This window comes from Loxodonta africana, chromosome 11, assembly GCF_030014295.1.
Source record: "Loxodonta africana isolate mLoxAfr1 chromosome 11, mLoxAfr1.hap2, whole genome shotgun sequence".
Lineage (NCBI taxonomy): Eukaryota > Metazoa > Chordata > Mammalia > Proboscidea > Elephantidae > Loxodonta > Loxodonta africana.
The window spans coordinates 5,521,375-5,629,978 of record NC_087352.1 but is presented as its reverse complement, the minus strand read 5'-3'; the positions used below and the strand labels follow the sequence as shown (position 1 = coordinate 5,629,978).

The window sequence follows — 108,604 nt, the reverse complement described above, 5'->3', positions numbered from 1 at the left end:
TTCGCCTTTGGAGCTCTAGTGTCCTGTCCCCAAGTGGCTAGAGCTTTTATCAGGTATATCAGTCTAGGAGTCCATTCAGTTTTCTTGTATGAATTCGGCTCAGGTTTCCAGGTAGCTGATCATCAAGTGTGTGGTACAGGCTCTGTCCTACAGTCTTAGAGGGGCAGGGGTGATTGGCATATATACTCGTATCTGATTGCAGCAGGGGGTCATGCTCTGAACAAGGCAGGGGTCTGAGAACCGACCCCCAAGTGTCTCTGAGGAAAACGCGTCTGTTCCCTAAGGCGTGCGGCTGGGTGGGCTCTGCAGTTGGACCACGGGCACCCAAAGTGTTTGTTTTAAGGACTGGGAGGTACCAGTTATCTCTGGACCCGTCTCGGGTGGCTGGGCGACCCATGTGGAGCCACCAGTCCTTAGGTCCCTGTTGTGGGTAGGTGAGGACCTTGTTTAATAGGCAAAGCAATGTCAAATGTCAAATACCCACTTCTCCACCGCACAGCTGAAATGGTTGGAGTTTGGCAACAGGGACCTGTCCTCCTTAAATAGGCCCACACAGGTCCATGCAGAAGGGAAAGGTGCTCAAGGTCCACGGACTGTTTATGCCTGAACAGGAGCTGCTACTGTCCTGAGCTCCCCCAGTTAATGGAGCTATCAAATTATCCTTTCCTCCCAGTTGCAAATTTTTTCCTTCCCCAAGGCCGTGAGGATGGCTCCAGGTGCTCGCCAGGGTCTATCTCAGGCCTAGGGATTCAGCCACTGAAGCCGGCTTGGGGGTGGGGGGAGCTTGGTAAAATATCTGCAAGTACTTAGCTTTTGCTGAGAGCACCCTTCTGCTCAGGTTCCGGAGGTGTGAGTGGGCTGTGTGGCTGCTGCTTCTCCCTGAGGAGAACGCTAGGACCAGCCCACTGCCAACGCCCTGGGAATGGTGCCTGAGGGCTCCCCATGATTCAGGTCCGGTAACTCCTCTCTGCTTCTGAAAGGTCTCTTCCTCCTCCTGCCTCTCAGTTCATTGTCTAAGCTTGCCTTTGAAGTTCAGGGCTCCCAGCTTGTCACAAATATACTCCTTTTACTTCTTTTTTCGGGTCTTTGTTGTAAAGAGGGCTCGACGGAAGCATCTGTCTATTCTGCCATCTTGGCTCTGACTCCTCACCATGTTTTTGAAAAATGTTTGGCTTTATTAATTCAAATGGATATTCTGCACCACCTCCGTAAGGGACAATTGTAAACCCATTTTACATGAAAACAACAGCATAGCGGATTACTAAGGTTGCACAGCTAGGAAGGGAAGGATTAGTTTTGGCTTCAGGGCCACACCCTTCACTATGCTGCCCTGCCTTGCAGGGCTTTTGTAAGGGTTAAATGCACCCATCCAATGGGCTTAGAGAACACAGATTAAGGAGAAACAGGTTAAGCAAATTACAAGGATGTGATCAGCAAAATCCAGAGTGGGAATCTCTACTAGACATCCAGCCTGATTTCTCTAATGAACTGCCAGGGAGATGATGGAAAAAATGAGACATTGAGGGGTGTTCTAGATTAACGGACTCAAGGGACATATCAGCCAGGCACAATGTGTGGGCCTTATTTGGATCCCGAGTCAAAATTATCCACATTTATGTATAAAACTATAGAAAATTTGAACACTGACTGAATATTTGTGGGAACACAGTCCTGTGGTTATATTTTTACCTTTTAGAAAAATCAAAACCAAACCCATTGCTTTCGAGTTAATTCTGGCTCATAGCCACCCTATAGGACAGAGTAGAACTGCACCGTAGGGTTTCCAAGGAGTGGCTGGTGGATCCCAACTGGCAACTTTTGGTTAGCAGCTGAGCTTTTAACTACTGTGCCACCAGAGCTCTTTATCTTTTAGAGATATACTTAAATCTCCACTGATACTGAAATAATTCTAGCAGGGGAGAAAGTGGGTGGGGGCTTGGGTGAAACATAATTTGGCCACTAATTGATAATAGGTGAAGCTGGTAGAAGGGAACATGGGGTTCTGTATGCTAGCCTTCTTTTAATGTATGTGTAAGTTTTCCACTACAAAACATTTTTTAAATTACTCTTTCATTCAATAGTTATTTAGCGTATATCCTATGCTTTGTAGCTGCTGCTTGCCGCTCACTGGATTCCACTAATAGCAACCCTACACGACAGAGTAGAACGGCTCTCTACGGTTTCCAAGGCTGTAATTTTTACGGAAGCAGACTGTCACATCTCCCTCCTATGGAGTGGCTGGTGGCTCAAACCGCTGACCCTCTGGTTAGCAGCCATGCGCTTAACAACTATGCCATGAGGTCTTCTATACCCATGCTAGACCTTGGATATTCGTCAAAGAACAAAACCTAAAGCCCTCTAGTGAGGGAGACAATTAACCATTAAGCACATGTCATTATCAGGTATGTAAATGAGATAACACATGAAGCATTAAAGATATTTAGAAATGAGAACACAATAAATACTACCAGTGGGAACTACGGCCCCCACTATTGATGAGGCAACAAAAGGTACAAGTACAGAAGAACTAGTTGGTGCCCGGCCACAATCGATGTCTGCCCTGTCAGGGAGCACAACAGACAATTCCTGAGGGAGCAGGAGACCAGTGGGATACAGACCCCAAATTCTCATGAAAAGACCATACCTGATGGTATGACTGCAACTAGAGGAATCCCAGAGACAATGCTCCCCAGAACTTCTGATGGCACAGAACAGGAACCATCCCCAAAGACAAATCATCAGGCATGAAAAGGACTGGTCAGTGGCGGGGAGAGAGATGCTGATGAAGAGTGAGCTAATTAAATCAGGTGGACACTGGAGAGTGTGTAGGCAACTCTTGACTGGAAGGGGGATGGGAAGATAGAGAGAGAGGGAAGATGGCAAAATTGGCACGAAACGAGAGACTGAAAGGGCTGACTCAATGGGGGAGAGCAAGTGGGAGAAGGGAGTAAGATGTATGTAAACCTACATGTGACAGACTGATTGGAATGGTAAATGTTCACTTGAAGCTTAATAAAAAAAAAAAAAAAAAAAGGTACAACTGACCTCACTTGCCGGAACCCAATGTATTGTTATTTTCATAACTAATTATTGCTTCACAACTAATTACTCCAAAATTGAGTGGTTTAAAACAACCAACATTTATTATCAGTTTCTGTGGGTCAGGAGTGCGGGTGTGGCTTAGGGGATGCCTCAGGTTCAGGGCCTCCCACAAGGCTGCAACAATTTGTTGACTGGGGCTGGAGTTTCATCTGAAGGCTGGACTGGGGGAGGATCCACTTACAAGCTCCCTCCTGTGGCTACTGGCAGCGTTCAGTTCCTCGTGGGCTGTTGAAGGAGCACCTGTCCCTCCCCGCCTTGGCCCCTCTGCAGATAGCTCACGACATGGCAGCTGGCTTCCGGCAGGGCAAGCAAGATGCACGCCAATATTTGAAACCTAACCTTGGAAATGACATCCCGTAATTTATGCTGGATTCATTTGAAGCAAGTCACTAGGTCCAGCCCATGCTCAGAGAGAGGATCTCAGAAGAGTTGGAATACCAGAGGGTGGGGATTATTGGGGGCCATCTTAGACACTGCTTACCACATCCAAACTTCCATGGATTGGCCATGCTGACCTCCCCAGTGAACCCTGTATCCCTGTTCCCCTGTACTGCAGCCACACAGCCAGGGCCACTCAGTAGCATAATTCTGTTTAACACATAACTGGCACCCCCTGGAGTTATGTGACATGCAGTGCTTTCAGAGGCTTCCCTTCTGTCAGGTCCTCCAACTCTGAACTCACGCCTACCCCAGGGCCTTTGCACTTCTCCCAGACCCTCACATGGCAGGCCGCTTCGGGTCATTCAGGGCTCAGCTCAAACATCACCTTCGCAGCGTGGATCTTTGCTGGCCTCCCTGTGAAATGCTGTCCCCTCAACTTTGATTTTCCATGCTGTTGAGGACGAACCTGAATCTCAGCACGCTCCAGAATGAGAAACCTGCAGAGAATCTGAACTCACACCTCGCCCTCAAAGCTGTGCTTTGAGGTCCACAAGGAAAGGATCCTTCTTTCCAAAGTGTCTACCTCTCTCCCAGGCTTTCTCACCTCTGGGCTGGCCAGACCAAAATTTTTTAGGGGGATATTTGCTGAGTTTGAGTGCTTGCTAAGTACCTGGTAGTGTCTGTGTACGTGGAGGAGGGTAAACATCATCACAGTATTGATAAGCAGAGGTAACTGAAGCTCAGAGTAGGGACACTGACTGCCTGTGGGGTCACAATTCCAGAGTAGAAACCAGCACCATCTAACCCCAGAGCCCTCGTATTTAACCACTAGGCCCATGGCTGCCAGTGTGGTAGGGCAAGATGCTTCCACTTAGTGTCTGCAATAACCTGCATCATTTGGGGAAGGCAATCCCTTTCTCCTTTCAATTTCAAAGGCTAGAGGAAGAGTCTCCATTTGGTACTACGTGTCTTCATCGCTTCTAACACTTGTCAGTGTTTCCCTTTAACCAAAACGGAGCAGGCTTCAAGCTTAGAGCCTTGGCAGGCAATGTCCACAGAGAATTTAACATGACAGTTTTATTTACTTTTGGTGGTTATTTTCTGCCTCTGGCAAATGATCCCATTTTTCAATTTACATGGTTTTAGAAAGATATCCGAAGTGATGTTTTTACAAGCAAATTTAAACATTGTTCCAGGACAGACGTGTGACAGAGATTGCCAAGAAGGGTTCCCCCTCATTCTATCTCCTTATTTCAAAACTGCAACTGGGCGCAAGGCTGCCCATCCAGAAACTACCTTTCCTGGACTCCCTCACAGCTAGGGTTGCTGTTAGCTGCTATAGAGTCGATCTTGACTCACAGGGGTCCCATTTGACAGAGGAAAACTGCCCCACAGCGTTTTCTAGGCTGTAACCTTTATGGAAGCAGATTCCCAGGTCTTTCTTCCACGGACATGCTGGGTGGGTTCAAACAGCCAACCTTTCCGTCAGCAGCTGAGGGCTTAACCATTACACCAACAGGGCACTGGAGGGGAATTTGCTATAGTCACTTTCCTGATGCTCCTGGCTGGTAGCTAGCCAGCAAGGTCAGATAAGCTGGGTCTGAGATGGCCACACGTTTTGTACACACGTCTGGTCGCAGCTTCAACTTTCCCTGTGTGATCGAGTGAGTCTGGGCTGTCCTGGCAGCACCAGTGGCATCTTACCGGACTCTAGATTGTAGTGGAATTAGGGCCTATAAACTTGAACTAAAAGTCTCAAACCCAGGCAGCCAATCCTGTCCTTCCGACGATATCACTGGCATCCAATTCCCTGTGTTAAATCCCTTTCCACCTGAAGTTCCTAGGGTGGTTTGTATGGGACTGCTGTTAGGGCACAAGGTACTTTTGTGCATAGTAAAAAACAGATGAAGAAAAACTTCTTCCTCAAGACACTATCATCTGTTAGAAAATCTCATAACTAAACATATATGTCTTCGAAGTGAATGGTATGGTGTTTCCTTAAAGGTAGCATCCTTGTGCAGTTCACGACTTGCCCAACTGTACATGACAGACCTGAGTTTCCATTTCCTGGTCTGACGCAGATTGAGCCAAAATACAAAACTGCGAAAGTAGTAAAGGTGACTTAAGAATGGACGGTTATCAGTACGCTAATCTGTGCTTTTCCAGGTTTGCAAACCTAACACGTTAGGTGATCCCAAAACTCAGAAAGCTGATATGCAGGGAGGAGAACGGAATAAAACAAACACAACAAATGGTTGCGAAAAACCAAACCTCAAAAAAACACTTTAATTCCAGCCTAACAGCGCCAGGTGCAATGTCTGGGGACAGACTCTGGGTACAATGCTGTGTGGCGACCACTCACTCACACACGGCTCGGAGAAGGCCCCCAAGGGGGACTTACCTTCAAGGGGCTGAGCCAAGGGGGGGAAGGGCGAGCCAAAGACAGGGACAGGGGCGGACACGGGGGGAAGGTGCTACTTCTTGGCGAAGGAGATCTTCATGGCGTTGCTCTGGGTGATCTTGAAGCCCTGCAGGGCATCGCGAGCTGCCCCCGCCTGCACCTCATTGTCAAACTCCACGAAGGCGATGTCGTGCCGCCCGGGGACCAACCGGACCTCCTTGAAGCCAGGGAACCTGAAAGAAGGGAAGAACAAACATCAGGATCCAGCCTTGCCATTGTGCTCCTAACATTTCAACACGTTATATAAGACCTGATACAAACCAACCAGTCTCACCCAGGAACAATTTTGCCCTCCAATGAACATCTGGTGATGTCTTGAGAGGTTTTTGGTTGTCCTACCTGAAGGGAACTGTCCTACTGCATCTAGGCTAGGGATTTTGCTAAACATCCTACAAAGTACATGACAGCCCCACAACAAGAATTATCCAGCCCGTAATACATTTAGTGCTGAAGTGAAAAACCCTAACATAAACAAGTAAATGTACACAATGTAAACATATCATTTAACCAACACACTCAACATAAACACCCGTGCAACCACAACCCAGATCAAGAGAACACTACCCCCTCCAGAAACACACACTACCCTCCCTTTTACGCTATGCTGTTACTTAAATTTCCCTCTTCTCATTCCTTACGTCCTTCTCCATCAGTCAACCCCGATCAGTACTCCGACAGCCATCAGTACTCTGACAGCGTGTACTGTTTCCCTGTCATGGTATATACACGGCATTTTCTATTTTATTCAGTATTTTGGAATTTCCTGTCAGCCAAGAACTATCCACAATGCTTTCTCTTCCTCCACTCTCCCAGGCTGTCTCCAACTCACCCACACCGTGATAAACGCCCCATTCACAGTATAGGAGATGCAAACAGAAGCAGAATCACCAGAACACAAGCTGCCTCCAACTTCACTGAAGAGCGACCAGTTACTCTACACAATGACGCACGGGTCTATATCCTGGCCACAGGGCACAAGGGTCCATATCCCTCATGTCCCACACCCCCAGATTTTTGTTTTTGTTTTTCTGTGGGGCAGTTATTCTTGGTCTCCCTCGCCCCCTTTTTGTGCTTTAAATGAAAGTTTACAGATCAAGTTAGTTTCTTATACAAAAAATTATGTGGTTATGTGACCCTAGTTGCTCTCCTTATAATATGGCAGAACACTCCCCCTTTCCACCCCGGGTGGTTCCCATGCCCATCCAACCAGCTCCTATCCCTTTCTACCTTCTCCTCTCGCCTCCTGACAGGAGCTGCCCACTTAGTCTCATTTATCTACTTGAGCTAAAAGGCACACTCTTCACCAGTATCATTTTATGTCGTATAGGCCAGTCTAATCTTTGTCAGAAAAATTGGCTTTGGGAATGGTTTTAATTTGGGGCTAACAGTCCAGGGGCCATGTCTTCCGAGGTCCCTCCAGTCTCAGTCAGAACATTAAGTCTGGTCTTTTTACTACAATTTGAGTTCTGTGCCCACGTTTCTCCTGCTCCATCAGGGACTCTCTGTTGTTTTCCCTGTCAGGGCAGTCATTGGTGTTAGCCAGGCACCATCTAGTTCTTCTGGTCTCAGGCTGATGAAGTCTCTGGTTTATGTGGCCCTTTCTGTCTCCTGGGCTCATATTTTCCTTGTGTCTTTGGCTCACACCCCAGTTTTTGAGAGTGCTGATTTTGCCAGTGTTCAATGTTAAATCACTGTTGTTTTACATGTTCCTGTACTTCTCAATTTTAGACTGGAAAAACAAGGCTGAGCCTGGACTCGCCTCACCCTCACCTATCCCGAAGGCTGAGGAAGGCCCTGCAGGCCTGGCTACTGCTGACCACTCTAGCCTCACCAGCCACCACAGGCCTCCAGAGGCTTTGGGCCCAGCCACAGCTACCTCCCACCTTCAGTCACCACCCCTCCTACAAAGCCCGAGCCTGCTCAAGGCTGAGTCCTGAGGCCTATTCTCACCTCCTAGCCATTGTCCTGGCCCTGGCCCACCCACAGGCTCCACTTACTGGTTAAAAAGCATGGACAACATGAGTTCGTTGGTCTCCTCTGGCAGGTTAGTGAGGAACAAGATGTGATTCGGTGGGTTTTCTGAAAGCTGCAGGGGAGAGAGAAAGGCCATGAGCACAGGAGTCTAGTGGGGCATCCTCGTACCCCCTCTTCCTCTCATCCCTTGCCCTGCCTGAATTTTCTCTAGCACTTACCACATCCTGATACACTATGTTGTTACCCGTCTGTCCCCTGCCCTTAGCCTCCGCTAGACTGTAAGCAACAGGAGGGCAGAGATGTTTCAGCTCTGGTCACTGGAATGCCTCCAGAGCAGAGAGTAGAGAGCAGGGCAGGTGCATAAGCCTCGCCCTGACCTTCCAAATCTCCTCCAGCTTACACGCCCATCCCTCTCCTGCCCCAGGGCCCTACCCCACTGCTACATCATGCAGAGAGCTCTGCCACTATATCAAGGCCTCAGAGAGGCCTATAAGACTACCCACTCTAAAACTGGGACTCCTACGTTCGTTTCTATTCCTGTACAATTTCTCTGTGATTCTTCGTAGCATTTTTTATCTGTTAACACACTCTTCACACACGCTAGAATGAAGAGCTCAAGAGAACAGGGACTGGGTCAGCCCTGTTCCCCCTTTCTATCCTCAGAGCCTGGCAGAGTGGACACCTGACACACATGGTTACCAGGACTCTCCAGAGACCCCAGAGAACTAGACACTTACAGGCTGGGCAGGCGGCATCTGTCCCGGCATAAGCTGCTGTGGGGGCATGGCCCCTGGCGGGATCTGGCCGGGTGCGAGGCCCGGCGGCGGGATCATGCCGGGTGGAGGCATGTAGGGAGGCTGGCCCGGCATGTGGTGCATGATGCGGGGTGCCTGTGTCATTGGCGGCATGCCCTGTGGAAAGAGGGGACAGGACTTGAGACTGGCTGGCAGTGGGAGAAGGCGTGCAGACAGTGTCAGCAGGAGACAAGGTCATCAGAGGAAACCCAGGGTGACAGACACGTGGAGAGTGACCCAGGCTCAGGAAGAGGCGAAACAAGCAGATACTGGACACCCGGAGACAGATGGACAAGGCAAGAAACCCATAGTGAAACAAAAAAAAAAATTTACAGAAAATTAGTTGATAAGACTGAGCTTTGCTTATCTACGAATAGGGAGAAAAAAGCAGAAAAAACAATCAAAATGCTAACAATCTTTAACTTTTGTTGAGCGGAGTGGAAGTATTTGCTACAATGAGTAAGGGATACTTTCGTTTCTAGCAAAAAAACTTTGTCGTTGTTAGGTGCTGTTGAGTCGGTTCCGACTCATAGCAACCCTGCATATAACAGAACAAAACACTGCCTAGTCCTGCACCATTCTCGTAATCCTTGCTATATTTCAGCTGGTTTTTGCAGCCACTGTGTTAATTCATTTCATTGAGGGTCTTCCTCTTTTTTCACTGACCCCTTTCCTTACCAAGCACTATGTCCCTCTCCAGGGCATTGCCAATAACATGTCCAAAGTACATGAGATGTAGTTTTGCCATCCTTGTTTCCAAGGAGCACTCTGGCTATACTTCTTCTTCTGGCAGTCCGTGGTATATTCAACACCATAATTCAAAGGCATCAGTTCTTCAGTCTTCCTTATGCATTGTCCAGCTTTTGCCTGCATAGGAGGCAACTGAAAACACCATGACTTGGGTCTGGTGCACCTTAGTCCTCAAGGTGAAATCTTTGCTTTTCAACACTTTAAAAAGGTCTTGTGCAATAATTTGCCCAGTGCAGAAAAATTTTGAGGGGACGGGGGGGGAGGGGGAGACCAAGACCTAGAGAGAAAAAAAGGCAGTGGAATCAAAGATGGAAAAGGCTGATCAGGAAAGATGGTGGGAAGAAATGGGAGGGGTGGTGGTGGGGAGGGGATGGGGGGGAGGCAGCCTAACAGCGCACAGCCCACAGCCCTGCACACAGCAGAGATGGTGGGGCTGCCAGGGTTGGACTCACAACCTACAGTCAGATGTGGAAGTACGTCAATCGGACAGAAAGCTGGGCCCAGGAGAGGGAAGAGTGACGACAGTGGGGAAGCCAGAATAGCAGCTCAGAGCGTGTCGGACCCACACGCTGGCTGCGGTGGAGGTGGACAAACAAAGCATGACCCGGTCAGAAAGCCCAACACGGAGACTCAGGTCGACCAAAGGGTCCAGCTTACCCATCTTTTCTTTTATAGTTCGTGCTTTTTGTATCCTGTTTAGAAAACAGGATGTTTCCAGTTTCAATGCCATCACCAAGGTCATGAAGGCATTTTCCTGTTTTCTAGAATCTTGTTTTAGCGGTCACGTTCAAGTCTGTGATCGATCTCAAATTACCTTTTATATCTAGTACAAGGCTGGGCTTGTTTTTCCCCTTACAGGCAGCCGATTGGTTCATCATCATCTTCTGTGAAGAAAAGTCCCTTCCACACTCAATTGCAGCAGGTCCTTTATCACAAGTTAAGTAGCCACACATGCGTGGATCTGTTTCCAGACTGGTCTGTCCCACTGGTCTATCTTCCCACCCTTATCCCCAGCCCACACTATCTAGATTGTTTTAGCTTTAGGAGACTTGCCACTTCGTAGCACAGGTCCTCCAGCTTTGTTTTTCTCACCTGCCTTGGCCGTGCCTTTGCACAAGTATTTTAGAAACAGCCCATCGACCTTCACAAAAATACTTGCTGGGATTTGGATGGGAATTGCATCGCATCTATAGCTCAACTTGGAGAACTGACATCTTAACAATATTGGGACTTCCCATCCAGGTGTTCAGGTTGTCTCAAATTTCTCTCAGCAATGTCCTGTGGTTTCAGGGTAGAGGGTCTGCACACCTTCTGATGGACTTCAAGTTGCTACTGTGAACAGTGTTTTGTTTTTCTAATTCTACTTGTTGTTGCTAACATACAGATGTGCAATTGATTTTTTCATATTGGCCTTATATCCAACAACCTTGTTAAATTTACTTACTAATTCTAATAGCTGGTGAATACATTCCTCTGGATTTTCTACATGTACGTTAACATAAAAAGCACAGACAATAAAACCAGGATCGAGAGAGAGAATAAGAAACCAAGAAACAGAACCACAGGGAAAGACCATGAGGTATTTCAGAGAGGAGATACCATCATCCAGTCACTCAACCACCTGAGACAGACATACGACCTCTTTAAGGAAATGAAAGGGAGGAGTTTGAATCCCCAAGAGGAGAGCTTCCCCTACCCTGACCTGGCCAGGCCACGTGGCTGAGGAAGGCCCAAGGGCAAGAGGGACAGTCTGTGGGCGCTGGCTTACCGGAACAGGCCCCTGGACGGCCCCCACCACAGAGGCAGCTGCCCCGCCCTGCACAGCCTTCTTGGCAGCTGGGGTCTCCTGGCTCTTGGGCTTCCTCTTCTCCCGCTTGCGGTCCCGCTCCACGAAGGTGCCCTTCATCTTGGCAATGATATCAGAGTCTGTCTTGGCATACTGGATTCGCTACAGAGTAGAAGGAGAAAGGTCAAGAGCATAGGTGTCAGAGCCAAATTACCTGTGTTCAAAATCGGACCCAACCATAGGCTTGCTGAGTAATCCTATAAAAATTGCTTGGCCTCAATTTCTTCATTCATAAAATTGGAGTTATATTATCCTCACCAAAAGGATTGCTATGAAGACAAAAGTTAAAACACATAGTAAGTGCTCAGTGAATGGGCTGTTGCCATTTTTAAAGAAAGATGGGACAGCTCTGAACATCAGGCCAAGGGCAGAAGCCTACGGAGCCAGGAGATTTTCCAGTCACACAAGTCTCCCAGCTGTGTATGGAGAACGCACTTGCCCGCTCTACGCTCTACGCTCGGGGAGCAGTGGTGAATACAACAGACCCAAGTCCCTGCCCTCAGGGAGCTCATTCAGTCAGGGAGATAAAAGGAAGATTAAAAGTGAACTGAGAATGTGAAGGGGAATGTGAAGCATTGAGAAGAATTGAAGTTTTCGGACAAGGTAGCCAGGAAAGGCCTCACTGAAGTCACACCTGTGCAGGCGCCATTCAGGGAAGGAGCCATATGGACAAGTGGGGGAAAGAATGTCCTAGAAAAGGGAACAGCCTAGCCAAGAGCTAAGGTGTGCCCGGGGTGTTTCAACAACAGCAAGGAGGACAATGCGGAGAGCAGAGGGGGAGAAAATGAGGCCAGACATGCCACAGGGGCTGGAAGCAGGAGGACCATGGTGAGGGCCGTCTCTTCCAGAAAGGCAGGAGACACGAGTGCTCTGAGCAGAGCAGTGGCGTCTTGGCTGTAGGGTGGGGAGTAGATGTACAAGCAGGGGGACAGCAAGCAGGCCACTGCCAGTCCTGGGGAGGGAGCTAGTGGCTGGGACCAGCTCAGCAGCAGTGGAAGGGTGAGAAGCAGTAGACGGGTGAAGGTAGAGTTGACAGGACTTCCTGACAACTCAAACGGGCTTGAGAGCTTGATATGGCCCAAGCAGTAATTTAGGGGCAAAAGCGGGGAGAACAATCCAAAAATACTCATGATTTTTACACCTAAAATGCGAATTTCTAGCTGCCTGTGAAAGGCAACTGGAAGATGTGGCAACTTAGGCTCCCATTCCCAGGGGCAGCTGCCCTCAGGCCCACTGCTTCCACATAATTGTCTCCCATACTGAGGTCACCTCCCCAAGGGAGCTGGGTCAGGGAGGCCTGGTCAACCCAGTAAAACTCGAAAACTGACCAGAGAACAAGAGAGAAGCCCCAACGAAAAGAACCAAAGGTGCCTGCAAGTGATGTGCCAGGAATTTTAGTTCCAGGCAGAGACTTTAGGCCATTCCTTACCTCCACAGACCAGTCCCCTCGCTGTCCACTGGGCCTCTTGAGTGTCGGCAGCCCATCCCTTCCTGCTTGGGTCCTGCCCCGCCCCCTCTTACCTGGGAGCCTGACCCGGCCTCACTCTGGCAACTGGACCCTAGTCTCCCTCCTCTAACCCACTTCCACCCACAGCCATGGGCACCTCCCGCAACCCTTCTGTGGCTCCCCAGCACCCTCGAAATAGAAGTTCACTATCAGAACAAAACCCAGTTCTCTTGCCTGATATTTCATATGCTCTCTAGGCCACACCTTCCCTACCACCTCCTGCCCTGTGCTCCAGCCAAAGGAACTAGACTCAACTCCCCAGTCATATATGCGCTTGGTGATCTGAGTCTCAGTCCACACCGACCCACTGCTGAAAGACTCTCCCTCTCCTCCGCCAGCTAACTCTTCTCTTCATTCAAGTCTCACCTCATCCAGAAAGCCCTCCCTGAGCCCCTAAACAGCAGGAACAAAAAATCGCTCTCCTGAGGAAGCTGGGCTACAGATGACAGGAGGAGTCATCGACCGCCCCCCCCCGCCACCCATCCAGTCTCCCATGGTATTTCTCACACGCACACACGTCCACCACACCCACAATGCTCACCATGGGCTTGTCGTAGAAGGGGAAGCCCTGCATGGAGCGCAAGGCGTTGGTAGCACTGCTGACCTCCTTGAAGATGACAAAAGCCTGGCCTCTCATCTTCAAGCTCCGCGACACGAGGATATCTAGGATCTGGCCAAACTGGGAGAAGATGGCGTACAGGGACTTCTTCAGCTCTGTAGCAGGAGAGGAAAGCCCCACTGGTGACCAGAGACCTGGGTACCATTCCCTGGAGCTTGAGCTCCCTTTTTGAGCTCATCAGCCAACTGATGGAGTACCCAGAATGCCCTGAGTCAGTAAACCCCCACGACCCAACCACAGCAACCACCATGAACCACTCAAGGGCCCAGTGCACTGCTCCATAAGATGGGGAGAGTGATGGCACCCACCCCACAGGGTCGCTGAATGACGACCATGACTTCCCTCTCCCTGCGAGGTATTTTCGTAAGTACGCTATGCTCACTTTTTTTTACAGTACCATCTAAAAAAAAGGGGCGGGGGCGAGCACAGTGGTTCTTACAAAAATACCTCGTTGGGGGGAAGGGAATGGTTAGCAATCAAACTTAGAAGATATGCGTTATTTGCGTAAAATATTGTAATTCCACCTCAGCTTTGCACCGGCTGTTCCCTCTGCCTGATGTTTGCACGTCTGCTTCCTTCTAGTCATCCAGGTCTCAGCAGAAGAGAAGCTAACTCAGAGAGGTCTCCTCTAAACACGCTGTCCAAATGGCCTCCCTCTCATCCATCACTCTGTCCTGTTCCCCCCTCTCTCTGTGCTTTCCCTTCGTGGCATTTTCTACCTCCAACGACATGTTTACTTATTCTGTCTCTCCCTCTGAAAAATGACAAACCCATCCAATTTGTTTACCACAGTAGCCAGATGCCTGGTGCCACCTGCAACACACAAACTTCTCCACATTTACATGAATAAAGACGCCATTAAGTGCTTTACAGAAATAACTTCACTCAATTCTCACAACCCCATGAGGAAGCGACTAAGGCCACCCCCACAACATTCCCATTTTACTAACATGGAAACAGGCTTTGACAGGAATCAATGGCCCAGGAAGAGTGTCTTAAGGGTGCTGAGAAGGACAAGGCAGAGACGGGACCAGGACTCAAGTCTATCCAAACCCAGCACTACCACCTCAACCAAACTGCCTACGTTGACAGCAAGCAGAGTTTAAGCTCAACAAAGGAAGGAGTGGTCTTACCACCCAGGCCTGAAAAAAGTACGAATATCTTATGTAAAGAAGGGAACTGTGCAAAAGATATTTGGTGAACTGGACCAATAAGCAGCATCATGATAAATAGAGAAGAGATTGAAGTTGTCAAGGGTTTCATTTTACTTGGATCCACAATCAACAGCCATGGAAGCAGCAGTCAGGAAATCAAAAGACGCACTGCACTGCATAAATCTGCTGCAAAGGACCTCTTCAAAGTATTGAAGAGCAAAGATGTCACCCTGAAGACTAAGGTGCGCCTGACCCAAGCCATGGTATTTTCAATCACATCATATGCACGGGAAAGCTAGACAATGCAAAGGAAGACGGAAGAAGAGTTGACGCCTTCAAATTGTGGTGTTAGCAAAGAATATTGAATATATCGTGGACTGCCAAAAGAATGAACAAATCTGTCTTGGAAAAAGTGTGGCCAGAATACTCCTTAGACGCAAGGACGGCGAGACCGCGTCTTACATAGTTTGGACATGTTGTCAGGAGGGATCAGTCCCTGGAGAAGGACATCATGCTTGATAGAGTATGGGGTTGGCGGAAAAGAAGAAGACCCTCAACGAGGTGGATTGACACAGTGGCTGCGACAACGAGCTCAAGCATAACAACAACTGTACGGATGGCGCAGGACCGGGCAGTGTTTCGTTCTGTTGTGCATAGGGTCGCTATGAGTCGGAACCGACTCGACGGCACCTAACAACAGATACTAGAGGATGGGTGAAGGAAATGTGTGTGTACCTGTTTGGGGTGGGGGAATGGGAGCAAGGGTGTTTTGAAGCAATTAGCCAGAAATTCTTTGTGACGTTTCTAGTTTTCATCTCTTACCTTTTGTCCTCATGCGCCTAGTTTGAGGCCCAGGCATTCCACTGGACTCAGGACCACTGCCTAGCCTCTAGCCTCCCCTCCTGCCCACTCCAGTTCACCCTTCCCAGCTGTGAGGATTTTTCACAACCGACAACTGACTGTGTCCCTTGCGTAGCTCTACAATGCCTTCAGGATAAGCTCACCAATTCATTCAGCCCAGAAGGCCCCGAGAGCCAGGAGTGCCTTGCTCATGGGAAGCTTCAGCCACACAAAACTACTTATAGTTCCCAGAACATCCCAGGCTCTTTTGTCCCTAGGTAGTTATATAGCTGGTCAAAGTCATGAATACCTTTCTCCCTCACCAAATGCTGCTTCCTCAAGCTTTGGAGGGCTTCTACCAAACCCTGGTGGCTAGTGGTCAAAAACAACAGCTGCTAACCAAAAGGTCAGCAGTTTGAATCCACCAGGTGCTCCCTGAAAGCCATACAGGGCAGTTCTGCTCTGTCCTATAGGGTCACTATGAGTCGGAATTTACTTGATGTCCAGATTTGGGGTTTTTTTTTTTTTTTTGAAACTGAATGAATCTCTGTCCTTCTACATACCCAACCCCCTCCCCTTACTCATCCTGGCTGTATTCTTCCACCTGGGCCTCTCCCCACCATAGCCCTGATCCTCTGACTTGTCACAATCAGATGACGGGTCTGTCTCCTCCACTGGACTGTGGCTCCATCAGGGCAGGGCCAGGGCTGACTTGCTCCCCATGGTGCCCTCAGCACCTCACCACCTAGCATGGCCAGGCGTGATAGTTTAAAAGCATGTGCAGAATCTACATTCCTTGTTTTGTTTTTTTCCAACAGCAACTTTATCAGTAACCTCAAATTTAATTCCAGCAGCTCCTTTGTGATAACAACCAACACCTACCTGATTCTTCCTACCAAGTACCATAAAAAGCACTGCATGGAGATTTAGCTAATTTAATCCTCACAACATCCATGCAAACATGGTATTATGATCTTGCCCAGTTTTCAGAGCCCTGGTGGCACAGTGTTAACAGCTCCGCTGCTCACCAAAAAGGTTGGCAGTTCAAATCCACCAGCGGCTCCTTGGAAACTCCATTGGGTAGTTCTACTCTGTCCTATAGGATCACTATGAGTCTAAAGTGGCTTGATGGCAATGGGTGTTTGGGTTAGTCCAGTTTTCAGATAAAGAAAAAAGTGGGATTCAGTAAAGGGGACAACTTGCTTGAGAAAATAGAAGAGTCTATACAATGTCAAGTATGTTCTTAAACAGAACTCCAAACTGGTGGCCTCAGCTACTTTCCCTGCTGTGTGACCTTGGGCAAGTCAAGTCACACTTGAGTGTCAATTTTCTATCTGAGACACAGGATTAACAAAAGCTTCTTCCAGCAGGATTGTTAAATGGAAATTTATGTAAAAGTGGATAGCTCACCACGTGGTACAGAATGTTCAGTTACTGTTGCGTATTTTCATTGTGGACTGGTCACTGAAAACATGACAGTGACCTAGAGAGCTCCAGTCCCTGCCCTCACAGAACTCACAGGTTGGTGGGGAGACATGACAGCCCAGAGTGATCAGGACTTGATGCCCAGGGCCTGTAAGTCAGAGGGAGACACCTGGGGGAGGAATGGTCCTGTGAACTGAGCCGTGAAAGACAAGCAATAGTGGCCAAGTTAGCGGGTAGGGCGTGGATCAACTAAGGGAGTGTTAAAAGTCAGAGGACGCAGCATGTGCGAGGACCGAAGGGTTAGCTCTAACAGGCAGGCTGGAGTAGACAAAGATAGAGAAGCGATGGGAGGGGCCAACTCGTGCGGTACAGCCCGGCGCTTGGGCCACTGGAGAACTCACCATCCTTCTTGATCTTCTCGTTGAGATTGTTGATATAAATTGTGTGGTTGGGGCGGGTCTCGGGAACTGCCATGGAGCTAGATGCCGAGGTAGGGCTAAGAAAAGGAAAAAGGGAACTTCACGCCTGGGTTTTTCTAAATCCTTTGCCCCAACTCTAGTTTAACGGACTGCTCACGGATCTTCCTTCCCGGAAAAAGTCAGTTTGGGCAACGCGGCGGGGGCAGAACCCGCTTCCAATCCCCGCGTGCTAAGGGAAACCTCGAGAGGTTTACTACGAGTCCCAGAATGCTCTACGCGACCCAGTAGGCGGGGCGTCCTACATGGCGATTCCTATTGACTCACACGCCCAAAGGGCGGCCCAGGAGAAAACACCCGGATGTAAAACCAGTTAAGGAAGGGGAGACAAATTTGGGGTATCCTGGGCTCATGCAGCGGGAAAGTTTCTCCAGACAAGATGCGGGAGAGTCCGAGCTCCATCTGCGCCACCCGCCCGTCGCCGATGACCGCCTGTGACCGAGATTACTCACCGACCGGACAGCAGCTCCCACAAGTAGCGTCTCCTGAGTTCCTGAGGTTGGACCACAAAGCTTCCTCCCTTGACCCAGCCTTTGCCTTCCCGCAAGCCAATCTCCGCGTGGAAACTTGGCAGTTTGACCAATCAGAGTAAATTTCACCTCCCTCACCAATAGCTTGCCAATCAAAACGACACTTGGGTTCCCGCCTAGGGAGAAAACCCCGCCCCAGCTTGTGTGCTTCCTATGCCGCCAGATGCCTCGGGGCGTACGGACCAATCAGTGAAGGCTACGCCCCCTCACGCGCTCCTTGCCAATCGAGACGCGGCTCGCTCTGCAGCTTCTTCCGGCGAGGATCCTTTGATAGCTCCACCTCTCAGCCCGCACTGCCATTTTCTACCACGTGATTGCCGAAGGGGCGGGCATAAGTTGCGAGTTCTACCACGTGACGTGAGAAAACCTGTGTGCGGCAGCCGCCATTTTGCGAGGAGACGGGGCGGGTGTTTTCCAACTCCGTTCATTTTCCCCGGGCATCGCCGCTCTTTCCGGCCTCCCGGAAAGGCTCAGAGCCTTTCCCAACTCGCAGACTTTGTTTCTCAGTTATTCCAGGACCCTGTCTACAACTAGGCAGTTTTCTCTACCCAGTGTCCTTTTTGACCTCTGGCTCAAAGATCAGCTCAGAGGTTCGAACTTCGGCTTGGGGGTGGGGGTGGGGAACAGAGTCTAATTACCCCAGTCCTTAGCTCGAGACTCCTAAACCCCACGTTTTAGGCGCTACACCCCAAGATTGAGGCCCGTTATCCCAAAATTTAACTCATGAGTTTCCAAGTCTTGACCTGGACAAGTTAACTCCTAATCTCCTCCCCTCTCGTCCCGCAAACCAACCCGCCCCAGCCCCATACTAGCGGATGTGAGATTAAAAGACCCCACCCTGTTAACTCTCAGATCCTCGACTTGAGCCTGCACAAGCCCTGCGTCCACCTTGTTCGTTTCCCATTGTTCTGCTCTCATGTTCTAGGACTCAGCTGTAAAACCTTCGTAATCCCCATCTCTGCAGCCAACCTTAAACAGCATTTTGAAGGATCCTTCCCTTTCGCATTTCCACCGAGCTGCTCTCAAGTACTCCGAAATGACTTCTCCATGCTCATCTCTAGAGCCCCCAGTCCTTCCTCCCAGCGCCCCTACACCCCAGGCCTCCATTCCACCTCTCGTGCCTCCAAATTCCCCGGATGTAACTTTTCTACCCATTTCCTCGAGTCTCCAGACCCCTTTTCCCCCACCACCCCCACTGCCGCCTCCACCTCCTGCTTTGGGGCTTGCTCCCCCTCACGTCTTCGGCATGGAAAAGAGCCAGCTGCTGAAGGAGGCCTTGGAGAAGGCCGGCCCAGTCCCCACCGGCAGAGAGGATGTGAAGAGACTTCTGAAGCTGCACAAGGACCGGTAGGGTCTCCTCTTCACCCACCCAGTCATCTTACCAACTACCTGTCCCAGATCATTTTATCCTCTTCTTGGGGTTTCCTGTTTGTCCTCAAGGTCAAACAGCCTGGTCGGACCAGTCCCCTACTGAGCCCTCCGGTGGTGGTATGGCTCCATCAATGAAGAAAGGTCCTGCCATCACAAGTGCCTAGTCCAGTGGAGGAGGCAGACTACACACACCAAACAGTGACAGCCCAGAGTGGTCAGGGCTGTGATGGGGGAGCCCAAATGGGGCACCTGACCCAGCCTGGGGACAGAGGGGGCTTCCTGGAGAAGGGGAACCTTGAGTGCTATTGAGCAAGTCTTGCAAGGGGTGCATGATGAAGAGCAAACGGCTCATGCAGAGGCCCAGAGTTAAAGGGGGGCATGCTGTTTTAAAGAAATTGCAAGCATTTCCTCACCGAGACAGGGAGGTGGCAAAGGGGGACAGGAGCCAGATCACACATGAGGTAGCAGGGTGGGCCATGGTAAGGGGGCTGGACTTTGCCCTGAGGGCTCTGGGGAGCCATAGGAAGAACTACTTACGCTGGATGAGGCTACCTGTGACACGTAGATGGTAGGTGGTGAGACTAGAGTCAGAGCCCAGGGAGGAAGCTGGAGGACCAGACTGGAGAGGAGGGGACCAGACCAGGGTTGAGGTGGTGGGCAGGGGGAGGAGGTGAAGAGGACCCAGTTGAATGATTGCCTGGCTGACAGGAATCAGGGGAACTGACTTGTCCAGACTCAGAAGAACTTTCAAGCTCTTCTTAGTTTATAATTTGTCTTAAATGCCCCAACCATGATGAGGTTAATTAAACACAAATAAAATGAGCTCGTTATTGTGTCAGGCACCTTTCTCTAATGGTTTTTAGGTATTGAACTATCTAATTCTCTTAGCAACCTAATGAGGTAGAAGCTATTATTGTGTTGTTTTCCAGATGAGAAAACAGGCTCATAGAGGTGAAATCACGGAGCTGTAGAATTAAGAGAAAGGGCCCAAATTGAACCTGGGCAGGGTGGCTTTGGAAACCCTGGTAGTATAGCAGTTAAGAGCTAAGGCTGCTAACCAAAGGGTCGGCAGTTCGAATCCACCAAGCACTCCTTGGAAACCACATGGGGTAGTTCTGTTCTGTCCTGTAGGGTTGCTATGAGCCGGAATTGACTCGACAGCAACGGATTTTTGGTTTTTAGGTTGGCTTCGCACTTTAAACCACTGTGTTGTAACATCATCTCTTTTTTGGTCAGGAGCCCTGGGTTCCCCTTCAGCCTCTCTCTCTTACTGACTCTGAGATGGAAATGAAGACTCTGGGGCTCTGCCCTCTCCTGAGCCCTGGAGGGAAAGGAGGAGGTTGGGATCACCAGAACTTTTCCCCCGGCCTCCCCAAGGGGAGGAAAGGGGGGCTGGTCAGACACGTAAGGACTTATTATTTTAGGCCATCAGCCTAAATTTTTCGGGATTTAGGTGACCATTTAATTTCACCCACGTTAAAGGATTTTCACCTTATTTAACAGTTTAAACGTTTGACTGCGAACCAAAAGGTTGCCAGTTCAAATCTACCAACCGTTCCTTGGAAACCCTATGGAGACAGTTCTGCGCTGTTCTATAGGGTCGTTATGAGTCAGCATTGACTCAGTGGCAACAGGTTTGGGTTTTTTTTAAAACAGGGTTTAGCTGTAGCGGCACGTCTTTGAGGAATTTTCTCTAATCTGTGTCCCTGGCTTCTAGTTGCATGGCTTTTGCACATCTGCTCTTTGCCTCCTCAGTAACTGAGAAGGAGCAGAGAGCACGCAGGGGGAAGGATGATTCCCGCTGGCCAGAGAGGGGAACAGGCTCAGACAGGGCAAGGGCCTCCTGGGGGCGAAGGAAGTCAGTGATGCGGCCAGGAGCCAGCCTGGGGCCTTAGAGTGGCCTGGCCTGTGTTCCCTTCCTGTGTCCGGGTATCTTTGTATGCTCTGCCCCACCTGGACCTTGAGGGGCCCTCGGGGCTGATCCTGCCTGACCCGAGTGCGGCTCTGATTCAGTTTCAGAAGTGACCTGCAGTGGATCCTCTTCTGTGCTGATCTGCCGTCCCTCATCCAAGAAGGCCCTCAGTAAGTTCTCTGACCCAGGACCCCACCCCCTTGTCCACCCTGTACTCTGAGCCTCTGCCCGTGCTGGGCTTACCCAGAGGGAGGCTGGGACAAGGCCCCAGCGACCTGGGGAGGGAAGGGGGGACCTGCCAGGACACGGTCTCGGGTGTGTCCATAGCGAATAGAGATTTGGAATGAATGAGTGAGCAAATGAAGAAACTGACGGGTGAAAAGACGAACCTGGTCCATCCTCTCTAACCCCGTACTGGCACCTTGTATTCCAGGAAACCCATGTGACGTTTCTCCCTGCCCACCCCTTCATCTCTCCAGCCCTAGGCTCAGGCCTTGGCCATTCTCTGTCCCATGGTGGGGAGTCAGGTCTCCCCATCTGGCCTGGGAGAGGGGAGGAGAACTCCCCCAAGGCAGCAAACCTGATCCCCACACTCCAGCTTCTAGGCAGAGGGGGCCCAGTAACAAAGTGACTTAGGGATTGAGGGGCTGGGCCCCTGCCTGTCTCTCCCCAGGTGCGGGCTAGTGGCCTTGTGGATGGCAGGCACTCTCCTGGCGCCCCCCAACGGTGTCCCCTTGGAGAGACTGATGCAGGTGGCACTGGAGAGAGGCTACACCGCCCAGGGGGAGATGTTCTCTGGTGAGCTGGGAGCAGGAGGGTCTGCAGCTGGGTCTTCACTCGGAGAGGCCAGGGGTAGCACTACCAGGTGCGGGACAGGCTCTCATGCCATCCCTCAGCCCTTGTCGCACAGTCGGGGGTCGTGGTCATGAGGTGGACACTAGGTTCCCAACCCAGCTCTGCTACCTCCATGCTGTGTGGCCTGGGGCAAGCTGATCACCCTCTCTGTGCCTTATCTTCTGTGTCTGTGCAAAGGAGTTGACGAGAGTGGTGAGGGTTAGTGGTCTGGAGCCGCATCGAGATCAAGCTGGGCACACAGTAAGCCCTCTCTGTCCATTCTTATCCTGCAGTGGCTGACATGAGTAGGCTGGCCCAGGAGGTCCTGGGCTGCCAAGCTGAGGTGCTCTCCGGTGGCCTGGGCAGCCCCAACAGAGACCGTGTCCTGCAGCACCTCATCGCTGGACACCTCCTGCTCATCCCGTATCCCAGAGCTGTGGAGGGGGCAGGGTTGGGTGGCAAAGGGTCCCTGGGCCAAATCATAGACCACAGCTTTGGCCTTAATGCTAGTGCCAGTTACGACGAGGACTTCAACCATGAGCCATGTCAGAGGAGGGGCCACAAGGCTCACTGGGCGGTGAGCGCAGGTGGGTCCAAACCCCTCCAGGCCCAGGGCTGCCTGCCTCCCCCCTACATTCTGGCCCTGCACTCTCAAGGCAGGGGTTGGGCAGGCCCGCCCTGTCCATACGGGGCACTTAGTGCTGGACGTGACAGACAGCAGGTGCCTTAGTGGCGTAGCTGTCACTCACGGTTTCCACCCACATGAGCTCGCAGCACAGACTTCAGGATCCAACAGCCTAAGCTCCAGCCCTGGCTCAGCCGCTTGTAGGTTGTGTGACCCTAAGGAAGCTTCTTTACTAGAGCTTCATTTCTCTGTCTGGAAAATGGGAGTGATAGTAGGTGGTGTTGGTGGAGAATATTGAATATACCATGGACTGCCAGAAGAATGAGCAAAATCTGTGTTGGAAGCCGAGTTCAGCCAGAATGCTCCTTAGAGGCAAAGATGGCAAGACTTCGGCTCACGTATATGGGCATGTTATCAGGACGTCCCTGGAGAAGGACATCATGCTTGGTAAGATAGAAGGTCAGTGGAAAAGAGGAAGACCCTCAGTGAGATGGACTGACACAGTGGCTACAACACTGGGCTCAAGCATAACAATGATTTTGAGGATGGCGCAGGACTGGGCAGTGTTTTGTTCTGTTGTACATATGGTCGCTATGAGTCAGAACTCACTCGACGTCACCTACGACAAAATAGTGCCCAGCCACCTCAGAGCTGGGGTATGTGAAACACTTAGATGGTGCCTGGTGGTTACGCATCCTCAGTCAGCGTTGTCGTGTGCTGTTGAGTCAATTCTAACTCATAGCAACCCTGTAAGACAGAGTAGACCTATCCCATAGGTTATCCAAGGAGCAGCTGGTGGATTCAATCTGCTGAACTTTTAGTTAGCAGCTGAGTTCTTAATCACTGTGTCACCAGGGCTCTCAGTCAGTGTTAGCTGTTACTGTACTGTCCTCATCACTCTACCTGCCTGCAACGAGATAGAGTTTGTGCCTGTCAGGAAGCTTGGACCAACCTTCTGGCCTGAGGTTGTGGCCTGAGGTCTACTCTCTGAGCATGTCTTTACTGGATGTCACTTGGTGTTTGTTTTGCTTAACACTGGTTTCTGCCTCTGTATGCTGACGGGCTTTGGGCTTAAAACAGCTGCGACCCTGGATACTCCTGGGCCCAAATCCTAGCCTAGCTGTGTGACCCCTGACCCCTCTTGACCTATCTGTAACCCTGGAGGGCTGTGGGGGGAATTCATTGTGGTCCCAACATAACATGCTCAGTTACTTGCTGTTCTCTGCCCAGGGGTCCTGCTGGGTGTGTCAGGTGTGCCGAGCCTTGGCTATGCTGAAGACCCAGAGTTCTCGGGCCTGTTCCACCCTGTGCCCAGTATGCCCTGCCAGCCACCACCTCTGCCAGAGGAAGGCTCTCCGGGAGCCATCTACCTGCTGTCCAAGCAGGGCAAGAGTTGGCACTACCAGCTGTGGGACTACGACCAGGTCTGTGAGAGCAACCTGCAGCTGACAGACTTCTCGCCATCACGGGCCACCGATGGCCGGTTGTACGTGGTGCCCGCTGGTGGGCTACGGTCTGGCCTCTGTGGCCAGGTCCTGCTCCTCAGACTGCATGATGCTAGCCACTAGTCTGCTGCAGCCCTCATCCCAGGCTGATGTGCCTAGCCACAGCCTGGCTCTGTCACCCCGTGACGAGTGTCCCCTGCCACTCTTTCTGTGGAACAGCTGAGGCTTTGGGCTGGATTTCTTAGGGCCTCTAGCCCAGCGTTTCCTCACATAAGGTCCCCCGCACCTCTCCATCTGTTCTCAACCCAGAAACCTGGGCAGTGTGTTCCACCTCACCTTAGCCTGTCAGCCCCACTACTGAGCACCCTTGTGTCAGGTGCTGCTGGTGACCACTCTGTTTTAACCCACCTTCATCTCTCTGGGCATCTGAAGAAGCCTCTTCACTGGGCTCCCTGCTGCCCCCAGTCTGTTCTCACCGGCTCCTCGTTGCTCACATGGGGACTAATTCCCGTAATCTGCAAGACCCCAGAGACGAGGCCCCAGTTCACCTATCTTCCCCCACAGTTTCTGCCTTCCAGTCGGGCTGGGCTTTCCATCCCTAAAGTGTCATACCACCGTTCCGGGACCCTCTGCCTTCCCGCTCACCAGGAGAGCCCCTTTACTTCTCGTCTGGGCTCAGCTGAGGTATCACTTCTTTTGGGGACCGGGGAGGGGGTTCCTTCAGCCCAGGCTAGGCCCTGCCCCGTCCTCTGCACCCTGTACCCACACATTACTCACGTTAACCTGTCAATCCTCTAACCCTGTGAGGCTGCAGATTTTCTGCAGTTTACAGGTGCGGGGAGAAGCCTTGTTACTGGCCTGAGGTTATGTGGCTGCCAACAGGCAGACCCAGGAGTCGCACCAGGCACTTAGCACCCAATGACCAGCAGCAGGGCTGGCTCTGCCTGCCTGCCTGCCTTTTTCATCACGGCACCCATCAGAATGTGTTTTTCCTGGCTCTCTACACAGATGTATATGCCATGGGTATGTGTGATGGCTGCATTAATGAATACTTGTTGCCCCACTGGAGCCCTGGTGGCGCAGTGGTAAGAGTTTGGCTGCTAGCCAAAAGGTTGGCAGTTCGAATGCACCAGGCACTCCTTGGAAACCCTGTGCGGCAGTTCTACTCTGTCATGTAGGGTCGCTATGAGTCGAATGATCTCTACAGCAATGGGTTTGGTTGTTTCTTGTGCGTCACCTCACTGGATTGGGTGCTGTAAAAGGGGAGGAACAGTTCTGTTCTGGTCACTCCTGTGTCCCCAGGGCCCCCACAGTTTTCCATTAGGGGCTGTGTGCTGGATAGTGTTTCTGAACGGTGGCTGAGGTAGCCAAGAGGAGTATCTCCCACCCCTGCCTCGGCTCTCTGCCTGCGCCTCCCAGTCCCACCCAACCTCTCCTGGTTGGCACTCCCTGCTACATTGTCCTGGGAGTCCTTGAGGGCCCAGCTTGAAGCCCTTCTGTTCACCACTGTGTCCCTACACTGCCCAGCACAGAGCCAGGCACGAGTGAATGTTTGTTGAGTGAGTAAACCAACCCACCCTGAGCCGCCTCTCTACCCCAAAGTGATCATTATCCCATTATAACCCCCCACAACCGCCCTAGCACTAATGCTCAGGCTATGAGAGTCGAGCCCACACACCCCAGATGCAAAGAAAACGACTCCACAAAGCTGATTCTGAATATCCTATTTATTGGGGCATCGTGTGGGGGTAAGGCACGGCAAAGCCATTTTCCTTTTTTTTTTTTTGCCTCAGTGCCAGCCCACCTGATGACTATGTGTCTTTTATAAATAAGTACAAAGATCAGTAGAAAAGGAAGTCATCTTCTTAGCTCTGGAGAACAATGTTAGAGCTTCAGCTTAGGGTAGAGGTAGGTGTCTATCCTCCCCCAGACCACCCTAGAGGGCCAGAGAGAGCAGCTAGAGGGGCCGTTTGCTACACGTCAGAGGTCCAGGGTCTTTGGTTTGGCCTGGGTTGCAAGCCCAGGGTCATGGCCAGTGAGCTGCCCAGCCTGTGCCCTGGCCCCAGCCCGGCACTCCTTACACTGTAGGAGCCAAGGACAGGATGGGGTCCTCCGCAGGGGCAGCTCCCACTCCCAAGGAGGAAGCCTGCCCCCTTGTCTCTGAAACCGTTTCCTGCCACTGCAGCTTTACAGGCAGGGTAGGGTTGGGCAGGAGGGGTAATACCTGAGGCTGGACGCAGTGCACTGAGGAACGGGGCTGTTTGGTCACAGTGTTGGTTTGGAGGCTTGGGTGTGGCTGTGGCTTAGGTCAGCAGGGAGGATCTGCCAGCGGGGACCATGCTAGGGCAGGAGTGGTGGTGAACCAGGCCCCCCATCCGGCCTGCATGCACCGGCCTGTGGGCATGCCCTCCTTAGCCTGTCAGTCAGCACAGGAATGGCCCCCAGGCGAGGAGATTGGGCTTAACTCTCTCCCCCCAGGCAGACAGAGGCTACTCCTGCATCTGTTCACACGACACCCGGTCTCCTGGGGAACCAAAGAGGAGCCCAAGCCAGTTGTTGGCCTCAGGGAGGGCTGACAAGGAGCCAGTGTGTCACTTAACGGGTGTAGCCAGGCCCGGTGTGAAGCCTGCACCCTGTGACATCTAAACTGTTCTCTGAGAACAGTGTGGTTTTGCGGTGGCTTCCAACAGGCCCTCAGAAACCTCCCTCACTGATCAGGGGATCCATTCTGGTTCTCCTGACTCATTGTGAGAATCAGTTATGTCAGGCTCCCTTCGTGGGTCCTTACAATCCCATATGACAGAAGGGCTGGTGCTACCCAGTCTCTAAGGCTCTTCAGGCTTCCCACACTGGTCTTGTGCGGTGTGCAACAAATACAACCTCTTGTGTCCCTGGGATCAGCTCCCTCGTTGCAAACCTCAGCCCCCCATGGCATCTTGGGGTTCTTCTAGCCAGACTGGCACCATCCAATAACTAAGTCCGCCAGTGGGTGGGTGTGTCAGCTCTGCGCCAGCCCCTGAAGGAGGTGGATCATGTTGTCCAGGCCCCAGAGGTAGCCGTCCTCTCGGTTGCCCTCAACCCAGGGCAGCCGGTGGCTGAGTGTCTGGTGGTCAGGCAGGGCCACCGTCTTGCCGAAGTCGATCATCCACACTTTGGCCAGGCTGGTGCAGTCGTGCACAAAGAGGAGGGAGCTGCCCACCACCTGCAGGAGAGAGGCAGACAGGTCAGGCTCCACCCCAGCAGGCAGCAAACCAGGGTGGCTAACAGCATGAACGCTGGAGCCAGGCTGTTTGGGTTCAAACCCTGGCTCTCTCACTCACTGGCTGTGTGCCCTTGGGTAGGAGACTTAACCTCTCTGTGCATCTGCTTCCTCATCTGTAAAGTGGGATAATGGTAGCTCTAGCCTCCGAGGTGGCTGTGCATATTACATGCATGAATCAGTCCTGTGAAGCACTCAGAACAGTGCCTGGCACAGCAAATGTTATCCTTTTTGTAGCTGGGGTACAAACCCAAAAGCTTATAGGATCCTGAGTAAATCAGGTGAGCCCAGTGGTGACTAAGGAACTGGATAATGCCCTTCCCACGGAAAAGGGCAGCAACTACCCTGCCCCAGAGGGCTGTTGGTGGTGACCTTGGACAAGTGGCTTCCGTCCTCCAGGCCTCAGTTTCCTTGTCTGTAGAGTGGGGATAATGGTTACAGCCCTCCCTCCTGGGTAGCAGTCCAAGTGCCACACAGCTTCGCACACAGCCCGCAGTAGATGCCCCATTCTCTACTAGCGATAGCTTCCTTCCTTCAACTCTGGGTTTGCAAGCCCCTCCCTGTTTCTAAGTTGGTTTCGGATGTCACTGTCCCAGAGAATGGGATCCAGGGCAGGTGGGCAGGTCACTGTCAGAGGCAGGCACTGCCCAGCTCTGAAGGGCATTGGTACCTGGCAAGATGTTGCCATGTCTCCCGACCTGTCAGGGGAAGCTGGAGGTCCCAATTGTGGGAATCCTTTCTTGGGGTCTAAATGTTTGGCAATTCATTTTTGAAAATGTCAAGTCACCAGGTAGGCAAAACCAAACATGAGGACAGATAAAATGGGGGCCCCAGGCCTCCTCTTCACGACTTCTGTGTAAAACACAAAGGCACCAACAAGGACAACAAGAGTGACGCCTGATAAGAACACACCTGACAATACCACCTGGCACATACGGAGGGTCACTATGGGCCGGGCTTTACTGCATTAATTCATTTAGCCTTCAATCCCCGTGAGGCAGGTGCTACTGTTCCCCCCCATTCTACAGATGAGGAGACTGAAGCTGCCTAGAACGGCTGCCCAGGCTCATGTGGATTCATACAGATTTGAACCCAGGTCAGCCTGACTCCCAGCTCAGTGCTCTTTCAGAAAGTCAGCGATACCAGAGGGCAGAGAGAAGAGGCGATTGAGAGGTAGACGGAAAATTTGGAGACACAGGAGAGGATCCCCATGAGTGAACCCCCTCAGCAAGCCCCAGGGAGATGAACGTTTCCAGAAAGACACAGGCTGGTGGGGAAAGGCAAGAACCATAAAACGAGTGATACATGCAACAAAAGTTATCAATAATCATGATTATAAAAAGGACCCCTGGTGGTGCAGTGGGTAAAACATTCGGCTGCTAACCAAAAGCTTGGCGGTTCCACCCCACCAGCCGCTCTGTGGGAGAAAGATGTGGCAGTCTGCTTCTGTAGAGATTTACAGCCTTGGAAACACCCTGAGGCGGTTCTCTGTCCTATAGGGTCGTTATGAGTTGGGACTGACTTTATAGCAGTGGGTTTGGTTTTTTTTCTTTGGTGGTGTGACTAGAAAATAATCTTAAAAGTTAACGAGGAATAGTTTAAACAGAAAAGAGTATTCTTTGATGGTTACTAGAGGGGGAGGGAGGAAGGGAGGGAGAGGTATATTCACTAACTAGATGGTAGACAAGAACAGTTTAGGGGAAGGGAAAGACAAAACACAATATAGGATAGGTCTGCACAACTGGACTAAACCAAAAGCAAACAAGTTTCATAAATTAAACCGAATGCTTTTAAGGCCAGCATAGCAGGGGCAGGGGTTTGGGGACCATGGTTTTCAGGGGGCATATAGGTCAATTGGTATAATAAAATATATTAAGAAGACGTTCTGCATCCCACTTTGGAGAGTGGCTTCCGGGGTCTTAAACGCTAGCAAGCAGCCATCTAAGATGCATCAATTGATCTCAACCCACCTGGAACAAAGGAGAAAGAAGAACACCAAAGACACAAGGCAATTATGAGCCCAAGAAACAGAAAGGGCCACATGAACTAGAGACTACATTAGCCTGAGACCAGAAGAACTAGATGGTGCCCGGTTAAAACCGATCACTGTCCTGACAGGGAACACAACAGAGAACCCCTGAGGGAGCAGTAGAGCAGTGAGATGCAGACCCCAAATTCTCGTAAAAAGGCCAGACTTAATGGTCTGATTGAGACTAGAAGGGCCCCAGAGGTCACGGTCCCTAGACCTTCTGTTAGCCCACGACAGGAACCATTACCAAAGCCAACTCTTCAGACCGGGATTGGATTGGACCACGGGATAGAAAATGATACTCGTGAAGAATGAGCTTTTTGGATCAAGTAGACACATGAGACTGTGTTGGCATCTCCGGTCTGAAAGGGAGATGAGAGGGCAGAGGGGGTCAAAACCTGGCCAAATGGACACGAAAGGGGAGAGTAGAGGGAAGAAGTTGTGCTGTCTCATTAGAGGGAGAGCAATTAGGAGTATGTAACAAGGTGTTTATAAATTTTTGCGTAAGAGTCTGACTTGATTTGTAAACTTTCACTTAAAGCACAATAAAATTTTTTTTAAAAAGTAGAGTTAAATGTGCTTCCACGCTCCAAAGATCACTTGACAGTGGGTCACCTCATGCCCTCAGCAGCCCTACAAGGAAAGGACGACTGTTCTTCCTCTGTTAGGAGGAAGCTGAGGCCCAGAGAGGCAGGCCACATGCCAGGGTCACACGGCTGGTGAGTGGCACAGCCTGCCACCCAGCTCGAGCCCATGCTCCCAACTGCTCCACTTCCCTGAAGTCCCCTCTGCTGCTGACGCTAACAACACAAACCCCAATGCTTGGGGCCTCCTTTTCACAGCCTTGGCCTGTGACTGTGTCAAAGGTTTCCCCTCAGTGCCACTTGAGCCCCAACAACCCCCTCCCAACAGCTCCCATAGTGGCTGGGGCTCTCACCTCATGGGTCTTGAAGAAGGGGGACTTCTCCAGAGCTTCACGAAGTTCTTCTAGGCGGGCCACATACTTTCTCTGTGTGTGAGAGGGAGGGTTTCCTGGTTAGCATAGGGACTTTGTGGGTCCCTACCTACTGTGGGATCTGACCTTGACTCAGCCCAAAGGCATGGGCAGGCCCCAGGCAGGATGGGATATGACGAGCTATGGAGGGGGTGGAATGTATCTGGTGGGACACAGAGGAGACCCACAGTTCTTTGCAGCCCCTCTCATCACGAGGTGGAGTCTGTTTCCTCTTCCCTTTAACCCAGGCTTGGATTCCCTGGGTGGTGCACATGGTTAATGTGCTCAGCTGCGAACCAAAATGGTGGTGGTTTGAGTCCACCCAGAGAAGGAAGGCCTGATGACCTACCTCTGAAAAACCAGCTACTGAAAACCCTATGGACCACAGTTCTACCTGGACACACATGGGGTCACCATGAGTCAGAATTGACTTGACAGCAACTGTTTTGTTGTTGATTTCTAACCTAGGCTTGGTCATTGCTTTGGCCAACAGAACATGGCAGAAATGAGGGTGCTCTTCTGAGCCTACGCATCAAGAGGCTTTGTGTTTTTGCTCGTTTTCTCGGATCCTTGCTTCTACAATGAGAACAAGCCCAGGCTAGCCTGCTGGATCGTGAGAGGCATGTGGCCAAGTCCTAAGCCAAAAGCCAGACATGTAAATGAGGCCATCCTAGACCAGCCAACCCAAGCGAAGCCACCAGCTAGCTGACTGTAGATGCATGAGCAGAGCCAGCCCATACCAGCCAAACCCCGCCCAAAGCAAAGACCCACCGACTTGGGAGCAATAATAAATGGTGATGGTTTTGAGCTGCTACATTTTGGGGTCGTTTGTTATATAGCGAAACCTAACTGACACAAAGGGTATGGGGTCCCTCTCACCAGGATTCCACGATCTCCATCCACAAAGTCCTCCAGCACCTTTGTCACCTGCTCCAGCTCCTGTGTCTTCTTGAAGTTGGTGTTGCAGGTCCCATCAGCTTTCTGCAGGGCATGGGGTGGGGAATAGTGTCATGGCTTTTCCTTCCCACCCCCAACACTGAGCAACCTCAGACACCTCCCTGGGCCACCCACCCTTCTCCCTGCCTCAACACTTGCTTGCTGTTAGGGGAAATCAGCTCACCTGTCCAGCTCAACCCACCCCCAAGTCACACTCTTGAGCAACTGGTCCTTCTAAGTCAGTCTACCCAACGGGGCTGTGGGGAATGGATCTGACTTTGAATGGTGACTCAGCTGCTTCCTAGCTGGGCAGCCTACCTACACAAGTCACTTCACTTTCCTCATCTGGACAATGGGAATTGTGTTGGTATCTATCTCCTAAACTGGCATAAGGATTAGATGAGATTGGGTGTGTAGGATGCATAGCACAGAGCCTGGCCCACAGTAAATACGCACTCAATAAATCAGATGAATGTTATTTTTCAGAGAAGTCACCTAACTCACTCTGCCACTCTGGCAGGTGCTGCGTGGGCACTGGTAACATGGAGGTAATGGGATAGATATACCAGACGAAGGAGGCAGACACTGGATAAAATAATCACAGGCAAAGAGAAGAAAAACAAAGGCATACAGGGGGCTCTGAGTAGGTAAAGAGGGGGCCTTGATCAAGTAGGGTGGAAATCAGGGAGGACTTCCCTGAGGAAGCGAAATTTAAAAGGAGAGAGGAAAATGACTGGGAGTCAACCAGAGGAACAGCAGGGGGAAGAGCATTCCTGGAGGAGGGAACAGAATGTACAGAAGCCCTGTGGCAGGTAAAAGCAGAGCCCTTTGGAGGAAATGAAAGCATTTCACTGTGGCCTGAAGACAGACAAGGAGGAAGAGAGCTTAGCAATGGGGCCAGACCCTAGAGGGCCCTCTAGGCCTCAGAACGCCTCCTGAGGGCACTAGGGAGCCACCGAAGGGTTTTGAGCAGACAAAAAAGACACACTTGGATTTGCAACTTAGACAGCTCAGGCGACGCTGTGGGAAGATAGTCACTCTCATAGATTGCTGGTGGGATGTGCAATGTACAACCCTGGGAAAGGAGTTTGGCCATCTCTAGCAAAAACCAGTGTGTTTATACCTTTGACCCAGGAGTCCTGCTTCTAGGAATCTAGTTTACAGCTAAAACTGCTCACTGGGAAAGTGTTGTATGTACAGTTATTCACTGAGGTATTGTTTGTAATGGCAAAATATGGGAACCACCCAAGTGTCCATCTATAGGGCACCATGGTGCCTCCACAAAGAGAGTATTAATATTACACAGATGAAGAGAGAGTGAGAGAGCAAGGAAGGAAGGGAGAGAGAGAGAGAGAACAAAGGGAGGGAAGAAGGAAAGAGGAAGGAAGGAAGAAGAAAAGCAGTAAAGGAGGAAAGAAACGAAGAAAAAGAAAGAGGACCTCTTTATGAAATGATACTCAAAACTGTCCAGGATATTATTGTTAAGTAAAAATGCAAAGTATCAACCGGTATGTTTTTTGTGTAAGAAAGTAGAAAAAAAACTTATGATATGCAGTGGCATTTGCTTGTATTTGCAGAAAGAAATACCAGAAACTAATAAAGTGGTTTCCCATGAGTAGGCTGGTGGGGTGTAGGGACGGAATGGGAAGGACGACAATAGGGTTGGGAGAGAGATTTCTCAACATTTACCTTTTTATAATATTATTTTGGCTTTTGGACTGTGTGAATCACCGGGCCGTTCTTTCAAGGCACCTCTGGGTAGGTAATGAACCCCTAGCCTTTTGTTAGTAGCTGTGTGCTTAACTGTTTGGGCCACCCAGGGACTGGTGAGGATACCAGTTCAAAATCTAATTTACAAAAATAAAAACACTGCCATCGAGTCAATTCTGACTCATAGCAACCCTACAGGAGAGAGTAGAACTGTCCCATAGGGTTTCTAAAGAGCAGCTGGTGGATTCAAACTGCCAACCTTTTGGTTAGCAGCCAAGCACTTAACCACTGTGCCACAGGGCTCCACAAAAATAAAAGGACTGAAAAAAAAATAAATAACTTCCCCCATAAAGAGAAAATCAAGATCCCTCCAGCTGTTGTGTTGGACAATGGGACAGAGACAGTGACACTAGGTGACAGGAGCCAGGGAGGCTGGGAGTCAGAGAGGCTCAGGCAGATGGAAAAACAAAACCTGGTCTTTGAGGATGTAGGGGGAGAAAGAAGTGTGGCCTCCACCAACTCTGGCCTTTTTATCTTCTGCAGTCTCCCACCATCTCCAGAACTTGCTTCTTTCCAGCTTGCCCCAACACCCACATTCCCTGAGAAGCTTTGCCTCAGATCTAACTCCACGCCCTCTAGCAACAGGCTCTCACCTTGATGCCCTCGATCCGGAAGCCCAGGGTGGAGGTGGAGCTCACAGTCTCCCTCCACTGCATGTAGCGGGGCTTGGTCACTGCACCCTGGGTATGCTCCTCAGGGGTAGGGGCCCCGGGGTCCACAGCCACCATCTTCTCATACATGTCTTTCCGGGGCCGGGGCCGTTCTCGCGCCTTCACTAGCTCCTCCTCCAGATAGGTCCTGGGGACACAGAGGACATGACAAATGAAATTATGAAGAACAAAGCTAGAGGACTCACACACCCTGATATCAAGACATAAAGCTATGAGTGATAGTAGCACAAGATAGACAAATAGATCAATGGGACAGAACAGAATCTACAGATGAATGGGACAGAACAGAATCTACAAACAGACAGACATACGTACATTCACCCAACTTATGACAAGGAAGGCACTGCAATTCATTGGGGGAAGGAAAGCTTTTCAATTAATGGTGCTGAGTCAACGGGATATCCACATCGAAATAAAATGAACCTTGACCCCTACCTCACACCATACACAAAAATTAATTCTTGATGGATTGCAGATCCAGAAGTGAAAGTTAACACAATAAAGTTTGTAGAAGAAAACATAGTATCTTCATGATCTGGAGTAAGCCAAGATTTCTTAAACATAAAAAGTACTATTCATAAATGAAAAAAAAAATTCAAACTGGACTAAATTAAAAGTACTTTTTAAAAAAAAAAAAGTAGATTTGTTTATCAAATGACAGTATTAAAAGAGTGAAATGGCAGAGTGGAGAAAAAAATACATGTATATCTAACAAAGGACTTGTATCCAGAATATATAAAGAATTACAAATCAAAAAGCAAAACACAGCCCAATAGAAAAATGACAAAAAACTCAAAAAGGCACCTCTCCGAAGAGAATTTCCAAATAGCCAATTAGCATATAAAAAGAAGCTCAACTTCTTTGGCCACCCAGAAATAGAAATAAAAATCACAATGAGCTATCACTACACACCCACTAGAATGGTTAACATTTTAAAAACAGACAGTACTAAGTGTTGAGAAGAATATGGAACAATTGGAACTTGTGTACGCTGCTGGCGGAAATGTATATTGGCACGTTCTTCAAGACTGGCCACCCTGACCCTCCACTCCTGCCCCCGACCCCACCTGCTGCCCATCTTGCAATCCATGATAGAGGGGCTCTCAAAGTCTGCCAGAAGATCTTCCATCTGGTTGAAAGTCTGGCCATCCTGCTCCACAATACCATAGTAGGCTGGCACGAAAGGCTGCAGGGGGTCACTCATCAGCTGCTCCAGGCTGCGCTGCTCACACTGACAGAAACGTTTTAGAATCCGACCATCCTCTCCTGCCTGGAAGTTCCCTATGGGAGGGTCAGAAAATGAATCAGAAAGAGAATCCCTCCGTCTCTCTGTATGCATCAGGTCCTAGCCACCATCATCTTTCCTGTCCCTTCTGCAATGCTGTCTCCCCTGCAACTCTCAAGATCTTGGCCAGGGCCAGGAAGGGTAGGGCCTGTTTCTTCTGTCTGCTGTTTAAACTGAGTCCTGTTCAAAGCAGGTTGCTTCCTCATTTGTTTTGTAATTTTGGATTGTGAGCTCATGGTCATCTATGAGAATTTTGTGAGATCTGAATCAAGAGCATGACTCTTCCAAGCAGATTTGCATTTGCTTCTGCCTAGAGTTCCAACCAGGAACTAACAACTGGGGTCTATTTAAGTTAATTTATAAACCTGGGGTTTCCTGGACCATACAGATAGTATAGACTAGAATTCCAAATTCTTATTCTGGCAAATTGTATTTCAGATTATAATTTCCACAGATGGCTACAACACTATCTCCTGTCCCAAACACTGTTCTAGAATTTTGCCACTCCCCATCAAGAAGTAGAGTCTACTTCCTCTCTCCTTGAATCTGGAAGGACTGTGGCAGAAGTGATGCTGCATGACCTCAAAGTCTAGGGGATAAAAGGAGATGCAGCTTCTGCCTTATTGGCCGAGACATGTGCCTTTGCAGTCCTCAGCTGCCATGTAAGAAATCCAACTATCCTGAGGACACCATACTGTGAGGAAACCCAAGTAGCTACAAGGAGAAGTCACACATAGGCTTTGCAGCTACAAACCCCAGCTGAGGCCTCAGCCAACAGCCATTATCAATTGCCAGGCATATGACTCAATGAACCTCCAAAAGTTTCTAGGTTCCAGACTTTGAATTGTCCTAGTTGACTTTCCAGAGATCACAGACGAGAGACAAGCCAACCTTCCTGGGCCCTGTTTGAACTCCTGATGTAAAACCTGTGAGGATAATAAAATGGTTGTTTTCTTCCATTAAATTAGCTCTTTTTAAGAACTACTAAGTTTTGAGTTTTTTTTTTTTTTTTTTTAACAGTAAGACAATTGCAGCACAGTTAGAGTTATAGCAGTGTAATACAGCAACAGTAACTAGGACTCATACAAATGGCAGGCCCATTTACCCACTCTTGAGGGGGGCCTTGCCTTTTCCCACTCAGATCTAAGGATGAATAAGACAGACAAGCTCACTTATTGTCTCCCTTTGCTGGTGGGCATGGTTTGTCTAGGTCAGCCCACTGCTTATTTTTGTAAATAAAGTTTTACTGGAACACAGACATGCTCATGTGTTTACCTACTGTCTATGGTGGCTTTTGTGTTGCAACAGCAGAATGGATTTGCAACAGAAACTGTATAGCTTGCAAAACCTAAAAGATTTATTATATAGCCCTTTACGAAACAAGTTTGCCGACCCCTGGTCTGGTCTATCTTTTCACTGTGGTATAGCCTTCAAAAGTACCAGCTTTATGTGGGGTCTCAGTCCACGTTTTTCACATTATGCGGGCCCAAAGGCAGCGCAAATAACTACCATTCATCAAGAATCAATATGAGTTATCTCTAGTCCTTGGTACATCCTGCCAATAGAAGTATATGATTTTCCTATGTGACAGATTAGGAAACTAAGGTCCAGAGAGGGAAAGTCACTTGCCCAAGGTTACCCAGCAGGGATTCAAACCCAGGGCAAATATTCACTATGTTCCTCATCTCCAAAAAAGGAATATATTCCTGCCCACTAATGTTGGATGGGCCCTGTAACTTGCTTTGGCCAATGGGATATTAGCATCTCATTGAAATATACTTGAGTGGTCAGCTTGCCCTTTTGTATTTCTGCCCCAGCCATAAGAAAAACTTGCCTTGGTTGTCTCACTGGTCCAAGGAGGGAGAGACTCACGGAGCACACGTGGACTCACTGCTCCACCTGGAGCCAAGCCCAGCCTAGGGCAGTTGACTTCCAGCCAACCCACAGGTACCTGAGTGAGAATTGGTGACTGCTGTTTTAAGGCACTGTGTGTGGGGGTGACTTGTTACACAGCACTACTGATACAGTGGCCAAGCAAACCAGGTCCCTGGCTGTTAAGACTAGAAGGCACCCCCACAGCAGCTTTGGCGTCAGCTCCCACTTCCTTTTCAGTTCCTTTCATTTTTTGACCCCTGAGGATTTTTTTTTTAGAGGATTACCTGCTTTTCTTAGCTGTGTATTTTTTAAAAATGCTTGTTATATTTCATCCAGCATTTCTACTTTTTTTTTTTAACTGAATCTTTTAAAAGGTTATCTAGTCTATCGTATTGCCTGGAACAAAATTATTCTCCTTAAGTAATAACAGCAGAGTTCTTCTTTAGAGGTCAGCTCCTAGGACAGTGATTCAGTGGGTGGGGTGTGGAGTCAGGTCTGGGTCCAAATTCCAGGTCTGCCACTCACAGGCTGTAGGACTCAGCACAAGTGATTCTACTTCTCTGGGCCTCAATTTCTTTATCTGGAAAATGGAACTCATAGTCAAATTTACCTCGGGGGGGGGGGTCGCTGGACCAGAGAGGTAACACTTATTGAGCACTACTATACTTTATATCTACCAACTTATTTATTCTTCACCCAGTGAGGTTATTATCCCCATTTTACAGCTCAGAATACCACCCAGTGAGGTTATTATCCCCATTTTACAGCTCAGAATACCAAGGCACAGAGAGGTTAAGGTACTTGCTCTTAGTCACACAGCCAGGAAGTGGAAAAGTGTGGATTTAAACCTAGACCAATTAGTTCTAGTGTCTCGCCTGCTGGCCCTTATACGATACCAACTTTCCGTCATGGACAGGAACATGAGCTCATGGGAAGTGCTGAGTAAGCACAAGGCCTGGAACAGAACAAATGCCTGGTTGGTATTATTCTTCCTGTTTTCCCATCAAACTCTTTTTAAAAAGAAAATTTGCATTGCTTTGGGGATGTTGCTCAAGAGGCAAGAGAACATAGTGCTTACGAGCCAGGGTTCTGGAGCCAGGCTGCCTGGGGTCAAATTGAACTCTGCCCCTCACCAGCTGTGTGCCCTTGGACAAATCACTTCAACTCTGGGAGCCTCAGTTTTTTCATCTTGAAGATGGGAAAATAGTATCTCCCTCCTACAGTTCCTGTGAGGACACAGGTAGGTGCACAGTGAGCACTGTTTGCATTCTTACCATGTGTCAGGCACTGGGGAAAAATTAGACACCACTTATTGGGTGCATGGAGCCCTGGTGGTGCAGTGGTTAAGAGCTATGACTGCTATCCAAAAGGTTGGCAGTTTGAATCCACCAGCCACTCCTTGGAAATCCTATGGGGCAGGTCTACTCTGTCCTATAGGGTCATATGAGTTGGAATTGAGTTGACAGCAATGGGTTTATTGGGTGCCCACAATGAGCTAAACAAGGAGAAGAAATTTTGAATCACAACTGCTTCGTGAGAGCATGACAGGAACTTCTGTTAGGCTCTAGGGAAAAAGAGAAATGGAGCTATCTACTGAACACCTACTGTGTGCTGGGTACTCTGCTATGCTCTGGGTAAAAAGAGAAATGGTGGATTGTCATTTACAGAGCACTTACCATGTGCTGAGCAAAACTTTGGGTAAAAAAAAAGCAGCAAGTTCGAATGTATTAAACACGTGCTTTGGGGGTGCAGGGGACACTGTGCTAAGCTCTGGGTAAAAAAAGAAATCAGGACACTGTGTGTTGAGCACCTAGAATGTGCTAGAAACTGTGCTCCTCAGTGCTAGACACAGTGTGCCAGGTCCTAGGGGAGAACCATTACAGCCACTATTTATTTAAGACCTATTATGTGCTGGGCACAGGGAGGGGACAGGGAATGATAACCTCCAATTATGAGAGGACTGTCCCTCAGTCCCCATAAATATTTTAACTCTTTGGTGAATCCCTCAAAGGATGTATGATTATCTCCATATACAGATGAGGAAGCTGAGGCTCAGCAAGAGAAAGTAACTTGCCCAGGGTCATCCACAAATAGACCAGAACTGAGATTTGACACCAGGTCCATCTGGCCAGAACTGGGGCCCTTCTCCACCACACTAGGATAACATGGACCAGCCGTGACACATGGCAGGCTGGTCCCAGGCCTAAGGACTTCCTATAACAACTGCATGAGATAGGGACTGCCACCAAGTCCATTTTACAGATGGGGAAACTAAGGCTCAGAGAGCTGCCCTTTCACCAGCCCCAGGTGTCTCTGTCCACCGCCCCCAGCTCTCACCAGCATGTCCGGACAGCTGGACCCATGGGTAGTGTTTACGGAAGGAGACCATGAAGGGTGAATACTTCAGAACTGTCTTCAGCCTCTTCCATGGCTTGTTCTGTGTGGGACAGAGCAGGGTGGGGTCAGGGCCAAAGCCAGGGAGAGGTGGGAGCAGGCGTACTGTGATGAGAGGCAACAAAAGTGGACCTGCGATCCTTCTAGACACAGGGGGTTTCCTGGGATTGCTTTTCCCTAGCTTGTCAAATCCCACTGAATCCAACACTCACAGGATTTCCCCCCAAAGGGCCTCAGCAAAGCTAGGGGAGGATTTTATGTCTCTATCCATTTCTGTCTCTGTCTCCATCACTTTCTTCATATCTGTGTCTCTCTCTGTCTCTATCCTTCCCACTGGCTCACACTGGCCTTCAGAGCCAATGTGTGCATTAGGACAAGCTAAGCTTTGTTGTGGTAACAACCAACCTCCTAGTATCGCCACTACTCCCTTCTCCCAACACACACTGAAAAGGCAGAAGCCCCATTTCTGTCCCTGAACCAGGTCAAGTCTTCCAAGGAAAAAGACAGAGACAGGTTGGAGGCAGACCCACAGAGAGAGATAGGTGACAAAATGAAGACAGAGAAGGGGACAAAGACAGAGACTGTGACAGTCCTGAGTGCTCATCACCAAATAGTTCCAACTCTTCCCCCTTCCAGGGACTTCCCTGCCCTCCTGAACTTAGGTCATTGACTTGCTTTCCCCAATGAAACGTGAGCAGAAGGGTCACTTCAGGCCAAAGCGGTAAGAGACAGCGTGTGACTCTCCATGTTCTTTCCTCCGCTGGAGTCTCCCTCAGCCCGGGCCCCTGAGTGAAGACACCATGGAGCAGAGCCCCTCAACCACCACTGACCCCTGGTCAATCTGTAGTGGGCACAAAAACAACTCTTTGTTATCTGAAACCACTGAGACTTGGGGGTTGTTTGTTACTACTGCAAATTCTGACCAACCCTGACTAACACAGAGGCAGACACAGAGTCAGTAGAGTCTGTAAATGACAAAAACAGAAATACAGAGAGGCAGCGAGGCAGACAAAGAAAGTAAAGACAAAAAAAAAAGATGTGTAGATGCAGAGAATAACAGAGAAAAAGAGGGGAAAAAAAAAAACAGAGAAGCAAATACAGGGATCAGGTTGTATCACGTTGACTATGAATTTCTTGAAACAAGGTTAGTCTGATTCTCAGCACGCATGTGCAAGCATGGACGCGCGGGTGCGCGCATGCGCGCGCACACACACTCTCTGCCCTAGGCAAATAGTGGGCACTTTGCAAGTTTTGGGAGAGTAGCTCTCCTGTGGAGCTATGGTGGTGCAGTGGTTAAAACACTCGGCTGCTAACCGAAAGGTTGGCCGTTCAAACCCACCAGCCGTTCCACAGGAGAAAGATGTGGCAGTCTACTTCTGTAAAGACCACAGCCTTGGAAACCCTGTGGCGCAGTTGTGCTCTGCCCTATAGGGTCACTATGAGTCGTACTCATGGCAAGGGGTTTTGGCCTTCTCCAGAGAAGGAAGTTGTGTGGCTCTTATCCACCCCCTCCCCAAGATCAAGGGCATGTTCTTCTCTCCCAACCCCTCAGAGCCCAGCTGCCTAGCAGACACCAGGGTGTTGGACCGCAGGATCCAGGAAGGGCTAGTCCCTCCCCGCTGAGGGCTGCCAGCCCGGAGGAGGAGGTGATTAATAAAGGTTCCTGTTTACTAACCACCTGGAACATTCCAAGCACAATAACAAAGACTCAGTGTGCCATAACCGACTTAATCCTAAAAACACAACCCCAGGAGGACTGTAGTCTCTGGGTTCCAGAAGAGGAAGCAGAGGACCAGAGGGGTGAAGTCACTTGCCTAACATCACACAGCACAGTGCTGGGATTCCAGCTCTGACCTGACCTCACAGTTCTGGGGCTTCCCCTCCAACCCTGCTGGACTATAAACTCATGAGGGCAGGGACTGGGGTGGTCGAGGTCACGACTGTGTCCCCAACACATGGCCTGGCACAGACAGGTGCTCAGAAAATATTGCTTGAATTGAAGGAAGCTAGTTGAGACTGTCTTTTTTTTACTCATAAATATATTTAGTATCAACTGTCTCTAATTTTTTATCTAATCTGGAGCCCTGGTGGCACAGTGGTTAAGTGTTCAGCTCCTAACCAAAAGGTTGGCAGTTGGAATGTACCAGCCGCTCCTTGGAAACCCTATAGAGCAGTTGTACTCTGTCCTGTAGGGTTGCTATGAGTCAGAATTGACTATATGGCAACGGGTTTTGTTTTTGGTTTTGGTTAATGGTTAATCTAGATGTCCCTGGGTGGTGCAAACAGTTAAGGACTCAACTACCAGGCAAAGGGTTGGTGGTTCTAACCCACCCAGAGGCACCTCAGAAGACAGGCCTGGTGATCTGCTTCTGAAAGGTCACACTGCCTTGAAAAACCCTGTGGAGCAGCTCTATTCTGTACATGTGGGGTCTCCATGAGTCGGAATCCATTCAATAGCAACTAACGACAACACAAATGGTTAATCTGGGCTTTCTCAGATGGTTTTATGTCCCTTCTTCCAGGAACCCCTCTCTGATACCCAGGTCTGTCCGCTCACTTGCTCTGAGTCCCACAACCCTCCAGGCTTCCCTCATCCCAGCCCTGACCGCTCTCAGCTGCCATAGTCTACTGATGTGTCTGTCTCCCCACTGGCCTGGGAGCCCCATGAAGGCAGGACTGGGGCTGTCGTGGTCACTGCTGTGTCCCCAGCAAAGTCAACATAGGGACGGACACATGGGAGGGGCTCAGAGACTGTTGTCTGATGACAATGGATGTGAAGAAAGGAAGGAAAGAGGGAAGGAAGGAACGAAGGAGGAAAAGAGGCAAGGAAGCTGGGCCTTTAAGGTCAGACAGGATTTCAAAATGAAGCAAGAAGGAAAAGGAAGCAGGGTGTTCTGGGAAGTAGGAACAGCTTAAGCAACGTGTGGAGGCAGGATGGCAGCCGGGGGTTCGAGGAACAATGTGTACTTAGGTTTAGTGACAACAGAGGGTGTCAGGAGGGGAGAGGAGAAGCCTGAAGACAGGATGCTTTGAACACAGGACTGAAGTCCTGACACTATCACAAAGGCCCTGGGGAGCCATGGAAGGTGCCAGAGAGGGAATGTGTCTGGTCAGAGCTGGGCCAAGGAGGCAGGTCCTGGAAGGATCAGGAAAAACTGGAGACAGGGAGGTCTGGGAAGAAAGCAAGTTACAGACAGAGCCATAGACCACAGTGGTTAAAATGACTGGATGTTAAACTCAGCCAGAACCAAGTTAAGATCCTGGCTCTGAGCTGGCCTGGCCAACCCTGAGCAAGTGACCTCATCTCCCTCTGCCTCAACTTCATCGGGAAAATGGAGACAATAGAAATCCAACCTCATGGTGGAGCCCTGGTAGCACAGTGGTTAAGAGCTCAGCTGCTAACCAAAAGGTTGGCAGTTCAAATCCACCTTGGAAACCCTATGGGGCAGTTCTATGGGTCCTACAGGATCATTATGAGTCAGAATCGACTCAACAGCAACAGGTTTTGTTTTTGTTTTTTTGAACCTCACAGTGTTGTTCTGAGGATTCAAACAGGGAACACATATAAATCACCCAGAATAGAGCCTGGCATACAGTAAGTGCTCAATAAAGGTTGGCTAAGGAGCCCTGAAAACCCTGGTGGCGTAGTAGTTAAGAGTCTGGCTGCTAACCGAAAGGTCGGCAGTTTGAATCCAACAGGCCCTCTTTCGAAACCAGTTAAGAGCTCGGCTGCTAATCAAAAGGTCAACAGTTCAAATCCACCAGCTGCTCATTGGAAACCCTATGGGGCACTTCTGCCCCATCCTATAGGGTGGCTATGAGTTGGAATTGACTCAACATGTTTGGATTTTTTTTTTTTTTTAAGGAGCCCTGGGGCACAGTGGTTAAGAGCTCAGCTGCTAACCAAAAGGTGGGCAGTTCAAACCCACCAGCCACTCCCTGGAAACCCTATGGGGCAGTTCAACTCCGTCTTATAGGGCTGCTATGAGTCAGAATTGACTTGACAGCAATGGGTTTGGTTTTCTTCATGATCATTAGGGAGCCCTGGTGGCTCAGTGGTTAAGAGCTTGGCTGCTAACCAAAAAGGTCAGCAGTTCGAATCCACCAGCCACTCCTTGGAAACCCTATGGGGCAATTCTGCTGTGTCCTATAGGGTCGCTAGGAGTTGGAATTGACTTGACAGCAATGGGTTTGGGTTTTTTTTGTTTTTTTGATCATTATTAGTAAAAGGCACAGTGGTGCATATTTAAAAGCATGGACTCTGGGCCTAGATGGCCTGGGTTTGAATCTCAGCTCTGTGTCTTCCAAGGTGTGTGATCCTGGACTATCAGTTTGACCTTTCTGTGCTGCAGTTTCCTCATCTGTAAAATGGAAACAATAATAGCATCTCCCTCATAGGGCTCCTGTGAGGATTAATTGAATTAAAAGCATTTAGCACAGGGCTGGGCATGAGTGAGTGCCAGCTGCTATTATTAGCAGTAGTAGTATTTACCCACTTCCAGCTCAGGATTCTGAGATACCAAGGAGGTGAGCAAGTAGGCAGAGAGAAAAGCAAAGCCAGAAAGCCCTGAAGAGCCAGCTCCTTTGCCCTAGCACAAGCAAGTAGAGGCAGGTCTGTCGGTCTCTCATGTCGATGGCCACCTGTGTGAACATGTCCCTAAGGGAGGTATGTGGGGTGAGGGGGCCCAAGGCAGAATTCACTGAGGAGCCCGAGAGGATGGGAGGACCCAGCGAACAGGCTGGCAGGCATGACACTCCCAGACCCACGTGAGGCAAAACCAGCCCTCCTGATTCACCAGGGGAGAACCGCACCCAAGCTGGGGGCAAGGGTGGGGGCTGTAAACAAGAGTCTGCAGGGACACCTGGGGAGGAGAACCAGGGCTGGGGGTAAGGGGAGACTGGGAGGGCCCTGGCTAGGCTGAAGTTCCTTACTATTTGGGTTCTCACAGCCCTTTGAGAACCTGATGAAAGCTGGGGGCTCATCCCTAGAAAAATGTACAAGTCGGCTAAATGGTGGAGAAGAAGGCTCCCAGACCCCTTAAGGTAGCCACAGGCCCTAGAAGGATAAATTTGGGATAGGAAGTGCACCCTTTCTGTCTCTTTATTCCCGTGTTCTTCAGATTTGGGGGTCACAGGCTCTCCAAAGGACCCGATGGGATTTACAGACTCTTGCTCCAGAATAAGTGTGCACACACAATCTCACAATTTCAGGGGTTCTTGGGTGTCCTGAAGTTGGTCACCAGCCCTCCGTTTTAGAATCTAGGACTAGAAAGGGTGGGAGAAAGGACAGAAGAAACTTGGGCAGTGGGGGGAAGGGGGCGTCCCTACAGAGGGTTAGTAACCAGGGGTTCAGAGGCAGAAAGTCAGTGAATGGTGATGAAATTACTAGCAGGGAGCTGAGACAAAACCGACAGAGAATTTCTCAGTTACAGGCAGGGGGATAAGAGGTCGGGAGATGTGGCTTGGGGGCAGATGGGTCCCACTCACCCCAGACCTGTCCTCGGGGTCGCTGGCACCTCCGCCCCCAGCCACCACGTCATCCTCAGACTCGTCGAAAGAGGAGGCAGAGGAAAAGCCGCCACTGCACCCCTCAAACTGGGAGGGGGGTCCCATCGGCTGGGCCTCAGGCTCAGGGGTCTCAGGGGTGATGATGAGGCGGGGAACAGAGCACAGGGGTCTACACGTCAGGTGAGAGTACAGGTGAGTCACCAACTCCCCAGGCTCTGGTTCCTCTAATGGGGCATCTCGGTTGGGCTCTTCTGAAAGACAGTGTGTCCCAGGCTCTGTCCGTGGTCCATCAGTGCTAGCCGGTGTCCAGAAGCCATCGGTATCTTGTTGTACTGGGAAACTGTCAGGGCCAGACTGTGTGAAAGCTATTTCCGAATCCCGTTGTGTCTGGGATCCAACAGCCTGCGGCTCTGTCTGGGGGCCTTCAGTATCCTGTTGTGTTCTGGGACCATCAGTGTACAATTCTTTGCAGGAGCTGTCAGCACTTGGCTCTGTTGAGGGACAGGCCCCCCCTAGCTGAGTCCAGGCACTGGAACTGTTCTGGTGGATCCAGAGGCCATCAGCCCAGAACCTGTCCCTCTTTGGCAAGATCTGCCGCCCGTCTATCTCTATCCAGGGCCCATCAACCCCTGGCTGTGTCCGGAGACTGCCCCTCTCTGTCTGAGACTGGAGGTCAGACCTGTGTGGGTCAGTCCAAAAGCCATCTCTCCGAGTCCGCGTCCAACCACCGGCCCTCTCCAGCTCTAACCAGTGGCTGCTACTTTCTGGATGTGAAAGGAGCCTGGACCTATCTGGGTCTGTCTTTTGCCTGGGCCTCTTGGTCTCACCTCCAAGGCCAGCTGCCTCCAGTTCAGCCTGTCCGTCCGTCCAGGATTCTGTCCGAGGATCGTCTGTCTCCAGCTCAGGCCCGAGGCCGGCCCTCTCGGGCTCGGTGTGGAGGCTGGACTCCTCAGTCCGGGCCCGGGGTCCGCCCCCCTCCGGCCGCCCTGCCAGGCCCCCTGCGCCGGGCCCTGGTCGCTGCTGTCCCGGCTGCCACCGCCGCCCCGCTCGCGGCGCCTCCAGTCCCAGGCTCGTGCGGGCCGCTCGGGGCAGCAACCCGGCCTCCGCCTCGCTCTGGCTCCCACGGCACGGGCAGCGCCTCATGCCCGCTTCCTGGGTTCGGACTTCGGCCTGATCCGGCCCCTCCGGCCCCTTTAAGTCCCGCGAGGGGTGTGGCTGGGGAGTCCGACTCCTGGGTTCCGGCCCACGGAGCTCTGGCCCGCCCGGCCAAGCAGGGGTTAACCGATACTCCCCCCTCCTTTGGGGAAAGCCCCGAGGCCCCGCCCCGCCGGACGTGACGTAACGGGGCGGGGATTGCCCTGGTTCTGCCCGCCTCCGTGGTAAGGGGATGCCGAGGAGCGCCGGACGCTGGTTCATCGCAGATTTGGGGGAGTTAGGGTCCCGGGCGTAGGCGGGCCCTGAGGGCTTCTGGGGATGGTGGGGCGGAAGACCCGTAAAACCCGTGACTAATTTAACCTCCGTACACTTGGATTAACCAATTCAGCACCCCTACAATCCCCGGTCCAACCCGTGCGCCCACTCTTCACGTACTTAAGAATCCCTTAGGTGTGAGTTCGAGTCCCGTCTCTGCCACTTTCTAGCGGTGTTCCCTTAAGCAAATGATTTACGCTCCCGTCCCCTCCTTTTCCCCTCCCAGCCCCAGGTTCAGTTTTCTCACCTGTAAAATGAGAATACATTTAATTGATTGAAAAATGGATTTTCACCGCCACAAGAGGCATGCACTTCTTCCAGCAGGAAAATTGAAGTCCAGAGCTTTAACGCTCACTTCCTATGTGATCTTCCCCAACAGACTTGACCCCTCGGAGACTCAGTTTCTCATCTGTAAAGAGGGCTAGTAATGGTGACTAACTCACAGAGTTGTTATGGGGATTAATTTATATTTTCACACTGCTTTATGGCGGGCACTGAACTCATAGTTTCCTTCCCCAGATCTTGTGAGGTAGGGCTGGCCGTCATCCCCATTGCATAAGCAAGGAAACAGAGGCACACAAAGACCAAAGCAGAGTCCAAGATCACACTCCTAGGCTGTGTGGATTCAAGCCCAGGCCCCAGCCTAGTCCCATCTAATCCAAAGTCTGGGCTTTCCGTCCCTACTGGATGGCATAGTGGTTAACAGCTACGTCTGCTAACCAGAAGGTTAGTAGTTTGAATCCACCAGGTGCTCCTTGGGAACTCTATGGGGCAGTTCTGCTCTGTCCTGTGGGATCACTATGAGTTGGAATCGACTTGATGGCGACCGGTTTGGTATTTAGTTTCTCTGCTAGAACTGCCTCCTGCATGGCTTCCATCCCACTCAGGGTAAAAAGCCACATTGCAGTCCATTATACCCTGCGTAGTTTGGCTCTGATTTCCTCCCTAACCTCATCTCATCTCCTCCTTCTCTCCCCCTCACTGATCTCTTTACTATTCCTCCAAGATACTTAGAACCTTCTCACTGCAGGGCCTTCGGACTGGCTTGTTCCCTCTGCTTGGAATGCTCTTGCCCCAGAAATTCTTAACTCCTTCGGGTCTTTGTTTATGTCCTCAGTGAGGCCTTCCCTGACAACTCTGTTTAAGAGTCATAATCCTCCCTCCACTTCCTGCCCTTTCCCTGCTTTATTTTTCTCTTTAATGCCTGTCACCTTCTTTATATATACACTTATTTTGTTTATGGTGTTGGTGAAGAATATTGAATATATTGTGGACTGCCAGAAGGATGAACAAATCTGTCTTGGAAAAAGCACAGCCAGAATGCTCCTCAGAAGCAAGGATGGTGAGACCTTGCCTCATATACTTTGGACATGTTATCAGGAGGGACCAGTCCCTGGAGAAGGACATCATGCTTGGTAAAGTAGAAGATCAGTGAAAAAGAGGAAGAGCTTCATTGAGATGGATTGACGCGGTGGCTACAACGATGGACTCAATCATAACGTTGATTGTGAGGATGGTGCAGGACTGGGCATTGTTTCATTCTGTTGTACACAGGGTCTCTATTAGTTAGAACCAACTTGATGGCACTTAACAATGACATTTTGTTTATTGTGTCCCCTGCCAGAAGCCAGCACCACAAGGGCAAGGATTTTTACCTATTTTGTTCCTTGCTGTGTCCCCCAAATCAAAACCCACTGCTGTCAGGTTGATTCCGACTCATAGTGAGTCATAGTGACCCCAAAGGGTTTCTGAGGCTGTAAATCTCTACGGAAGTAGACAACCACATCTTTCTTTCGAGGAGACGTTGCAGGTTTTGAACCACTGACCTTTTGGTTAGCAGTCATTTGCTTTAACCACTGCACCAGCAGGATTCTGCTGTGTCCCCAGCACCTGGAGGAGCACACAGTGCTTGATAAAAGTTTTGAAAGGAATGAATTTTCTGTAAGAAAGCTTTCTCATGTATAGAGCACTTGTTCTGTGCTGAGCTTTTTACAGACGTTACTTCACTTCTCTCAACAACACTGAGCAAGAGGGGATGCCACCGCCCCATTTTACAGAAGAGGACACTGAGGCTCAGAGGTCTACCCCTGTCAAGCTTTTGCTTGTAGCACCTGGGCTATCTGATATGACCTCACGTTTGTGAAGCATGTGGTGCCAGGGCTGGCACAGCCAGCCACAGCCCTGGCGGGTTGGTTATTGCCATAGGTGCTTTTTATATACTTTTCCCCCAAGGGTGGGGTGTCACTCAACTCCTGAGTCAGACCCTCACTGTCGGCAGGGGGTGGGGGTGCTGTTTGTCTTGAAACTGAGTCACCCAGGGAAGGACACAGGTACAGACCTAAGGCTATAAAATGAGTCATCTCTCCACAGACCAATGAGAATTCAAAAGCAGGAGTCCTCTGGCACATCATACAGGCTGGGAAGCTGAGGCCGAGAGAGGGTTGAAGACCCATCTGAGGTCACACAGCACAGGGACATTCAGGAGGCCAAATTTCCAGCAAGGAGGGGGAGGATGTGGAGAAAGCATCACATTCCTCCCTTTCCCAGCGGGAAAGGTGCCCCAGCCAGCTGCTTCTATTTCAGACTGATAAGAGGGGTGAGTCAGCCAGCTGTGGGGATAGCAGGCTTTAAGCCTGCCTCTCCCCCTTCCGTCCCCCGTCACCCCCCGCCCAACACCCAGTCCGGCTGGGAGCTGGTTTTCTAGGGTGCCAAGGTTCCTGACTCAGCATTGGGAATCTTGGCTGAGTGTGTTCTGGGAAATGTCAGGACTACAGGAAGCAGGGCTCCCACTCACGCCATCCCCCTGGTGGGCGGGGAGTGGAGAGAAAGCAGGGTGTTATGAGGGAACAGGGGGCCAGTGTGCAGGGGCTGAGAGTAAGTGTACGCGGGAGAATATAGGGGTGTGAGCGAAAGACAGTTGGCAAAGAAAGGCAGGGGGTTTATATGGGCAAGGGAGGAGGTTGGGTACCAGGATGTGGGTGTTTGAAGCAGAGGGTAGGTGTGCAAAGTGGAGGGGCTCCATGTCAAGGGGAATTGTTTGCTGTGAAGTGTGTGTGTTCAAAGGAGAGGTGTTGAGCATGACACGGAAAAAAAATGAGTAAGGTGGTTGGCAAGGGAGAGGGATGTTTGCAAAAAGGACAGTGCAGGCAACAGGAAAGTCCGTTTAGTACAAGGCACTTTAAGGTGAGTGGAAGGGCATAAAAGGTTACGTGCGTGCTCAAGCCGCGTCGCAAAGACTCCCAGCAGGCTCCAACGCCCACCCTCTGGTCCGGCTTCAGCGCCTCAGCCCCGCCCCCCTACACACAGCGGGGCGTGTTTCGTGCCAGTCAGTGAGCCGCTGGCCTCTCATTGGCTAGCTGGCGGAGGGGGCGGGTGTTCTGAGGCTCCCGGAAGCGCAAGAGCCCCCGCGCGTGGTAGACCGGGGGGGTAGGAGGCGTGGGTGCTTAGCAACGGGGGGAGGTTCCCAGGAACGGAGTTGGGGGACACGGAAGAAATTGGGGTGCCTAGCAACAAGAAGGGCTCACGGAAGTGGAAAGATAGCACTGAAGGATCTGTGGGTGTCTAGCAACGGGGGAGGACCCTACCAATGGCTGGGGGTGGGACTGGGGGAAGTGGGTTTCGCAGGCGCGCAGGAAGAGCTAGGGGTTCCTAGCAACCGGAAGGGAGCCAGGAGAAGCTGTGGGGCGGGGCGGGGGGCGCGTATTAACAAAGAAGGAAGTCTTTCGGGAGTGGGAGTATTAGAGAGGGTGGACACAGAAGGAATGTGGGGCCTGGCAGAGCAGGGAGGCCAGTCCGCAACCCCTACCCAAATAATCCCTCCTATTCTCCCTCAGGCGATGTGGCTGGAGGTGGGGGTCCTACTGCGGGGGACTTGTGGACAACTGGGCCGTACTATTGGTCTGCCTTGTGGGGCCCCGGGGCCTGGGCTCCACTGGTGGGTAAGATTGGGAAGAGTCCCCAAGAGAAAGAGGTAGGAGAGGGAAGTTTCTGGGGGTGAAAAGAGAGGGAGGGGTCCCAGTGGGCTAGAACGACTCCGTACCCTCCAAACCTTACCAAAGTCCATGTCTCTCACAGCTGTCTTGTGGGGGTTGTCAGGCCCAACGATTTCATCAGGACGGGCCTAGCAGAGGCCTGGGTGAGGAGGACATTCGCAGGGCACGCGAGGCCCGGCCTAAGAAGACACCTCGGTTCCAGGTATCATTGTCCTCTACCCCCTCCCAGCCTAGTGACACTCCGTGACGGCTGCTGGCCCCCTGAGCCTGGGGAAGGGTGCGCCCACCTTCCCACCCTAGACCTTCCCCTTATTTCCCAGCTGAGTGACCGCTCCCGAGAACGCAAAGTGCCTGCCTCCCGCATCAGCCGCTTGGCCAACTTTGGGGGTAGGTGTGACTGGGGGCTATCCTGACCTAAACATTTACAGAACAAAGCCAGGGAGAGAGTGAATCAGAGGGAAGACAGAGGAGGGAGAGACAGGGAAAGAGAAGAAGGCAGAAACCCACAAAGCCAAGAGAAATAGGAATGTCAATGATTTTAACATTTACTGACAAATGGGAAGGGGCAAGGCCCCATGCACACATTACCTTGCTTCACTGAATCTATGAGTGTTTATTTCCATCGTGTAGATGAGGAAATGCAAGCTGAGAGAGGCGAGGTGACTTGCCTTGAGGTCACACAGCAGGATTATTCAAACTTTAGGTTGCACCCTGCTTGAAATAATTCAGTGAGTTGCAGCCAGCCTTAAAAAAAAGAAACAAAACATGAGTGTACCTGTATAGTAGTGGAAAGTATTGTTTCATGAAACATTTCATATACATCGGTCTGTACCAGTTACGATACAGGTGTCTTTACTGTGGATCGTGGGTCAAGTTTTAAACGTACTGATTCATGGTGTAAAGAGGTAGTGGAGTGCAGTGGTTAGAGCTTTGGCATCTGGCTGCGTGCAAGGTCTGATTCTGCTGAGCTCTCACTTTGTGACTGGGCAAGTTACTTCTCTGAGCCTCAGTTTCCTTTTCTATAAAATGGACATTTTTCTGTAAAGCCTATCTCATGAAGATGTGAGGATAAAAGAAAAAAAAAAAACCCACTGCCATCAAGTCGATTCCAATTCATAGTGACCGTATAGGACAGAGTAGAACTGCCCCATCGGGTTCCCAAGGAGTGCCTGGTGGATTGGAACTGCCAACCTTTTGGTTAGCAACCAAGCTCTTAACCACTATGCTACCAGGGTTTCTGATGTAAGGATAAAATGAGTTAATGCACATAACTCAGGTACCTGGCATGTAGAAAGCACTCAGAAAACTGCAGCTATACTTATAGAGGTGGTGACAGTGAAAGAGACAGAGAGACCCAAGGTGTTCTTAGGGCAAGGAGAGCAAGGAGGCTGAGGAAATCAGAGCTGGAGAGAGAACCTCAAAGGGAGGGACTGAGAGTCAGAGTCCTCGACAGATGTGCCAGGTGGAGAGGAGGGTGAGAAATAGAAATAACTAAGGAAGGGGAGATGAGCATGAAGAGGAGGAGACAGGAACGGGGTACAGGACGATAGAGAGACCCAGGGGTGTCATTTTGGGGCCTTCTTAATCTTGGAGCTCTGGTGGCGCAGTGGTTAAGAGCTACAGCTGCTAACCAAAAGGTTGGCACTTTGAACCCACCAGCCGTTCCTTGGAAATCCTATGGGGCAGTTCTACTCTGTCCTGTAGGGTCGCTATGAGTCGAAATCAACTCGGTGGCGATGGGGTAACCTTGGCTGCATACTAAAACTATCTGGAAGGCTTAGTAAAAAAAAATCACCAGCCCTTAGGCCAGTTAAATCAGCATCTCAGGGGTGGGGTTTGGGCATCATATTTATAAAAGCTTCTTAGATGACTCAACTGTGAAGCCAGGGTTAGGAACTGCTGGCTCAGGAGATAAGCCTGGAGAGAGGGCTGGAGAAAAAAATAGCCTCACCTGGAAGGAACTCAAAAGCACAGAGAGAGTGAATAAGAGACTGAGGTGGGGACAAAGGGATGCAGGGAGCTGGTGACGAAGAGTCAGGAAGATGAGTGCTTAGAGAGACTGAGAAGAGAGAGGGTCAGGAGAGAACACCCTGGGCAAGCAGACACTCAGCCTCAGCCTCCTCTCTGACTCCCCAGGACTGGCCGTAGGCTTGGGGCTGGGAGCATTGGTTGAGGTGGCAAAGAAGACCCTGCCAAGAGGACCTCTACAGTCAGGTGAGTGAGGCACACTGTCTGGGTTCAGACCCTGGCCTTGCTGTGTGACCTGGCGCAAGAAGCTTTACCTCTCAGAGCTCAAGTTTCCTCATCTGGAAAATGGAGGTGACGATAATGTACCCACCACTTAGGGTCGGTGTGAAGTGTTCAGAACGGGGCTAGGCTGCTACTATGGTTGTGATTAAGGGAAGCATATCCTCTTGAGAAACAATATAAGCCATCGGAAGTTAAGTTTCTAACGTGGAGCAAGAGAGGAAAGCTGAAAGTCGGAGTGCCAGTGGGGACCTAAGTACAAGAGAGATGGAATTAGATGTGTAAAGAGAAGAATTTGTGGGCAAGACTCCTCAAAAAGCTTATGACTTCAATCAAAAGTGGGAAACATTCCAGATTAAAACGGGACTAAAGAGACCCCAACTGACACATGGAATGCATGAACCTTGACTGGATCTCAGTTTAGGGGGAAAAAAACAGCTATAAGAGACTTTTTTCTTTTTTTTTTTTTTTAATTTTATTGTCCTTTAAGTGAAAGTTTCTAGCGCAAATTAGTTTTTTCATTCAAAAACTTATATAGAAATTGTTTTGTGACATTATTTTGCAGCCTCCACAGTGTGTCAGCACTCTCCCCAATTCCATCCTGGGTTCCCTCTGTTCATTCATACGATTTTCCTGTCCCTTCCTGACTTCTCAGCTTTGCTTTTAAGCAGGTGTAACCCATTGGTGTAGTGGTTAAGTGCTATGGCTGCTAACCAAAGGGTCAGCAGTTCAAATCTGCCAGGCGCTCCTTGGAAACTCTATGGGGCAGTTCTACTCTGTCCTATAGGGTTGCTGTGAGTCAGAATCGACTTGATGGCACTGGGTTTGGTTTTTTTTGGTGTTAACCCATTTGGCCTCATGTACTTGAATGAACTAAGGTGCACGTCCCTCACATGTATTTTTGTTCTATAGGCCTGTCTAATCTTTGGCTGAAAGGTTGACTTCAGGAGTGGTTTCAGCCCTGAGTTAGCAGGATATCTGGGGCCATAGTCTTGGGGTTCCTTCAGTCTCTGTCAGACCAGTAAGTCTGGTCTTTTTTTGTGAATTTGAATTTTATTCTGCATTTTTCTCCCACTCTGTCCAGGACCCTCTACTGTGATCCCTGTCAGAGTGGTCAGTGGTTATAATAGACTTTTGGGGACAATTTGGGAAATTTGAATATGGACTAGATAGTAGATGATATTAGGAAATGAGTGATAATTTTCTTAGATATGTAATGGTGCTGTGATTATATAGAAGAATGTCAGTATTCTTAGAAAAAGAACGATGAAGCTTTTAGCGGCTGAGTTCAGATGTGCAATTACATCCAAGTGGTCCGCCATATAATAATCATAACAACGACAGCAACACACAAACACAGACAAAGCAGATAAGGCAGAATGTTACACTGCTGAGTAGAGATGGAGGGTAGCTGGGAGTTCCCGGCGCTAGCACCTCTTCTGTCTGTCTGGATTTTCTCAAAATAAAAGTGGTGCTGGCGGGGAATGAGGCAGACCCAAGTCTGTACCCTGCTCTGCCACTTCCATGCTGTGTGACCTAGGGCCAGGCACTCTACCTCTCTGAGCCTCTTGCTTCTCCACCTTGTACGTCAAGGCATTAGTGGTTCCTGCTTCCTGGGAGGTTGTGGAGATTAAGCTAGAGAATCCACAAAAACACTCTGAACTCTGCCTGCCGCAGGGCGAGCACTCAGTACATAGTGTAATACGTTTTCATAAAAGAAAGAAAAGTTTAATAAATGCTTTATTGAAGCATTTTATAATTTACAGAGGGAAACGTACTCATATTCTAAGTGTACAGCTTGATGAATTTTCACAAAGTAGACACGTGTGTACCCAGATCAAGAAGGCCTAGAACTGTGGTTCTCCCACTTTCTGGCCTCAGGATCCCCGCACAACCTTAAAACTGATGAGTGACTAAATAAAGTGCGGTATAGCCATACAAGGAAACCCTGGCGGCGTAGTGGCTAAGTGCTACGGCTGCTAACCAAAGGGTCGGCAGTTCGAATCCGCCAGGCGCTCCTTGGAAACTCTGTGGGGCAGCTCTACTCTGTCCTGTAGGGTCGCTATGAGTCGGAATCGACTTGACGGCACTGGGTTTGGTTTTTGGTTTATAGCCATACAATAGAATATTACTCAGCCAGAAAGAGAAATAGAGCCCTGATACATATCACAACACGAATGAACCTTGAAAACATCATGCCGAGTAAAATAAATCAGTCCCAAAAGGACAAACACTGTGTGATCTCACTTATACAAACTAGGCAGATACATAGAAAGCAACGATTATTAGTGTTTATGGGGGGTGGGGGGGCAGTTATTGCCTAGGGGCGCTGAGGGTCTGTTAATGGTGGTGGGATAATTCAGAAAAGGATAGCGGTCATGGTGGCACCACGTGAAGAACATAATCCCTGTCACTAAATTACACACGTAGAAATTAGTGAATTGGTGAATGTTTTGTTATGTATATTTTTACCACAGTTAAAAACAACAAAAAAACCCTATAACAGTGGTTCTCAAACTTTTTGATCTCAAGATCCCCACACAGCCATCAAACTCTGATGAATGAGTAAATAAAACGTGTTATAGTCATACAATGGATTGTTGTTCAGCCGTAAAAAGGAATGACGTCCTGAAACATGCCGCAGTACGGATGAGCCTTGAAAACGTGTTGCTGAGTGAGGCGGCGGACACAAAGGGCCACATACTGTACGATTCCACTCATGTTAAATATGTAGGATAGGCAAGTCAATAGAGACAGCAAGAAGTCTTGTAGTTACCTAAACCCATTGCCTTTGAGTCGATTCCAACTCATAGCGACCCCTGTAGGCCAGAATAGAACTGCCCCATAGAGCTTCCAGGGAGCACCTGGTGGATTTGAACTGCTGACCTTTTGGTTAGCAGCTGTAGCTCTTAACCATTATACCACCAGTGGTTACCTAGGACTGGGGAAAGGAGCCCTGGTGGTGCAGTGGTTATGCGCTCTGCTGCTAACTGAAAGATCAGCAGTTTGAACCCACCAAACCACTCCACAGGAGAAAAATATGGCAGTCTGCTGCCATAAAGATTACAGCCTTGGAAACCCTACGAGGCAGTTCTAGTCTGTCCTACAGGGTGACTGTGAGTTGGAATCGACAAGACGGGGATGAGTTTTGGTTTTAGGGCTGATGAGATGAGGAAGAAATGGGGAATAATTGCCAACAGGTATAGAATTTCTTTTTGGGGGGGTGATGAAATATACTAAAATCGATTGCAGGGATGGTTGCTCGGATCTGCGAAAATAGCTAAAAGGCATACAATTGTAGACTTTAAACAGGTGAATTGTGTAGTATGTGAATTATATCTCAGTAAATCTGTTAAAAAAATATATCGAGGGCCCCCAAAGAGCTTGTTCATGCAGGTTATATTTATTCTTATTTACCATATTAGAGATTAAAGCCAGGACATCTCTCCAACACGAGAATACTCACGTTCCATCAGCCATCAGAGCCATGATGTCTGCACACACCATGGAGCCTCTAGAAAAGCCCACTGAACACTCAAGCGAGAGTGGGCGCAAAAAGGGGCAGATATTGTGAAAATAGTTTTCATCTCACAGACCCTCTGAAGGGTCTCAGAGTCCCCTGGGGACCTCCAGGCCACACCCTGAAATTTGCTGCCCTAGAAGTTCCAGAAGCCCCTCTCATGCCCTAGGGTGATTCATGGTCACTCCTAGTTTCTGCACCGTCTTGACTTCTAACACTCTAGCGTTGCCTATTTTTGCTCTTTATGTAAATGGAATTGGATAGTGTATTCTCTCATGAGTCTGGCTTCTTTTCGCTCACTGTTATGTTTGGGAGGCACGTCCATGTTGTTGTGTGTATCTAGACATTGTTTAATCACCACCTTCGTTTTCCACTCCATGACTATACCGCAACCTGTCCATTCATTCTACTGACGGTCATTTGGGTGTTTCCATTTTGGGACTCTTGTGAATGGAGGTGCTGTGAACATTCTTGTGCTGTCCGTTGGTGGATGGATTGATGCCTTTCTCTCGGAAAGGAATTGCATCAGGTATGCAGATGTGTAGCTTTAGTAGAAACTCCTGGACCATTTCCCAAAGGGCCTGCGCCATGACACTCACCAGCAGGGTGTGAGTTCAGGCTGCTCCACGTCTTTGTCAGCACTTGGTACCGTCTTTTTCATTTTAGCCACTCTGGTGGGTGTGCAGTGGTGTTACAGTCACTATTATCCTGATTTTAATACTAATTATTCTTTATCCCCAGAGGGTGGCTCCCAGCTGGGCTCTAGCCCCTTCCTGTCTGAAGCCAATGTCGAACGGATCGTCCAGACCTTATGTACAGTTCGGGGGGCTGCCCTCAAGGTTGGCCAAATGCTCAGCATCCAGGGTATAGCAAGACCACGACCCTCTATCCCTGACCCCTGACCTCACTTCTACCCTATCCTATCCCACCCCACCCAACATGCCCCGACTTCAGATGGTCCCCCAGGGGCCCTCCTCCCTCACCGCTTCCCTCCCCCTGCTGTCTCCCAAGACAACAGCTTCATCAGCCCTCAGATGCAGCGCATCTTTGAGCGGGTCCGCCAGAGCGCCGACTTCATGCCCCGCTGGCAGATGACGGTGAGTGCCCAGCATGCTCTCCCCCTGCCCACCCTCTTGGCCTCATAGATCGGCTTGATGCCTGACTCTGAGCCTCAGCCTCAGTTATCCCACCTGCAAAATGGGCATTACTGAAGCTCACGCCTCACCAGTGCTGTGACGGTTCTATGAGAAGGTGAAGAGTACCTCGTGTGGTTCCTGGTGCAGCCTGGGCCCTGGGGAGGCTGCTGACGAGGTAGCAAAGCCCAGTAATGGGGGGCCAGTCAGCGTGGGCTCAGACCCTGGCTTGACCTCTCTGTACCTCAGTTTTATCATCTGCAAAATGGGGATAGTGATAGCAGCCTCCACGTTGGAGGGTTAAATAAATTCGTCTATGTGAAGCTCTTTGAACAGCCCCTGACACTTCGTGAGTGAGATGCGAGTTTTGTCATTGTTCTTTTCAAGTTAGAGGAGATAGTGTCTGTGAATAGGCTGGCACCACACCTGGCACCAAGACATGAGCTGTTCTTGTAATAACTGGGTGAGGGCGTGAAGCCTGGAATCTGCCCAGCTGCCTTTCTTCTCGTCTCTGCCACCCACTCTCCGTGTGACCTTGACCAATTGCTGCCCCTCCCAGAGCCACTCTGAACAGGACCCAGCCCCAGGATGCTCTCCATAAATTTTAGCTCTTCTTTAATATTACGACATATAACAGAATTATTATCAATCTAATTATAGACAAAAATAGTCTTCACAACAGCGCAGGGAATGCACAGTTGGGAGACACAACCTGGGCTAGGCTTCCCAGTCCTCACTGCCTGCTTGGTCCCCTTGGGCAAGAGACTTCTCTCTGAGCCTCAGTTTCCCCATCTGTAAAGTGGGGTAGCGTGAAGAGCTTAGCCCAGGGTCCAGTGTGTGGTGAGTGCCCTGTAGTTAGTGCTGGGGTCATGAACCTGCACAGCTGCCCCTAACCATGACAGTGATTGCTCTGACCACTCCCCTCAGAAAGTTCTGGAAGAGGAGCTCGGCAGGGACTGGCAGGCTAAGGTAGCCTCTTTGGAGGAGGTGCCCTTTGCCGCCGCCTCAATCGGGCAGGTGCACCAGGGCATGCTGCGGGATGGGACGGAGGTGGCTGTGAAGATCCAGGTGAGAGAGAGGCAAGGCGGGAGTGGGTATGGCCCTGGTGTTGGGGGGGTGACTCCCTTCCTCCCTTCCTCTCTCTCTCCTTTGCAGTACCCGGGTGTTGCCCAGAGCATCCAGAGCGACGTCCAGAACCTGCTGGCAGTGCTCAGGATGAGCGTGGCCCTGCCAGAGGGTGAGGCTCCCCTTCCACACGTGGGGCTGGCTGGAGGCAGAGCAGCCCACATGGGGCAAGGTGTCCGTGTGTATGCATGTGAGAATGTGTACATGTGTGTAAGAGAGAGAGACACTCCAAAGCAGGGAGAGCCCAGAGAGCATGAGCGTGTGTGTGAAAAAAAAAACTTAGAGCTTCTGAACGCATCACAGAGACAAGCCTAGACCAAAACTCAGAATCAGACACACAGAGGGTGTGCAATGCAGAGAGAGGGGTTGTAGGTGTGAAAGAAGCTACAGAAGCAGAAAGGGAGTGTAAGCAGAACAGCCTGTTTGTGTTAGAGCACATGAGAAAGCACCTGAGTAAGCTGGAGCAGGTGTGTGTGAGAGAGAGACAGAGAGGGGGAGCCTAGAGTGAGACTCCAAGGCAGGGAGTGGTGTGAGAAAGACAGAGAGAGGGGGTCTAGAGTGAGACTCGGAGGCAGGGAGTGGTGTGAGAGACAGAGAGAGCGGGCCTAGAGTGAGACTCCGAGGCAGGGAGTGGTGTGAGAGACAGAGAGAGCGGGCTTAGAATGAGACTCTGAGGCAGGGAGTGGTGTGTGAGAGTCAGAGAGAGGGGGTCTAAGGTGCGAATCCGAGGCAGGAAGCAGTGTGAGAGAGACAAAGAGGGGGAGTCTGGAATGATACTCCAAGACAAGGAGCAGTGTGAAAGAGACAAGATGGTCAGAAGACAGAACAGGTGCCCTGTGTGATGGTGAGAGATGTGAGGGACTGGTATGCATGTGTGTGGAAGAGACAGACCAGGAGATCCTGCCTTCAGAAGGACTGCAGTTGTCTGAAGGACGGAGGGAAGTGTGTGATGTGTGTGTCGGGGTCAGAGCAGGCAGAGACCGGGAGTGTGCATGTGTCTGGAGGGCAGAGGCAGATGAGGGCACAGAAGACGTGGAGCAGGTGTGAGAGACAGAAAGGGAGGGAGGGAGACTAATAAAAGAAGACATCCATGAGTGGGAGCCTGAGGGGCAGGGGTGGGCTGGAGGGTAGCCTTCCCGGCTGACAGGGCTGTACCTTTCAGGCCTGTTTGCTGAGCAAAGTCTGCACACCTTGCAGCAGGAGCTGGCTTGGGAATGTGACTACCGCCGGGAGGCAGCTTGTGCCCAGAACTTCAGGTGAGCTGAGCCCCTGTAGGACCCTTAGGGAGCCCTTCCCTCCCAGCTTTCCTCCTTCCTTCCCTCCAGGGCTGAGTGGGAAGTAAGGCCCCCATAGTCTCTGGCAGCTGGAGCCCTGGGGTGGGGCTGGCAGACTCTGTTCCTCTTTCATTTATCTGTTCTTCCATCCATCCGTCACTTCTTTTATCCCCTATGTCCTCTGTGAGCTTGGGCAGGTCACTTCCTCTCTGAGTGTTAGTTTGCTCATCTGTCCAATGGGACTCATAACCACGTGGCTTGATGGGGGAGGTGGGCTTGTCAACAGGGAGTTGATTACACACTGAGATTCTGTTACACCCACCGGATTGACAAAGACTAAGAAACCTGACAGCGCCAAGAGCTGCTAAGAATGGGACTCCAGGGCATTCCTCATTCACTGTGGGCAGGAGAGGACATCGCCAGAAGCACTTTGGAGAAACGGCTTGGCTACATCTGCTAAGGCTCAGTATTCACATACCCTACAACCTAGCAGTTGCCCTTCTAGTTAACGGTACTCTAGAGACACTCCAACACTGGTTTCTAGGATACTTAGGGCAGCATTATTTGCAACAGTCCAAAACTAGAAACAACCCAAATCTCGACCCCAGCAGGGTGGGTAAATAAATTACAGAATGCTCATCAGTGAAGAATGATCTGTGAACTGTGGCTGCATAGAACAACACGGTGGTATCTTTGAAGCATGGTGATGAGCGACAGTCACACCTACATAGGGTCCCCCACAATGTGCTGGCAAGCTCTGTGGATGGAGTGAGAGGAATGGCCACAGAAGGCAGTGGTTAGCGCTGTGTGGCCTGAATCCGTACAGTGGCCTCAGGAGAGCGGCCTCCTCGTTGGGGCAGCAAGGATCAGAGGGAACTGTGCTGATGAAATGCTTGGCACAGGGCCTACCTCAAACATTAGAGTTTTTATAAATAGGAGCAAAACTACAAGGCCCCAAGTAGGACCTTGAGGAGGAGCATGCGAGGTGAGGCTGGGCCAGAGCCCGCCCATATGGGATCTGGGGAGACCTCCCACACACTGTACCCTTAGGATAAAAATCCACATCCTTCCTCTGGCCCCTGCCCACCTCCCTGGGACTCCTCACTTTGGCCACCCCACAGGTCCCCAGTGACAGGCCTCTCTCACATTCTTTGCCTCCCAGATCTTATACACTTATCCAGCAATTGTTCCTTCTGTTGGAGTGATCTCTTGGGGCGGGGTGGGGCTTGCTTATTGGCCGCTCTGTTCCCAGCATCCTCCTACACTGGGACAGACAGATACAGAGATGGATTCTTTCCCTTTTACTTACCAATGTTCTGAGTAACGATTCCAAGGAGTGACCAATGCATATTACCATGGACTCTTTGGATGAATGAGTCAATTGACGAAAGAAGTAATGCACATGAAGCTAAGTGCTTTGGGCTTCTCCTGGGCGACCAGAAGCCACAGGTGCATCTCAGGTAGTGAAGTGGTAGCTGGGTCTCCAACAGCACCCAGTTTTAGGGGCGGGCCCAGAGTAAGTGCTATGGAGATATTTGCTGACTGAATGAATGAAATGTCTGAATGAATGTCAGTCTAGCCAGGTGTTGGCCATCATTCAGGGCAGACAGAGGCAAGACAAGAGCAGGAGGAAAGCAAAACATACGCTCTTCTTGCAGGACTTCTTTCAGAGCAGGGCCCCAGGGGCCTGCGGCACTGACACTCATTCATTCCTTCTCCTCCCTCCTGCCCCAGGCAGTTGCTGGCGGATGACCCCTTCTTCCGGGTGCCAGCCTTAATTCAGGAGCTGTGCACCACACGGGTACTGGGCATGGAGCTGGCCAGAGGTGTCCCTCTGGACCAGTGCCAAGGCCTGAGCCAGGACATCCGGAATCAGGTACATGGTCCCAGCCCAGTGGACAGTAAGGTGGGGTGCTGCCCCAAGGCGAGCTAGAAGGGGCCAGGCCCATGGTCCCACCCCAGTCCAGAGAGGACTGTGCACAGCAGGCCACACTGCCATGTCTGTGTATCTGTTACTGTTTCTCCCCGCCCCAGATTTGCTTCCAGCTCCTGAGGCTGTGTCTGCGGGAGCTGTTTGAGTTCCGATTCATGCAGACGGACCCCAACTGGGCCAACTTCCTGTATGATAGCTCCAGCCACCAGGTTGGTTCCTCGTGATGCACATCGGGGTGCACTAGCTCAATACAGTAGTAGTTTACCGCTCAGCCATGGGACAGGCTGGGCTGGCTCGCCTCTGTGAGGCATCCAGGGGCTCAGGCTTCCTCCGTTTTGTGGCTGTGCCAGCCCCTAGTGCCAATGCTCTGCCCCTGGTGAAAGGCAGTGAGGTCAAGGGGGTTACTGTCTTCCACAGTGCTTCGGCCAGAAGTGACCCCTCATTTCCTTCACCTTTCTCTCCATCGATGAGAACTAGTCACCTGGCCTGTCTAGGTGCAAGGGATGCTGGGAAATGGAGTCCCTGGCTGGGCAGTGGCTTCGTGGTGGCATTGTGGCCCTGCAGAAGAGGGAGCACAACTTTTGGAAGGCAGTTAGCCGTCGCTACCACACTCGTCATTCATTTAGAAAGTACCAGACACCCACTCTGCCGCTTGATGGTGATGACAAGACATCCCTGATCCTTGCCTTCTCAGAGTTCCCAGCTCAGTGGGGGATACGTCCATGACTGGGCAATGATGACCTCAGGTTGTTAGTACCATGATGGGGAAGCCGGGCTAGAGTGGTCAGTAATGGGAGAGGCACAGGCAGGGGGGTCAGGGTGGGGCCAGAGGAGGAGCAGGCAGAGGGGTGGATGGGGTCAAGGAAGATTTCCTCAAGGAAGTTCCAATAAAGCTGAGACTGGAAAGCTGAGGAGCCAGTACTTCAGAGAGCAGGGAAGAGTGTTCCCGGAACAGGCACAGTGCACAAAGGCCTGGAGGTGAGAGTTTGGACTGCTAGACTTCCGGTGTGCGGTGCGTGGCTTCAGCTTTACCAGAGATTGCCAAACGTTGCTCTAAAATAGTCTGCATCCATTTTATCCCCAGAGGGATCTTTCTAAATTGCTAAACAAACACTGGTCAAGATAGCCCTTCCTCAGCTCCCCAGTACCCTCAGGACAAAGTCTGAGCCCTTTGCCAGCCTCGGTGCCTTGCCACCCCTTCCCCCAACCTGCACACTCAGCCTATGTCTCCTCCTAGGCTGAAACCCTCCCTAGGGAGGTGATTTTCTAACTCCAGGAGGTAGCACGAGTCCTGGCACTAGCTATGGGGTCCCAAGAGCATTTTTTGTTTTAAAAGAATAGAATGGAAAGTATCAGCATGTCGTAGGTGGTAGGAATGCGTATTGGTTCAGGACGCTTTTGTTTGACTTTTATATTTGTGTGTGTGTCTGTAATGGCGCCCAGCGTATGCTGTATTTCTTCCTGTGGGTTGTGGTCAATAGTTTGAACTCCTGCCCTAGAGAAACTCTTTCACATGTGTTCAGTGAGCACTGTTGTTAATAGTAGAAGCCAGAAGCAACCACAATGTCCATCAACCACTAAGTGCCTCGTGATATAATTACGGAATGAAGTCCTTATATAGCAATGAGGAATGAATGAGTCTGAGTGAAACATAGCCGTGAAGGTATAGATCTAACAACCATCTGGCCAAGTAGAATAAGTTGCAGGATAACTATAGTACATACCATTTAAATGAAGTTTAAAACATTCCTATATATTGCTTATGGATACACACGTAAGTAGAAAATACATAAACTCATGCTTGGAATGACACACATGATTTCAGGATGGTGACCCTGGAAGAGAGAGCAGGGACATGGGGGAGGTGGGATCAGGGTGGGGATGTGGGAGGCTTCCCCTGGACTGGATAGTTTATATTTTAAGCTGAGTGATGGGTTTTGTGGACATTGATTTTGCTTTTCTATATATTATTATTATTCTCTGGGTTTTTCTGCACATCTAAAATATATCATTATAAAAACAAGTAGGACCAAAAAATAAAAGCCAGATCCCTCCGACTACCATGTGGGGGTAGATTGGAAGGGCCGAGACTGGAGGCCAGGAGCCTAAGGTGGAAGCTGGGCAGGGACCCTGGCAGGAGACAGCAGGGATGTGGGTGGGGGCTGTTGACGGACTCCCAGTATTCCTTTCTCCACCCCCATTCCCAGGTGACCCTGCTGGACTTTGGGGCGAGCCGGGAGTTTGGGACCGAGTTCACAGACCATTACATCGAGGTGAGTCACCTCTGTCGGGCTGAGGCCCAGGCCAGATACTGGGGCATGGGTGAGGAGGAGAAACACTGCAGCTGGAATTGAGAAATAATAAAGACTAGTAATATTAATGGAGCCCTGGTGGTGCAGTGGTTAAGAGCTCAGCTGCTAACCAAAAAGATCGGCCGTTGAACCCAGCAGCCACTCCTTGGAAACCCTATGGGGCAGTTCTGCTCTGTCCTATAGGGTCACTATGAGTCAGAATCAACTCAACGGCAACGGGTTTGGTTTTTAGTAATATTAATAGCCTGAGGGTGCAATGGTTAAGCGCTCAGCTGCTAACTGAAAGGTCAACAGTTCGAACCCACCAGTGGCTCCATGGGAGAAAAGACCTGGCAATCTGCTCTTGTAAAGATTTCAGTTTAGGAAACCCTATGGGGCAGTTTTGCTTTGTCCTATAGGGTCACTGTTGAGTTGGAATCGACAGCACACAACAATAGTAATATTAATAGCTGCTAAAAAATACCAACCACTTAATACTTTGTCAGGTACTGTTTTAAATACTTTGACTATAGCAGTTGATTTAAGCCATACAGCAACCCTATGGGGTAAGGACCATTATTAGCCCCATTTTATAGATAAAGTAATTGGGGCTCAGAGGTTAAGTGATTTACCCAAGATCACACAGCTGGTAAGTGGCAGAGCTGGGATTCAAACTTAAGTAGTCTAGGTCCCATGTTCCCAACCCTTGACTTCTCCCTCCTCAGATAGAGGCTCACAATGGCCATCTTGTCAGCTCTCCGTCCCCGCCCCCCTGCCACAAGCTGCCCCCTCGGGGGTGGCCCTGCTCCTCAGGAAGTGCTTCCTTACCACATTGCCGGTCCCTGCCGCCCACTGAGACCCCGAGGTTGCTCTGCCTCAGAGAACACCATCTCATTCATTTGTTGCGACTGAACATTTGACTTGAGTCATCAATTTAAACATTCTCTGATACCCCTCTGTGCCCAAACCTGTTCTGGGCAATACTGAAGACAACAGCAGTGACCAGTCCAGGTCCCTACTTTCATGGAGCTCACAGTCCTGTCGGGAACAGACAGGGATGACCCAGAGTGGTCAGGGCTGGGATGGGGAAAGCACAGAGGACTCTGGAAGCCCAGAAGAGGTGCCTGACCCAGCTGGGAGTCGAGAAGGGCTTCCTGAGGAGGGATGTCTGAGTTGAGACCCACGGGATGAGGAGGACCAGCCAGGAAGAGATTAGGAGGGTGTTCAGAAAGGTAGCCTGTGCACAGGCCCAGAGGTGAGAAGCAATGTCTCAGTTACCTAGCATTGCCATAACACGAACACCACAAGTAGGTGGCCCTAATGAACAGAAATTTATCTCCTCATGGTTGTGGAGGCTAAAAGGCCAAATCCAGGTCTCGGGCGTGTCGATTCCTTGTCTGGAGCTCCGGGTGTCCCTTGGTTCCTAGATGATCCTCATGTGATGTCTGTTTTCCCCCACGTGTGTTTCTCTATTCTGTCCTTTTGTATAACTCAGAAGTGATTAGGTTTAGGACCCACCCTGCACTGGTATGACCTCATTAACGTAACAAAAGTAAAGCCCCGTTGCCAAATAGGGTCACGTCCACAGGTACAGAGGTTAGAATTTCAACACATTTTGTGGCGGAGGGACACAGCGCTTTTCCACGTTTACTGTGCACGTGAAATGCTGATTCTGGTAGACTAGGCCTAGAGTTGGGCATCGGTTTCTGTGTTTCTAACACACTCGGGGTGATACTAGTGCTACCTGTATGGGGACCACACTTAGATTGGCGAGGCCCTCCATGCAGTTGCTGTCGAGTTGACCCCGACTCATGGCGACCCCATGTGTGTCAGGGTAGCACTGTTGTCCAGGGGGTTTTCAATGGTTGACTTTTCAGAAATAGATTGCTAGGTCTTCCTTCCAAGGTGCCTCTGGGTGGGCTCGAACCTGTAACCTTTTGGTTGGCAACAGAGCACATTAATCATCTGTGCTACCCAGGGGCTCCCTAGAGGACCAAAGAGAAAGAAGTCCATGTTCTGACTGGGAGGGGCGGGAGCCAGAGATGAGGCTGGAGCCAAATCCCCCTGGGGCTTAGAGTCCCTGCTTTGCAGTTGGTCTTTATCCTGTTGCACTGGGGAGCCATGGAAGGGATTTGAACAGGGAGGGACCTAGTCAGAGTTAGAAAGCTCTCTCTGAATAAGGGCTGGTCTTTAAGACTGGGATCCCAGGAAGGCTGTGGAGAGGAGAAGAGGAGGCAGTTGGCAGAGATCCCAGTGGATACTTTGTGGGAGCTGATGGCTGGAGGGGGCAGAGATGGGCAGGACAAGGCCCAGGCTTCCAGCCTGGGGATGGGGGATGGTGGACCTACCTCCAAGATTGGGACAGGAAGGTGGACCTGGTGCCCTGCCGTAGGTCCCTTGGGGCTCTCTGTGGGTCACAGAGTGAGGCACAAGGCCAAGGCCTCTCTGGGTAGTTTGGACATCCCAGACCCCTCCCCCCTCCCAGGCTGCATAGCAAGGTCCTCCTACCACCTCTGCAGCCGTTTCTAGTTAAAAAGCCCTGTCACACCAGCCCTGGAGGACCACAGGCCTGAGAGATGGCCAGACAGGCTCTGGCAGGGGGAGCTGAGGCCCCGTGTGAGGCAGGAGCCAGAAGAGAAGTGCACGCCCCCTCCCCCAAGAAAGGGCAGCACAGAGCTTAAGGGTTTGGTATGGGGGCCAGACTAACCCGAGTTCCCAGGCCTGCCCATGTCACTCCCCTCTGGCCTTTTTCCTCATCTGTGAGGCAGGGACCCTTATACCCACCCCAAAATAATAATAAAACCAAAGAACCAAACCTGCTGCTGGCAAGTTGACTCCGACTGAGACTAATAGGAAAGGAGCCGGTAATCGGATGGCACTTCCTACATGCGCAGTGCCAAGTTCTTCACATAGACCACTCCTTTATCCTCACGACAACCCCATGAGGAAGGCCCTTATGTCACCCCTACTTCACAGATGATGGGCCGAGGCCGAGAGGTAAAGTGCCTTGCCCAGAGTCCTCAGCCAGCAGGTGGCAGAGCCAGGGTTGAACCCAGCAGACCCGCTGCAGCCTCCCTGCCGAACTCCTGCGTCCCTAAGTGAGCATGTGGCTGTAGAGAGGGGCACAGTCCACACCCAGATGTGCCACAGGTTCACCAAGGCCTCGTGAGTACCAGGCCCTGCGCATGTGGGACTCAACCCAACAGGGCTTCCTGCTCACACGGGTCTCGGAGTCCAGTGTGGGAGACAGACATCAACCAGACGATCCTAGACATGGCACAGTGGCAACCTCGGATGCAGCTCAGGGTCACAGTCACCTTCTTGTCTGGTTGACTGTTTAGACACATGGGCAGCACTTGAGCCGTTTTCCTCTGTGCCGTTTCACTGTGGTAGAGCCCAGGCAGGTGGGCAAAACCCCTGGCAGCCCTCTCCCAGGCTGTGGAACAGTCTGGAGGGAGACGCACACTGACCAGGCTAGGTAGGGAGGGGAGGCTTCTGGGTGCGGGGCTCAGGTTAGTGAGGGTGGAGGGGGGTGCCAGGAAGGCCAGGCTTCAAAATCCCATCACCAGTTATCAAGACCCCCCTCGAGCCCTTGCTGGGCTCTGACGCTTTGCCCATACCCATCTCCCCAGGTGGTGAAGGCTGCAGCTGATGGGGACAGAGCCCGGGTTCTGCAGAAATCCCGAGACCTCAAATTCCTCACAGGCCTTGAAACCAAGGTTGGGAGATGCTGGGGGGAGTAGGGAGCTGGGGTCTGTTCTGGGGGCTCCTGGGGATGGAGAGGGGAGGGGGGCTGCTTGTCTCTACTTGGAAGAGAGGAGCCTGTATGTCTCCACTGGGGGAACTCACAGGAGCTGCTTATCTGTACTGGGGGGCTCTGGGGAGGGAGGGGAAATGGTGGCTGCTTGACTACCCAGGAACCCTGGGCACTTCTTGTCCCTTCTGGGGAAGTGGGGGGCTGCTGGTCTGTACGGGAGGGCCTGGGGCACTGGGGGCTGCTTGTCCTACAGTGTGGAGCATTGTGTCTAAATTGGGGGCACTGAGAGGAAGTAAGGAGCATTTTTGGGGGAGGAGTAGGGGGCTGCTTAGGACCCCTGGTTGCACAGTGGTTAAGAGCTCAGTTGCTAACCAAAAGGTCAGTGGTTCAAACCCACTGCTGGCTCCACAAGAGAGAAGAAAGACCTGGTGATCTGCTCCAGTAAGATTACAGCCTAGGAAACCCTATGGGGCAGTTCTACTGTCAAGTAGGGTCTCTGTGTCTGAATCGGTTCAATAGCACGCAACAAAGGGTCTGCTTGTCTACTAGAGGGTCTAGAGGAAGCAGGGGCTGCTTGTTACTCTTGGGAGGAGTTGGGATCTGCTTATGGTTGCCACTCTGGAGAGAGCTGGGGGTTGCTGGCCTCTTCTGGGCGAGGTGGAGGGCTGTCTGTCATCACGGTGCTTCTCTTGCTCCCCCACCTACCCCAGGCATTTTCGGACGCCCACGTGGAGGCAGTGATGATCCTGGGGGAGCCGTTTGCTACCCAAGGCCCCTACGACTTCGGGGCAGGGGACACTGCCCGCCGTGTGCAGGGCCTCATCCCTGTGCTGCTGCGGCACCGGCTGCGCCCACCCCCCGAGGAGACCTACGCTCTGCACCGGAAGCTGGCAGGGGCCTTCCTGGCCTGCGCCCGCCTCCGCGCCCACATCGACTGCCGGGACCTCTTCCAGGACACCTACTACCGCTACTGGGCCAGTCGCCAGGGGTAACCACAGCCCGCAGCCTGCGGATCACAGGGACCTCTGGGTACCAAGAAGCCCTGTGGATCCCCCACAACAGCCTCCATCGCGGGCTCTCGTAAATGGCGCCTCCGGGCCCGTCCCCCTTTGCTCCACGTCTGGGAGCCCCCTTGGTCTTCCCTGCCATGCTTACCCCCTACCTTCGTCCAGAGGCTGGGACTGGGGAGCTCTCAACTTCCTGCCCCAGATCCTGCCCTCCCCACTCCAAAGTGGGCATCCTGGAGCCCTGAGCCAGGGAACCCACGAACTTATTTCTGCCGCCGTTTGAGGGAGCTTGAGGCCCCTAGGAAGAAATCAGGAAGGTCCAGACTCATCTAGAGGGGGGCCCCTCCCGTCTGCTCAGGTCTCCGAGGATCCAACGGCCAAAGGGGAGGGGCGGGGTTGGAGGAGCAGCCGTCACCTTTGCCCCCTCCTCCTCCACCAGCTGTCATCCCCCGTTTCAGCGTCTCTGTGAGTCGGGGAGCGGGGCGCGAGGGTGTGAACCTTCGGTCCTAATAAAAGCGGCCCTCCCCTTCCCCCAGCTCTTTTTTCTGTGCTGGGGGGGAGAGGGAGGAGTCCGCGGGCGGCCTCCAGGTGCAGATGGCCAGCCCCCCCGCCCCTTGTCTGAAAGCCCCCGTCCTGCCCGGCCATCTGTTGCCGGAACCTCCTTCTCCCCTTTACCCCTCCCTCCACGTGCTGACCACCTGCTGGCGGCCTGTAGCAGCTGAGAAGGCCTGCCTCCCCACCCTCAGGCTGCCTTGGGCTCCCGGCTGCCCCTCGGCTCCCGGCAACCTCGCCTCTGCTAATGGGCCGTAATGCCCCAGCCAGCTGCTTTGCCAAGCCCACAGGAGTGCGGGGAAGCGGGGGCGGCGGGCGGGGATCTGGGCGCGGCTCTGGTTGCCGCCGCGGCGCCCCCGCCCCCCAAGCCGACCCGTTCTCGTACCGGGACTGCGGGGTCTGCTCATCTCCCCTCCCCTTCCTCGGAAAATGCCTCGTCACCGCTCTGTCCGCCCCCGCCGTGCCGGGAGAACCTTGGGGTTAGCGGGAAGATTTGGGGATGTCGGGAGACGAGGCGCCTCCCGAAGCAATTATTTCGGGCGCGGAACGGGAAGAGATCTAAGGTCAAGGGCCGCGGAGGGAAAGGGAACCCACGTCTGGGTGGACACGGGGGAGGCCATCTGCATATTAAGCCGGCGACGGGCCAGTGGGCGTGGCGGGGCGGTGGCCACACTGGGGAAGGCGGGGCGTGGGGCGGGGCTTGCGGAGCGGGGCGGGGCTTATTCCGGCGAGGGGCCGGGTCTTCTTGCATATACAGCAGGCGGCAGGCCAATGGGCGGGGCCGGGGCGGGGAGCCGAGGCAGGAGGGACGCTCCCCCGCCCCCGGAACGGAATCCTCGGGAGAACGGAGCAGGCTCGCGCGCGTGCATCCCGCACCATCCCCCGGCCCCGGGCTCCGTCCCGCGTCAGGCCGAGCTGCCGCCGCCGCCGCCACAGTAGCAGCAGCAGCAGCGGCGCTCAGGGATCCGGGCCCAGCCGGGGCCACGGGAGGCGGGGGCGCCCGGGCCCTGGATGTCCCGCAGCGCGGCGGCCAGCGTGAGAAGGGCGGGAGAGGGGGGCGCGGGGTGGGCGGCGGCACCGCTGCTGATGTGGCGGAGGGTGGGAGGCGGCCACGGCGTCCGGATGGAGAGACGGTGCCAAGGCTGAGGAGGGTGGTCCTGGGCGGGTGTCCAGGTTAGCCCACACAAGCTAAAGCTTAGAAGACGAGGGTCGCCGACTCACGCCCTCTCTTGCCAAGGCCTGAGGGCAGGGGTCCCCCCAAGAAGCCAAGGACAGGGGTTCTGGTACAACCCCCTAAGCAAGGTTTTGGGGATGGAGTCCCAGATGCAGCCCACCTATCGAGTCAAAGCCTCGCGAAGGAGATTCCAGACACCTTCCCTACCCCGTCCCCGCCCAAGGGGAATGTCTGAGCTAGGCAGGGTCTTGAGGATGGGGTCCCTGGCACAGCTTCCCCACCAAGCCAAGGCCTGGGGCGATTCCAGGCAGAGTTCCGCCCCCAGGCCTCAGGGATGTCCAGGGCACAACATCCCCCCAACGCTTGGGCGGTGTCTCAGGCACAGCCACCTCTTAAAACAAGGCTTCTCCCCCCTTGCTTGGCACCCACCCAGGCCTGAGTAAGGGAAACGTCAGCCACAGCTACCCCCAAGGCTTGGTCAAGGGTCGCAGGGCACAGGTTCCCTGGGCCACCCCCTTTGTCCCTGGGGGTGCTCAGCTGTCCTGTAGCGGCCCCGCCTGCAGACAATGGGTAGCCTCCTCCTCTTGGCCCTGGCCCCCCAGGTTCCAGAATCCAGGCTGGGCTGGGGGCGGCTCCCCTGGGACCCTGTGCAACCTCATCCGTCTGCTCTGCGCTTGCGGTGACGATGGCTTTGTGTGTGGTACCTGGGGGTGGGGGGCTGGCATGGGATGGGGAGGTGGCTGGGAGTGTGACCCCATGTTTGTGTGACCATGGCTGTGTGTGTGTGCTGCAGCTGGTGACTGTGAGGAATCCTGTGTTGTGTGTCTGTGTGGGCATGTGTGTGGTTGTGTGTTGTTGTATCTGTTATTGGGTCTTTATATGAGCCTAGAATTTGAGTCTGTTTGTGTGTCTGTATGACAGCTGCTCAGTGTGTGGGACCCTGTGGTTTTTTAGTCTGTGTTTGCATGCATGGCTGTGACTGTGTGGTTGTGTCTGTGATGTTGTCTTTTGTGGCCTTGTGTTTGTGTCTGGGTAATGAGAACCGGGTATGTGACAGTGTACGTGAGTCTGGGGTTGGCATGTGGCTGACTAAAGATGTGAGTAGAGTTGTGTCTATGACTCTGTGTCCATGTTGACTTTCCCATCGACTGTGAATGTTCGTGGTTGTGTTTACAACAGACTTTATATGTGTGTCACACACTCGTGTCTGTCTGTCATGTAACTGTGTAACTCAGTGTACACCTGCCATTGTGTATGAAGTCACATTGTGCTATGTGATTGGGGCTGTGTGATGGCCATGTGGCTGTATGTATATATGACACTGGTTGTGTGTCCACAGCCATGTCTCTTCATGTGACTGGGGTTGGATAAATAACTCTTCATCCATCTGTGAGTGTGTGATACTGAGTGATATGTGTGCTTTTGGTCATGTATCTGGCTTAGTATCTGAAACCCTGGCTGACATCTATGTAGGGTATTTGTGTGTGACTAAGGCTACATATGTGTCAGCGTGGTCTTTGTGTGGCGGCACAAGCTAACTGTCGGGTATGAATGTGACAGTGGTTTTTCTATGCCTGTCTGTGACCCTGGGTGGCTGTGTGTGCGTGTGTCTGTGGCTGTTTCTGTCATATGTATTTATGTGTGGGTATTAGACTACCTGTGTTTGAATCTGTGTGATTTGGTGACAGGGTGACAGGACCCTGACTGTGTGCGTGGCTCTGTCAGGGGCTGCGTCTCTTGTGTAAACCGAGCAGCCATCGTGCATACCTGGGTCTCTGTGTTTCTGTGCACACACCTGACTATACTTGTGTGAAACTCAAACTGTGTGCCTAAGCCTCTAGGTGGGAGATACTATGTATGGCTGCCAAGTGTGATTTTGTGTGCTGGGCCCATGAGGCTGTGATTATTTGTGGCTCCGTATTTCTCTGTGTGAGCTGTGTGCCTGCATGAAGAGGAGCGTGTGTTTCTCTGCGATGATGTGACATTGGACATTGTATGGCTGTGTGTGGGACATCGTGTGGTCGTAGTACAGCTGTGATCTGTGTCTGGGGAGTGTGGACACTGACACTATGCGACGCTACATGTACAGGACCATTTCTGAAAATGGAGCTGTTACTGTGCATGCCGTGACTGAACCGCCGGCCGGGCGTGAGTGTGGCCCTGTTTCTCTGTGATGTGTAGGGTTACAGCCATGGGTATCTCCGTGTGCGATCGTGTATGGTAACTGTCCATGTAGGTGTGACTGACGTGATCCAATGTGTGCATCCGTGACTGGGTATGTGGGACTAAAAAAGTGTGTTGCTGCGACTGACATGGTTGGGGTTGAGTGTCCATATGCAGTTGTTTGCTTGTGGGTGACCACACACATGTGCCTGTGTCTGGTTGTGTGTGACTGAATATGTGTCGTTATGTTTGAGCATGTCCTTGGCCAGGTGTAAACATACACCTCCTGTGGAAACATGACAAATGTGTATCGCTGTGGTTGTGTCTGGGTGGGACCAGGTGTTTATGGCTGACCAAATGGGTGAACTCTGATTGGATGTGATTAATTCCGGCTGGGTCTGTGACGTATCGTTGGGTGCCTGAGGAAACATAACTGTCATTGGGTGTGGTTGTACTTTTGCGGCTCTGGCGGGTGTGCCTGGGCTCTGCTCTTTGTACATGGCTGTGAAAATGCAAGTGACCAAATTGAAGTAGCTGATGTGACCGGTGTTTGTGGTGGTGCCTGGGTGGGCTGTGACTTTTCATACATGTTTGGACAATGTCTGTAGCGGAGACTGTGTGTGTCTGGGAATGTAGTATGGGACCAGATGTTTGTAGTGGTAACTCTGTGGCTGGGATTGTTTATGTATATGTGTGTGATCGCATGTGTGTAGCTGTGGTTGTGTTTGTGTGTAGCTAAATGTGCCTAGCTGTGCCTGGGACTAGGGATGACTGGAGATATGAGTTGGCTGCGCAAGTGTGACTGTGTGTGTGTGTGTGTGTGTGTGTGCAGCCCTGGACATGTGTTTAGAGGGCAAGGTCACTGCTTCCTCACACTATCCCCTTGGGCAGTGAGGGCTCCCGAGGCCAGGGCATCCCCAACAAATGCTCCCCCAAATACACCTACTCCTTCCTGGGCCCTTGGAACCAGGTGGCTGATCTCCCTGGTTACAGTTGCCATGGCAGCCAGGGCCTTCATCAGGGAGCCTGAGATGGATGGGGTTGGCTGCTGTCCAAAGGTGGGGTGGAGAAGGGGACTGAGCCCCACCCCAAGCAAGCGTCTCACCTTCTTCCTCCCTTGGGCAGGGCGGACCCAGAAGGGCTGAGCAGCATCTGCCCCCAGCCCCTTGCGGGGCCCCGGGGCCCCCTGCAACCTCCAGGACGGAGCCAGGTGAGTAACCAGCTTGGACTGGCCAGGGGCTAAGTGGGTGGGGGGGTCTGCCTAGCATAGTCACACAGGCTTAAGCACACTCATGACTGGACACCCTCACAAACCTCCTCCCTGTAGAGTGTCCATCAAAGCCACAATCATTCACAGACACACACCCTAGACTATCACTTACACACCCGGACACTCATACTGCACCAACATTCCCACAGCCACAGGGGCAGAGTCATACCAGCGCCACTTTCACACACACCAGACACTCACATCCACAAACATACAGTGAGACACACACACATAGATGACAAGCTCTTTTAGATCCACATACGTGTGTGAACACTGCGACAGGCACACCGGGAGAAGTGCTTGAGGTAGTTGCCTACACCAACGTACAGACACACACATGTTCCCAATGGGTGGGTCCACAAAGACACACACACATTCCCAGACAACACCCAGACTCACAGGTGACCACTGGCCCTTTGACCAGATAGTTCACTCTCAAGAGAAACACCCTTCCACATAGTCGCACAGACAACAACTGCACTTTCACAGACACAGCCTCACAGACAGCCCCATGGACTCTCATTCTCACAAACAGCCATACTTTTGCTCAAAGACACAGCCTCACAGATAATTATTAGCACTCTTATAGATAACAGTCACGTTCTCACACAAAGTCACATCCTCACAAATAACACTTGTGGACACTCTCAAAGACAACAACCTCTTGTTCTCACTCACCCTCACAGGGGCACACTTGCATACAGACACAGCCTCACAACAACCCCATGGACCCATGTTCTCTAAGACACCCTGTGCTCTGACACAGACACTCCCTCACAAACAACCTTCACAGACACAGTCTCACAACCAACAGCTGTACTCTTGGACATAGACACAGTCCCTGGAACTCCCATGGACTGACACCCTCACAGGCAACAGCTATCAAAGACAGTAGCTACAATGTCACACCAAGACACAGTGTAACAGACAGTAGTTGTGGACACACCCTTTCAAAGACAACAGTTTTATGCTTAAACAGAGACATACCATCGTAGACAACATTCACGGACACACAAGCTGTCTTAGACACGAACAGACATAGACACGCCTCGCGGACAACATTCACTGACTCAAGCTCTCGTGGACAACAGCAGACATAGTCACCCCTCACGGATAACATTCACTGACACAAGCTCTCATGGACAACAGCAGACCTAGTCACCCCTCACGGACAACGTTCACTGACACAAGCTTTCATAGACAACAGCAGACATAGTCACCCCTCACGGACAACGTTCACTGACACAAGCTCTCATGGACAACAGCAGACCTAGTCACCCCTCACGGACAACGTTCACTGACACAAGCTTTCATAGACAACAGCAGACATAGTCACCCCTCACGGACAACATTCACTGACACAAGCTTTCATAGACAACAGCAGACATAGTCACCCCTCACGGACAACGTTCACTGACACAAGCTCTCATGGACAACAGCAGACCTAGTCACCCCTCACGGACAACGTTCACTGACACAAGCTTTCATAGACAACAGCGGACATAGTCACCCCTCACGGACAACATTCACTGACACAAGCTTTCATAGACAACAGCAGACATAGTCACCCCTCATGAACAACATTTACTGACACAAGCTTTCATAGACAACAGCAGACATAGTCACCCCTCACGGAGAGCATTCTCTGACGCAAGCTCCCATAGAAAACAATGGATGTAGACATCCCTCATGGACAACATTCTGTGATACAAGCTCTCACAGACAACAGTGGACATAGACACCCCTCACGGATGACGTTCACTGACACAAGCTTCCGTAGATAACAGTGGGCATAGGCACCCCTCATGGACAACATTCACTGACACACAAGCTCTCATAGCAACGGACACAGACAACATTCATAGGCACACAAGCTCTCAGAGACAACAACCCCTCAGAGACAACATTCACTGACACACAACCACTCTCAGACATAGATGGCCTTCAGCAACAACCTTCAGGTACACACAGCCTCATAGAGAACCACCACGCTTTGGGAGACAGATCTCCTGAACAACATTCATAGACACAGTATAAACAGCCATTCTCCGACATGCATTTTTCTGTACGACCTTCAGAGAACACATATAGACACCATTCAAGAATATACACTCATAGACAACAGCTGCATCCTTACTTGCACACGGGCATAGTCTTCATCTGCTGGGGGTGTTCCCAGTCCTGGGTGTCGTGTGTCCCCTTACCATGGAAGCACCTTACTCTCCTCCTGGGACTCTTCAGTGTGGCTTGTCAGTCCAGGAAGACTGTCCGGGTGGCTGGCCACTTCACACACACACATACACACACCCACCCACCCACACCCCCACACCCCCACACCCACCACCACACACACACACACACCCCATACCACTGACAGGCACGGGCCCTAGGGACCCTGCCTCAGAGTAGACGCAGGCGTTGAGAGACCAGCTGTGTCTCCAAGGCACAGAGACAAGCCCCTATCTCCCGTGCCGTCTGGACCCTGGGTCCCAGTCCTTAGTCCCCGGACCTTCTGAACCCCTTGACCCCTGTGTCCCACACACTGGACTCTTGTGCCCCTAACCCATGCAACTACTAATTCCAGTGCCCTCTGATTGCCCCATCCCCTGACCCTCATACCCCTAAAACCCTGACCTTATAACTCATGACCTCTGTGCCCTCCAGTGCCTTGACTTCTGATCCTTTGGATCCTCATGCCTTTCTGTCATATCCCCCAGCCTCCAAACACCTCAAACCTGTGACCCATGACCCCCATCCCAGACCTCTGTGCTTCTTACTCCTGTGTCTTCTGATGCCCATTGCTTCTGTGCTCACCCTCCCTGCCTTCTAGTGTCTCCTTTCCCCATGTCTTTTGAACTCTGTGTCCCTGACCGTGAGCTGCAAACCTATGCCCTCTGAAAGCTATGTCCTCTCACCCAGTGGCCCTCTAACACTGTGACCCAATTCACACGTTCTCTGACTCTCTGCTTCCTGAGCACTACGTCCCTGTCCCTTGAACCCCACGCCCCTGACCCACGGCCCTGACCTGTGTCACCAGACGGTGCGGGCACCATGAACAAGTTACGCCAGAGCCTGAGGCGGAGGAAGCCAGCTTACGTGCCCGAGGCCTCACGCCCGCACCAATGGCAGGCGGATGAGGATGCGGTACGCAAGGGCACGTGCAGCTTTCCAGTCAGGGTGAGTGTGGGGCCAGGGTGGTGCTGGGGCGGAGGGGGCGGGGCTGCTGGGCACAGGGCACTGGGGCGCTAGGGCAGCCTTTTGCGGGGGGGGCGGGGCTAGATGGTTAGTTGGAGTCCTGGTGGTACAGTGGTTAAGAGCTAGGGCTGCTAACCCAAAGGTTGACAGTTTGAATCCACCAGCCACTCCTTGGAAACCCTATGGGGCAGTTCTGCTCTTTCCTGTAGAGTCACTATGGATCTGAATGGACTCGATGGCAATGGGTTTTGGGGCTAGATGGTTGAGAGCTTGGTTGTAACCAAAAGGTCAGCAGTTCAATCCACCAGTCACTGCTTGGAGACCCTATGGGGCAGTTCTGCCATGTCCTATAGGGTCACAAAGAGTCAGAATGGACTCAACAGCAATGGGTTTGGGTTTGGGCTAGATCACTAAGGCCCTATTCTGTGAGGCAGAGACCTTACATTCTCAAAGAACTGTGGAGCTTACCAGAATAGGCCACCACCTCACAGGCCTTTTGAAGATGGTGAAAAACAGAGAGACATTGTCTTGCACCAGGAAAATATTACCTGGGAAACAGTGAGCAGGGAGGGTGTCACCTGTTAAGCAGGAGCTCACAATTTCCAAAGAGCACAAAAATCCTGTAACATTTGCGGAATCCACTGCTGTGAAATGCTTTCTGGATTATGGCAACCATGACTCTTTATGACCTAAGCTACACTTCCGTATGGGAGACAGCAGGATTCAGGGCATGGACTGTGGAGTTCAGCCGATTTGAGTTCAAATCCCCACTCGGCCCCTTCCAGGTTGTGTGGCGACAGACGATGGTCATAGCCCCTCTGCCTTATCCTTTCCCCCAGAAATAGACCTGAGTGTGAAGGGTTCATTTGGGAGGTGCAGGAAACGCTGGTGGGAGTAAGGAAGGTAGGTAATCCAATAAGGTGTGTTATTAAACTGCAGTTGTGGACAGCTGAAGCTTAATCCCGCTGAGGAACTCTGGGAAACAGAGAGCCTGTGTACATCAGTCCATCAGTCATTTCGAAGATATACCTGTTGTAAGGGTGGACAAGCAGTCTTATGCAGCCTGGGAGCAGGCCACAGGCACAGAGATACTGGTACTCAAGGACAACAGTGAAGTGTTAAGGCTTAGGAATATGGGGGAAAAACCCAAAAACGAAACAAAACCCATTGCCGTTGAGTGGATTCTGACTCATAGCAACCCTATAGGGCAGAGTAGAATTGCCCCATAGGGTTTCCAAGGAATGGCTGATGGATTCAAACTGCTGACCTTTTGGTTAGCAGCTGAGCGCTTAATCACTGCGCCACCAGGGCAGGGCATGGCTACACATTGTGCTTCAGTTTTCTCATCTGTGTAAACCATAAAAAAACCAAACTCTTTGTTGTTGAGTTGATTCCGACTCATGACGACCCTATAGGACAGAGTAGAACTACCCCATAGGGCTTCCAAGGCTACAGTCTTTACGGAAGCAGGTGCCACATCTTTCTCCTGTGGAGCAACTGGTAGGTTCGAACCGCTGACCTTCCAGTTAGCAGCCAAGCGCTTAGCCACTGCGCCACCAGGGCTCCTCACATCTGTATAACTGGGATAAAAAGGGGGTACGCTCCTTGTAGAGATGAGGTCCAGAGTAAACAAGTTAACATGTACAATGTGTTTGGAACGTTGCCTGGTGCATCGCAAGTGCTCAATGAACACAGGAATTATTGAAAACTGCTTTTTTCTGGTCCTGCTGTCCTCTTCTTCAGTACCTGGGCCACGTGGAGGTGGAGGAGTCCCGGGGGATGCATGTGTGTGAAGATGCTGTGAAGAAGCTGAAGGCGGTAAGTGACGGCCTGGAGCCAGGGAGGGGCAAGCTCAGGCCAGCCAAGGCAGCCCTGACCAGGCCTCTTTGTCCCCCACCATCCCAGATGGGCCGGAAATCCGTGAAGTCTGTCCTGTGGGTGTCAGCCGATGGGCTCCGAGTGGTGGATGACAAGACCAAGGTAGGGGGCCTGTGGGAGTGGGTACTAGTCAGCCTCTCTCCTCCTCTCCCTGCTGGAATCAGGGCTGAGGGTACCTTCCCACCCACGTCTGGGACGTCCCTCCCGCAAGGTCCCTGACCCACCTTCCTGGCCCACCTGACAGCCATAATTCAGAGATGATTCCTGTGGTTATTTGTGAGCTGGTATAGACAGTAGGGGGACTGTTGGAGCTCAGTTCATCTGCTTACTAGCTGGGTGACCCTGGCTACGAAATTTCTTGCCTCTGTGCCTCACACGCCTCACTTATAAAATCAGAATGAAAACGGACCCTACCATTAAGTGAGAAAATATATGTAATGTGCTGAAATCCGTGCCCGATGCATCGTGAGCACTCAGCTCCATAAGTGTCAGTCTGCCCAGCCAGACCTGGAGCACCATGGGGCCAGCATCTGGGTGTCTGTTTGCTCACCATTGAATCCTCTGCCTGGGGCCCAGATACTGCCAGAGGGGGCACCCAGATGTGATGGGAATTGGGTTGATGAACAGATCACCATATTTGCATAGGAAGTTCCTTCTGCCAGAAATACTGTTCCCTGCCTTTCTGCTTAGTTAATTCCTCCACCAGGAAGCTCTGCCTCCGTAGCTGTCCTGACTCCCACAGCCCCACACCCCGCCCAATCCCAGCCCTAACCACTGTGCCCCGCCTCCGACCATCATAGACCCGACCCCTCTGCCTGTGCCCCCCATCCCGGCACAACCCCTCCACCTGTGCCCCAACCCCTCTGCTCGTGACCCCCCATCCTGGCCTGACCCCTCCACCTGTGTCCCAACCGCTTTGCCCGTGCACCCCCATCCAGGCCCAACCCCTCTGCCTGTGCCTTCCCCAGCCGGGCTGTACCCCTCTGCCTGTGCCTGTGCCTCCCTTGTCCCAGCCCCCACCTCCACTCCTGGCTTGACCTCTCTGTCCATTCCCCCCATCCTCCTGTGCCTCCCTATCCTGGCTGTCCACCTCCCCCGTGGCTCCCCCATCCCACCCCAATTGTAGCCTCAGCGACTCTGGGCTGTCCCTATGTGGATCTGATCCCCTTACTGTCTCAGTGAGTGCTGGGTCCCCACCCTGTTCAGGATTGGCCATCGAGCAGACACTGAGGAAATGTTAAATGAGTGCATGTTAGACACTTCATTTCCTTCTCCCGCCTTCCCTGGTTCTTCCGCAGGACCTGCTGGTAGACCAGACCATTGAAAAGGTCTCCTTTTGTGCTCCTGACCGCAACCTGGACAAAGCTTTCTCCTATATCTGCCGTGATGGGACCACCCGACGCTGGATCTGCCACTGTTTCCTGGCGCTCAAGGACTCCGTGAGTACCACCAGAGCCAGCCACTCATCTCTCCCAGCCCCTGGCATCCCACCCCCCGTGCCCCACCGGCTGGCTGCGTGAACTCAGTCAAGTCCCTTACCCCTCTGTGCGCGGTTTCCTCATCTGGAAAACGGGATGTTATCACAGTTCCTAATCCTTGTCCTGGGAGTCCCTAGGTAGTGCAAATTAGTGATGCACTCCGTTGCTCACCGAAAGGTTAGAGGTTTGAGTCCACCCAGAGACACCTTGGAAGAAAGGCCTGGTCATCTACTTCTGAAAAATCAGCCACTGAAAACTCTGATGGCGCACAGTTTTACTCTGACACACATGGGGTGGCCATGAGTCAGACTCACCTTGATGGCATCTGGTAACTGGTGATCATTGTTCCTAACTTAGGAGATTATTGTGAGTCTAGAGTAGGTGTCATGGTTAAGATTGTGTGTCAACTTGGCTGGGCCATGATTATCAGTGTTTTGGCAGTCGTTGTGATCACTGCCATTTTGAGATTTGATATGTGGTCGCCCTCATGATAGGATCTGTGGTGAGTAGCCAGTTAGTTGAAAGGGAGTTTCCTTGGGTGTGTGGCCTGCATCCAATATAAGTGGACGTTCTGGCAGGGCTTGGGGGCTTTTGCACATTCTAGATCCTGCAGCTGGCTCCTGTTCATGTGACCTGCAGTTCTTGGGCTTGAGCTAGCAGCTTACCTGTGGCCTTGCCTGCCGATCTGGGGATTTGTCAGTCTTCACAGACCGTGAACAACAGCCCTGGTCTCTGATGTGCTGATCTGGGGTTTGCCAGCTCCTGTGGCCTCTATCCTGATCCACAGACTTGGGACGTTCCAGCCTCTACAACCACATGAGCCATTTCCTTAACGTAAATTTTTCTCTATATACGTATTAATATGTTTTACTTCTCTAGAGAAGCCAGCCTAAGACAGTAGATTAATACAAAGCGTTTCAAACAATGCATGGCACAGAAGGAGCCGTCATGAAAATGTAGTCATCATCATCATCATTCTCAGTAGTTCTCGAGGTTTCTTTGACTTTTTTATTGAGGGACATATTGTTATGGATTGAATTATGTCCTCCAGAAACGTGTGTCAACTTGGCTAGTCCATGAGTCACAGTATCGTGTGATTCTCTACCAATTTGTCATCTGATGTGATTTTCCTACATGTTGTAAATCCTATCTCTGTGATGTTAATGAGGTGGGATTAGCCTCAGTAATGGCGCAGGAAGCATATCAAAAAAAGATGTCACTATATCAGAAGAACTGGTCGACGTTCAACCATTTCAGGAGGTAGCATATGATCAGGAACTGATGGTACTGAAGGAAGAGGTCCAAGGTGCACGGAAGGCATTGGGGAAAAACAAGGCTCCAGGAATTGATGGAATACCAACTGAGATGTGTCAACAAATGGATCCGGTGCTGCAAGTGCTCACTCATCTGTGCCAAGAAATTTGGAAGACAGCTACCTGGCCAACCAGCTGGAAGAGATCCATATCTATGCCTATTCCAAAGAAAGGTGATCCAACTGAACGCAGGATTTTCAAACAATATCATTAATACCACATGCAAGTAAAATTTTGCTTAAGATCATTTAAAAGTAGTTGCAGCAGTACATCGACAGGGAACTGCCAGAAATTCAATCTGGATTCAAAATAGGACGTGGAATGAGGGATATCATTGCTGACGTCAGATGGATCCTGGATGAGAATACCAGAAAGATGCTTACCTGTGTTTTATTGACTATGCAAAGGCATTCAACCATGTGGATCATAACAAATTATGGATAACGTTGAGAAGAATGGGAATCCCAGAACACTTAATTGTGCTCGTGAGGAACCTGTACATAGATTAAGAGGTCGTCGTTTGACCAGAATAAGGGGATACTGCATCGTTTAAAGTCAAGAAAGGTATGCATCGGGGTTGTATCCTTTTGCCACACTTATTCAGTCTGTATGCTGAGCAAATAATCTGAGAAGCTGGACTATATGAAGAAGAATGGGGCATCAGGATTGGAGGAAGACTCATTAACAATCTGTGATATGCAGATGACAAAACCTTGCTTGCAGAAAATGAAGAGGACTTGAAACACTAATGATCAAAGACTGTAGCCTTCAGTATGCATTACACCTCAATATAAAGAAAACAAGAATCCTCACAACTGGACCAATAAGCAACATGATGAGCAATGGAGAAAAAATTGAAGTCGTCAAGGACTTCATTTTACCTGAATCCACAATCAACACTCATGGAAGCAGCAGTCAGTAAATCAGATGACATGTTGCATTGGGCACATCTGCTGCAAAAGGTTTCTTGACAGTGTTAAGAAGCAAAGATGTCACTTTAAGGACTAAGGTGTGCCTGAGCCAAGCCATGATGTTTTCAGTCACCTTACATACGTGTGAAAGCTGGACAACGAATAAGGAAGATCATAGAAGAATTGACACCTTTGAGTTGTGTTGGCGAAGAATGTTGAATACACCATGGACTGCCGAAAAAACAAACAAATCTTGTCTTGGAAGAAATACAGCGAGAATGCTCCTTAGAAGCAAGGATGCTGAGGCTATGTCTCACATACTTTGGACATGTTACCAGGAAGGATCAGTCCCTGGAAAAGGGCATCATGCTTGGTAAAGTGGAGGGTCACTGAAGAAGAGGAAAACTCCCCAGGAGGTGGATTAACACAGTGGCCGCAACAACAGGCCCAGCATTACGAGGACTATGAAGGTGGAGCGAGGGTGGCGCAGGCCTGGGCAGGGTTGCATTCTGCTGTACGTCAGGTCACGATGAGTCCGAACCGACTCAATGGCACCTAACAACACCGTGTTAGTAAGTCAGGACTCAATTTGCAAGATGAGGTTGTGTCTTAAGTCGATCTCTTTTGAGATATAAAAGAGAGAAGTGAGCAGAGAGACAGGGGACCTCGTACCACCTTGAAAATAGAGCCAAGCGCACGGGTCCTTTGAACCTGGGGTCCCTGCACTGGGAGGCTCCTAGACCAGGGGAAAATTGATGACAAGGGCCTTCTCCCAGAGCCAACAGAGAGAGAAAGCATTCCCCTGGAACTGGCACCCTGAATTCGAACTTCTAGCCTCCTAGACCATAAAAAAGAAAAAAAAAAAATTTTTTTTTTTTTTTGATAAATATCTTCCTTGTTAAAGCCATCCACTTGTATTTCTGTTAAAGCAGCACTAAATGACTAAGACACATATACACATGGTAAAATGCGAAGATCTTCAGGGCATAGCTCATGAACTTTTTTTTTCAATAATTTTTATTGTGCTTTAAGTGAAAGTTTACAAATCAAGTCAGTCCCTCCCACAAAAACCCATATACACCTTGCTACATACTCCCAGTTATTCTCCCCCTGATGAGACAGCCCGCTCCCTCCTTCCAGTCTCTGCTTTCATGACCGTTTTGCCAGTTTCTAACCCTCTCTACCCTCCCATCTCCCCTCCAGACAGGAGATGCCACCACAGTCTCAAGTGTCCACCTGATACAAGTAGCTCACTCCTCATCAGCATCTCTCTCCAACCCATTGTCCAGTCCATTCCATGTCTGATGGGTTGTCTTCGGGAATGGTTCCTATCCTGGGCCAACAGAAGGTTTGGGGACCATGACCGCCAGGATTCTTCTAGTCTCAGTCAGAGCATTAAGTCTGGTCTTTTTAAGCTCATGAACTTTTGCCTACATGTAGATCCCACCCAGATCAAGCCCCAGCAGATGCTTTTGGGCCCTTGTCAGAAAACACCCACCAAGATACCCACTATTCAGTCAGCTTCAATTCATTTTGCCTATGCTTCTGGGGAGGGGTCAAGATCCCTTCTGAGAATCTGATGAAAGACCTAAATAGATCCTCTTTTCAGAAGCATTCACACTGTAGCAATTCTGAGACTTGTGACAGAAAACCCCCAGATAATAGTGGCTTCAATAATACAGAAATGTCTTTCTTTCACGGGAAAGAAATCCAAAGGCAGTAAAACATTGGTGTGCTGTCTCTACGATCACCAGGTTCTGCAGCTCCTTTCATTTGTTGCTCCACTGCCATCCTCAGCATGTGGCTTTCACTCCATGATCCAAGATGGATGCACTTGCTCCAGGCTTCACATCTTCATTCCAGCTGGCACGAAGGAGGGAGGCATGAAGAGAGGCATGCCTCTCCTTTCTGGGAGGTGCTTAGCACTTCCCCTTACATCCCATTGGCCAGAACCTAGTCACGTGGACAAACCTAGCTGCAAAAGTGGTAGAAAATACAGTCTTCATTCTTCCCTGTGCCCTGGACCCTGACCTCAGACACCACCTGATTTTGGTCAGAAGCCACCATCTCAGTCCCTAACATCAGCCAGTGTTCTTCGGTAGCCAGCCACAGAAACTAATCCAGCTAACTTAAACCCAAAATAAGATTAATGGCAGGGTATGAGGAAACTCACAAAATCGAAGGGCAGTCAGAAGCATTCAGCATCTGAAAGGGCAGAGAGAAAGGGAGCTGCCCCCGTAGGCAGTTGCTTCAAGACCACACTGTCAGATGACTCCACTGCCAGTCCTCTGGCTTCAAATTCTAATGAGGGGCTAGCCTCACTTGAGTCACTGTCCTTGACGAGGGAGGGTGGAGCACCATGACTGATGTATACAATGTTGAAGAAGAGTTCCCAAAGAGAAATTGCCATGCTATTATCAAACACAGGGGCAATGGATACTGGGAAAGTGAAACAACACCTGTCCATTGCAAGCCCTAACAGTCTCTCCTCAGGCCTCCTCATCTTCTTTTCCTTCATCGTGCAGAAATTCCCACTCCAGATAGCTCTGAGCCTTCAAAACTGGTCAGTACTCCCAACCCCCTCCCATACACAATTCCAGATCGGAAATCATGAGTGGCCGGTAAAGTTGAGTGGGTCAGTACTGATTAGGAGAGGCTGGTATAGAGGGATTTGAAACCTCCCACCACCAGTTGCTGTCAAGTCAGTTCCAACACACAGTGACCCCATGTGTGTCAGAGTAGACCTGTGCTCTGTAGGGTTTTCAGTGGCCAATTTTTGGGGGAAGTAGATCTCCAGACCTTTCTTCTGAGGCGCTTCCGGGTAGACTCAGACTTCCAACCTTTCTGTTAGCAGGCAAGTGCGTTAACCGTTTGCATTACCCAGGGACTCCAGAGCCCATAGCAGCTGTCGTTTTCTGAGCATAGCATTGTGGTCGTATCAGTTACTGGTTGCTGCATAACAAACAGCTCCTAAGCTTAAAAAAAAAAGCTTAGTGGCTTAAAATTACAGTCATTTATTATCTCTCATGGTTTCTGTAGGTCAGGCATCAGGGAAGGGCTTGGCTCAGTGGTTTGGCTGCAGTTTCTCACTCTGTTACAGTCAGGCTGTCTGCAGCCATAGCAGTGGGAAGCTAGCCAGACATCTCTCTCTCCACGTAGTCTCGGGGCCTCTCCATAGGCTTCCTAACGTGGCAGTTTCAGGATAGCTGGGCTTCTTACATGGTGGCTCAGACTCCACAGCAGATACCCTGAGAGGAAGCAAACCAGGAGGGAGCTGGACATACCGCCTTTCTGGAGTTGGGCTTGGAGGTCACAGAGCAGCACTTCCGTTGTTTGCCTGGCAGTCACAGAAAACCCAACCCCCAGTTGCAGAAGCCCTCTCAAATTAAGGGGCGGGGACAGAGACTCCACCTCTTGATGAGAGAGTATCAGGATTCTGGAAGAGCACGTGGGGTGAGAAATGTATTGCTGCCATTTGGGGAAGCACGTTCTGCCGCGTGGTTAGGAGCGTGGAATCAGTCTCGACCACCTGGCCGTGGGACCTCGGGCACCAGTGACTATCTCGTCTCGGGGACTCGGTTTTTCTCCGCTATAAAATGAGGATGATAGCAGTGGCTTCTCACGGGGCTGTTGGGGAGGTACGCATGGTGATTACACACAGAAGGTGCTAAACAGTCATGCAGTCGGTGCTCGGTAAATAGGAACTGCTGCTGTATTCTGCAGACTACTTGGGAATGAGAATCAAAAGCTAAGAAACAGCAGGGCCATCTCCTCTGAGTAAAGAGTGTGACCCTGGGGGAGTCCCTTCCCACTTTCCAGCTTCAGGTTTTCGGTGTTAAATAGTGGAATTCTCAAGTTTAACATTTTTTTTTATTGAGGTGAAATTCACCTCACATAAAATTAACCATTATGAAGCGTACAAATCAGTGGCTGTAGTACGTTCACGATGTTGTGCAATCTTCACCCAGATCTAATTTCAGAACATTTCCATCACCCTAAAAGGACACCCTGTCCCCATCAAGCAGTCTCTCCCCATTCTCTCCTTCCCCCCAACCCCTGGCAACCACTGATCTGCTTTCTGTCTCTAAGGACTTATCTATTTTTGACATTTTTTATAAATGGAATCATAAAATATGTAGCCTTTTGTGTCTGGCTTATTTCACTTGGCATAATGTTTTCCAGGTTCATCCACATTGTAGCAGGTATCAGTACTTTATTCTCTTTTATGGCTGATTAATACCCCATTGTGTGACTATATCACATTTTGTTTATCCATTCTTCATTTGATGGACACTTGGGTTTCTACCTCTTGGCTACTGTGAATATTGGTGCTATGGACATTGGTATACAAGTATGTGTTTGTTTTTATTTCTCTGGGGTATAGGAGTAGAGGTCAGCAAAAAAGAGGAAGACCGTCAACCAGATGGATTGACACAGTGCCTGCAACAATGGGCTCAAGCATAACAGCAATTGTGAGGATGGCGCAGGACCAGGCAGTGTTTCGTTCTGTGGTACATAGGGTCGTTGTGAGTCGGAAGCAACTCAGTGGCACCTAACAACAACAGGAATAGAATTGGTGATCGACTTGACAGCAGCGGGTTTGGTTTTGGTAATTCTAGGTTTAATTTTTAAGGTATCACCAAGCTATTTTCCACAGTGGCTGCACCATTTTGCATTCCCACCAGCAGTGTACAAGGGTTTCAGTTTTGCCACATCCTCGCCAACACTTGTTATTTTCTGTTTGTTTTTGTTGTTGTTTGTTTTTATAGCCATCCTAGTGGATACGAACGGGTATCACATTGTGATTTTATGTTTGTCTAATGATTAGTGATGCTGAGCATCCTTTCATGTGCTTTTGGCCATTTGTATATCTTCTTTGGAAAAATGTCTACTCAAGTCCTTTACTCAGCTTTTAATTGGGTCATTTGTCTTTTTGTTGTTGAGTTGTAAAGTTCTTTATATATTCTGGATATTAGATCCTTATCAAATATATGGTTTACAAATAATTTCTCCCATTCTGTGCGTTGTCTTTTCACTCCCTTAATAGTGTCCTTTGATACACAAAAATTTTTTGTTTTTATGAAATCCAATTTATCTGTTTTTTCTTGTTACTTGTGCTTTGGGTATCATATCTAAGAATCCATTGTCAAATCCAAGGTCCTGAAGATTTACCCTTAGGTTTTCTTTTAAGAGTTTTACAGTTTTAACTCTCACATTTAGGTCTTTAGTCCATTTTTAGTTACTTTTTATATATGATGTGAGGTAGTGGTCCAACTACTTTTACTTTTCATGAAGAAATCCGGTTGTCCCAGCACCATTTGTTGAAAAGACTATTCTTTCCCCATTGGATGGTCTTGATATTCTTGTAAAAAAACAACTGACCGTTGTAATGTAGTTTAAGGAATCGTCTAAATTCACGAGGGATAAGAATTAGGATCACCTCAGAGGTGGTTCCTATAAGGCGGTTGTCAGACACACCTCGCTTTCCAACTTCACCATTTCTGACACCAGCCATTCCCCCCACAGCACGCTCTGCTTCTCTGCTGGGTTCAGTAGTTCATTTCAATGGCCACAGAGAACTCACAGACCAAACTCACAGTTACATGCTTTATTAGGGAAGTAACAGGCTATATCAGGATCAGCTTGGAAGTAACAGGAACAACTTGGGATCAGCATCAGGAAGCACACAGGCCTCCAGCGATGAGCAAACCCAGCTTCTCTGCTAGGCAGCTGCCTTCTTGCTGTGCAGGCCTCTCTGCTGTTGGCCTTTCCATCATTAGGTTCTCTGTAGCTGGGCTTCCCACCGTCAGCCTCTCTGCCTTTGGCCTCTCTGCTGCTGGCCCAGCTCCTAGCCAGTATAGCAGCTCTCAGAGCTGCAGCCTTCTGCCACTGGGCCATTCTGCCACTGGACCTCTTCACCATCAGGTGCTCTGCTATCCACCATCAGCCTCTCTGACATCAGCCCCTCTACTGCTAACTGGCCCACCTTATAGTCAGTGTAGCACTTCAGGACCATTCAGCTCACACATGGCTCTGCTTCACAGCCAGCCCTGCTCTTAGCATCTCTCTTTCAACCAAGAGGCTTCTCTAAATCTCTGGTTTAAGACATCTGTATATCCCAATACTTGTCAGTTATAAGGCAGGGCTCCTTCACCAGACCAGAGTTCAAGCAATCCTCAAATACCCATGTGATCCCCATCAACTAAAAAAAAAAAAACCATAAAAACCATTGCTACCGAGTTGATTCCAACTTACAGTGACCCTATAGGACAGAGTAGAACTGCCCACACAGGGTTTCCAAGGAGCAACTGCTGGCTTCAAACTGCCAACCTTTTGGGTAGCAGCCAACTTTTTAACCACTGTGTCACCAGCGTTCCCAGTCAACTCAGGTTTTGTTAATTACCAAGCAAAAGTATCAAACCATCAAGTTGTTTACAGCTTATCCAGGAAATGTCAATCAACCATGGAAATCCCCTGGGCAATAGTAACATCCTCTTGGGTAGGAAACCTGGGAGCCCCCCCACCCAAGGTGCTTTTCCAAAGAACTAGAGCAAAGATAACCTCAGGGTTTAGGGGGAAAAAAATCTCCCAAGCTGTTCTTCCAAAGCACCAAGGCAAAAGTCCACATAAAGGAACTCATTTCACCACACCGTCAATGTGAGGGTTTATTTCCAGGCTCTAAATTCTATTTCATTGGTCTATATGTCTATCCTTACGCCAGTACCACACTGTTTTGATTATCGTTGCCTTGTAGTAAGTTTTGGAATCAGAAAGTATAAGTCCTTCTTTGTTCTTTTCAAAATTTTGGCTATTTTGGGTTCCTTGCAATTCCGTATGAATTTTTGGATAAGCTTTTCCATTTTTGTCTAAAGGCCATTGGGATTTTGACAGGGATTGCACTGAATCTGTAGATCACTTTGTGTAGTACTGCTGTCTTAACAATATTCAGTTTTCTAATCCATGAACATAGGATGCCTTTCCTTTTAGTTAGGTCTTTAATTTCTTTTAGCACTATTTTGTAGTTTTCACTGTACAAGTGTTGTGCCTCCTTGGTGAAATTTGTTTCTAAGTATTTGATTTTTTTTTGATGCTATCGTAAATGGAATTGTTGTCCTAACTGTTTGGGGGTTGTTCGTTGTTAGCGTTTAGAGATGTAACTGATTTTTGTGTGTTGCTCTTGTATTTTCAAACTTGGCTGAATTTATTAGCTCTAATAGTGTTCTCGTGGATTCTTAGGATTTTTATGTATAAGATCATGTCATCTGAACATAGAGATAGTTTTACTTCTCCCTTTCTAATTTGTATGCCTTCTACTTCTTCTCCTTGCCTAATTGCTCTGGCTAGAATATCCAGTACAAGGTTGAATACCAAAAAAACCAAACCCATTGCCCATGAGTTGATTCCGACTCATAGCAACCCAATAGGACAGAGTAGAACTGCCCCGTAGGGTTTCCAAGGAGCACCTGGAGGATTTGAACTGCTGACCTTTTGGTTAGCAGCCATAGCTCTTAACCACTACACCACCAGGGTTTCCTAACGTTGAACAGAAGCCGTGAAAGTGAGCTTCATTGTCTTGTTCCTGATCTTAGAGAGAAAGCTTTCAGCCTTTCGCCACTGAGTACAGTGTTAACTTCTGGGTTTTTCATAGATTCCTTTTGTCGCGCCAAGGAAGTTCCCTTCTATTTCTAGTTTGCTGAGTGTTTTTTATTATGAACGGGTGTTGGATTTTGTCAAATATCTTTTCTGTATCAATTGAGATGGGCATGTGGTTTTTCCCCCTTCATTCTTTCAATGTGGTGTCTTACATTGATTAATTTTTGTATGTCGAACCATTTTCGCATCCCTGGGATAAATCCCACTTGGTCATGGTTTATAATCTCTTCAATATCTTGCTGGATTTGGTTTGCCAGTATTTTGCTGAGGATTTTTGTCTCCAAGTTTAACTTTAATAGGTGGTGGAGCATCTTGGTTACAAAACAGAAATAAGACAGATCTCATTTGAGTCACAACTTTGCCACTCATTTGTGATCTTGGGTGAACTGACCTCCCATCTGAGCTGCAGTTTCTTCATCTGTGAAATGGGTTCATAAGAGTATCCCCCTCATGACACTGTTCCATGAATTTTGACAACTGCATATACTTGTGTAACCCACAGCCCTATCAAGAACTGGAACATTACCACCACCCCAAAAAAGTTCCCTCACGCCCCTTCCTAGTCAGTCCTTACCCCCGCACCAAGAAGCGACTACTCTTCTAATTTTTGTCACCATAGATAAGTTTTGCCTATCCTAGAGCTTTATATAAATGGAGTCATACTACCTGGAGTTAGCCAAATCCAAGGCTAAGGGCATAGTCCTCCAAGCTGCCAGGTCTTCCCAGGACTTTAGGTGCCACTGCCATTTCAGGGGACACTTCTGACCAGCTAACACCAAACCTGGGGTTCCCCGCAGACTCCTTCAGGTAAATAATGCACTAGAATGACTCACAGAACTTAGGAAAGTGCTATACTTACGATTATAAATCAGAGCCAACCAAAGGAATGCACAGCAAGAGGTCTGGTGGGGGGAAGTCCCAAACTCGAAGCTTCTGTGTCCTCAGGGACACATTACCCTCCCACTGTTGATGGAGAGGACTTCACGCACAGAGTATTGCCAACCCAGGAAGCTCACCCAAGTTTCGGCACCCAGAGTTCTTAAAAAAATTCTTACTGGGGTTTTATTCCATAGGTACGATTGATGATTGCCCACGTGGTTGAACTCATCCTCCAGCTCTCTCCCCTTTTCTTACACTGGTTGCCCATCGAGTTGATTCCTACTCATAGCAACCCTATAGGATAGAGTAAAACTGCCCCATAGGGTTTCCAAGGAATGGCTGGTGGATTCAAACTGCAGACCTTTTCGGTTAGCTGCTGAGCTCTTAACTACTGTACCACCAGCACTCCCAATCCCATTATGTGTGGGATAACGTCACTTGACTTAAAGCCCCCGCACTCTAATCACGATTGGTCTCGTGGTCCAAGGGGCCCAGCATGAATAACTAATACACTCCAATCACTCAGGAAATCCCAGGATTTCAAGGTCACTTCCCAGGAACTGGGGGACAAAGTCCAGCCAAATTCTTTATTACACACATACGGTGTGCACTGTTTTCGGTCTGGCTTCTTTCACTCGGGGACTGTCGTTTGTAATCCCCTTCCTTGTGGTACAGGAGAGCACACTGAGGCCCAGAGAGGTGAGGGGACTTGTTCAGAGTCACCCAGTACCTCGGGGCTGGAACCCAGAGCTCCAGGAGTCCAGCCTGCACCACAGCAGCTCTGACTCCTGCCCAGCTTCTCCCCACAGGGCGAGAGGCTGAGCCACGCTGTGGGCTGCGCTTTTGCCGCCTGCCTAGAACGGAAACAGAGGAGGGAGAAGGAATGTGGGGTGACAGCCGCCTTCGACGCCAGCCGCACCAGCTTCTCCCGCGAGGGCTCCTTCCGCCTGTCTGGAGGCGGGCGGCCCGCGGAGAGAGAGGCCTCAGATAAAAAGAAAGGTGGGTGCTGCCCAGGGGGCGGGCTCGGCAGAGTGGGCGTGGGTGGAGCCAGGGGACCCAGTTTTGGGGCAGGGCTGCAGCTGTACAGGGACTCTACAGTTTATAAAGCAGGGCGCGACCTCAAAGTTTCGTCACTGTAAAGCACATTTCAGTTTAAAAATTCTTTGAGAAATACTCTGCAGGTCACAAATCACGGCAAAACTCACCAAGCGCTTTATTATCCGCCATTAGGGTTTTTCAAACCATGTATGGGGTCTCCATGAGTTTGGTTAAGGTCCCTGGGTGGCCCAAGCAGTTTGCTATCGGCTGGGGGTTCGAACCTACCCAGCAGCCCCTTAGAAGAAAGGCCTGGCGATCTGCTTCTTTAAACGTTGTTGTTAGTTACTGTCCAATCGACCTCAGACTCATGGCGACCCCATGTGACAGAGTAGAACCGCTCCATAGGGTTTTCTTGGCTGTGATCTTTCTGGAAGCAGATCCGCCAGGTTTTTTCCCGTGACCACGCTAGGTGCGTTGGAACCACCTACCTTTCTGTTATCAGCCAATCACAAGCAGCTCGTGCCATCCAGGTCCCTCTCTAAAGATTACAGCCAAGAAAACTCCATGGGGCAGCCTAAACCTACAGCACATAGCATCGCCATGAATCGGAAGCGACTCGACAGCAACGGGTTTGATTTCTTCTGGTATCAGGACCTGTTAGTGCGCTGTGAATTCAACTTGCTGGGTAGTGGCATTAAAAAAAGAAATAGGAAATATCAGAATATATCAAATGTGGGAAGGGTCAGTGTAGTTGAAATGATACTCTTACATACACATTTGTGTGTGCGCGTGGAATGGGTCACCATATAAAAGGTATTTCTTATCCTGGGTTGTCATCAAAAAGTTTGAAAAAACACCTGGTAAACTCTAACACTGTGTAAATAGTAAAACTAGAAAAAACCCAAACCCGTTGCCATCGAGTTGATTCCGGCTCATAGTGACCCTATAGGACTAAGAGTAGAACTGCCCCACAGGGTTTCCAAGGCCGTAATCTTCACAGAAGCAGACTGCTGCATCTTTCTCCCACAGGGCAGCTGGTGGGTTTGAACCGCTGAGCTTTCAGTTAGCAGCCCAGCGCTTAACCACTGCACCATCAGGCCTCCAGTGTAAATGGTAAATGCTTTGTAAATTCCAGAATAGTGTATGTGTGTTAAAATGTAAGTATGTGCTGAATGACAATGTGTGTTTTTATTTTATTTTTTACTATAGATTGTAGTTTTTAAAAATTTGGGACACACTGGTTAGAATTTACAAAGAATTTACCATTGGGAACTGATCCAGATTAGAGGAGGCTAAAGAGATCTGACAACTACTGATAAATGCACTGTATGATCCTAACTTGGATCTTGCATTGTTTTAAAAAAAAAAAAAAAGAGAGAACATCTATGAAGGACATAATTGGCTCAACCGAGGAAACTGGAATATGGACTTAGATTAACAGGTATTCATGTTAAATTTCCTGAGTGAGGTGATTATTGCGATTCCGAAGGAGAATTTCTGCGTTCTTACAAGGTACATAATGAAGGTTTTAGTGTTGAATAACTCGTCTTCTGGGCAGTACAAATGGTTAAGTGCTCAGCTACTAACCAAAAGGTTGGCAGTTCAGATCTACCCAGAGGCATCTCAGAAGAAAGGCCTGGCAATCCACACCCCAAAAATCAGCCATTGAAAATTTTATGGAGCACGGTTCTACTCTGACACACATGGGGTTGCCATGAGTCAGAATCGACTGGACAGCAACTGGTAAATTGCCTGTAACTTACTCTTCAATGGTACAAAAAAAATTAGAAACCATGTGAGCAAATAAGGTAACATGTTATCACTGGGGACCGTATATGAATGCTCAATAATGAGTTTTCAATATTTTGTCATTGCAACCTTCTGTTTACATTTTTTTTCTAATTAAAAATTTAGGAAGATCACTTTTTATCACTTACTGGAATATTAGTTTACAAGGTATGTTTTTACTTGTATATTACGTGACTCAAATTACGGTCATTCACAATGTTTTTTAAAAGTTCTTTGCAATGCATATAGCATTTTACCATTTACATAATGTATTAATAATGTATAATGTATTAAAATTTGTAAAGAATTTTATCAGTGGTAAAATAGACTATAAAAAAAAAACCCGTTGCTGTCAAGTCAATTCTGACTCATAACGACCCTATAGGACAGAGTAGAACTGCCCCATTGGGTTTCCAGGGACTGGCTGGTGGATTTGAACTGCCGGCGTTTTGGTTAGCAGCTGAGTTCTTAACCACTGTGCCACACAGTGGAGATGGCACAGGACCAAGCAGCCACATTTCATTCTGTTATATATAAGGTCGCCATGAGTTGGAGCCCACTCGGCAGCAATTAACAACAGACGACAAAGTGAAGTTGACAAAGGACATGTGTCGTGTTTAATTGTTTACAAAGAACACACTGGGTACACAGTCCTACCAGTTCACAGACTTTTTCCACCGTTTCCATAGGATATTAGAATTTATGAAGAACGTTGTCACGTGCAAAGCACATTGCAACGTTTGCCAACGGTTTTACCATTTTCAAAGGCTGTGATAAATCTCAGGTACTTTGCACTGTACAAAGCGCTTTCACTGTTTGCACAGCGATGAGAGCTTATACAGTGAGCCCAACTGGCCAGGCCTATCAAACAGTGTGTTGTGATTGTGCGCTCATTCCCAGCTTGAAGGCACAGCACTTTCACGGCGTGTTTTTTCGTATTTACTTCAGGAGTTACGGAGGCCTGGTAGCGCAGTGGTTAAGAGCTTGGCTGCTAACCAATAGGTCGTCGGTTGGAATCCACCAGCCGCTCCTTGGAAACCCTGTGGGGCAGTCCGGCTCTGTCCTGTAGGGTCACTCTGAGTCAGAACCGACTTGATGGCACTGGATTTGGGTTTTTTTAGGAATTATGGAGGAGTGCAGTTTTCACAAAGTTGTTTACCAGGCTTTTTTTTCTTTTTTGATGTATTCCAAAGCATTTAACTTTCACTGCCTCAGTCCACCCTCTCAGGAGGCCCTGGAACATAGCACAGGGACCCTTCTCCCAGGTTTATAGTTGGGGAGGAGTACCTGGGTGGTACAAACAACTAATGCATTTGGCTGCTAGCCAAAAGTTTGGAGGTTCGAGTCTACCCAGAGGCACCTCAAGAGAAAGGCCTGGTGATCTCCGTCCAAAAATCAGCCATTGAGAACCCTGTGGAGCACAGGTCTACTCTGACACGCATGGGTCACCATAAGTCAGAACTGACTCGATAGCAACTGGTGAAAAGAACAACAGAAATAGTTGGGAAAACTGGAGGCCGGAGAGGGGAGGGAACTTCCTGAGGCCTCACTGCGAAGCGGAGGCAGAGGAGGCGTCCTCGTCCCACCCTGTCCCGAGCCGTTTCTACTCTGCCAACCGGGCCTGTGCGCAGGCCTCAGTCACCTCCACCTGGAAGATGGGAGAAGCAGCGCTGGGCGCCTCTCCCTGCCCTCTCTGGCTCTGAGTTTAATCCCACCAGCATTCGGGCTGCAGCTTGGCTGAAGCCCTGATGGAGGACTGCTGTGTGTTTGTGTATTGGCAGAGGTGGGTGGGACCCTGTGTTCTTTGTAGAGTGGAGAAACCAAGTTTTCCCCCAGGGCACAGAGCAGTGTCCTAGAGAGAAAGGAGCTAAGGCTGAGGGGCGGAACAATCTGGAAAGCTTCTCAGATGAAGTGTGCCTAGAGGGACAGGTAGCAGCTGAAAGCAGGGAGGAGGTACTTGAAGTGGGAAGAATGGTGTGAGGGAGATGGAGAGGGGAGCAGAGTGAGAGAGAAAGACAGTATGACAGGGGAAAATGAGTCAGAGGGAGAGGTAGTTCATGGCAGTCATTTGTAGCACGGAGTCTGGAGTCAGCTCCCCCCTTCCTACTGTTGTGACTTGGGCAAGTCACATAGCATCGCTGGGCCTCAGTTTCTACTTCTGTAAAATGGGGATAACAGCAGTACCTACCTCCTTGGGTCGGTGTGAGGATTGATGAGTTAATGCTTGCAAAGCACTTGGAACAGCACCCAATATGATGTTCACACACCAAATAAGTGTTAATCAGAAAGGGAGTCAGAGGGTCTCAGAGAGAGAGAGATGGAGAGAGTGCAGAGGAAGACAGATCAGGGCCAGAGAGAGACAGTGGGTTAGAATGGGGGAGGATTCCCCAGAGGCCTCCTGAAGAGGGTGGTCTTGGCTTGAGTGGGGCAGGAGAGGTTTCAGGGCACTGACCAGTGTGTTTTGAGGGTGAGGAAGGGAGCTTTAAGGAATGATCAAGGGGACCGGGTGGGTGAGGCTTGAATACCAAGGTAAGTTGTCTAACCACCTGTCTCTCCACATCTCCAGCAGAGGCAGCCGCCGCCCCGGCGGCGGCTCCGGGCCCTGCCCAGCCTGGACACGTATCCCCAACGCCAGCCACCACGTCCCCTGGCGAGAAGGGTGAAGCAGGCACCCCAGTGGCTGCGGGCACCACCGCAGCCGCCATTCCTCGGCGCCATGCCCCTCTAGAACAGCTGGTTCGCCAGGGCTCCTTCCGTGGCTTTCCTGCGCTCAGCCAGAAGAACTCGCCTTTCAAACGGCAGCTGAGCCTGCGGCTGAATGAGCTGCCTTCCACACTGCAGCGCCGCACTGACTTCCAGGTGAAAGGCACAGGTGAGCCCCGGGCTCAGTGGGAAGGAGCTTTGGAATCAACTAGCAGTGTCTGCTGTGGGCAGGGAATATGGGAGAGGTGTCACGAACCATGATTGATTAGTACTGTCTGCCATGGGCTAAGGACAGAGAAATAGAACGGATCGTGATCGATTAACAATGTCTGCCATGGGTAAGTTATAGAGGAGAGGTGGCACAAATCGTGATTGATTAGCAATGTCTGCTATGGCAGGGAGGTCTGCCATGGGCAAGGGAAAGGAGAAACAGCACAGATGCCATGTTTTTGCCTAGGAGAAGACTGAGGCACAGTGGGTTGTGCTCTGTCCGAACCTTTGGCCAGTAGTCCCATGAGATCTGGCTCAGAGGAAAGGAAGATTGTGATGGATTAACAATGCCTGCCTTGATCAGGGAGACTATTGCAGCAGCATACATCATGATCTCCTAGCAATGTCTGCCATCAGCAAGAGAAAGGAAGTGGCTCTCCACATGATGAATGTCCAGACTTTGCCATGGGCAAGGGAGAAGACAGCAGGAATCTTATGTTTCTGCCCCAGGGTTGACTCCAAGAATCTGGCCAGCGGAACCAAGAGGTGAAGGGCACAGGTGAACATAGGAATTGCAGGGATCAAAGGGCATTGTGATGGATTGGTGATGTTGGTTTTGGACATGGGTTTGGGCAGAAGTAGTCAGTACATGTTATAATTGTTTAGCGGGTCTTCCAGGGACAATGAAGAGGAAATAGGTAGCACATCGTGATTGATTAGCAGTGTCTGCAATGAATGGGGCTTAGGAGAAAGGCTGTGTAAACGTCCTGTTTTGCTTGAAGGAAAGATGGAGTTACTGGCTTCTCCTCTCTTCAGCATTTGACCAGTAGAGCCATGAAGTCTGGCTAGGTGAGGGGTAAAGTGAGGAAAGAGCTTAGTGGAAAAAGGATGATGTTTGATTAGTAATGTCTGCCATGGGCAAGGGAAAGGAAACCACAAAAAAACACACCCGTTGCTGTCAAGTCAATTCCAACTCAGAGTAGAACTGTTCCATAGGGTTTTCTTGGCTATAATCTTTATGGAAACGGACTGCCAGGCCTTTTTTACATGGTGCAACTGGGTGGGTTCAAACCGCTAACCATTGGGTTAGCAGACAAGCACAAACTGGTTGCGTCACCCAGGGACCTCAAACCAAGCCTGTTGCCGTTGAGTCGATTCTGACTCATGAAAGAGGTGGCCTATGTCGTAAACTAAAAGCAGTGTCTGCCATGGTCAAGGGACAAGGGACAAGTGGCTCGGGACCATGTTTCTGCCCAAGGGAGACAGACAGGAGGGGCTGCCTTCCCTCCTAGCACTCAGGGAAGTCATGCGGGCCAGCTGCCACCCCCAGTCTGAGACACCTACACCTCATGGCCTCAAGGGTTGGTGTGGGAGAGGGTGTTGATCCGTATCCAGGAGGCAGGGCTGCTCCAAAAGGTAACCGCTGAGCAGCTGCCAACACTTGCTGAGAGTGAGGCACGCACGCTTGTGTCCTGCCGCATCCCTTGGCTGTCACCCACCCTCAGATCTGCATCAGACGCACTTGCTGTCCTCACACAGGCTGACACTAAGCACGCACCCGGGCCCAGTATACATGCTCTCTGAGAGGGGGCAGGCCCCCAGGCTTTCCTTGGAAGCCTCGCATTCCTGTAGCCAGCAGCACACACACAGGCATGTGACTTGCCCCATAAAATACTTCTTTTATTGTACTTCAGATGAAGGTTTACAGAACGAACTATAGTTTCTCATGAAACAGTACACACATTGTTTTATGACATTGGTTAACAACCCCACAACATGTCAACACTCTCCTTTCTCAACGTTGGGTCCCCTATTACCAGCTCTCCTGTTCCCTCCTGCCTCCTAGCCCTGCCCCTGGGCTGGTGCACCCCTTTAGTCTTGTTTTGTTTTATGGGCCTGTCTAATCTTTGGCCGAAGGGTGAACCTCAGGAGTGACCTCATTACTGAGCCCTAAGGGCATCTGGGGGCCATACTCGCAGGGTTTCTCCAGTCTCTGTCAGGCCGACAAGTCTGGTCTTTCTTTTTGAGTTAGAATTTTGTTCTACATTTTTCTCCAGCTCTGTCTGGGTCCCTCTATTGTGATCCCTGTCAGAGCTGGGCACCATCTAGTTGTACTGGACTCAGTCTGGTGGATTGCCCCATAAATTTCACAGACTCACACAGCTTCCACGTTCTCACACAGGGGCCACGCACACACACTGAGAAGTCCCACATGCAGATGTTAGACTTGCACGACTTGGGAAGCATGTAACCAGATGTCCCACTCGAGACTCACACATACAGAGGCCTGCACACTCAGAAACCACACGCTCAGATGTCGCACGCAGAATCTCACCAGCTTTGCACACACCCAGAACCCGCACAGCTGGAGCTGTTTACACTCGGAAGTCATGCTTGCAGACCACACACACTCGTACACCACACCTAGGTGTTAGGCACCATGTATCACACAGGCGGACTCACACTTGGAAATTTTAGCCACCCTCAGAAGCCACATATCCATTTGGTCCTCACACACCGCAGACGTTGACCTAGAAGCCACACGCTTACCCCGCCCACTTGGGCAGTCACACGTCACACCTGTTGACTCCTGCAGCCTGGTTTCATCCTGATGCCCCTTGGAGATAGCCACTTGCTGACGGGTCCCAGGCCTTTGTCACACTCCACACTGTGGTTTGTTTGGATGGTACCTTTGCTCATCCCAGCCCTTCCCGAGGCTGTCACAGACCTGTCTGGATGGTACAGGTGCATCTCTGACCTCAGGATCCACATTATAGGCCTTCCGGGGAGGGTGTACAGGTCCCTGCCTATGTGCCCAAAGCAAGACTAGGCATCCTCAGCCAGAGAACAGTGGTGTGGCAGCACCCATTCTGGCTGGGCAGTGCCCTTGTTCGATGTGTGTGTCTTAGTTACCAAGTGCTACTATAACAAACACCACAGTGGGTGGCTTTAACAAATAGAGATTTATTTTCTCACAGTTCAGTGGCTAGAAGTTCGAAATCAGGGTGCCAGCTCTCAGGGAAGGCTCTCCCTCTGTCACCTCTTGGGGGAGGTCCTTGTCTCTTCAGCTTCTATTCCATGGCTCCTTGATGATCTTCATGTGGCATGGCATCTCTCTTCCCCCATCTCTGCTTGCCTGCTTGCGTGTTTAATCTCATTTATACCTCAAAAGAGATTGATTTAAGAAACATTGTACAGTAATACAGTATCATTAACATAACAAAGAAAACCCATTTTCAAATGGGATTACAACCACAGGTTAGGGATTAGCATTTAGGACACATTTTGAGGAGGGAAACAATTCAATCTGTAACAATGTGCTTAAACAGATTTTTTAATTCCTAAAAAAAAAAAAAAAAAATTTTTTTTTTATGTGTTGTTAGGAAACCCTGGTGTCATAGTAGTTAAGAGCAATGGCTGCTCACCAAAAGGTCGGCAGATCGAATCCACCAGCCGCTCCTTGGAAACTCTATGGGGCAGTTCTGCTCTGTCCTGTAGGGCCGCTATGAGTCAGAATCAACTCGATGGCAACGGGTTTGCGTTTTTTTCTGGTTTTTATATGTTGTGAAACATTTTCAGTATTCCTTCTGGCTTGTGGCCACACAGATTGTAAGATCTTTGGTTCTGGGTCCCACTTCACCTGTCACTGTCAGTCATTGAATGTCACACACTAAACGTGACTGTTGTACCACTCAGATGTCACACACACATGTGCACAGAGTTATCATTTTTGTGGCCGTGGCTACTCAGTTGCTGCAGAGTGGACCTACCAACCCATACATCTTGTGAAGGGGAGGACCCCAGACTGTAAGAGAGGGCCACTGGAGGGTATAGGGATAAGGGGCAGGGCTGGGGCAGGGTCTGGGCCTGTTCACTGACCTTCTGTTCCCTTCCCTGACTTCGTAGTGCCTGAGATGGAGCCTCCAGGTGCCAGTGACAGTGACGGCATCAATGCTCTGTGCACACAGATCAGCTCCTCTTTTGCCAGTGCTGGGGCCCCAGCACCAGGCCCACCGCCAGCTACAGCAGGTAAACCCAGCCCTTCTACTGGGTTCGACGCACTGCAGTGTCCTCCTGCATGTTCCCCTTGTCCATTCAGGGCTACCTCAAGGCTCCAGGAATCTTGGAATCCACAGGTTTAGAACCACAGGACCATGTTAGAGTCATGGGATCATCTTAGAACCATGAGGTCATTTTAGAGCCATGAAATCATCCTAGAACCATAGGCTCACCTTAGAGCCAGGGGATCACTTTAAAGCCAGGGGATCACCTTAGAGCCAGGCAATCACCTTAGAGCCAGGGGAATCACCTTAGAGCCATGGGAACACCTTAGAACCAGGGGATCACCTTAGAACCAGGGGATCATTTAAGAGCCAGGGGATCACGTTAGAGCCATGAGATCATTCCAGAACTATGGGATCAGTTTTAAAACCTTCTTTTCTTAGAAACATAAAATTTAGAAACCTACAGCCTTAGAGCCACGGGTACCGTAGCCTAACATATCTGGAACCATGGAATCTTAGAATCTCACAGCTTTTGAAGAGCGCTCTCTGGGAAACACAGCACCAAATTCTAGGCTCGTCCTAGAACCGTGGGAGCACCTTAGAATCTTAAACAATGTTCATATACCATGCTAGACTCTAAGAAAATACAAACTGAAAGCCCTTGAACCTCATTACATTACAGTAGAACACTCAGAACGATCCACGCATTCTCCTAAAAACATCCGTTCTCAAAATACTAGAATCAAGGGTGATGTTCAACATACTTAATAACAGGCTCAGCACTGGCTGACCAGACTGGAAGTCAAGCTGGCTGCGCATCAGTCCTGCTTAGGCTTTTCCATCTTAAGGCCTCATAGCCTCAGAACCATGTGTCCTTCGTACCACAAGGTACGAAGCCATTCTGTGGCCCAGAACAGTGAAGCCCCTTGCCAGGTCAGTGCAGCTCGCCAGGAGCAGAGCCCCTCAGAGGCAGCCAGTCTGGCTCCAGAGTCTGAGCTGCAGTCCCCTGTGCCGTCCTGGGACTCTGCTGGGGTTCTGTCCGCTACCATCCATGCCCCTTGCTTGCCCCTTTCTTCTCTCCAGGGACTTCTGCCTGGGGCGAGCCCTCCGTGCCCCCCGCAGCTGCCTTCCAGCCTGGGCACAAGCGGACACCTTCAGAGGCGGAGCGGTGGCTGGAGGAAGTGTCCCAGGTGGCCAAGGCCCAGCAGCAGCAGCAACAGCAGCAGCAGCAGCAGCAGCAGCAAGGGGTCCCGGTGCCCCCTGTGCCCACCTTATTACCCACCCTCCAGCCTTTCCCCGCCCCCATGGGGCCCTTCGACGCAGCACCTGCCCAGGTGGCCGTGTTCCTGCCACCCCCACATATGCAGCCCCCCTTCGTGCCCGCCTATCCGGGCCTGGGCTACCCGCCCCTGCCCCGGGTGCCCGTGGTGGGTATCACACCCTCGCAGATGGTGGCCAATGCCTTCTGCTCAGCCGCTCAGCTCCAGCCCCAGCCTGCCACCCTGCTTGGGAAAACTGGGGCCTTCCCACCCCCTGCTGTGCCCAGTGCCACTGGGGGTCAGGCCCACCCACGCCCCAACGGGGCCCCCTGGCCACCAGAGCCAGAACCTGCCTCGGCCCCTGAGCTGGACCCCTTCGAGGCCCAGTGGGCAGCGTTAGAAGGCAAGTCCGCCACAGAGAAGCCTTCCAACCCCTTCTCTGGCGACCTGCAGAAGACCTTCGAGATTGAACTGTAGCCCAAGCTGCCCCTGCTACCCCATCATCTCCGGGTGCCCCACGCCTGGGAGTGGAGGCATGACCCCTCCCCTAGTCCTGCTCCCGCTCCCTGGGGCTGCATCCCTCAACACCCTCTCTAACCACTTCTCTCTACCACCCCACAATCACTATGGAACCAACACTGGGACGCCCAGGTTGCGACAGGATGGAATTCAGGGACGGACCCAGCCTGGCTAAGGGACTCATTTCACTGCCAGATGTAACTTGGCAACGCCCCTTTCCCCCCGCCCTGGACACAGGGATGGCCACAGCCCTCGGTTCAAGCTACATTTTTCAGTTTCTGTTCTTAACCTTCCACCCTCCAGTGTTGGGTGGGATGGAGGAGGGATACTGCTTAGGGGTGCCCCTGGGTCCCACGGGAGTGTCCCCCCCAAGCGTGGTCATCTCCCCCCATACACAGCACAAGCAAAGGGCTCCCCTCTGCCCACCTGCTGCGTTCACTGCCAATGCTGTGCCCACCCTCTTGCCCCCCATCCACATCTTTCTTGGGTCAAGGTCTCATAGGGGGCAGGGGCCAAGTTGGGGGCCCAGGAAGTGGGGTGGAGGAAGAGGAAGAAAAGCTCAGTTACCTCACGTCTGTGCCCGCTTGGAGGGTGGGGGTCTGGGCCGAAAGGGGAGGGGTGCCTGGCGGGTACTTTTCTATCTTTTATTTCCAGATTTTTTTTGTATCTAAACTTGCAGATTTGTATTATACAAGGACAGCCAATAAAGGAAGAATATAATGGTGACCCTCGGGAGAAACTGGGTGTTTCTGGTGGGCAGGGTGTCAGCGCAGGCCTTTCCTCCTGAGTCATCTATCAAAACGGGGGTGGGGGGTAGGAAGGGACCCCTGTAGAATCACCTCTGAGTCCTAGCTGTGACACGTGATGCCGACTCAGCACTCAACAGGCGGATGGCTAAGTGGTGCCAAAAATTAATCACCCCATTTCTGTACCTTACAGATTTTGAACCAAGGAATAAAAAGCAAAAGTGATAAACTGCTGCTAATTATTTCAGTATTAAAATGATTATTAGGCTTGAAATAGTATATCTTGGTGCTGGCAAATTCTTGTTTCATCAATTCTACTGTTCTTAACTCAGGCCAGAGGGTTGCCTGACATGACAGCAGGTTTTTTCAATTCCTCTATTGTTTCTCAAAGGAGCCCTGGTTGTGCAGTGGTTAAGCACTCATCTGCCAACCAAAAAGGTCAGCAGTTCGAACCCACCAGCCGCTCCTTGCTCCTCCAGAGAAAGGTGTGGCAGTCAACTTCTGTAAAGATAACAGCCTTGGAAACCCTATGGGGCAGTTCTGCTCTGTTCTGTAGGGTCACTATGAGTTAGATCGACTCCACAGCAAGGGGTTTGGTTTTTTGGGTTTTCTTTTTTTCTCGGGTTCCTTTTTATAACCCATATATGTGTACACATAAAATGCAAGCTATATACTTAATTCTTTATGTTGTTAAGTGCTGTCAAGTTGGTTCCGAATCATAGTGACCCTGTGTACAAAGAATGAGTCACTGCCCGGTCCTGCCCCATCCTCACAATTGTTATGCTTGAGCGCATTGTTGCAGCCACTGTGTCAGTCCCATCTCATTTAGCGTCTTACTTTACCAAGCATGACATCCATCTCCAAGGACTGATCCCTCCTGATATCATGTCCAAAGTCTGTGAGACGAAGTCTTGCCATCCTTGCTTCTAAGGAGCATTCTGGCTGTACTTTTTCCAAGACAGATATGTTCATTCTTCTGGCAAAAAAAAAAAAAAAAATTGCCGTCGAGTCAATCCTGACTCATAGCTAACCTATAGGACAGAGTAGAACTGCCCCATAAAATTTCCAAGGAGTGGCTGGTGAATTCGAATTGCTGACCTTTTGGTTAGCAGCCAAGCTCTTAACTACTGCACCACCAGGGCTCCATGGTGTGTTCAATATTCTTTGTCAATACCATAATTTGAAGGCCATCAATTCTTCGTCTTCCTTATTCATTGTTCAGCTTTCACATGCATATGAGGCAAGAAAACACTATGGCTTGAGTCAGGTGGGCCTTAGTCTTCAAGGTGACATCTTTGCTTTTCAACACTTTAAAGAGGTCTTTTGCAGCAGATTTGCCCAGTGCAGTGGGTCATTTGATTTCTTGACTGCTTCTTCCATGGGCGTTGATTTTGAATCCTTGACAGCTTCACTCTTTTCTCCATTTATCATGATGTTGCTCATTGGTCCAGTTGTGGGGATTTTTGTTTTCTTTATACTGAGGTGTAATCCATACCGAAGGCTGTGGTCTTTGATTTTATCACTAAGTGCTTCAAGTCCTCTTCACTTTCAGCAAGCAAGGTTGTGTCATCTGCATATCACAGGTTGTTAATGAGTCTTTCTCTAATCCCGATGCCCTGTTTTTCTTCATATAGTCCAGTTTTTCGGATTATTTGCCCAGCATACAGATTGAATCGATATGGTGGAAGATACAACACTGACACACCTTTCCTGACTTTAAACCACGCAGTATCCCCTTGCTGTTCCAGCGACTGCCTCTTGGTCTATGTATAGGTTCTGCATGAGCACAATTAAAAGTTCTGGAATTCCCATTCTTGTAAGGTTACCCATAATTTTTTATGATCCACAGAGTTGAATGCCTTTGCATAGTCAATAAAACACAGGTAAGCATCCTTCTGGTATTCTCTGCTTTCAGCCAGGATCCATCTGACATCAGCAATGATATCCCTGGTTCCACGTCCTCTTCTGAATCCAGCTTGAATTTCTGGCAGTTCCCTGCGATGTACTGTTGGAAGGGCTTTTGAACAATCTTCAGCAAAATATTACTTTTGTGTAATATTAATGATATTGTTTCATAATTTCTGCATTCTGTTGCATCAAATTTCTTTGGAATGGGCACAAATATGGATCTCTTCCGGTCAGTTGGCCAGGTAGCTGTCTTACAAATTTCTTGGCATAGGTGAGTGAGTGCTTCCAGCGCTGCATCCATTTGTTGAAACATCTCAGCAGCTATTCTGTCAGTTCCTGGAGCCTTGTTTTTCGCCAATGCCTAGAGTGCAGTTTGGACTTCTTCCTTTAGTGCCATCGTTTCTTGATCGCATGCTACAGCCCGAAATGCTTTTAACATCAGTTCTTTTTGGTACAATGATTCTGTGTATTCCTTCCATCTTCCTGCGTCGTCTAACATTTTCTCCACAGAATCCTTCACTATTGCAACTTGAGGCTTGAATTTTCTCTTCAGTTCTTTCAACTTGAGAAATGCCAAGTGTCTTTTGGTTTTCTAACCCTAGGTCTCTGCGCATTTCATTTTAACACTTTACTTTGTCTTCTGGAGCCATCCTACTGAGAACTGTTCACCTCTTTTACTTTATGATTTTTTCCCTTTGCTGTTCAAGAGCAAGTTTCAGACTCTCTTCTGACATCCATTTTGGTCTTTCTGTCTTTTTAATGACCTCCTGCTCTCTTCATGTTTGATGTCCTTGATGTCATCTTACAACTTGCCTGGTCTTTGGTAACTAGTGTTTAATGAGTCAAATCTGTTCTTGAGACAGTCTCTAAATTCAGGTGGAATATACTCAAGTTCATTCTTTGGCTCTCGTGGACTTGTTTTCATTTTCTTCAGCTTCAACTTGAACTTGAACTTGCATATGAGCCATTGTTTCACATCAGCCCCGGCCTCGTTCTGACTGATGATATTGAGCTTCTTCGTCTCTTTCCACAAATGTAGTCAACGTGATTCCTGTGTATTCCATGTGGCGAGATCCACGTGTATATTCGCGGTTTATGTTGTTCAAGAAGTATTTGCAATGAAGAAGTTGTTAGTCTTGCAAAATTCTATCATGCAATCTCCAGCATCTTTTCTAGCCCCAAGGCCATATTTTCCAACTTCTGTTCCTTCTTTGTTTCCAACTTTTGCATTCCAATCACCAGTAATTATCAGTGTATCTTGATTGTATGTTTGATCAATTTCAGACTGCAGACATTGGTAAAAATCAATTTCCTCATCTTTGGCCTTAGTGGTTGGTGTGTAAATTTGAATAACAGTCGTATTAACTGGTCTTCCTTGTAGGCATAAGGATATTATCCTATCACTGACAGCACTGTATTTTAGGACAGATCTTGGAATGTTCTTTTTGACGACAAATGCCACGTCATTTCTCTTCAGTTTGTCATTCCTGGCATAGTAAAACATACGATTATCCAATTCAAAATGGCTAATAACAGTCCATTGCAGCTCAATGATGCCTAAGATATCAACGTTTATGTGTTCCATTTCATTTTTGACTACTTCCAATTTCCCTAGATTCATACATGGTATATTCCACATTCCTATTATTAATGGATGTCTGCTGCTGTTTCTTCTCATTTTGAATCATGCCACATCAGCAAATGAAGGTCCCGAAAACTTGACTCCATTCATGTCATTAATATCAGCTCTACAACTCTTCCCCAGTTGTATTTTGAGTGCCTTCCAACCTGGGGGGTCATCTTCCGGCACTATATCAGACAGTGTTCCGCTGCTATTGATAAGGTTTTCACTGGCTAATTCTTTTCAGAAGTATTCCGCCGGATCCCTCTTCCTAGTCTGTCTTAGTCTGGAAGCTCCACTGAAACCTGTCTGCCAAGGATGGCCCTACTGGTACTTGAAATAACAGTGGCATAGCTTCCAGCATCACAGCAACACGCAAGCCACCACAGTAGGACAAACTGACAGACGTGTGGGGTTAATTTTTAATAGCTCTTTAAAATGAGGTGACTTGTGACACCCAACATTATAACCCCATTTGATAGATGGGGAGGTTTTGCCACTGAGCCAAGGTGATAAACACATGGTTAGTGGGGCAGCAGGGATTCGAACCCAGCTTCTGGCTGACTCCAGGCCAGTTCTTAAATCACCAGGCTGTGAGAGAACAAGTCCTCCAGAGGTCTGCCCTCAAGAGTTTATGCGTATGGCCCATTAACAAGCCTGTGGGTGTCCATGACTTGGAAGCTGGGACAGAGGGCTCTCTGCTATGGCACCAGGGGATCCCCAGGGAGGGAGCAAAGGTCTCTGAGAGAGATAAACCACTTTCTCATTTCCAAGCCTTTGCCTATGCCAGTCCCTTTGCCTAGAACACCTTTTCCTGACATGGCACCTTGGAGACTACTCTCATTCTTCAGGTCTTGGAGTATCTCCTCTTAGAAGCCAATCCTCTTCCAAGGCCGCACTCACCTGCCCACCACCCTTTCAGTCCAAGTTTAGACAGCTCTGACCCCTCAGGCTGAGGTAGGAGTCACCGCTCCCCCCCACTTTGGACCCTGTGCCTCCCCAATCTCTCATCCCATAATGAGTCCTAATCACTCTGGGTGTCGCTACCTCGCGACGTGTCTGCTGCCCCCCACAGTGAGGGCAGGGCCTGGGGCTGTCTAGGTCACTTTGGTGTCCCAGCACAGGACCAGCTAGAGAGGAGATGCTCTCAAGCTGTTCACCTTCGCAAACCACTGGGGAGTGGGAGAGGCAGAAAGGCCTCGGCTTGGGAGATGACTAGCGCTATTAGGCAGATGCGGAAGCTGCGGCGACACAGCAAATGCGGACGGAATCCAGACTCCCTCCCCCCGCAGGCTGATCTCTGCACAAAACCATCCGTCCCTGTAACACACAGGTCTTTCCCAGAGCTGTCCCCACAACAGTCCCTGTAGGTGCAGAAGGGAAAGGGACTCGACAAGGGCAGAGACCCACTGTCTCCCGAGGGGCTCCCACGGGGTCCTCTTACCAATTTCCCCGTCGTTCCTCCCACGCCAGACTAAAAAGACTCGCTCCTCACGGGTCTTTCTCGACAGAGGCCACAGATCTGGGTTAACCGCCCACGCCCCACTTCCCTCAGGCTTCGCTTCCTTATAGACTACCCCCGGGAACGCGGAGTTCGGCCCCTCAATCCTCGCCCCCTCCCACGACCTGGCCCCACCGCCCGCCACGTGGTGCACCCCTCCCACCCGGCGAAGGTCACGTGCCGAACACCCGGCGCAGGACCTTCTCTGGGAAACTCCGCCCCCGTCCCCGCCAGCTGCCGGCGCCCCTCCCCGCGCCCCCGCGCGGTCCCACGTGCCGCGCCCCCCACTCCGTCCCCAACAGGCCGCACCCTGCACCCTGCCGCG

The 108,604-nt window shown here is 50.3% G+C and overlaps 5 protein-coding genes and 1 long non-coding RNA gene across 17 annotated transcripts; 3 read left to right on the top strand and 3 right to left on the bottom strand.

The window, feature by feature from the left end:
• Window positions 1–5,738: 5,738 nt before the first annotated feature.
• On the bottom strand, window positions 5,739–17,896 carry SNRPA (small nuclear ribonucleoprotein polypeptide A). The gene is made up of 7 exons (XM_064293681.1): window positions 17,782–17,896; window positions 17,255–17,349; window positions 13,357–13,529; window positions 11,231–11,410; window positions 8,656–8,829; window positions 7,942–8,030; window positions 5,739–6,117 (listed from the first exon to the last, which is right to left on the bottom strand). The coding sequence occupies exons 2-7, from the start codon at window positions 17,325–17,327 to the stop codon at window positions 5,958–5,960; spliced, it is 849 nt and encodes a 282-aa protein (XP_064149751.1). The 5' UTR covers window positions 17,328–17,349; window positions 17,782–17,896; the 3' UTR covers window positions 5,739–5,957.
• On the top strand, window positions 17,840–25,753 carry ACTMAP (actin maturation protease). 2 transcript variants are annotated; one of them, XM_003420743.4, is made up of 6 exons: window positions 17,840–19,206; window positions 21,244–21,312; window positions 21,816–21,940; window positions 22,270–22,399; window positions 22,493–22,563; window positions 23,832–25,753. In XM_003420743.4, the coding sequence occupies exons 1-6, from the start codon at window positions 18,896–18,898 to the stop codon at window positions 24,167–24,169; spliced, it is 1,044 nt and encodes a 347-aa protein (XP_003420791.1). In that variant the 5' UTR covers window positions 17,840–18,895; the 3' UTR covers window positions 24,170–25,753. The 2 variants fall into 2 exon arrangements, with proteins under 2 accessions (XP_003420791.1, XP_023395693.1); XM_023539925.2 differs by having other exon boundaries at window positions 22,270–22,563.
• A 2-nt stretch (window positions 25,754–25,755) lies between these two features.
• ITPKC (inositol-trisphosphate 3-kinase C) lies at window positions 25,756–46,049 on the bottom strand. Its single transcript, XM_003420783.4, has 7 exons — window positions 44,747–46,049; window positions 39,203–39,302; window positions 34,773–34,986; window positions 33,628–33,832; window positions 31,208–31,309; window positions 30,272–30,343; window positions 25,756–27,248 (listed from the first exon to the last, which is right to left on the bottom strand). The coding sequence occupies exons 1-7, from the start codon at window positions 45,908–45,910 to the stop codon at window positions 27,045–27,047; spliced, it is 2,061 nt and encodes a 686-aa protein (XP_003420831.1). The 5' UTR covers window positions 45,911–46,049; the 3' UTR covers window positions 25,756–27,044.
• A 3,572-nt stretch (window positions 46,050–49,621) lies between these two features.
• COQ8B (coenzyme Q8B) lies at window positions 49,622–69,719 on the top strand. Of its 7 annotated transcripts, XR_010323312.1 has the most exons (16): window positions 49,668–49,790; window positions 50,071–50,175; window positions 50,312–50,431; window positions 50,550–50,616; window positions 52,366–52,443; window positions 56,738–56,860; window positions 57,008–57,093; window positions 58,057–58,197; window positions 58,285–58,366; window positions 59,417–59,510; window positions 61,263–61,404; window positions 61,563–61,670; window positions 63,669–63,734; window positions 66,729–66,917; window positions 67,385–67,471; window positions 68,220–68,247. XR_010323312.1 is itself a non-coding variant. In XM_064293679.1 (15 exons), exons 6-15 carry the CDS (start codon window positions 56,845–56,847, stop codon window positions 68,499–68,501), a joined length of 1,104 nt encoding a protein of 367 aa, XP_064149749.1. In that variant the 5' UTR covers window positions 49,622–49,650; window positions 50,071–50,207; window positions 50,312–50,431; window positions 50,550–50,616; window positions 52,366–52,443; window positions 56,738–56,844; the 3' UTR covers window positions 68,502–69,719. The 7 variants fall into 7 exon arrangements, 6 of the variants coding, with proteins under 6 accessions (XP_064149749.1, XP_023395690.2, XP_010598648.1 ...); XM_064293679.1 differs by lacking the exons at window positions 49,668–49,790; window positions 66,729–66,917 and adding an exon at window positions 49,622–49,650 and having other exon boundaries at window positions 50,071–50,207; window positions 68,220–69,719; XM_023539922.2 differs by lacking the exons at window positions 49,668–49,790; window positions 66,729–66,917 and adding an exon at window positions 49,628–49,650 and having other exon boundaries at window positions 68,220–69,718.
• Window positions 69,720–69,814: 95 nt separating this feature from the next.
• On the top strand, window positions 69,815–103,229 carry NUMBL (NUMB like endocytic adaptor protein). Of its 5 annotated transcripts, XM_064293676.1 has the most exons (11): window positions 69,820–70,103; window positions 73,531–73,615; window positions 76,713–76,852; window positions 78,614–78,688; window positions 78,776–78,850; window positions 80,047–80,187; window positions 91,792–91,981; window positions 93,935–93,976; window positions 96,375–96,680; window positions 100,628–100,750; window positions 101,809–103,229. In XM_064293676.1, the coding sequence occupies exons 1-11, from the start codon at window positions 70,080–70,082 to the stop codon at window positions 102,459–102,461; spliced, it is 1,854 nt and encodes a 617-aa protein (XP_064149746.1). In that variant the 5' UTR covers window positions 69,820–70,079; the 3' UTR covers window positions 102,462–103,229. The 5 variants fall into 5 exon arrangements, with proteins under 5 accessions (XP_064149744.1, XP_064149745.1, XP_064149746.1 ...); XM_064293674.1 differs by having other exon boundaries at window positions 69,815–70,103; window positions 78,614–78,850; XM_064293678.1 differs by lacking the exon at window positions 93,935–93,976 and having other exon boundaries at window positions 69,821–70,103.
• On the bottom strand, window positions 99,666–108,390 carry LOC135232761 (uncharacterized). The gene is made up of 2 exons (XR_010323311.1): window positions 108,223–108,390; window positions 99,666–104,225 (listed from the first exon to the last, which is right to left on the bottom strand). It is a non-coding gene; the product is annotated as an uncharacterized LOC135232761 (long non-coding RNA).
• Between the last annotated feature and the right edge of the window lie 214 nt (window positions 108,391–108,604).

What these genes read in the sequence shown, in the direction of transcription:
- ACTMAP (XM_023539925.2), top strand. Translation starts at nt 18,896, where the DNA reads ATGACTTCTCCATGCTCATCTCTAGAGCCCCCAGTCCTTCCTCCCAGC. An exon ending in CTGAAGCTGCACAAGGACCG is followed by an intron (nt 19,207 to 21,243) that starts GTAGGGTCTCCT and finishes GCTCTGATTCAG; the next exon opens with TTTCAGAAGTGACCTGCAGT. An exon ending in TCACTGGGCGGTGAGCGCAG is followed by an intron (nt 22,564 to 23,831) that starts GTGGGTCCAAAC and finishes TTCTCTGCCCAG; the next exon opens with GGGTCCTGCTGGGTGTGTCA.
- NUMBL (XM_064293674.1), top strand. Translation starts at nt 70,080, where the DNA reads ATGTCCCGCAGCGCGGCGGCCAGC. An exon ending in AACCTCCAGGACGGAGCCAG is followed by an intron (nt 73,616 to 76,712) that starts GTGAGTAACCAG and finishes CTGTGTCACCAG; the next exon opens with ACGGTGCGGGCACCATGAAC. An exon ending in GGCCTCAGATAAAAAGAAAG is followed by an intron (nt 91,982 to 93,934) that starts GTGGGTGCTGCC and finishes TTAAAAATTTAG; the next exon opens with GAAGATCACTTTTTATCACT.
- ITPKC (XM_003420783.4), bottom strand. Translation starts at nt 45,910, where the DNA reads ATGAGGCGCTGCCCGTGCCGTGGGAGCCAGAGCGAGGCGGAGGCCGGG. An exon ending in CCAGCTGTCCGGACATGCTG is followed by an intron (nt 34,987 to 39,202) that starts GTGAGAGCTGGG and finishes ACCCTCCCATAG; the next exon opens with GGAACTTCCAGGCAGGAGAG. An exon ending in TCCGGATCGAGGGCATCAAG is followed by an intron (nt 31,310 to 33,627) that starts GTGAGAGCCTGT and finishes CATGCCCTGCAG; the next exon opens with AAAGCTGATGGGACCTGCAA.
- COQ8B (XM_023539922.2), top strand. Translation starts at nt 50,074, where the DNA reads ATGTGGCTGGAGGTGGGGGTCCTACTGCGGGGGACTTGTGGACAACTG. An exon ending in CCGCTTGGCCAACTTTGGGG is followed by an intron (nt 50,617 to 52,365) that starts GTAGGTGTGACT and finishes CTGACTCCCCAG; the next exon opens with GACTGGCCGTAGGCTTGGGG. An exon ending in GCCAGGACATCCGGAATCAG is followed by an intron (nt 61,405 to 61,562) that starts GTACATGGTCCC and finishes TCCCCGCCCCAG; the next exon opens with ATTTGCTTCCAGCTCCTGAG.
- SNRPA (XM_064293681.1), bottom strand. Translation starts at nt 17,327, where the DNA reads ATGGCAGTTCCCGAGACCCGCCCCAACCACACAATTTATATCAACAAT. An exon ending in CGAGAAGATCAAGAAGGATG is followed by an intron (nt 13,530 to 17,254) that starts GTGAGTTCTCCA and finishes CTCCTGCTACAG; the next exon opens with AGCTGAAGAAGTCCCTGTAC. An exon ending in CCTTCTACGACAAGCCCATG is followed by an intron (nt 11,411 to 13,356) that starts GTGAGCATTGTG and finishes TCTACTCTGTAG; the next exon opens with CGAATCCAGTATGCCAAGAC.